Here is a 144179-nt window from a genome sequence, read left to right on the forward strand (position 1 = left end):
CACAAACGTGGAGATCTCGGCTTCAGTGCTTTTGCCAAATTGTATTCACATAGTGAACATTCAGGGTACAGTTACATGCTCCTAGCTCGGGTAGATGGACACATACCAGCTCTGCTCAAGTTAGCACACTAAAAATAGCAGTGTAGGTTGGGGGAGTACAGGCACCAGCTTGGGCTAGCCACCTGAGTACAAACCTCACAAACCAGACACTCTGAGTACATACTTGGGTAGCTAGCCAGAGCTATCACCTGTGTCATCCCCGGCTACACTGCTCCTACCTGCAGTGCAGATATACTCTTAGTGCTGTGAGTGTACCTGGAGCATTATGTGTCATGGAATAAAACAACAGTCCCGGCCCTGCAGAACTTGCAATCAGAACATTTACCAGTGGCGACCTCAAGGCCTACCAAGGTATGAAAATTGTTTTCTGTCTCCTCACCCCTTCTATTCATTAACCCTTTTCAAGTTTCTGGAAGATATGCTTTAATCAAACATACGTTATTAGACTCAGTACAAAAATAACTGGGTGAAATCCTATGGCCTGTGTTACTCAGAAGATCAGACAAGATGAGCTAATGGTCCCTTATGGCCTTAAAAATCTACTAATTAAATAGAAAAAAAATAATTTATAGCTATGCTCTGGATCAAGTTAATTCCATGTGTAACTATATGAAGTCACATTGAGTGAGTTTTGCCCTTTGTCCTGGTTTTCTATTCAGCACCATTCTTACTCCATCTCCTGTCTCTAACCTTAGCTTAACTCCTTCTCTAATCTGACGTGGAACTTTCTCAAAAACTCATAGATTATCCTAGTACTATTTATCCTCAGACTATCTCCTACTATAGCAGTGGTATTGTCAAAGTACATCAGCAAGTTAGGTGAGTTTGGCCCCCTTCCTGCATGACTCCATGTCAGCTACTGTTCAGCAAAACAAGGTCTTCTCCAACCACATCCCTCAAGATACTTTCCAAGGGTTCCCTCCATTAATGCAGTTTAATTCACTGCTTTGTAGTTTCTAGTTTGTCCCTTGAGTCCTTCAGCACTTTATTTCCAACCTTGCAGTCTTTAGGAATCTCACCCTAATGAAACTGTTAGTGAGGGTTCACTGATTTCCTTCATCAAGTCTTTTAAAATTCACGGATGTGTGTTTCCTAGACCCTATGCTTTGTCTCCTTTTCACAGCATCTATTCTTTTTAGAACCAGTTTTGCTTCTTGCACACTATTTGCTGTAGCTCCCCCTGAAAAATCGATCTCGGGCTTGTTCAGACCTTTATTCCCAAGGCAAAATAACTATTTAACAGCTGGACTCTTTCCTTGTTCCTCAACAGGAGCTGTTTCACCAGTATTTAACCTGGTGTATCAAGAGAAGTTACTCAATGAATCTCTAACACACTGATCTTTCCAGTGATGGGTGACTGCATTGAAGGAAATTTTGTGGGCCTGACACTGGATTGACATTCATCCTGTGAGATTTAATGACCCCTGTGGAGGCAGTGAAGCCTAGTAAGAGGTATTTGTATCATTCACAATAAAAAAATGCTAGTTATTGGGCATTCTTCATGGAGGGGATCATTTTTTACTTTGTATTTGCACAAAACCTAGCACAGTGGGGCTCCAGTCCTGATTGTATTACAGTAACGCTGGGAGGCCCCAGACGAATACAATAATCATCATCATCATCAGGAAGTATTAGTGCAGGAAATACCCAGAAAAAAATATAGATACATTTTCCTTGTGTGATGGTTAATTGGCCTAGAGATATTTTTGCTGTGTTTATTCCTGACACTTTTTGCTTTATGAATAATGCTTAGCACTAGGATTACTAAATTTTAGATCTCTTGGTACACTGAAAGTTGTATTTTTACCTTACTCTTCTCAAGTTGGAAACATTCCTGAGACTACAGACAGCTATAGTAGATTCTGCATTACGTCTAGATAAAGCTACCTTACTAGTAAGTTTTATGCTGTTCTTGTATCTTGATGGCATATAAAGTTAAATAAAAACCCAAAGCAAAATTTGTTACCATGTTACAAATATTTCACTGCTTAAGTTAAATCGTTCACTAATTACTATTTAAGAGTATTAAGTTAGACCTTATTTTTTGTTAAACTAACTTAAAATTAATAGAGTCAGTCATATTGTTTACCGAGTCTAATTCCTGCTAATTAAAAGTATGACATGATCAATCTGGTTTATATACCTGACCCAGTGACCGGATAATGATGCTATTAGGGTCATAGAATCATAGAATATCAGGGTTGGAAGGGACCTCAGGAGGTCATCTAGTCTAATCCCCTGCTCAAAGCAGGACCAATCCCCAACTAAATCATCCCAGCCAGGGCTTTGTCAAGCCTGACCTTCAAAACCTCTAAGGAAGAAGATTCCACCACCTCCCTAGGTACCCCATTCCAGTGCTTCACCACCCTCCTAGTGAAAAAGTTTTTCCTAACATCCAACCTAAACCTCCCCCACTGCAACTTGAGACCATTACTCCTTGTTCTGTCATCTGCTACCACTGAGAACAGTCTAGATCCATCCTCTTTGGAGCCCTCCTTCAGGTAGTTGAAAGCAGCTATCAAATCCCCCCTCATTCTTCTTTTCTGCAGACTAAACAATCCCAGTTCCCTCAGCCTCTCCTCATAAGTCATGTGCTCCAGCCCCGTAATCATTTTTGTTGCCCTCTGCTGGACTCTTTCCAATTTTTCCACATCTTTCTTGAACTGTGGGGCCCAAAACTGGACACAGTACTCCGGATGAGGCCTCACCAATGTCGAATAGAGGGGAATGATCACGTCCCTCAATCTGCTGGCAATGCCCCTACTTATACAGCCCAAAATGCCGTTAGCCTTCTTGGCAACAAGGGCACACTGTTGACTCATATCCAGCTTCTCATCCACTGTAACCCCTAAGTCCTTTTCTGCAGAACTGCTACCTAGCCATTCGGTCCTTAGTCTGTAGCAGTGCATGGGATTCTTCCGTCCTAAGTGCAGGACTCTGCACTTATCCTGTTTGAACCTCATCAGATTTCTTTTGGCCCAATCCTCTAATTTGTCTAGGTCCCTCTCGATCCTATCTCTACCCTCCAGTGTATCTACCACTCCTCCCAGTTTGGTGTCATCTGCAAACTTGCTGAGGGTGCAATCCACACCATTCTCCAGATCATTAATGAAGATATTGAACAAAACCGGCCCCAGGACTGATCCTTGGGGCACTCCGCTTGATACTGTCTGCCAACTAGACATGGAGCCATTGATCACTACCCATTGAGCCCGACGATATAGCCAGCTTTCTATCCACCTTATAGTCCATTCACCAAGCCCATATTTCTTTAACTTGCTGGCAAGAATACTGTGGGAGACCGTATCAAAAGCTTTGCTAAAGTCAAGGAATAACACATCCACTGCTTTCCTCTCATCCACAGAGCCAGTTATCTCATCATAGAAGGGCAATTAGGTTAGTCAGTCCATGACTTGCCCTTGGTGAATCCATGCTGACTGTTCCTGATCACTTTCCTCTCCTCTAAGTGCTTCAGTGATTCCATGATTTTTCCAGGGACTAAGGTGAGGCTGACTGGCCTATAGTTCCCCGGATCCTCCTTCCTCCCTTTTTTAAAGATGGGCACTACATAGTTAAGGTGGTACCTAGCTTCTCATTATTATAAACTTGGATTTTGACTTTCCCCAGTTGTTTGACCCTCCCCCGCGAATCCCACTTTTCAGACCCAATTGATTTGAAGAGCTGTCAATAGACAAACTGTTACTAACTGTGTTTAAAATGATATTGCTGAAGAGACCCTGAGGCCCTGATTCTTTACTTGGGCAATACTCCCACTGAGACCAGTGAGCAAGAACGATAGCACTGAGCTCTAAAAAGTGAGCAATTGTTTTGATTTGTTTCCTTTTTCTATAATGAAATAGGATTAAATCATACCTCATTTGTGAGAACAGTTCCATTGAAATCAATAGAACTACACTCAGAAAGGAGCAGGATTTGTTTCTTTGAGAAAGAGGATTGGGCCCTTTAGCAACCATTGATAAGGACAGTCTTGCTCAGAAATGATTGAACCACCAAATATCAATTCAGATTGCAGCAGGGCCTGCTTTGGAGGGAACAGGATAATGCAGAGAGATCAGAAATCACTACAGTCCACTTCAGCATTTGGATGTATACGTTATAAGATGAAGGATTTAAATTGAACCCAACATTTGCAATTGTAAGTATCCCTTATCCACAGATCTGGTTGAAATTTTTCAAACTAAGTTTTACTGATGAAAGTGGACTCACTCCCTTCTCCCCAACCCCCCCCCCGCAATTTCTACCCATAATGGAATTATTGAAATTTTCTATTTAAGAAAAATTAATTTAATGAAGACCCAGTTTGCAGTAAAAAATTGACGGTTTTGAATAAATGAAAAATTTCTTCAACAGTTTCAGTGATGATTTCAATCAAAAATATCATGGAAAATTTCACAGAAGATGAAAAATGGGTTCATTTTTACCCCTAAAAAACAGAACCAATTTCAAAATTTTGAATGTTTTCCTAGTTATTTTTCTGGTTTTTGACTGGTTCTCACTCCATATATTGATTTTTAAATTTTCTTCAACAGTGTGTTGTGATGGTGAAAACTACACACAAACTACTAAAGAAAACAGAAGATCCTAAGAAGCACTTGTCTTATTCTTTTAAAAATGTTAGGGGAAAACTTTTCCAAATTGGGATTTCCCAAGTAAGCAAAAATCTCAGACACTTTCTCCATAAGAGAAATTACAGCAGATTCTGACACTTTCTCCAGTCAGTTACAGCAGAAAATGAATTCAAGAAATTAAATATGAGAAAAAGAAAAATCTCACCCAGTAGTGTTGGGTCCTTTGAAGTATTGTATAAATCAGTTCATTTTTTTCTAATGAAGTTGAGGACACAGGCAAACCAACACATTCTACTGACCTGTTCGCTGTGGTAAAGTGACAGGCTGGACACGGGAACACTCAGAAAGCTGCAAGAGGGAAACCTTCTCCACTGGTTCTTTCAGCTGTCTGGGTATGTGTCCCCCCCAGAAGCAGCACTGTACATATTAGCTTTTATTTGGATACACGTACCCTGGACACAAACCCTCTTAATCAACAGTGTTTAGTCCGAGGCCATCTTTATTTTTACAGTTCTCGTTTACTGAAGAGATGCAAACAGTGCATAATGTATAACAGAGAAGGCAATTTGATATTTATCTCCTGTGCAGTAATAGTTATCTTGTAATCATTTACATTGCGTAAAGTAGGTGTGATTTGTCCCCTAACCCAGAGCACTTTGTCTCTTCCCTTCTTTCCCCATTTTAAAGAGTTAATTATCTAATGAGCTCAACAAGACAAATAAAAACAGCAGGGATAGAAAGCTTCCAAAATCTAATTCTTCCAGCTGATAATACACCCACAAGTAGTGCTAGTCATTGGAAAATGCTGATTCACCAAAACTGTTAGTTCTGACAAATTTCTTGTTTAGGAAAAAAAAATATTGGGGAAAAAAAGGTTTTGAAATGGTAAAAATGGGACATTTTTGAAATAAAAAATTCAATTTTTTGATTCTAAATGACTTTTAATTTTGAAATTTAAATTAATTATGGTAAAAAAAAGTCAAAATTAAAATGAAACATTTCAAAAATGTTGAAACAAAATGTTTCCACTGACCTCGACAAAAAAAAATTAGGATTGTCTGTGAACATTTTTGATATTTTGAATTTTTGTCTTGATTTGGGATGGGGAAATTTTTTGAAATCTTGAAAATTTTCCTGGGATAAGAAAATTGTTTCCCATCCCATCCTCCCCTATAGATTCCCAAATTCTCATATCTTCCCTTTGCATTCCAGCATCCTCCTTCTCTTTTGTTAGTCATATCCACTCTTTTCCTAAATGGCCTGATTCAAAGCCTTTTAAACCAATGAGAGCTCCTGGTCCTAATAAATTATCTCTATTTTAAAATTCTGTGGGAATGATTATGCACTCTATAAGCAAGTTTATCTTGTCTTCTTTTTGTAGTTAATAGTCCCATCCATGCTGCTAATGCTCTTTGTTCACAATATTAGACCACCAGACCAATAGAGAAAAGTGAAAACATGAGACATATGACGGTGGAAGTGAAAGAAACTTTGCTCTCGACTGTCCACATGACGCTACGCTCTTCCCCACTCTTTGTTCCTTAATACCTTCCTTTGGATTTTCCCAGCAACTGTTTTTGGCAGCTCTTGAACAAATTCCACCTGTGTGGGAAAAAATTAGCACATTTAGGGCAGGTCCTTTCTGATTTGGGAACGTAACTCCTTGTGAGTCCCTGGGAAGAACAAAAAACCCCAAATATGTGCAAAATAAACTGCTGCTTAGTGGTTCGGACAGGGGACTGGGAGTCAGTACTCTTGGTACAGCTTTGAGCTTGACTGTGAACCCCTTACTCACCCTTGTGCGTGGGGCAGTGCAGAAGAGGTTTTTACTATGATCCTGAACAGGTTGGTGTTTAGTGGGCTAAAGCTGTGGGTAGGGAGCAGGCTGCGGGAGGGAGTTACCAGATCATGTTTTGGTAGTGAGTGATGGGTTCCATTTCTTCTCAATCCTTACAGCATTGCCCGGTTCAGGACGTGAGTGAGTGTGTGTGTGCACACCACTTCTATTGAGTGACTCCATCATAATGAACTGCATTCAGAGCATGATACAGACAATGCTTTTCATAGACTGTAAAGGAATTGGTGTACTTTGTCATAAACATGGCTTGATTTCCAAAACACTTAGGAAAGCCGTGCTTAGAATATGCCCCTTTTATTTAGCGGGGGGTAGTTACTTGCCTTTCTGGGATACTTGTAGGGAGCAGTAACCTTTTTCACATGCTCCTGCAGCTCCAGAGCTAATTTTTCTGGGTCATGTGACAGAAAATCAGGAGCCAGGACAACAAAAGCTTTCACCACCTGTGCAATAACAGTTACAATGAAAATAAATGGGTGTGTTTAGTCTTCAACAAGCAATCAAGGCTGAAAAATGCGAGCATGAAAAAGCCCAAAACCAAAAGACTGTAATTTGGGTACGAAATTAGACACCTTATTCCATACTAAAGCACTTAAATAAGTGCCCTGATTTTCCAAGGTTCGGTGTTCCCAGTGGCTTCGATTGATTCAAATTTTGAGTGCCCAATTTTGAAAATCTCTGCCTAAGTTGTGAGTCTGAATAGCTATTGGTGGAATAATAATCTTACTTTTACATAGTGTCTTTCATTCCAAAGTGTCCAAAAATGCTTTACAAACTGCACCTCAGTGTGAAGTGCAGCCACTTCTGGAGTGGAGGATGACAGCTATGTAGCTGACTGGAGCACCAAAAAATAAGCGTGATTTAAGCAGATCTATGTGGCAGAGAGGTGCAGGGATAAATTCTCAACCAAAGGGCAAAGTGTGGCTCGCCTGCATAGCTACAATGGCAGCTTCTGGGCTCCATCAGTGACTATAATGGCCCCCAGTGCACCTGCTTTGCGTGGCTGGGCCTGTGGATCCGCATAGAAATGGACTTACTGGCCATGCTTCCACTAGAGCGGCCACTCATGCGTTCCTGGAACACCGGATCTTCCAGTACTTCTGAGAACGGTGTGGGTCCACCCCGCACTCCATGACCCTGTCCCTGCCAGTGGTGCCTGCGAGGTCACGGCAGCAGGGGTGGAGCAGCACACTCTGGTGTCCCCCATCCCATACTGGACAAAAGCATGTCCAGTTTTCTCTCAGTACTGGGTGGGGGACAAACCTCAGAAAAGCCTGCCTGTTTGGGTAATACTGAATGAATGGCTTTCCAAGCTCCCACCGCGCCCCCACGCTGCCCCTTCTAATGCTGCAGAGAATGCAGCTCTGGAACAGTACAGCTCTCCAGGGCCTGCCAGAATCCCTACTGGACAATAAAACTATGGTTTCACTTTCTTTGAGGCCTTTTGGGGCCCTTCTAATGTCAGATAATCTAGTTCCATTAAACTAAAAAAGCCTGGTGTAATTTAGCAATCATACTGAGACGTTAAAATCCCTGGGCCAGATCTTGATTTGATATAATGTAGTATAGCTACACTGAAATCAACAGATTATGATTTCAGGAGTGCCATGCCAGTTTGCAACAGCTAAGGATCTGATCCTTACCTATAGTGTCTCTTTATTAGTCGATATGTTATATCTTGTTTGCAGTGTTGTTGTAGCCGTGTTGGTCCCAGGATATTAGAGACACAAGGTGGGGGAGGTAATACCTTTTATTGGACCAATTTCTGTTGGTGAGAGAGACAAGCTTTCAAGCTACACAGACCTGAAGAAGAGCTCTGTGTAGCTCGAAAGCTTGTCTCTTTCATCAACAGAAGCTCGTCCAATTAAAGATATTACCTCACCTACCTTGTCTCTCGAAATACTACATTGGAAGAGGTACCATTTCTACAATGCTTTTTCACATGCTCATTCACTTAAAAAAAGAAAACTAGATAACGTCTAGAGCTGGTCAAAAATTTTCATCTGAAACTTTAAGATGAAAAGTGATATATTTTTCAACTGAAAAACATCAGTTTTTTAAAAATCCAGTGTTTCATCAAAATGGTGAATTTCAAATTTAGAATTTTATTTTTCCTTTTTCTCCCTCCCTTTTCCTGTTTGCCTCTGAATGCAACAGAATTAATCATGTCCAGGATGGTTCTTTATTTTACTTTTTCTTTCTTTTTTTTTCCACTCTAACTTTTCCAAAGTGGAGGAAGTTTTGAAAAGTAACAGCTGCAAAAAGATAAAAGAAACTGTAACTCTGACACTCTCCTAAAGCTGGGGAAATTTTGAAAAGTTACAGAGCAGGAAAAAGAAAAAAAAGAAAGCCATTGGATTTAATTAATTTTACTGTCCTCTGTGAGAAAAAAGGGAGAAAAGGATAAACACAGATGATTAAAAAAATCAATTTTTGTTGAAAAAATATTTCAGAATTTTTTTGACAAAACAAAAAATTGTTCCATGTCAAATTCTGTAATATGGAAACAAAGTTGAAATTTCAAATTTCTTCATAAAATTGGTTTTTTTTCCATGTTTGATCTTTTGTAATAATGACACCTAAAACTATATTCCAAGTTTTTTTCCCAGCATCTGCAACTCATTCCAAGCAAGTATACTGTGTAGAGCAGGAACTCTACATTTCACTGAAAGAGTACGTCTTTCTATATCAGCCCTTTTACCTCTCCTCTGATAGGGTCTGGGCTGCTGGCAACAGCTGATTCTGCGACTGCTGGGTGCTGTATCAAGGCACTTTCTACTTCAAATGGTCCGATACGATATCTAAGAGAGAGCGTTGGCATGAAACTATTGATCTTTTCATGAAAAAGGGTTTTTTTAATTGTATTTTGTGATACTACAGAGCAACATTGTAAGACAAACCTGCAAACCCAACAGTAATGGACCTACCCTGAAGAATTAATGATATCGTCAGACCTTCCAACAAACCAAAAGTATCCTTCTTCATCCATAATCCCTCTGTCCCCAGTGATATAAAAATTCCCATGCTCTGTGGAGGCAGTTTTCTCTGGGTTATCCTGACAACAATCAAACAACATTTCACACACCTTAACTGATCTTTAGTGCAGTGTAATCCATCCATCTTGCTATAGTGCACAGAAATAAAACTTGATCAGTACAGTATCATCATATATTTCCAAGACTAGTGTATTCTGCGTAATATTATGATTTGAATTTAAAAATATAGCCACACTGATTAGCACTGTGTGTTAGAGGGAGACGGGAAAGATGTGTTCCGTCAGAAATTCCCCTCAGCAGAACTAATTATTCAAATATACAACCTTCCTTCTCAAGAGAGAAATTATTATTTACTAGTGCAATGACAGGGGAGGTTTTGAGCTTAGAGTTTCAGTAGCAAAACACAGTTCTCTACCACTTTATCTCAAGGAGTACGTCCATAAGCTACAGGAGTAGTTACCCTCCATGAGGACAATCCACTGAGGAAGACAACAGGATACACACTTTACAAGCCTGTTACACTAGCACTAACCTATGAAACATTCCCATTTGTGTCGTCATGTTAGGGAGTATATACCATCACCATTTAAAAGACAAAATGATCACCCATGCATTGAAATTTCAGTACTGTGGTTTGTATACTAATATTTAGCTAAGATCAATCACACTTCATCAGGTGTGATGATGTCTCCAACAGAGGGCAGGACAAAAAGACCACACATGCAGGATATAGCCGGAACACATGCTCTATATTCTTCAGCAGAACGCAGACTCAAAGGGCCAAAATCTTGGATGGCTTGCATAGGTGCAGGGGAATATGACATCTCTTAATGTCCCTGGGTAGCTGTAGGGGGGGCAGAGCAGCTTCTGCAGAGCTGCTACATCATTCTCCACCCCTGCAGGTGAATGGAAGGAGTGGGAATTGGTGGAGCACTGAGCATACAGACCAACAAAGCTGTGTTGGGATGTCAGGGGATGTATGCTGTGCCAGATAGAGATCTGGAATAATGTGCTGCCTGCCCCACCTCATAGCAAGGAGGAAACCGTGAAGCAGAGTGGGACTCTTGGGGTATGTCTACACTGCAGTAAAACACCTGCAACTGGCTCATGTCAGCTACTCAGGCTGTGGGGCTCAGACTATGGGGCTAGAACATTACAGTGTAGATATTTGGGGTAAGGTTGGAGCCTGGGCTCTAGGACCCTTCCCCCTTGCAGGGTCCCAGAGCCTAAGCATCTACACCACAATTAAACAGCCCTGTAGCCTGAGCTCAGGGAACCTGAATCAGCTGACAAGGGCCAGCTGTGGGTGTTTAACTGCAGCATAGACTTACCCTAAGAGACCTTGTGGACATGTTGGGTGACATCCTGGCCCCATTCAAGTCAAAGGAAATTTTGCCATTGATTTCAATAGAGCCAGGATTTTACCTATGGACTTCTCAATACGTCTGAGAAGTGGCATGAAACTTTCTGAATATAATAAGAAGTCTCCTTACTAAATACTGAGAGAAAAGACAAAATGGCCTTGTAGGTTTGATTCGGATGGCAATGTTTCCTTCTTCTCCTCGAGGCAAAATATCACCCTGGTCACCTACAACCTGCGGGAAGAAAAACATGATTGTTTTGACTGGTCCAATGTAATTTCTTTTACAGTTCACAACTATAATATGAGGAGAAGAGGATGAGAACTATCTTTTAGATAGAGCTCAGCCAGGAAAATGTATCAACATACCTGAACATCATAAGGTGGAGATGCCTTTCCCATAGAGCCTGGTTTAATTTTCATTCCTTTCACGTTGGCACATATTGTTACCTGTATAATACATGGGTTTTTATTTGGTTCTTAGTGATTTTAATCTAGCTGACAATGTTCACATGTGATAACTTTTGAGGGCCAACTCCATGTCACCTCTTCTGAGTATTGTATGAAGAGAAAACAAAATTGTCAAGTGGCACACAACTTTTCTCTTCCCACAAACCCACTCCCAGCAAGAGAGACCAGTTGATGGTTCAGCGTCGCTGCCAAGAGGCACTGTCCACACATTTCAGTGCACGTTTCCCACCTCCACTATGCACCTCCCCTGCTGAGATTGCTTGTGTACCTGGCTGGCTGTGTGGGTGGCTCTGTGGACACACCTCAGCTTTCCAGAAAAGGGATGTAAAGGGACCCTGGTCTTGCAGCATTACTGTGTGTCCACTTTGAAGATAAAATTAAAGAAGGGCTGAATTTGGCCCTAAGTATTTTTGTTATGTTCAGACCCTAAATTTCTATATACACAGATCTTGCTATGAAGCTGGTTTTCTGTTGCAATTCAAAGCATGGCACATGGGTTTTTGTAGCTAATTACTTCTAGTTTCTCTTTCTCAAAATGTTGCTCCAGTTCAGCCACAAGTTACTGGGCTTGCAGAAAAAATCATTAGGTGAAATTCTGTGGCCTGTGTTATGCAGGAGGTCAGATTTGATAATCATAATGGATCATTCAGGCTTTAAAATCTATAAGTCTAGTTGTTATGTTGATTATATAAAACTCAATACCTAATTCACCTATAGCTTCCTTAACAACTTTGAACTAAGTAAATTCCTGCCCTTTCCCATGGTTTGACAGATGCATCGTGGCCCTGTAAGATTACATTGTTAGAGGTTACCATGTGATAATTAGTGCAGACGTACTGTTTCCGTCTGGCCATAGCCTTCATAGATATCCAGACCTGTTTGGGTTTTCCATTGCTCCATCACTTCTGGATTGAGTGGCTCCCCTCCAGTCACACAGTGACGCAGACTCATGAACTTGTAACTCGAGAGGAACAGAAAACAATAAGAATCAATAACCCTACAGTTTTCAAATGGTTTTAGCTGGCCAACCTCCCTCAACTTTAAACTGTTGACACATGCCTCCAACCTCAAGTGCCATTGTGGAAAACTTAAATAATCATCATGCTGTAGAAGGTTGTACTTTGACTCTTAGATCATCTTAGGTCCTGATCCAGTTTCCAGTGAAGTCAATGCAAAGCTTCCATTTGCTTCAGTGGTACCAGGATGGGAATCCCTTGCAAATGAAACGTTTATGGAGGTCAACAGAAAAGAAAGAACAGCTGTTTCTTGGAAGAGCTAACTCAAGAAAACACAGGAGATCTCAGCTAACTTATGCCAGTGAACAAGCATACTATGACAGTGGAGAAGAGCAGAGGGTTTGTATAGCTGTGCTCGGAAAAGTAACCCACTGGTACCAAGATCTCTCACACCATTGCTGTTGGCAGCGCAGAACTTTGATTCACTTCCAAGACAGGAGTCAACTGTGGCAGGATTAAAACATATATGCGAGACCTGCTCTTCTGGCTACAAGACCCCAGAAGGCCAGGATCAGATCTGAATAAACTGCATATGTTATCCAGTGTGTAACAACTGCTAGGAACACATATATACCACATCCATTTGAGCTGAATATTTCCAGAGAATAGCATATAATTGGATACAACTTCCAAATAAATATCAATTTGTGAGCGGCCAATTTAACTGCTCATTTTACTTTCAAATGTATGGGACAAATTCTGCCTTACACAGGTATAACTCTTATCCAGTCTTGCCTAAAAGTTGGCCATATCTTGCCTCAAGCTACCTCTGGGCCTTAAAACAATCTCATGTTTGAAGGTAGCTGCATTTGCCCAAACTGGCTTGGTTCATCCTTATTGTCTTTCCAAAGATTTGCTCCCATATTGCACAGGAACTGAATTCGTGGGGTTTTTGTTGGCTCTAGGATTCCAGCACAACATTTTCTCTTGTTAGAATGACCCCTTAACAAGGTGCCATTTAAAGCAGAAAATAAAATGAAAACAATGTAGTGAACCAAACAACGAGACCTGTCCTATCACTAAGAATGTGTCTCTATTTACCATTACCAATAAGCAGATGTATGGTACCTGGTAACACCGTGCTGCACAAGCATGCAGTAGGCAGTTGGTGCTGTGCAGAAAGTGGTTATGGGATACCTTGAGAGAGTCTGGAAAAATTAAAAATTGGAAAGTTACCAGATTGAACAGAAAGGATGGATTGGGGCCTGATCCTGCAAATGTGTGAGTGGCTAATGGGGCTATGGGTGCCATAGAAAACACCATCCTGGTGAACCATTCAGGTTCCTGTACCGTACCTACCACTGTGGAACTGGAGTGCCTACAATTTTAAATGTAGTGGTCAAATTCACAATGGGGAATGCCATGGACTTCAACAAAGGGGAAGAATTTGGCCCTCAACTTCAGTAAGGAAAGCCAGTGATGTCTCAGGATCTGTATCATTCAGTCCTATTGCCATAGCCGTTAAAAGTATTCACCCTCCGACAGTCATGAAGAGGTTAATGATCAGACTGAATATCTGGTGTTTCTAATGTCAGGGCTGCTAATTACTACCCAAGGCTACTATGTTCCAGATTGAAGAAAAAGCCCTGATCACTGGCAGCAGGGGGACTGGATGAGCCTTTCCCAGCCGTGTACTTAGGAAAACAGGCTGTCCTGTGTTCAGAAGATGTTGATGTGAAGGGGAGTGGGCTCTGTGGCTGGATCCTTGACACACAACAGGGAGAAGTGGGCCCGTCAGCCACTGTTTGAAAATCCAGGGTGAGAGAGGGTGCATATAGGACATTGCCTGCCCCTTTCCTCAGAAGGCACTAAAAATAAGGGAGCCTGGTGCTGCTGGGGGGGAGAAGGGGGCGAGTGGTGTGTATTGGGGGGAGGGATAGCTCAGTGGTTTGAGCTTTGGCCTGCTAAACCCAGGGTTGTGAGTTCAATCCTTGAAGGGGCCATTTAGGGATATGGGGCAAAAATTGGGGATTGGTCCTGCTTTGAGCAGGGGGTTGGATTAGATGACCTCCTGAGGTCCCTTCCAATCCTGATATTCTATGATTCTATGAGGGTCAGTGTGTATTTGATTCTGAATTGTCGGGGTCTGCTTCACTTATGCAAAATAGAAATAAAACCTGCAGTGTGAATTGTTATTCTTACATTTGCGACAGTTGTTGGTTCAAACTGTGGCATGTTGTGTACAAAGACACACGATCCGCTACTCCAGGGAGAAAAAAAGCTGCTCCAGGCTGACTTGACCCATCCTGTGTCTGACGTATTCCAGAATATATCTGAGGGAGTCAGATTCAGCCAGTACCTGATAATTCAGAGGGAAAGAATTTATCTACTGTCAGAGGCTGTCGCATGCAGCATGAGAGAGTGGAATGCAGGTTACTAGATAATAAGGAAAAGGGGCTGGAGGCCTCATTTAGAAGATGTGGTTTCAGCAAGCCACATTCACTGAACGGCACAAAGTTCATAAGAAATTAAATTTAATCATAAAGATCCTTCCCCTCTCCTCTCTTGGGCCCCTCCTCTTTTCTTTCTCTCTCTCTTTTCATGTTTCAAATTTACTATTTTCTTCTAGAATGTGTTATTTACAGCAGTGGGCTAGAGCCACAAAGCCTGCATCCAGCTCCAGAGCTGAATGCAGCATTTGGAGATTCTCCCCCCCACACCCAGATCAGAGAGAGCAGCTAAACCACAGGCTCTTTCTCTAGGAACCTGAAGGAAATTACTTTTATTGACTCTCTCAGTCATATGGTTATCAATAAAGTTGAAACTCAAAATACAACGGGAAGCCTCAGAATGATAGATAACCAGACAAGGCTGCTTCAAAGCTCACTGAAGTCCACAGGAGTGTTTCTATTACAATCACCTTTAGATCAGAACCAGGGAGTACAAGAAGTTTTCATTCAAGCTTCACAAGTTCAGGTTACACTCCAAACACGGCTGATCCTAAGTGCATTTGAGATTCAACCCCAGTGTTTTGCACAGTGACTCTAGTATTCCCCATACTTGACGCTCAGCACCAATGTTCTTTTGGGTAACAGATATAGCCTGATTTCCAGAGGTGCTCTCAATGACATCATTAGGACCTGAGCATGCCGCACTTTTGAAGACCTCTGCACATGACTATGTTTTCTTCTTGTATTGTCTGACATGTGTGTCACCTCTTACTTCAATTAAAAGATTATTCCAATATTGCACAGTAGCTGGAAATAAAGGTAATGCAGATATAAACAGAAGAAAGAAAGAAATTGGCCACTCTCTCTTCTTCACTCAAGAGGTGGTCATTTGGGGTAACATTTTGCACCATGATTTGTTAGATTTTTTTAAATTTTCATGAAATTTCACCCTCCCCATGAAGCAAAAATCAAGAGGCAAGATCCTTATCTGGTGTAAATCTGCACATTGCCATTGGTTTCAACCAAGCTATGACAATTTATACCAGTTTTCAGGAAATGCCCATGTGCTATTAAAAATTGAGCTTTATCCTGTTTTTCTGCAAATGGAATAGTCCACTTACCCTGTCCCTTGGGTGACAAATCATTATTGCTGATGATCTGAATTGCAATTTCTTGCTGTAAAAAGCTTTTCATCATGGTTTTAAGTGGGAAGGAAAAGCAGGTTTCTTTGCTATTGAAATATCTAATTTTATAAGGCTTTTACTGTCACTGCCTCCTTTACCTTCAACAAGGGATCTTGTCACTAGGTCAGACTCTTAGGATCAATTAGGGGTTATACCTGCCACTGACTGTAAATCCTATGCCATAACTACTGTGGGAATGTTCAACCATTTTTGGAGGTCCTGTGCTTCCACTGGTAAAATAGATGAGCATTGGGTCTCGACTCTTGGTCTCGATGCAGTTATGGTCAGCCGGTGCCACCCTGTGGAACACATAATTCCTAACAGTGACTCTATGTACTCTTTTCAAAAGAGCCCACAATATTTGCTACAGTTCACAAAAAGAAAAGGAGTACTTGTGGCACCTTAGAGACTAACCAATTTATTTGAGCATAGCTTTCGTGAGCTACAGCTCACTTCATCGAATGCATACCGTGGAAACTGCAGAAGACATTATATACACAGAGACCATGAAACAATACCTCCTCCCACCCCACTCTCCTGCTGGTAATAGCTTATCTACAGTGATCATCAAGTTGGGCCATTTCCAGCACAAATCCAGGTTTTCTCACCCTCTGCCCCCTCCCACCCCCCAAACTCACTCTCCTGCTGGTAATAGCCCATCCAAAGTGACCACTCTCTTTAAAATGTGTATGATAATCAAGGTGGCCCATTTCCAGCACAAATCCTGGTTTTCTCACCCCCCCACCCCCCTCCAAAAACCACACACACAAACTCACTCTCCTGCTGGTAATAGCTTATCCAAAGTGACCACTCTCCTCACAATGTGTATGAAAATCAAGGTGGGCCATTTCCAGCACAAATACAGGTTTTCTCACCCCCCCCCCTTTTTTCAAAAACACACACACACAAAAACTTGCTCTCCTGCTGGTAATAGCTTACCCAAAGCGACCACTCTCCCTGCAATGTGCATGATAATCAAGGTGGGCCATTTCCAGCACAAATACAGGTTCTCTCACCCCCCCACCCCCCATACACACACAAATTCACTCTCCTGCTGGTAATAGCTCATCCAAAGTGACCACTCTCCCTACAATGTGCACGATAATCAATGATAACCACCTTGATTATCATGCACATTGTAGGAGAGTGGTCACTTTGGATAAGCTATTACCAGCAGGAGAGTGAGTTTGTGTGTGTGGTTTTTGGAGGGGGGTGGGGGGGTGAGAAAACTTGGATTTGTGCTGGAAATGGGCCACCTTGATTATCATACACATTTTAAAGAGAGTGGTCACTTTGGATGGGCTATTACCAGCAGGAGAGTGAGTTTGTGGGGGGGGGGGGGGGGGCAGAGGGTGAGAAAACCTGGATTTGTGCTGGAAATCGCCCAACTTGCTGATCACTGTAGATAAGCTATTACCAGCAGGAGAGTGGGGTGGGAGGAGGTATTGTTTCATGGTCTTTCTGTATATAATGTCTTCTGCAGTTTCCACGGTATGCATCCGATGAAGTGAGCTGTAGCTCACGAAAGCTCATGCTCAAATAAATTGGTTAGTCTCTAAGGTGCCACAAGTACTCCTTTTCTTTTTGCGAATACAGACTAACACGGCTGTTACTCTTAAACCTGCTACAGTTCAGACATTAACAGAGCAATGCTGGGCTCGGTTACTAGTCTTACAAAATAAACAGCTGCACTAGTTATGACTCTGTAGAATACAGCAATACAGACTAACTCCAGGGATTCTGCTATTGACAGACTGTGCCTCCATGTGGGAGCTCATGCAATCTAAGATATGAGAACCAACAGCATATTCTAGAGGTTTTTTCTATAATTATTTACTCAGAGATGTCCAGAGGCTCAAAGCTGAACAGCATTCACAAGCAAAACCAGTCACAGCCCCGCAGAACTCACAGTCTAAGGCTCTGGTTCAAAATCCAGTGAAGTCAAGGGGATCTTTCTGCTGACTTCAGTGGGCTTTGGATTGGGCTCTAAAAACAGGCACAGATAAGATAAATTGCAAAGGGAGGCTTTGGGGTTGTAAATTGCTCTTTTGTGGGCATTGTAGAAACAGCAGCAAGCCGTGAGAAGGCGTGATCTAACAAGAAGGTGGGTAAGTTACTGCACACAAATGAGGCAAACAGGACAAAGGTGTGGAATGGGAGAGGGAAATGAATGACGCTTTGTGGCTGGTGTTGTTGACAGAATGGAGTCTGGGGGAACGTGCAAAGACAGAAGGTCTAAGGCACAGGCCAGGAGAGAGCTCTTCAGGGCCCTGAAGGCAAGGAAGAGAAATTAAAGTTAATGCAGTAACTAGAGTGAGTGAGTGGAAGGATGGCAAAGCTTTTCATTCAAATCTTCCAAGGGGAGCATCAGGGGAAAAAAACCTAACTCAAGACTGAGCTTGATAAGCTTATGGAGGGGATGGTCTGATGAGACTGCCTACAATGGCACGTAGCTGATCTGTGACTGCTGGAAGCAATATCCCCAATGGCTTGTGATGGGATGCCAGATGCAGTAGGGCTCTGAATTACTACAGAGAATTCTTTCCCAGGTGTTGGCTCAGGGTTTAACTGATCGCCATATTTGGGGTTGGGAGGGAATTTTCCCCCGAGATCAGATTGGCAGAGACCCTGGAGGTTTTTCGTCTTCCTCTGCAGCATGGGGCATGGGTGACTTGCAGGTTTAAACTAGTGTAGATGGTGGATTCTCTGTAACTTGAAGTCTTTAAATCATGATTTGAGGGCTTCAGCCAGGTGTTAGGGGGTCTATTACAGGAGGCGGTGGGTGAGCTTCTGTGGCCTGCAATGTGCAGGAGGTCAGACTAGATCAGGGGGTCTCAAACTTCATTGCACCACAACCCCCTTCTGACAACAAAGTTACTACATGACATGGAGTGGGGAGGCAGCTCAAGCCCTGCCGCCCCAGGGCGGGGTGGTGGGGGAAGAGGAGGCTGCAGCCCAAGCAGTGAGGGTGGAACTCGGGCTTCAGCTTCTGCCCCGAGTCCCAGCAAGTCTAATGCTGGCCTTGGTGACCCCATTAAAATGGGGTCGGGACCCACTTTGGGGTCCCGACCCACAGTTCGAGAACCGCTGGACTAGATGATCATGATAGTCCCTTCTGACCTTAAAGTCTATGAGTCTATGCTAGAAATGGATTCTAAAGTGAAGGATTCCTCATCAGTTTATCTAACTGATACACCTGGCTTTTGTTTAATCTCATAGTGACATTGCTAAAACAGCTGATACCTACTTTAGTAGCTCTTGGAAGTTTAGCCACCCATCCCTGCTGCCTTCAGAAACAATTAGCTTGGTTTTCAGAAACTGGCAATCAGGCATGACAGAATCCACTGCAGGTGCCAGTGTGTCATTGGTAATGATGCACTTGGCCTTCGAAGCCTGGAGTCGATAGAAAATGTCTTTGGCCGTTAATTGGGATGTCCCTGGAATAAAGACAATTCCTAGAAAAGAGCAACAATGTTATTTTTCTAAATTGGGGATGAATTTTTAAAATGTTTTTAGTTAGATGACAGTAGGCACACCAGCCACAGAGAAATGGAGTCACTTATAAAGAGCCCACCCCTTAGAGAACACACATGAAGCCATATCAATGATATGATGGCAAAGTCCATGTTAAGAATGAACAAGCAATTATTTCAGATCATGAGTAAAGACGGGCCCAAGTTACCAACTGTCAGTCAAGATCCTGAATACGCCAAAGTTGAAGATGTTTAGTGCTGGGGTTTGATTCAGCCCATTTAAGAACATAAGAATGGCCATATTGGGTCAGACCAAAAGCCCATCTAGCCCAGTATCCTGTCATCCGCCAATGTCAGGTGCCCCAGAGGGAATGAATAGGTAATCATCAAATGACCCATTCCCTGTTGCGCATTCCCAGCTTCTGGCAAAGATTTAAACATACAACAGTCCTGTTCATACACCCCAGAATGATACCAGCCTTTGTTGCAACTGCATCACATTGTTGATTTATTTGTGATCCACCAAAATGCCAGATCTTTTTCAGCAGTACTAGTGCCTGGCCAGTGATTCCCCATTTTGTATACATTCGGTTTTTCCTACCTTTGCACTTGTCTTTGCTGAATTTCATCTTGTTGATTCAAACCCATTCTCAATTTATCAAGGTCCTTTTGAATTCTAATCTTGTCATCCAAAGTGCTTGCAGCCTCTCTCAGCTAGGTGTCATCCACAAATTTGATAAGCATACTGTCCACTCCATTATCCAAATCATTAACGAAACTATTGACGAGTACTGGACCCAGGACAGACCAGTACTATTCAATACATTCATTAATGAATCGGATGATAGAGTGGACAGAGTGCTTATAAAATTTGCAGATGACACAAAATTTGCAAAATTATAACAGCAACTTGTTAGCCCAAATTGTTTAACTGTTTGGTTATATCAAATTAATATATTCTGCCTTCAATTATAATATAATTGGCCAAATCTGGCCTGTAATTGAAGCCACTGGGGTGGCATGGTTGTAACAGAGGGCTCCATATTTGTACAGAACATATCACAGTGGGGGCTTGGTCTATGACTGGGGTTCTGAGACACTACTGCAGTACAAAGGAACAATACTACTACAGCTACTAATTAGGCACATTGGCCTAGCAATTCATTAACTTACATACTCTTTTCAAATTAATTTGGTGATTTTCAGATTTCTTTATTTTATTTTCTTTCTCCACCACATTCAGTAATATCCAAATATTTTTACTAACCTGTTCGGATACAAGCCACATTCAGTATCCACCACTCTGGTATCCGAGGTAGAATCACTATTACTCGGTCTTCTCTTTGCAATCCACATGGGTCAGAGAGCACATTGGCTGCTTTTCTAGACAAAAATCCCAGCTCCTCAAAGCTCCACTTCACCTCATCTCCCTTATCATTTATCCACCAGAAAGCTGCAATTGCAGGTCTCTTCCCAGCCTAGCAGAAAACTCAAGAAGTTAAAATAAGCAAGGAGATATGAAATTGTTTAAGAGCAAGAACAAGGACCACACTTCACTAGTGGGCTGATCCCTTATTGTTACAGAGAGATTAAGGTGTCTCTAACATTAAAAGGCAAATTATCTTTTGCAGCTGATGCCTTAAAGATACAAAGATTTCTGAGACAGAAAAGAAAATAAAGGATCAGTTCTTCAGCAGGTGTAAATCAGCATATCTCTTCTATAGTTGATTTACACCACCTGAAGATCTGGCCCAATATCTGTGATGTAAAATAATTGCTACCTTTTCCAGCTGAGACCATTTGTCTAGGACATCACTTGCAAAGTTGAAGTGTTCTGGCAGTTCCTGTTCACACCGGTTTATAGATTCATAGTGTGAAACAATGTGAGCCACAAGATGCCCGTTATCTTTGTGGAATAATCTAGAAGGTGATGGGGGAGTCCACAAGGACTGGAGAATTCGTAATTTAAATAAAGTCTTCATGATACTGACTTATCCAACTGTATGAAAAAGTCATTGAATATTCGTGGTGGATCATTCATCTGCAATGGCAAAAACAAATAACAAAAACCAACAGTCACATCCTGAAAGCTGTCTAATAAGCACAGTTGGATAAGTTAATGCAAACAGAATACAAACTATCGACAATCTGTGCCCCAAATGGACTTTGTTATTTTAAACTGAAATTTTCTACCTTAATTATTATTGTGAACTTGTAAATAATTACAGTAGCTGTCAGGGTTCCTTCCCCACTCTGAACTCTAGGGTACACGTGTAGGGACCCGCATGAAAGACCCCCTAAGCTTATTTCTACCAGCTTAGGTTAAAAATTCCCCAAGGCACAAAGTCTTTGCCCTTGGATTAGGTAAAACACTGCCACCACTAAGTGTTTTAAACAAAGAACAGGGAAAGGACCACTTGGAGTTCCTATTTCCCAAAAATATCCCCCCAAGCCCTTACATCCCCTTTCCTGGGGAGGCTTGAGAATAAACAAGATGAGCACAAATCCCTTGGATTTTTAAGACCCAAAAAGCCCAATCAGATTCTTAAAAATCAGAACTTTATTAGAACAAAAAAAGATAAGAGAACAACTCCGTAAGATCAGAATGGAAGATAATCTTACAGGCAGTCAGATTCAAAACATAGAGAATCCCTCTAGGCAAAACCTTCAGTTACAAAAAGACACAAAAACAGGAATACACATTTCCTCCAGCACAGCGAATTTACATGCCAAAAAACAAAGAAAACCTAATGTATTTTCTAGCTAGATTACTTACTAACTTTACAGGAGTTGGAGAGCTTTCATTCTTGATCTGTTCCCGGCAAAGGTATCACACAGACGGACAAAAGCCTTTCCCCCCCCTCCCTTCAGATTTGAAAGTATCTTGTCCCCTAACTGGTCATTTTGGGTCAGGTGCCAGTGAGGTTACCGTAGCTTCTTAACCCTTTACAGGTGAAAGGATTTTGCCTCTGGCCAGGAGGGATTTTATAGCACTGTATACAGAAAGGTAGTTACCCTTCCCTTTATATTTATGACAGTAGCATTTTCATTAGCATATTTATCTTCAGCATTATCAAGTGGTGAGTACACCAAACACTTCACTTTCTAGTCCATTTCTTCTGGCCGGATTCAGTTTCATACCAGTGTAATTCCATTGACTTCAGTGGACTTACTCCTGATTTACACTAGTGAAAGAGACAAAAGAGACCTAATCTTGTTAATTTTGGATGAGATTTAGCTTCTTATGGAAAAGTGCTAACAAAACTGTACAGTGTTGTCAGTTGGAATGTGTGTTGAGCTCATAGCACTTGGACAGAGACATTGTGGAAGCCACAAGTCCTTACCATAGCTGTACATTCTAATTACAGGAGAGTGGGTTTGTGTGTGTGGTGGTGGGGGGGTGGGGGTTGAGAAAACCTGGATTTGTGCTGGAAATGGCCCAACTTGATTATCATACACATTGTAAGGAGAGTGATCACTTTAGATAAGCTATTAGCAGCAGGAGAGTGGGGTGGGAGGAGGTATTTTTTCATGCTTTGTGTGTATATAAAAAGATCTTCTACACTTTCCACAGTATGCATCCGATGAAGTGAGCTGTAGCTCACGAAAGCTCATGCTCAAATAAATTGGTTAGTCTCTAAGGTGCCACATGTACTCCTTTTCTCATCACACTAAAAGTAGCCTATATGACTTTGCTATTCCCTCAACATACCACTAGATGGCAATTCGCCACACTGAACACCATGCACTTACAAAAATGCTGACAAACCTTTTTGTATTTGTATATTGCTCTTTCTTTCCAGTTCTATTTTCTTAGAGGGTGGGAAATTAATACATCTTTCCATTTTAGAGATGACTGCACGATACATTTAAAAAGGCTTTATAATGCTCTTTTAAAGTTTATCCAGTATTTCTTTGAACAACTTCTACAGATACCTTTATTTTTCCCACGATTAAGAGACACAATGAATCCACGCTGTGTCCATCTCTGCTGAAGTAACAGAAGGAGGCTGAAGATGGGATTCTAAAGACATATACACTCCTTTCAGTTCAGATCGAGTGGATAACTTTGCAGAGATACAAGTTGTAAGGTGTCTTTTATATTTAAACAAAACAATTTTTTAAAAAGAAAAGGAGTACTTGTGACACCTTAGAGACTAACCAATTTATTTGAGCATAAGCTTTCGTGAGCTACATCCGATGAAGTGAGCTGTAGCTCACGAAAGCTTATGCTCAAATAAATTGGTTAGTCTCTAAGGTGCCACAAGTACTCCCGTTCTTTTTGCGAATACAGACTAACACGGCTGTTACTCTGAAACCTGTCAATTTTTTAAAAGACACTCTAGATCACCCTCTCTGTCTTCTGATCTGAGCTGAATAATGCATAAGAACATACAGTACAGAGAGCAGGATGATGTTGTGGTTATTAAAACCCAGCTTCAGATGTCAAGAAACCCAGGTTCTAGTCACGGCTTTGCCTCAGACTTCTTTTGTGACTGTAGGCAAATCACTTAGGGACTGACCCAACTCCACTGAAGTCAGTGGGAACCTTTCCATTGATTTTAATGGAGTTGGACTTGGTAAAATGAGCAATAATACTTATCTACCTCACAAAACTACCGTGAGGCTAAATAAACTGATGTTTGTAAGTGTGTTGCAAGCCTTAGATGGACGGTGATAACTCAGAGCAAAGTGTTTACCAAAGCTATCAATAAGAGTAATAATAATAAAATACATTAAAAAAAGGAGTACCTGTGGCACCTTAGAGACTCTAAGGTGCCACAAGTACTCCTTTTCTTTTTGCGGATACAGACTAACACGGCTGTTACTCTGAAAATACATTAAATCACTTTAAAACTTCTTTATTTGCATTTTGTTTCAAAGGAATTTTTAAAATATCAAAATATACAGATGCGGCCCAAATGTCCGTATGTTGCATTTGACTCATATCCCAATAAGGGTATCACATTTTAATGTGAACGGCCATTTAAAAAGAACGCTTACCAAGAAGTATATTTATATAACATTCACTTTTTATTTTACCTCACCCAACTGACACCGCTACAACAACATTGCATATAATATTAATTGACAGCTAACATTCCAGTTCTGCAGCATTTAGCATTTCCACAGTTCTCTAAAGATATAAAGCACTATTTCCTATACCCAGGGCTGTGCAAAAGTACTGACTATTTTGGGTATTTTGTTGTGAATGATTTTTACACCCTTGAATTTTCAATTTTCTGCACAATTCAGCAAACAGATTCTCTTTCCCTCTGCCACCTGGCCCCAACAGGCCTGTTTCCTAAACTACCCTGACAGGTTTCAGAGTAGCAGCCGTGTTAGTCTGTATCAGCAAAAAGAATGAGGAGTACTTGTGACACCGTAGAGACTAACAAATTTATTTGGGCATAAGCTTCGAAAGCTTATGCCAAATAAATTTGTTAGTCTCTAAGGTGCCACAAGTACTCTTCATTCTTTAAACTACTCTGCTTTACTCTAACCTCTTTCCATAACTTTGAGGTCAACAACCTTTCCCAATATACTGCGGTATTCACTGATAAGGGTTCTTCATAAAGGATTTAGGTTACTTATCACTTGTTTCAGTGGCAGACAGTGAAGAGTAACTACTTGAACAAATGACCTTGTCATTGTAGGTTTATTACTTAGGCGGCTTAGGCTGTGATCTGAGATAACTACTGAAAGGATGTTCGTCTCAGATAGCCCATGCAGGCCTCTTCACATTCTTAGATACTTTTTCATTCCCTGGATGTCACTTATAAAAGAACTTTGAAAAGAGCAGATTATAGAAAAAATACAACCAAAGTCAAACCAACCTCTTTCTAGTTTTTGTCAGTCATTCTTACAAAATCCTTTTGCATTTGTTGATTTAGCAACAGTGTTTATACAGGGTCATATCTTTCCCTCAAGTTGTACACACAGCTCTCAGTTACTTCATTAAGAGTTCTATGTGCATGATAAGAGAATATGGTTCCAGTCACATTATGAGCCTGATCCGAAGCCCACTGCAGTCAATGGAATTTCTCCACAGACTTCAGTGCCTTCCAATCAGGCCCTACTACAACAATGCCTGAAAGAGAAAATACAGCTACAGAATAATCTATCATTTCTACTTTATCATTTGCTAAAATGGCGCATATAATACCAGGCATATTTTTAAAAAATTTGGACTAGTTTCTAAAGAACTTTTATTTTATATTTTTATTGATCTGAATAAGTTACTAACATCTGTATCCCTATTTACAGGCACACTATCGACTTTCTTTGTAGACTGGTAATTAACAGCTTGTAATTAACAGTTTTGGTTTGTGCTTTGAACAAGTAACACCCCTTTATACAGTGTTTTTCATCTCTATATCTCCAGGTGTTCCACAAAGGAAGATAGTAGTATGACCGCCATTCTACAGATGGAGAAGCTAAGGTACAGAGGTGCAAAGTGTCTTGTTCAAGGTCACAGATCAGAACAATGGCAGAGCGGAGACTGGAAACAAGGCCTAGCCACCGGACCTAGCCACTAGACCACATCTTCCTTCCCCAACACCCTATCAAATATTTTCATGTTCTCCCTTTCTTCTTCTCAAAAACCAGATGTCTCTATAGCCATGAGTAAGTGGACCTCCTAGAACAGGTTTCCTGACTTTCTCAGAAATGGTATCATCCTGACCCTTTGCATGACTACTTTATGAAAAAAAAATTATAATGGTGAAGACACCATTCAATACTTGTCCCAGGAAAGAAATGGCCATCTACACCCTGGAAATGTCAGTAAAGAAGAGGTTCAGTGAGATGTCACGAAAGATTATTCCCAAATAAATTTGTTAGTCTCTAAGGTGCCACAAGGACTCCTCGTTGTTTTAACAGACCATTTGGTCTCCACTGCAGAAGCTGTAACTTTGGCCTGTATGCTACATTGCATTCCAGTCAATAATCTAAGAAAAGGGCATTAGGAATGTACAAGGCTGTTTCTTTTTTAGTTACCATGTGGCAAATATTTTGGGAAATAAGCCATCTGTTATTCCTGTAATGCACCATCTCTCTGTAAGGATATTCTTCAACATGCTCTGACAAGGGTACCCACATATGCACCGTATAGAATTCTAACAGTTTATTGTAATACTGCTTTGAATTTACAGAGTGCTTTGCACCTTCAGAGGTCTATGGAGACATTAGCTAATTACTATGGGCCAGATGCTGCTACCACTTCTCAAAGTAGGTGAAATCCTGCCTCCAATGAAGCCAATGACAAAACTCTCACTGATTTCAGCAGAGCCAAGATTTCACCCACTGACTTGTAGCTTATTTGGGATATGATCCAACACCCTCGTAAATCAATGGGAGTCTTTCTACTAATGTCAATGGGATTTGGATCAGACCTTCAGTAAGCAGTCCCATTAGTATAACAGATGACCAAATATTATCCTTAAGAGCAGTTATCAAGGCCCCCTTACGTTCATAGGCACCTAAGTTCCAATGGGGACATCCGTGTCATCTCTACATCAACTCTGGGTAAAGTTAATAACATAGCTGATGTTCTTAATTATAGGTACATTATTAACCCAACTCTCATTTCTATAGCCAAGCTTTATTCAGTATTTCCCCTCTCCCTCGCCAGATATTGTTCTCATTGATGAGAACCTTTCCCCCTTAACTGCCCAGGAATTGGTTTTCCAAGCATTGCTAAAAAGTGATCATATCATTTAACAGCTCTGACTTTCCTGGGGAGGAGCAAGGTTGGCTCCACTCATGGCAGACTTTGTTGTCAATTATCAGAGTGGCAGCCATGTTAGTCTGTATCAGCAAAAAGAACAGGAGGACTTGTGGCACCTTAGAGCCTAACAAATTTATTTGAGCATAAGCTTTTGTGGGCTAAAACCCACTTCATCGGATGCATGCAGTGGAAAATACAGTGAAGTGAGCTGTAGCTCATGAAAGCTTATGCTCAAATAAATTGGTTAGGCTCTAAGGTGCCACAAGTACTCCTTTTCTTTTTGCAGATACAGACTAACACAGCTGTTACTCTGAAACATGTCAGTAGGAAGATAGATAGATAGATAGATAGATAGATAGACACACACACACAGAATATGAAAAAATGGGTGTTGCCATACACACTATAAGGAGAGCGATCAATTAAGGTGAGCTATTATCAGCAGGAGAAAAAAAAACAAAAAACCTTTTGTAGTGATAATCAGGATGGCCCATTTCCAAGAGTTGACAAGAAGGTGTTCTTTTGGTTATCAATGTTATCATGTGGGAATTAGCCACTTGGTCTGCTGATAAGGTAATGGCCATTTTAACAGCAAACATTCAGCTCTTAGTCCCTTTTTCTCACTCTGTGCCTGAGAAGTGCAGTAGGTGCAGGATGAAGACACTGTGGCTTTCATTCCTCATGTTACCGTTTCTCCCAAGTCTTGCAGCAGAGGATGGAATAGGCCCAAAGGAAACAAAGCCAAAGAAAGCCAGACTCCCCAAAATCAAAGAGGAGAACAACATTCTGGTGCTGAAAAAGAGCAACTTTGACAGAGCACTGAAGGAAACTAAGTATCTGCTGGTGGAGTTCTGTGAGTATGAATGAAGGCTGCGTACTATACTGATGGCTCTGCAACTAATAGTCATGGCATTTAAGAGGTTTTCTTTGTTGTTACCTTGTCCTCCACCAGCTCCCTTTTGTTTTGTCCACGTGCATTTTTTGTGGTAACTTAGATTGTAACCTCATAGCTAGAGTGGCTGTATTTTAACATGTGTTAGTACACTGCCTATCTATTGGGGCCCTGATGCCTTACATGCTAGAATAGTATAACAATAGGGACAGTGATACTGAGGTGGGACTGTGAGGGCTTCAGGCTGCATCCTGCACAATGTTGACTGAATGTCCTCAGCATCCATTGTCTCGGTCTAATTTTCCAAGGACATATTTTGCAGCAATTGTGTATGCAAACCTTGTGTGTGCACAAAATGAGAGGCCACTTGTATGACCCTGAATGATTTTATCTGCTGTGCTCTTAATCACTCTTACATTCCCTTCACTGCTTTAGTTTCTTGTGCAAGGTTCACGGCAAGTGGTAGCTCCTCTTTTATAAGTCTTTGGGCTTCTGGGAATGGCTCTTTGCAACAGTTGGGAGTGAGATTCTGTTTATCTTAGGTTGCAAGAGCTGACATTAATATTCGCTTAGATGGGGATCATTGTTGCGGGTATGCCTGTGGCTTTCCTTTTTGTATCATATGTGCTGCAGTCTCATAGGGGAAAATAAGAGACATATAGTGAATGGCTTACAGTATTAGTCAGTGTGTCTGGTTGGGTGATGCCTTTCGGTAGCTGAGAAGATAAAAAACAAAACCATCACAACTACATATAAGTTAAAATAGAAATAAAATCTAAACAGAGTGGACCTAACTCTACTCCCTGTATTTTGGAGGCAGTGTTCAATGACACAGTTGGCCATTGCTTTAGGATTACTGTGATACACTAGGAAGTCATAGCAGGCTCCTATTGCTAAAGTAAACTTTTCCCATGGTGCCTGCGTGCAGCCACAATTAACTCTTACTCAGTGCCTCAGTCTAAGGCTTTTCGCTGCTTTTTTTCTTTAAAAACTGAACTGCTGTAGATGACTTGGACTGTATCCAAGTGTTAACAAAGTCCCTCAATCTCCGTTTGTGGAATCTCAGAGAATCAGTCCAGGATGTTTCAGAAAATAAGGGCCAATTTCTGGGAGAGAGCAGAAAAGCCAGATGAATAAACCCCAGACACAGAAAAATATGCCCTAGTGTCATACGACTGTGGGAGCAAATCTTCAGCCCCAATATACGGCACCACATGTGTACCCCAGTCACATCCACTTCTGCAAGATATAGAGGGCAGTATGGGAAACAACCTCGTTACCCTGCAGGGGAGGACTTGGCCATAGAGGTTTGACCCTGCTGCTGTTCACTGAGTCCCCCACTGGCTGCTCAGCACTGGCTATAGACAGGACACAACAGAGTTTAGGATGATTTTTGTGCCAAAATACCTGGGCTGAGCAGGGGTTGATGCTGGGTAAAGTAGCTGGCCATATGTTTGATGCCCTCCTGCCCTTGATTCCTCTTGAACCCCGCAACACTGACTTCCACAGAGGCATCCTGGCAGAGTGGGGTTTTGGTGAGGGCAGGTGCTGCGGAGGTGACACCCCCCACTTTCCATATAGCCAGGGGAAGCTGTAGCTGCTTTAGGTCCCTTCCGCTCACCGAAGCAGAGGTGGTCAGCATTGCAGAATCCAATATTTTACAGCCAGAAGTGTTTTCACAGTTTTACCCATATACAGATATATGTTTAAGCAAATGAAAGTCATAGAACTTGTTTGAATGAATTAACTCTTCCAGCACGGACCTTTGGCTGTAACTGCTGAGAAGCATCCCAACAGAAAAGCTGCACACAAATAAAAACACAGCCAGCCTGATCAGGGATGGGGAAGGCCTCTGGGCACGATATTGCCAGCACAATCTGATCCAAGGTCAGATAAATTCAGAGAGCAGATCTAATCCTCTAAACCATTTGAGATCCATCTCCTGTAGCACAGATAGTAATAAGCCCCATGTGGTCTTTTTAGTGTAGCTCATTTGTGAGCAAGTGTTACTTCAGAACCATTTGTACCGTAACCCCTGCAAACACAGAAAAATTAGAATTCTGAAAAAAGAAAATGAGTACTTGTGGCACCTTAGAGACTAACCAATTTATTTGAGCATAAGCTTTCGTGAGCTATAGCTCACGTCATCAAATGCATCCGATGAAGTGAGCTGTAGCTCACGAAAGCTTATGCTCAAATAAATTGGTTAGTCTCTAAGGTGCCACAAGTACTCCTTTTCTTTTTGCGAATACAGACTAACACGGCTGCTACTCTGAAACCTTAGAATTCTGAGTTACTGACACCAATCTGTCATTCTCTAATCCAGAGACGATGTGTTATCTCTGCTCGAATCACCAACAGAAGTTGGCTCTTCAACAGAAGTTGGTCCAATAAAAGAGATTACCTTGTCTCTCCAATCTCTAATTCAGGCAGACATTTTACTGCAGAACATTTTCTTCCTAAAAGGTCCTGGCAAATAGCGATCATAAAACAATGCTCATGTTGGTTTTGTTTTGAAATACCCTCAAAGCAATTGTTTTCAGCCTTTTTTTCACATGCCATCTTCTCTAAGAGCTCAGTCTTTCACCTGCTCACTCTGTTCTGATCCAGCAAATCATCTGAGACACACTGAACTTCTAAGTACGGACTAGCTCCATTGACTTCAGGCACTTTAAGCCCACACCTAGTGCGTTGGTGGATCAGGACAGATTGCTCAGCATGTTACAGGATTGAGCTCCAAGTGCATAGAGACTTAACACTGCACAGTAGCTCAATAGACTATATGGAAAAGAGGTAGGTGTAACTATAGAGATGAGGGAATCCTATATATGTCTTATATAGATATGAGAGCGCACTATAGCCAGAAGATGATGCAAGCTTCCAGGCAGAGCCAGATCTGCCAAACAAGCAGAAAGGGAGGTTGCTTGAGGCAGGAAGATGTTTTGTGACAGGTTTATTATGTGAGTGACTAAGCACTATGGGTGACAGAGCTTTTAGTCTGCCTAGGACAGCGAAAGCCCCAAAGCTGGCTCCGTTCCTAGGGCTTAACCTTGGGCTGCTGCACCATTGACTGTACCATACTCGCAGTGCTCAGTAAACAGATAGTTTGCAGAATAGGCTCAGCCAGTCGGAGTTTTTGAATCTAATTCAGCCTTAATTTGGGGGTGTCATTAGAGAGGGGCCCCAATTAAAAGCCCAGAATGCAACATTCTGAACATGGCAATGGGATGTTTGAAATCAAGCCAGAATCCAAATTTCACAGAAGGCTCCCAGCTTTACAATGAGCTGAACTAATGCACCAGATCCAAGTGCCTGTGGACTTTGGAGCGTTTGTAGCCAAACTTTCGTTATTATTTGTATTACAGTAGCATGTAGGGGCCTCAGCTGAACCCAGGGCTCAATTCAACTAGGCACTGCGCACCCACACACATACTAAGAAACATTCTCTGCTCTGAGGAGATTTCAATCTAAATAGAGAAGTCAGACAAGGGGTGGGAGGAAGGAAGATATTAATAGAGCTGAGTGAAATTTTTCATCTGAAACCTTTGTCTGGCAAAAAAAATGAGGATCTGGTGACATTGAAACATTTCGATAATTTGTGTCACTTTTGCCAAATTGTTTTGGTTGAAAAAAACAAACAAAAGCAAAAATCTGAAAAAATCATAATGTTTTGTTTTAAACATTTTTGAAGCAAAACATTTCGCTTTTTGTGTTTGAAATGACTTTTCATTTAAAAGAAATCCTTTAATGTTATTAAACAACGTATTAGAAAGATTCAAAAGGGTCAGTATCAAAATGAAATTTTTAGTTCAACCAGAAACAATTTTTTTTCCAAATTTTTGATTCACCAAACATTCTGAAAAATTTCATTGTCAGTTTGACCCAAAACGAGGGTTTTTAAAAATTTTCACACAGCTCTAATTGTTATCACCATTACACAGATGGGAAACAGACAGAGATGAAGTGACTTGCCCCGGTCACACAGGAAGCTTGTAGGACAGCCAGGAGTTAATCTTAGACCTCCTGAGTCAGCATAGGAACATCCTTCTTGGGCCCATCTCTGATTGTGGAAGGATGGAGAGAGAATGAAATGGAACAAAAAATTCTGCAAAGTTTGGGTTCTTTGGCTTTGGTCCATTACAGATTGGGGTTTGAGCTGCAAACTCTGCTCCAAACCTAGCTGTGAATACAAGGTCCACATCTGGGGTTAATTCAGGCCTGTCCCTTATTAATCCTCCCCAACCCTTTCCCCATTGCATCTCATTACATACTTACCAACCCCACAGTATTCAGCGGGACAGTCCTGTTTTAGTATTTCCTCTCCAGATACTGCCCAAACCTTCCGGTGTCAGTCAGCTCAGCACAATGTCCAAGGCCCATTTTCTCTCAAAGTTTGCAAAAAAGAAAAGTCACTGACTTCTGTCTGGCAGCACTGGGCCAGTCAAATGCGCAGTGCAAAGCAAACAGGGCAAAGTCCCAGAATCACATGAAGCGAGGACCCAGAAATCTATCTCCTTTCTGTACTCTTCACTAGCTCATTCTCGGTAATAGGTTGTACTCTGCAGTAAGAACATGAGGAGAGGCAATACTGAGAGGATGCAGGGAGCAGAAATTCGAATTTCTTTTTCATTTTTGCAAAAGAGCGGCGTTAATCATAACTAGGGAATGCAGTTTGGAAATAATGCCATGGCACTCAAATTTACCACCACCTTCTTTCCGGTATTTCGGGGAGACTAGTGGACATGACATGGCTATCTTAGCCACATACCATGTGTGCGCTGTGCGCGTGATCTCAGGTGGCACTGACTGATCCCACCAGGACGGTCTGACTGCTATGTGTGCTCTGGTGTGTCAACCAACAGTAGCCAGCTGGAAATATTATTGTCCCTTTTAGCCTAAGTGGTTAGCCAATATTCAAGGCCTTTCTGGGTTGTTTCTGTTATGAGCAGAAATTGATGATACAAGTCTGGTATTTCTTTGGTGCAATCCTGTTTATTTACCAAGCATGTATACAAATTCCTCTTTCCCATGCACAGTAGGAACAACACGAGGCAATTTCCTTGTTCACAATTCCCAGCCTGCTGCGGCCAGCATTCTGCCCCAAAGAAGTACTCTCTCTTGGCTTCCTGTTCCTCTCATCACCATGCTGCCAATGCTTCTCTGCCCCTCTCTTGGCTTTCCTAGCTGATTTCCTGATGTCCTTCTGCTTCTCCCTCTCACAGACACACATACTACTGCAATCCAACCCATTTCAGCTCCTGCATTTGCAATGGAAACTTCTCAGCACTCACAGGCGCAGCTTCTATTCCAGCCTTGTTATGCTGGTCCATGTTTGGGCAGTAGTTTCTATTGTTTCAGCTATCAGAAAACAAAGGAGCATTTATTTGCTCCCTCGTTCAGGCAGAGGGAAAGGGTTTGGTGTTGGCTTCAGTGAAGTCTGTGATTGCTCACAGCTCAAAGACACACTGGTTGGTGGCTACCAACACTCTCCAGTATAACAATATTCTTTTGAATTTCCATTAGGATGGAGGAAATGGAATACTTACTACAGGCAGGAGGAACCCCCTGCTTAGGGATGGTCTACATGGGAAAATTTTACCAGTTGTAGTTGTATAATTATACTGATATAGTTAAAATGGTGTAACTCCTTGTGCAGACAGTTTTATTCCAAAGAGAAATAAGGCCCTGGTGCCCTGGAATAAGAGTGCCCATGTGGAGAGTTATTCTGGTATTATCACACTGGTTTAAATTCACACCTTTGCTTGTACTGACAATCTTCCTGTGTGAAGAAGCCTATACAGTCTGCCATTGATGTTTCTCCTTGCTGTCCTCAGAGGAACCACCCCAAGGTGTCCATAAGTCTTCAGCCCACAGCTGCTCAGATCAGCGGCTGTAATATTTATATTCTGATGACATTTGGGGGGTGGGTTTGGCCATACTTTGGAAATATTCTGCAGTACAGTATATGTTTGTGGATTTGGGAAAATGAGAGAAATACAGTAACAAGGGGGGAAGGTTTACGGGAGTCAAGGCAATATGGACTTTGTAGAATGGCAGCAATTTTTGTATTATGAACATAGCCCCCTTCAGGTTTCATATACCTTGAAAATAAAAGATGGGCATGCCTTCAAGGGTGGCAGCAGCCCCACTCATGCCTGTTTCCAGCCAGGATTGTCAGTCATTTCAGCAGACTGCAGGATTCCCACAGGCTGCCCCTGGATCTTACCTGGTTTATACCCAAACCTTGCACTAGCTCAGATAATCATTGTTTTTTATGACAAGGGAAGCTCTCTGAATACAAAACAGCAGCTCAGGCTCAAAATACCTGCCCAGCTTGTGTATGTTCTGGTGGTGGTTCCCTGTATTTACCAAGGGATTTAAACCTAGCACAGAAAAGGGCTATAGCTGGTATTCTTAAAGCTTTGGAGAGTTAAATAATTATGAACGGTTTTGTCCTTTCCTGTAAAGCTCTAACCTGGAGAGGACAGTGACATTAGCATGGGGTCAGCAGCAATTTTAATATTACCTAGTTCTTATGCAGTGTTTTTCATCAGTAGATCTTCAAGTACTTTACAAAGGAGGTCAGGATAATTATCCCCACTTTGCAGACAGGAAAACTGAAGCAGAGAGAGGTGAAAAGCTTGTTCAGGTTACCCAGCAGGCCAGTAGCCAAGCTGGGAATAGAACCCAAGAGTTCTGAGGCCCAGTCAGTGCTCCATCCACTAGGCCATACAGCCTCCCTTTTGGGTTTTCCTGAATATGTAACTTGCAGAGTTAAACAGTTCTGCCAATGACAGATGTTGGCTGAGGGATTATATGTTAGACTTCTGGCACAGGTGTGTTATATCTGAATCTACATATAGGGTGACCAGATGTCCAGATTTTATAGGAACAGTCCTGATATTTGGTTTCTTTTCCTTATATAGGCTCCTATCCCCACCCCCCACCCCCATCCCGATTTTTCACACTTGCTATCAGGTCACCCTATCTATATAGTACTGTGTGCCAGGGCGGGCTATAGGCATGCGTGGAATTCACAGCATATTCTGGGGGAAACTGATGCTTCAAGAGCCTGTCTCCATGGATACCCTAGCCTGGAGACACCGGCAGGCCGTGGAGAGGCAGGAGTCCTTTGGCTGGCCTAGAGGAGAACTATTCTTTTATTAGGAAGTTTGTGGGGTACGTGAATAGCTGCTCTCTTGCCTCTAAGACAAGCCAGTTGGTAGTTTTGTTTCCATTGCATTTTGGCAGAGCTCCGGAAACAGTAGCTGCCCCACTTAGACTATATAGCAGGAGTGGGCAAACTTTTTGGGCCAAGGGCCACAACTGGGTGGGGAAATTGTATGCAGGGCTGGGGCAGGGGGTTGGGGTGCAGGAGGGAGTGCAGGGTGTGGGAGGGGGTGCAGTGTGCAGAAACGGGCTCAGGTCAAGTGATTGGGGCAGAGGAGGGGTGTGGGGTGATGAGGAGGCTCAGGGCAGGGGGTTGGGGTGCAGGAGGGATGCGGCAGGGGGCTCAGGGAAGGGGGTTGTGGTGCAGAAAGGGTGCGAGGTGCAGGCAGGGCGCTCAGGGCAGGGGGTTGGGGTGCAGGAGGGGTGCAAGGTGCAGGCAGGGGGCTTAGGGCAGGTGGTTGGGGTGCAGGAGGGGTGCGAGGTGCAGGCATGGGGCTTAGAGCAGGGAGTTGGGGGGCAGGGTGCAGAAGGGGTTCGGGCTCTGGCCCGGTGCCGCTTACCTAAAGCAGCTTGAGGGTGGCAGCAGCGCACACCGGGGCCAGGGCAGGCTCCCTGCCTGCCTGCCCTGGCCCCACACTGCGCCGCTCCAGGAAGTGGCTGGCACCACATACCTGCACGGCCCCTGGAGGAGCGGGGGGCACAGGGCTCCGCGCGCTGCCCTTGCCATGCCTCCAGGTACCTCCTCCGAAGCTCCCATTGGCTGCAGTTCCCCATTCCCGGCCACTAGGAGCTGCGGGGGGCAGTGCCTGGAGGCAAGGACAACGCACGGAGCCCTCTGCCCCCCCTCCCCAGGGGCCGCAGGGACATGGTGCCGGCCGCTTCTGAGAGTGGTGCGGGGCCTGTGGCACCATGGGGGGCAATCCCACGGGCCGGATCCAAAGCCCTGATGGGCCAGATCCAGCCCACGGGCCGTAGTTTGCCCACCCCTGCTATATAGGCTTCTTTACACAGGACGGTTATATCAGTCAAGCAAAGGTGTGAATTTAAACCAGTGTGATAATACCAGTATAATTCCCCACATGGACACTCTTATTCCAGGGTACCTGTTCAGTGGATAAATAGAAATTGTTTCCAAGTACTTTCAGTCTAGCACATTATAAGGGTTCTACATTCAGTTGGCAGGAAAGAAACGTAACAAGTTAATGGCATTCCTTAGGCTCTGGGAACAGATGAACAACAAATACAATGATTGCCATTAAAAAAAAGTCAACTAATACCGTACAGTTGCCAGATTATTTTTCCTTTGATTATTTATTTTTCCTACGATTTAGTCATAGAGGTCATGGCAGTCACGGATTCCGAAACTTTACCAGACCTCCATGACTTCTACGCTTCAGGAGGTGGAGGTGGGACCGTGCACCCCTGCCCTGCAACTGGTGCTGGCTAGAACCAGGACCCTGCAACCCTAGCCCCACGGCTTCTGCCAGGGGCTTCAGCTGAGGACATGCACCCCTGCCTGGTGGCTTCCACCAGGAGCTTCAGCCGGGGCTGTGATCCCTAGCTCTATGGTGTCCTGGGCTTGGTGGGGGTTGCAGCCACAGCTATGCATCTCAGCCCTGCAGCTTCTGCCAGGGGCTGCAGCCAGAGCTGTGCGTCCTAGCCCTGCAGCATTCTGGGCTTGGCAGGAGCTGCAGCCTAGGCCGCACACCCCTCTTGCAGCTTCCCAGGACCACGCACCCTCCCCCTGTGGCTGTGGCTTGGTAGGGGCTGCAGTGGAGGCTGTACACCCTTGTCCTGCAGCTGTGGCCAGCTCCAGAGTGGGGGCTGTGTGTCCACTGTGGCTGCACCCCCGCTGCAGCTGCTGGAGCTGGGGCTGTGCCCCCTGCCATGGTGGGGAGCTCGACCTGTCAGTTCCCCGCCTCCCCCATGGGACTCATTCCACCCCCTTATGTAGCCCTACCCGCCCCCGGTTAGTTTTAGTAAAGTCATGGACAGTTCACGGGCTCCATGAATTTTTGTTCATTGCCCATGATCTGTTTATGACTTTTACTAAAAATAACTGTGACAGAATCTTAGCCTTAACAATGACCTACGTGGTAATATTTTAATCATATAACATCACAGTTGTATTATCCCAATTTAGTACAGAAACTGACCCAAGAGATTATGGGCCACATTTTGCATCACTGAAGTCAGGGGGAGTTTTCCCATTGATCTCAATGTTAGTAGGATCAGGCTTTAAATGACTTGCTCAAGTTCACAAGAAAGTTTGCAGCAGAGACAGGATTAAAACAAAGCCCTTCTGACTTCCAGGCCCCCTCAAGAGTTTTCTACAGGGAAAATTATATGTCTGCGGAGAAACTGAGTAAGCAGCCTACACACTGAAAGATGAAGCGTGGGCCTGCTGAGATTCTGGCACGGTCAGCTAGGAAATCAGTACTTAGCCTAACAGCAAGCAGGCTCACGGCTACTACAGTAATCACCAGGATCATCAATAAAGACTGCAGAATGAAACTAGAGGCAGATGACAATTAGGTAAAGATGGAGACAACTGCTGTGCTTCCATGTAGACTCATTTGAAGGATGCTGTAGGGCCATTAAATACACTATTTTTGTATTGGCTAATCTCATCCCTAATGATCACATTTCAATAGATCTTAGTCTAATAAGGTGCATTCTTTAAAAAAAATCAGTGGCTCATTCGTAATGTCTCTGTGTTTAAGAAGGCTGGCTTGATGAGCCTCAAGAGCTCTCGGTTCAACTCCCAATTCCATCGTAAGCTTTCTGTGTGACTTTGGGCATGGTATTTTCTGTGCTTCAGAGCCCCATCTATAAAATGGGGACAATAGTATTTCTCCCTCTTACTGTTTGTCCATCTTATTTATTCAGGATATAAAGTCTTCAGGGCAGGGCCTATGTCTCACTAAGTGTTTGTACAGCACTTAGCACAATAGGGCCTTCATAACAGTTGGGCCCTTTAGGTGCTCCTGGAATACAAATCTATAAATCATAGGGGCAAGCAAAAATCCAACTTTTAAACAGTTTGATTCAAAATCAGTTTCCCTCTCAGTTAATCAGAGTTTACTTTCATGACATCTGCAGTGTCATAAGCATACTAGTTCTCCAGTTGAGTTTGCCCAGGAAAACAACATTTACAAGACTTGAATTGATAATGTAGAAAAGCAGGAATTAAATACTTATTTTTTTAACAAACAATAACCAAAAATGTTCAGGTCTTTTCTGTACATTGGAAAGAAGCAAAAACCAGGCAAAACACAACAAACAAACAACCGCCCCCCAAACCGCCATGTGTGTGTATGATTTGCTCTAAAGATGGAGATACTGCAGAAATCTCCATGTTCTTACCCTCGCTCCTAAAGCAACAGAAGCTTTGGAAATCAGCTGAACCAGTAAGAAGAGTTCAGAGTAACGGCCGTGTTAGTCTGTATTCGCAAAAAGAAAAGGAGTACTTGTGGCACCTTAGAGACTAACCAATTTATTTGAGCATAAGCTTTCGTGAGCTACAGCTCACTTCATCGGATGACCACTGTCCTTCTTTGCAAGCACTTTCCTCACACAAAGAAATGATTCATAACATTGCATAAGCATGTGAATAGTTCCCCTTGGTAAAAATAAACAATTTAAAAGTCACTCATTGCTGCTTGATTTTCAGTGAAAGTCAGAAAGAATGAGACTAGCAACATGAAAAGAGAACAGCAGGACAATAAAGGGAATAGCAAGAGGAAAAGAGATTCTTTTAACAACTGTATCTTTATGTCCTATTGTTTCCTCTTCCTGTACCTGAACTAAGCAACCTGAATTGTCTTCAGCTTCAGATGCTGGATATTTTATTTCTGCTGTCTGCTGTGCCCATGCTCAGTTTGTCACAATCCACTTGCACTAATAAGATTCAGGTCCATTTTAAAAAGATCATCAGAAGAACTCCTCACAAACCAGTGAGTGGAAATTTAGTGATGATTGAAGGAGACAAGTCAGTAAAAGTCAGTCCTTTAAAATCCCCAAATACTGATTTTTAAAATAAAGTATTGACATTTAGCTGAAGACCACCCTCTACCAAATAAAATCTAATTATTGGTCTGATGACATTTTAAAGATCATTCATTTTCTGACAGCTGTGTTTGATTCAATAAGTTGATAAACAATAGAGATGGTATCTGTAGTGTAGTTACCAGTCTTGTCACCCCAAACAGAAGTTTTTCAATTGTGACCTTTGCCAACCCTGTCTTAAGCTCCATTCCAACAGACTGGCTGTCCAACTGCATCTACCCCTGTGTTCTGCACATGTCCTAATCCCATTGACTTTGGAATCGGTGTAGTTGTTCTAGCCTCAGGCTATGTCTACGCTACATCTTATGTCGGCAGAATTTATGTTGCTCAGGGGTGTAAGTAATCCACACCGTGAGCGACATAGTTACACTGATATAAGCGCCGGTGTGCACAGCACTATGTCGGTGGGAGAGTATCAAAAATTTGGTTAAAAGTTAAATTTAAAAGCATTTTCTTCCTTAATTTAAGCATTAAAGCCTCAATTCAGCAAAGAACTTAAGCATGTGCTTTTCTTGAGGTCAGAGGGACTACTCGCATGCTTAATACTTATAACTGTATTGCTTTTCTGTTTCTTTTTCCAATAGTGCCCTATTAAGCTAGACCGATACATTCATACAGGAAATTCTAACAACCCAGTAAAAAAAAAACGAGGAGTACTTGTGGCACCTTAGAGACTAGCAAATTTATTTGGGCATAAGCTTTTGTGGGCTAAAACCCACTTCATTGGATACGTGCAGTGGAAAATACAGTAGGAAGATATATGTACACAGAGAACATGAAACAATGGGTGTTGCCATACCAGCTGTAAAGAGACTAATCAATTAAGGTGGGCTGTTATTAGCAGGAGAAAAAACTTTTGTAGTGATAATCAGGGTGGCCCATTTCAAACAGTTGACAAGAAGGTGTGAGTAACAGCAGGGGAAAATTAGCATGGGGAAATAGTTTTTACTTTGTGTAATGACCCATCCACTCCTAGTCTTTATTCAAGCCTAATTTAATGGTGTCCAACTGGCTCCATGTCTACCACAGTTTGTGTTACTAAAAATGCAGTAATTTTCTCTGTGCCTATTTTAAAGCATAACCTACCTGTGCTTGGCAAACATTGCCTCATAGGTTCTAAAGTTTTTTATACTTTGGATTTGCCATTTATGTACATGGTAGGTCAGATTTGCTATCAAATACTTTTCTTTACAGTAGTTTACAACTAGAATATAACAAATGTGCTTGGATTGGCACTCTACATACAAAGTTTAATCTGGAGGGCAAATACTTTACAACGTTTGTGTGCGTGGGGGGGGGGGAATTGGTAGGACCATTTTTATAGTTAGCAAAGAGAGAGCAACTAAAGTTAGAATTTTCTTATAGATTTTATCCTCCTATAAAGCCAAAATTACTTTATTTGATGAAACTGTAACTTTATAGGTAATTAAATCACAGTTTGATCCACTGATGCTTTCAGCCTGATTTATTTTATGTAGAGAAGTCCCTTCCATCGAAAAAGTTCTGTGGCATTCACCACCATGGTATTCTAGGTCCCACTAACTTTTTTTTTCCTAACAAGAATTTCAGTTAGCATATTAGCACCTGGAGCAGCTGCTCTGATGCATGGGCTTGTAACAGCTTCTGAATCTCTGAGCTAACAATAGTTTACATGAGAAACAAGCTAGTAGAATCTAACAGGTTAATGTTTTGAGAAAATAAAATTGTAAGTCAGCATTTTTAACAAAACCCATAAACCAGGGGAGGGCAAACTACGGCCTGCAGGCCAGATCAGGCCTGCCAGCTGTTTTAATCCGCCTTCCAATTCCCCGTGGGGAGCGGGGTCTGGGGCTTGCACCACTCCGGCACTCCAGCCAGGGAGCAGGGTCGGGTGCTGCTGCACACAGCTCGCGGAAGCAGCAGCATGGCCCCCTTCCAGCTCCTATGCGTAGGGGAAGCCAGGGGGCTCTGCTCTGCATGCTGCCCCCACCCCAAGTGCTGCCCCCAGAGTTCCCATTGGCTGGGAACTGCAGCCAATGGGAGCTGCAGGGGTGGTGCCTGCAGACAGGGCAGCACGCAGAGCCACCTGGCCACGCTTCCATGTAGGAGCCAGAGAAAGGACATGCCGCTGCTTCTGGAGCTACTTGAGGTAAGTGCCACCTGGAGCCTGCACCCCTGACCCCCTCCCACACCCCAACCCCCAGCCCTGATTCCCCTCCCACCCTCCAAACCCCTCGATCCCAGCCCAGAGCACCCTCCTGCACCCCAAACCCCTCACCCCAACCCCACCCCAGAGCCCACACCCCCAGCCAGAGCCCTCACCCCCTCCAGCACCCCAAGCCCTAGCCCTGATCCCCCTCCCACCCTCCGAACCCCTCAATCCCAGCCTGGGGCACCCTCCTATACCCCAAACTCCTCATCCCCAGCCCCACCCTAGAGCCCACACCCCCAGCCAGTGCCCTCACCCCCTCCGGCACCCCAACCCCCATTTTGTGAACATTCATGGCCCACCATACAATTTCTATTCCCAGATATGGCCCTCGGGCCAAAAAGTTTGCCCAACCTTGCCATAAACTCACTGGGTGAAAATCTGACCCTATTGAAGTCAATGGCAAAGTTTTAATTGATTTTGGTGGATGTCACCCAATATTTTCTGTTACAACTCAGAAGGAGCCAGCACTGTTGACCTGTCTGATTCTTACACTTCTAGGAGGTCTTATAAACTCACTTAGAAAACTATTGTTAAAAAGAAGAATGAAATCAGCACATGCACACCCCCAACAAAGCCAATTCCAGACTGACCCTGGGAGGAAGGTAGGTGGTATCACACTCATTTTACATTTGGGAGAACCAAGATACACAGAAATTAATGGCCTGATGCATCTCCCATTTGCACCAACAGAAATGCCAACTTACTTCGGTGAGACTTAAGCATATGTTTAAAGTTAAGCACATACTTTAATATTTTGCTGAATGACATGACTAAGGTAACACAGCATGTAAGTAGGATTAAAATCCAGGAGTACTAGCTTTGCCTTTCCTGAGCTCCATTAGATCACATAAAACCAAGTAACCAGACCCTCAGCTGATAAACTGCTTTGTTGCCATTGATTCCAAAGCTTTCCTATCTGAGTCCTTACTGCACTGAATCCACGTACAGCTCAAATAACTAATAATAAAAAGAGGCTGCTGGGTATTACTATTCATGATCCTGATTGCACTGGTTAGATCGAGGAATGATTTATGGTGGGGACTCAGAATGATGACGATGATGATGAATCATGCAGGGAAATGTAACTGATCACTGAGCTAGATTAAATGTTTTATCGGCCATTCATTTATGAGAGCTCTAATGAAAATGATCACTCACTTTTTGGTACTATTATATAAGGTAGTGTCTTGATTAGGAAAATTGTAGACACTTATTTGTTTCCAGTACTATGGTAGTACAAAAGACGTTAGATTAAAAAAACAGTCGTGCCGTTGGACTTACAGTTTGTCTTATAAATAACCAAGACTATTTGGATTTTTTTCATCTGTCCCTGTTTGAAAGGTATATTGATAAAACTAAAATGTTTCTGTCAGGGATTGAAAGGAAATCAGTATTTCAAGTTTTCACTCCCCTCTTTAGGTTAAATAGTAAAGCAAACCAAATGAGGTGATAACATATCTCAGTTTTATCAGGAGAAAGTTAAACTAACTTGCTTTTAAAAGTGCTTTCCACAAGTTGCAAAACTGGAGAACTCTTAGCATTTATCCAATACATACCTTTGAGTTCAAAGCAACTAGATACAGGCAATTCATTTCTTGTCCCTTCTCCATAATAACACAACATACACCTGCAGAGTGCTGACTAGAACCTGCTTCCCACAGCTCCAACACACACAAAGTGTGTTATAAGAACCTGTGTTGGTGCGAGCTGATGGGTACTCAGCAGCTTTGAAAATCAGTTGACTTAAGTGACTTTATATGAATGAAATGACCCTACCCGTAGGCTCCCATTTTTAAAAATCTGGCCAGAATATTCAATCACAGCTGACTCCATTTTGTCGTCCCCCCCACATAATTAGCCCCCCATCATAGCTTTTAAATGACATTTCTTGCTACACATGCACAGGTACAAACAAAAAAATACATATAAACATGAAGAGATTGATCATTCGTAACGAACAAAATAGATCAAAAAGGTCTCTCCTGTTTTAGGCTCATTGGATGGGATAGGTTCCCGTTGACTTGTGTCTCATCAACAGCCCTGTTTATCCCTTTAAAATATTGCCCTACTTAATGGCTTTGAGTTTGAGACTTAACACTCATGACTACGTGATTGTTTTTCTCTTTGTTGATCCCTTTCAGACATTTCTTTATCTGGACCATCTCAGACTCTGGCTGAAGAATTTGCGAAAGCTGCAGGACAGCTTAAAAAAGAAGCTCCTGATATCAGATTTGGCAAAGTTGATGTCACAGAGCAAAAAGATATGAAAAAAGAATTTAACATTCAAGAGTTTCCTACTGTGAAATTCTTTGTGGATGGTGATAGGAAAAATCCTATAGATTGCAAAGGTAAACTGTTGTTTGGATTGATTGAAGTGCATAATATCCATTGTATTACAGATGGAAAAGACTTATTACATTATTGACCGGACAGAATATCATGCTTAGACAGAGAATGTATTAGATAGTAAAGGGATTCTGCCCCTGACATTATATGTATATTTAGCTAGATATGCAGAGATATCTGTGTGTAGTTGTGTGCATTTAATTAAGACAAACTAGGATTTGAACTTGCCTTCCAAAGTTAGGATTTAAATGCTCTTCTCTGACCAGCAATGCAGATAGCAGTCAAATTCTCTGCTGGCATAACTCCCTTGACTACAGTGAACTACCATGCATGCCCACTGACTACAATAAGCCTGAATACAATGGAGTTACACCTGCACAGAATTTGGCCCAATTGCTTCTTCTTCTGTACCACCCACAGGATTCCCAGTACAAATTCCATGCACAGTATGAGGACAGCATAAATAGCAGAGGTCTGCACTGTGGTTTGGAGAGGATTGTTTTAACAACAACCGTGTGTGTGTGTGTGTGTGTGTGTGTGTGTATTGTTCTCTGATTCTATAACCTAAGAAGGAATTTTGAAGCTGGCAAATTACCCACCTGTGGTTTGGAGAGGATTGTTTTAACAACAACTGTGTGTGTGTGTGTGTGTGTGTGTGTGTATTGTTCTCTGATTCTATAACCTAAGAAGGAATTTTGAAGCTGGCAAATTACCCACCAGAGGGAGCTCACATAAGGCCTAGTAATGCAATGGAATCATTTTAAAGATTGCATGGAAAGTACATTAAGACATAGTAAACAGACGATAGCATTTGGCCTGTGCATTCCCTAGTTCAGAATATGCACAATCCCTGGAAATCCAGACTTGATTAGAGCTTTTGCTTCATTAAAAATAGATACAAATAATATTCTCTCTTTCTGCCTACATCTCTTTCTAATTGTGCACACTGGTTAAAATGTTTTCTTGAAGCTCAGAAGTAAGTAGCCTGGGCAGGGGCATAGTTTTTGGAGTCTGAAGAGAAGTAGAGGGGCCAAGATTTTTTAAAAACAGGAGCCTAAACTTTGGCTCCTAAACCCACTTTTAGGCACATGAATAAGTGGCCCAATTTTCAGAGCTGCTGAGCCCCCTCTCACTCTCAAAGACTTCAGTGGAGCTGCTGTGTTCTCAGTACTTATATTCCTTCTTGTGTAACAGAATTTTTTTACTGAGTTCCAGTCGTTATACCTGTGTAAACAGGAGGGCCTGCACAGGTGTCACTGAAGGCATGATTTGCCCACTGAACTTTTATTAGTGGTAATGATGCATGAGAATGAAAGAATCCAGCCTAGGTCTTTGGTCAAGTCTGTAGGGCTGGCAAGAAGCCACGGGTTAGCTTGCAAACTCATTTGATGGGTATGGTACTGAGAGACAGTGAACAAGGAGCTGATAATGCCAGAACAGAGCTGCCCTTTCAGCGTTACCTATAAATGAGCTGCAAAGAGTTAATATATTTAGACTCTTGTGAAAGTGGGCAGTAATGTAAAAATACCTGATAAAGAATTCACAAATTATCTACAGCACACAACGCCAATAATTACTAATTGGTAGATTGGCAAGTCATTTATTTACAACGATGAGCGAGTATAGTACTGAAAAAAACAAGTGCTCTCACTGATAGGTTATAGCTGTTTGAATGTACTATAGCTATCCAATGAGTTATTTACCAGAGGAAATGTTTAACCCTTAAATACAAAACAAATGCCTTTGGGTTGGCACTGACAGACAAAGTTTAAAACAAGAAAGTTCATTGAAATATTTGGTGAAAGGAGGGATTTTTTTTAAATGGTCATCACGACAGCTGATAAACAGAGCCAAATCCAAGTCTTAATGAAATCAATGAGCTATTTACTTCAGTGAGACCAGGATTTGGCCCAAATATACTAAGTACAAGGCCATTTCGGGCAAACCAAGACAATGATTAATCCGATGACAGATTTGCTGAGGTTTGTATGGCTGACTTAACAACAGATTAGCTGTAAGAGCTTGGATCTGCATGTAGACAAGTGTTCGAATGCCATGCAGCCACTAGGTACTGTTCTGCCACTTTTTCATTTCAGGCCTGTGTTCTTCAGGACAAAGTTAAGCCTGCCATGCTTTTAAAAAATATTTTTTGGAATCAGATGCAGTGAGTGATGCAGGAAAATGTCTTTGTGGCAATCAACTGAATAGGCCTGCCTGGAATATTAATCTTGTTAAATTAACAAGACGCACAGTTTCAGGGTCTGAATATTTGATCAGCTGTTTGTAATATGTAGGATGACTACACCATAGCACAGTACATACAGGCTGACACGATATCAGTGCTCTTTTACATATATGATTCTAATTCACTCCTTGCTGGACCCCTCTGCGCCTCTTCTTAAATAAGGTTATACTGAAAAAGATAAAGGGGCATTGTTCTCGGCTGGGATCTTCAGCTCCCTAATTTCCTTTGAGCCTTTAGCAGTCATGTTTCTAAACTTTTTTTTGCAAACATGAGGGATAAAAACTTTCTTTTTAAATGAAAGTTGAGATTCTTGACCAAAGGAGCTGGGGATTTAAGGGGAAAAAATAATCAAATATCATAATATTTGTGACAAAATTGTGAGAGCTGGCAACACGTAGTTCTGTAGCTAAAAGCTAGGAGCACCCAGAATTAAAGGACTTGACCATTTGGATCTTAATTCTTACCTGTAAACCAAAAAAGCTGAGCTCTAATACTGAAGAAGCATTTTATTATGCCTCAGCACCTATCACATCTCTTCTGCTGTGCAAGAGGTACAAATCTAACACCTACTTTAACTCAATAGATAGCTCAATAAACTGTGGAATTGGTTTGAAGTGTTGTCGGATTACACCACAGGTTGATATTTCTGTATAGCTCATGGGTGCCTTGCAGTCACATACCTGCCACATGAATCTTTGTGCTCTGTGCTTTCCGACTTGTTTGAGAGCCCTGGCCTCAAAACACCCATAAAATCTGTGATTGAACAGTTAATTGGCAACATGCCCAATTGTTGTTTGTAGAGAACCCAGAAAGTACAATGACGACTCACAAACATTGCACTGTGATACCCTGAACCTGTTCAGGGGATTGGAATCTGGATTTGAATTTCAGTGCTTAAGTCCACCTTTAATTATCCAATAGCTGAGGGTTCAGGGGTGCATGGAGTTCAAATGAACTTAGACTCAACAACCTTGTGCACTTCTTGTCATCTTGGTTGTTCAGAAAACTGATGCCTTTTTGTAATTCTCTTTGACAGTCCTTTTAATTCTTTCCTTGTTCCAAAGGAGTCAGAGAGGCCTCTGCATTTATTACCTGGCTGAGAAGACGAATAGGACCCAGCACTGTAGTTATCAACAGCACTGACCAAGCTGAAGCTATCATCAACTGTGAAGATTTGGCAGTAATTGGCTTTTTTAAGGTAATTCAATGGAAAGTCAAAGGCCATTTTGCCTGTGACCTGGACTCACATTTTTTGCCATTGTCACCAAGGACCATATTTCCAAAGATGCCTAAAGTTGGCCTCAGAAACTGGGCCTACTGTTTTGCTAGGGTTTTTGTTTGTTTGTTTTTTGCCATGCACTTATTCCTGTATACATTTTTACACTTGCAAATACTTGGGTTTATGTAGGGCCAGGCTGTAGCTGTAAAGCCTCACTCCCATGGTATTTTCTCTGTATGTATATGCATAGAGGTCTTCAGTCTCAGTAGGAGTGCCTAACGGTAATCCAGGAGCTGTGCAGCCCACGCTAAAGTAGGTCTTGCTATGTCCTGGGAGAGTGCTCCCTGCTGAACATCCCAGCACTACTGGCTGATGTAGAACAGGGCAATAGACTTGCCATCATTCCACCCCCTTCTCTTTCCCCTTTGGAGAGGCTTATAGCATTGTTGGTGCTACCCATGAACAGGCCTGGTGCTCCTCTTGGGCCAGGCTTGTGACTGCACCAGGGGCTCAAGCAGGGCTAGGCACATTCTAATCTCAGGTAGAGAACCAGCCGTCTAATTAACTGATATTCATGCAAAGATCTGAGTTCTTGCACTTGTAAAACCATAGACATGAACAATTATGAGCCCAATTTTTGAGGCATTAGTGAAAAATTGACTCTTATCATTTAGTTTTGCTGAAAACCAGCAAATATAATCTATTGCACTGGGATACATTTTCGGTTGAACAACTTCATTTAAAGGAAGGGAATGTCTCAGTGTGCTTGGAATCAGATTACTGTAAAGTTCTCACAAACTGCAGATTTTAGCTGCTGACCGCTGGAAAATCTGCTACCGTGATTTCCTAGTTCAGAATTAATAAAATATTATACCGCACATGGGCCAAATACTGCACTCTTTACTCAGGCAAACTGCCACTGGTTTCAAGGACTGAAGAAAGACTGAAGGACTTAGGGATAAAAAATATTAAGCACCATGCACCATTACAAAGTAAATCTTCAGCGTGACGCTGTAAAAGTTGCAGTGTTATGCAATGTAAAGTCAGTAGAACAGTATTGAATTTTCTTACTTTTTCATGGTTCCCTCTGTACCTTTAATATAATTAAATCTGTATTCATATTTCTTCTAACTAAGCTGGTATTTATTCTTCTGTCTGTCCAGGTATTTTGAACTCACCTATCACCATGGTGTCTGAGCACATTCTTAATCTTATCAAGCCTAAAATGCTATTACTATAATGTGCTCTAATGTATACGCCAACTTTTATTGATGGGGCAACTTGTTAGGGCAAGAGAAATATGCTGCTGCCATAGGGGGAGAGGCAGGGTATTCATTGAAAGCAATGGGCCAGAAGTGAAAATGCTCACCCTAACTAGAGTTTTGCTCCACAAGTAACCCCTCTGAAATCATTCATGAACTAAGGTGCAACTCACAAAAGGACTCACAATTCGGCCCAGTATAATAGTGTTACTGGACTGAGCTGATATATAGTGCCTGCAGACTTCTTTGATTGGAATTTGTGAATCCATTTGGAGAATGAAATGGCTATAGATTATCATCAGCATGCACTAGGGCATGTCAGAAATACAGCAGGTGGAAGCCAATAGAATAAAGCACTGCCAAAAGAAATAAAGAGCCGGATTTGGCCTTCTATTAGTCACAGATCGCTCACCGAATGCAACTGCCAGAATGTGTCGGAAGGTCTCAGAATATAAATTACTATTCATTTAGCATGAGATAATTGTCTAATTAAATGGAAGCTGCAGGAACTGTTGCCTTTCATCATTGTTATTTACTATTAATTGGGGGCTGACAGCATGCTGACTATCCTACAGACTTAGGAGACAAGGTTTCTGCCTTGAAAAGCCTCCTATCTAAGCATCAGACATAGGCAAAACAATTCAGACATGTCAATAGGTAGGTCCTCAATCAAGTAGAGACCTTCCTTTCTGATCTCTGGCACAGAAGGGATTCTCTTTGTGAGACTCTCACTGTTCCTGTGTGGAAGGGGTGAAGAAGTGGTGTCTGGGGCTGCCATGACACCTTTCCCACTTGGACAGTCCCTCCCAAGGCCAGGACTTGCCTGGAGCAATGGTGGACCAGAGGAATAGGCAGGTCCATGTTGAATGGGGCAGGATAGGAGTTGAGATCAGGGAATTAGGGAGATCAGGGGGGAGGGATAGCTCAGTGGGGGGAGGGATAGCTCAGTGGTTTGAGCATTGGCCTGCTAAACCCAGGGTTGTGAGTTCAATCGTGAGGGGACCATTTAGGGATCTGGGGCAAAAATTGGGGATTGGTCCTGCTTTGAGCAGGGGGTTGGACTACATGACCTCCTGAGGTCCCTTCCAACTCTGATATTCTGTGTGATTCTGTGTGAATGCCACATCAGCCCAGCAGACACTATCTGGAAAAGGTCATGCAGCCAGCCCTGCTAGTGTGGGTGTTTACTCCCTTCCGTGCACCTCAGAGGTCTGCTCCTAACTCCCATCCATTCCAGCACCGTACAGGATGCCGGTGATTATAAATCACGGCTTTTGTTCTACAGGAACGTCACGGCGGAGCAGTGGAAGTTTTCTATGAGACTGCCAGAGACGTGCCAGAGCTGCCTTTCGGGGTGACAGTCAGTGAGGAGGTTTTTGTGAGCTATGGCATCCGAGAGAACACCATTGCTGTGTTCAAGAAGGTGGGAATGGGTGCACGATGGAAACCTGGTGCCTGCATTCTGGCTTCTGAAGCCATATTTAGCCACCTAAAGAGAAGTGGCTCAATTTTCAAATTCACTAAGCACTGACAACTTCTGCCGGACTGACGGACTGTTGTGGATGCTCAGTGCTTCTGTAGCACATCACTTTTGGCAAGGGATCTTTTTCCTTTTCCCCAAATTGCACTTGGAAGAAGTGCTCTACAAACAAAATGACAACTACAAAACTATACAGAAATAACATTGACAATTAGGCTACAAAACAAACCAGACCAAGAAATTGTCAAAGCGAAGGTTCGCTTGCTATTTCATGAGGCTTAGGCACTGAAAGGGTCTTGTATTATAATGTAGAGTGCATACACAGTGTATTAGGATTATTGGCATGGAGTAAATTAAAAATGTCAGCTTTATCTTGACACTTAGCTGCAACCATGTTACTAACCTCGCGGTGCCATTTATTATAGAAGAGTTATGAAATGTTAGTTGCTACTGACAAGAAAAAGTAAATTTGAAAACAACATGTTTAATTAATGACAGCATTCTTGCTACAGTCGAGGATAAAGATGGCTGCTCTAAAAACTTTGCTTTATTATTACTCAAGGGAAAACCTGTACATAATGAAGTGTCTGAAGATGGCAAGCAGAACAAAGTGGATCTTACCAGATTAATTAAAACTTTTACCATGGATTTGGTCACCGAGTATAATCTTGAGGTATGTTCACTTTATGGAATTAAATAGAGCTAAAGCAGAGGGAATTCCTGTGAAAAATCATCATCTCTTTAATACATTGCTCTTAGGCTATTGGAATTCCAGGACCAGCATGGGGCTATGTTGAGCTGGTCAAAGAAGCTCGTCAGAATTTAGAGTGGGAATCCAGTTTACTTAGCTGTTCTGTTTACCATACATGTTTCCAGTACACTATATGGTTCCACACCAAGTGACTTCTATGTTAGATTAATAAAAGCAGCAAAGGAAGAACAAATGTAAAATCTCGTTGAGAGAACCCTGTGTGTGTCACACCTAACAGCTGATCTCAAACTGGCTTGCAGCACTGACCGCTCCAGCAGATGCACAGAGGGACTCATGCAGAAAACTGTCATAACAGTTATACAGCCTCCTACACCAGAACAGCACGTGTTTTATAGAGCTATAATCCCACTGTAAGACATTTTCGTCCAGTTTTGAGAGCACAGTAAAAACATCCCTCAATATTCCCCTATTGACTTCTTTTCTGGAGAACTCAGACTATGAAACTCCATCATGGTGCAGTTCTATCGTCTGTTAAACCACACAGGAAAACCTTATTTGAAATTGCAGCCTCGTTCAACAAAGCGGATCTATTCTGAATTGATGGCCAATCTTTTATTCATTCCTGCTGACCATCACTACTGACCAGACAAACACATCTACTAGCTCTAAGGACTCACCCTACCAGTTTTGTAAATAGCTGAAAACAGGATCAGACAGTTGTAAAGGTCAATATCATATTTCAAGTCTCAGGCTAAGAATGGCTATGCAGCTGCCAAGTGTTTGGTTGCTTTTCAGTGAGCTGATCCTAATAGTCTTTATCGACGACACTATATTTTACTTAGAGAACTACAGTCAGCATTAATTCTGTGCCTGGTGTTATACAGGAGGTCATACTAGAGGACCATAATGGTCCATTCTGGTCTTAATCTATGAATAATGCTGAGGTTTTCCTTGAGCAGGAAACCCACTTAGCAGCTGCTGATCTTCTCTCACTTTATGTTCTTTAAAACAATGCAAAATCCCAGGGTTATGGAAATGATGGGGAACTATATGAGTCTTGCAAAGTAAAATATGCAAACCCAGTTAACTGAATGGCAATGATACTTTGAACATGTGATTCACTGTTCTGCTTCCAGAGAGTGGAGCAGATGTTGAGCCTTTTGTTTTGCAGACATCTGTGAAGATTTTTGATGTCCCTGTTGAAACTCACATCCTGCTGTTCACCCCTAAGAACTCAGAGACATTCAACAAGACTTATGAAGATTATGAGTCTGCTGCTGTGGAATTTAGAGGAAAGGTTTGTGATGCATTTTACTTTAGAGTCCTGCTTTGCAAATGTCAGATGTCAAAGATCAGTTGAAAAACACCCTCCAATGTTTCTGATTGGAATATATTGCTGTCAGTTTGCCTGCTATCAAACCGCTTCCAATAGTTCTCAGAACCATTTTTCTGGCATAGGTCCTTAAGCAATATGGTCTGGGGAAATAAAATTAGAAGTAAACCCAAAGGGAAAGTGATGCTTTAAAAATATGATTCTAACTGTGTCATGCACAACAAACCTATTTCTGACCATTCCTATCAAGCCTATTTCTGATCTTACATATGCCCCTTACTAAGCCCTGGTCTACACTAGGACTTTAGGTCGAATTTAGCAGCGTTAAATCGATGTAAACCTGCACCTGTCCACACGATGAAGCCCTTTATTTCGACTTAAAGGGCTCTTAAAATCAATTTCCTAACTCCACCCCTGACAAGTGGATTAGCGCTTAAATCGGCCTTGCTGGGTCGAATTTGGGGTACTGTGGACACAATTCGACGGTATTGGCCTCCGGGAGCTATCCCAGAGTGCTCCATTGTGACTGCTCTGGACAGCACTCTCAACTCAGATGCACGATTGTCTGCCATTGCTCTGACGCAGGGAGGGGCGACTGACGACATGGCTTACAGGGTTGGCTTACAGGGAGTTAAAATCAACGAAGGGGGTGGCTTTACATCAAGGAGTATTTCAGGCAGGACTTCACGGAGGGTTCCAATAAGAAATGGTGCACCTAAGTTATTGTTCTTATTGGAACAAGCAGGTTGGTCCGGCCTCTGATTGATACATGGCTAGATTTACCTCGCTGCACCTTCTCTGTGAGTGACTGCAGTGTGACCTAGAGGAATGAGTCCCCTAGATGGGGGGCGGGGGTGGGAGGTTGCAAATGAGTACAAAACAAATCTGGTCTATTTCTTTTTTTGATACACTCCATCTATCTTTTACATCTTTGGCTGGCAGCAGACGGTGCAGAAGGACTGCATGCCATCCACATCTCATGGCTGCTCGGCAGAAGATGGTACAAGAGGACTGCTAGCAATCCGTATCGCCTGCCTGCTCACCATAAGATGGTTCAACAGGACTGACTGCAGGACTAAAGAGAATGACCTGATCAAGTCACTCCAAATTTAGTCCCTGCGCCCATGTCTGCCCAGGTGCTCCTGATCGACCTCACAGAGGCGACCAGGAGCACCTCGGACATGATGATGACGGCTACCAGTCCTACTGTACCGTCTGCTGCCATAAGGCAATGGGTTGCTGCTGCTGTGTAGCAATGCAGTACCACGTCTGCCAGCACCCAGGAGACATAGGGTGACGGTGAGCTGAGCGGGCTCCATGCTTGCCATGGTATGGCGTCTGCACAGGTAACCCAGGAAAAAAAGGCGCAAAACGATTGTCTACCCTTTCTTTCACGGAGGGAGGGAGGGAAGGGGGGCCTGACGACATGTACCCAGAACCACCCGCGACAATGTTTTAGCCCCATCAGGCATTGGGATCTCAACCCAGAACTCCAATGGGCAGTGGAGACTGCGGGAACTGTGGGATAGCTACCCACAGTGCAACACTCCGGAAGTCGACGCTAGCCTCGGTACTGTGGAAGCACTCCACCGAGTTAATGCACTTAATGCACTTAGAGCATTTTCTGTGGGGGGACACACACTCGAATATATAAAACCGATTTCTAAAAAACCGACTTCTATAAATTCGACCTAATTTTGTAGTGTAGACATACCCTAAGAGGAACTTCCAGCCATGAAACATTTAGCAGTGCTTGTGTAGGCTCAACTTCCAGTCTATTATGTCATCTGGAAATGCCATTCTGGGAATTTCAACAAGTTGCTGTTGGCCACAGTTGAAACCAGCAGTTCTACCTTACCTGGTTTTGCAAAGAATCTGTAGGACACTGTTTCATGCAGCAAAGTGTGTGTGTGTGTGTGTGTGGGTAGCAAAGGAGAGGGAATAAATGAAAAACAGCACTTTCTAGTAGTCTCCACTGTCAGTTATTCAATTTTGCTGCTATTGCTCCAAACACACTAAGTGCTACAGAATGAGAATTCATCCGGTAGTAAAACCACCAACAATCATTTTACTTTATTATTGGTAAAGACACCTGGATTATAAATATTTCAGATTTTTGTACTATTAAGTTTTGTCATGTAATGCAGGGCTATGAGAACTTACCAGGGCAAGGAGCATAGCTTTGATTGTGTGGGAGAGAGCAATATAATTTACCAGACTGAGAAATAAATCTAAATATTAGTGTCCTGCAGCTCTGTGTAGTTTAGCAGTATCAAGTAGGTTCAGTAAAAGCCGAAACATACTTGGTTTAGAACGTTGTTACTATCTCAGAGCTGGGGCACAGAAAAGTTTACAAAACTGCTGGGTGAATCACACTCAGTATATGGTTTTTCAGAGTTCCAGTGGCGATAGGCCTGGATCCTAACAATGCCAAGTTTTGGGAGGTTCATTTCTGGATCTAAACTTCAAATCTGGCCTGTATTCCTATGGATTAAGCCAAAGCCCTTGGACTGAATTCCCAAACATAGGGTGAAATTTCATATCCAAACTCATCTTCAGATTCAGTAGCTTTTAACTGAGTTTCATGTCCAGACTCTAATTTCTTTTAACCTGAAATTCAAAGTGAAAGATGGAGCTGGTTGATGCAGGTCCTTGTGGACAAATCCAAAAGATGTTGATTTGTGTGAACAACTGCACAGCTATTTCTAAGGTAATAGACCTTCTGCTTTTAGGGTATAATGCAATGCTATGCAGCTGGATATCCGTCCAGCATGCTGCTGTTTTCCTTTCCAGATAATGTTCATCTTGGTGGACACGAATGAAACCAGAAATGGGCGCGTTTTTGAGTATTTTCGCATCACTGAGGTCGACGTCCCTGCGGTGCGAATCTTAAACCTGACAAGTGACGCAAAGTACAAAATGCCTGCAGATGAGGTGACCGTGGAGAATCTAAGGAGCTTCTGTCACAGCTACCTAGATGGGAAAGCAAAGGTATGCCTCTCTGAAGAGACAGAATCAGACGTCCATTTGACGCCAGTTGAAGATTCTAGCACATTTGCAAAAATAAAGTGAAAATGTCATTTAAATTCATAATCTACCACCTGTACTAGCCTGGTTCTGATTTTACAAGCTTGTTCTTGTTGCTGTCGTGTGCTCCATTTTCAGCGCATACTGGTCTATTCCCTTATTTTGGATAACTGAGACGGACCACAGGATTTTGCCAATGACTCTCTGTGTGAATTTAGGCAAGTCGCTTATGGCCTGAATTTTAAAGGTGATGAAAACCTCTAAATTTCATTAATTTCAACTGGCATTTAGGGTGAACAACTCTGAAAATAAGGCCATGAAACCTCTCTGAGCTTTATTTTCCCCATCTGTATAGTAGGGATAATAATATTTGCCTGCACCATTGGCGTGATATGAGGCTTCATTAATACTTGAGAGCTTTGAGATTGCATGAAGATGCTACAGAAGATCCTGATAGTTTCTATAAAAGTGCAATGAATTATACGATCTTGCAATTGTCGTGAGTGAACGTGGGTTTCCTTATTTTTGTGACTCCTTATAATCCTTTTCACTACAATTATTTCCTGCTGGATCACTCCCTATTCTCATTAGAATATCTTGTCATCACAATGAGGTATCAGAACATTCATGCCACATACGTTCCAAGACAGATACACTGTAAATTGTATTGCGTTTTCAATGTTCTGAAGCTTGATTTACCTTCATATTTAACAGCTTCCATCAAGAGGAAGGAAGGAACCATGTGGAGGGGATGGAGAAATCTAGGCAGTGGCATTCACCCCTGTTATACAGCCACTTCACTCCTCTTCCACAATAAACAAGCTCTATAGTTCTCTAGCTTTTGACTGTTATTCAGCCAGGTTTTGTAGGACAACTGGATCGTGTAGGTTCAAGTAACCTATTTATGGTTTGACGTGACTCACAATATTTTAAAAAGCTAGGTATAGTAAGTAAGGGCATTGGGTGAGTATTGTCCAGTTGGACTCACTTTAACCTGAACCAGAATACGGCTTCCTGATATCCCCTTCACTTTCATATTCCTGTTTCTCTTTCTGATTAGCCACATGTACCTAGTGAAGAAATTCCAGAGGACTGGGACAAGAATCCTGTTAAGATGCTTGTTGGAAAGAACTTCAACAGGGTCGCCTTTAATAAGACCAAGAATGTGTTTGTAATGTTCTGTGAGTATCATTTTAGATTGTTTTAACATGATCACTTTGATGTGAAAATGCAAATGCATTTGTTCTGTATCAAACAAAGCACTATACATTACATAATTAATATACTGTTGCTGTCTGCTCAAAGCATTATAGGAAGATTTGTGCCATATCATAAGGAAACAGTGTGGTTCATGCACTGACTTAAGATTGCTCTGTATAGGAATCCCTAAAGCGAGTGGTGAGCTGGAGCCGGTTTGCACCGGTTCGCTAGAACCGGTTGTTAAATTTAGAAGCCCTTTTAGAATCGGTTGTCCCGTGAGGACATAATCTACCCCACCCCCACCCCCGTGTGGGACAACAGGTTCTAAAAGGGCTTCTAAATTTAACAACCAGCCAAAAGTGGCACCTTAGGCGCTGACTCCATGGGTGCTCTGGGGCTGGAGCACCCAGGGGGAAAATTTGATGGGTGCAGAGCACCTACCGGCAGCTTCACGCCCAGCCCCACCACACCCCGTGCTTGGCCCCAGCTCACCTCACCTCCGCTCCGCCTCTGCCTCCTCCCCTGAACGCACCGCCCTGCTCTGCTTCTCTGCCCCCCACCCCTGGCTTCCCGACAATCAGCTGTTCGCGCGGGAAGCCTGGGAGGACTGAGAAGCAGGCGGCGGCTTCGCGCTAAGGCCCAGGGAGGTGGAGGCGGAGTGGAGGGGAGCTCAGGTGGGGGGGGGCAAGGAGGGCCACCTGCGCCGCATCAGGTAACCCAGGGGGCACGCAGGGGAACCGCCCCCTGCCCCAGCTCACCTCTGTCTCCCTCGGCCTGAGTGCGAAGCCGCCACTCGCTTCTCAGCCCTCCCAGGCTGCCCACGCGAACAGCTGATTCGCAGGAAGCCAAGGGAGGGGGCGGAGCATTCAGGGGAGGGGGAGGTGGCGGAGCGGAGGTGAGGTGAGCTGGGGCTGGGCGCGGGGCGGGGCAGGGAGCTGTGGGTGGGTGCTCTGCACCCACCAAATTTTCCCTGTGGGGGCTCTGGCCCCGGAGCACCCACGGAGTTGGCGCCTAAGACACTTCCGATGTGATCAGTGGGGGCAGCAGCCGCTCCCCCTGCCCCCCCCAGCTATGCTATCCCGCCTCTAGGAGCCAGAGGGACCGGCTGGATGCTTCCTGGGAGCTGCCCCAGGTAAGCACCGCTGGGTCTGCCCACCTCACCCCCCTGCAGGTCCCTCTAGCTCTTACGGGCGGGGTGGCCCCCCACTACGGTGGCCCATGAGACCCTCCTGCCCAGTTCTGGGGGCAGTGAGGGAACAGGGGAGGGGGGTGGATGGGGGCGGGGGTCCAGGCAGGGGCGTCAAGGAACGCGGGGGGTTGGATGGGGCAGGAGTTCCCAGGGTGCGGGGGTGGGCCACGACCCCCTCGTGGGGTGAGGAGGGAACTGGTTGTTAAGATTTTGGCAGCTCATCACTGCCTAAAGCCAATACTTTCCAAGGTGGTGTGAAATCTTGATGATGAAAGACAAAGCTATCTTGGCATTTTATTGCACAATGTAACATTCAAATGTGCCATAGTATAGGAACTAGACTGTGTCCCATAGACACATCCCATGGCAAGTGGAGGACATCTTACTGTGATGTTCTAGGGGTGCCCCAGAAAAGGAGCCACAATTCCTTTGCTGCTCCCCTTACCTCTGAGAGGAAGTCATTTCCTGCTGACCTAAATAGCAGGAGATCACTCTCCCTTCCACAACCAGCAGAGCAGCTCTGCCTATTTCCCACCTCCCCATCCCCCTGCTCCAGGGTGGAAATAGCAGGTGCAGAGTCACTCTGTGCACCCAGATCCACAATCCAAGTAACCCATGAGCTCTTACTCCCCCTTGTGCCTCTGCACGAGTGCATAACCCAAAACCAAACCTAGCCCTATAATGCCAATGTTAGGCTTTCCTAAAATGTAGGCAAGTTTCCAAGCTTGCTGGTATTCTGATGAACACCATGGGAACAAGGTGGGCCTCAGGGAAACAAATACCACAGAAAATGCCAGGTAACAATGAACATGAAGAAAGATGTGCATGTACTCAGGTTATCACCACACTTTTGAAGTACAGTTTGTAAGAAGGATGGTGGAGAAACCTGCATTGTTTGAGCCTCGTTTTCCTTTTAGTTGCCTCCACATGAAACAAGATACCCGATCCAGTCCCCTAACAGGCTTGCTCCTGCTGCTGACCCTCTCTGAACCTTGGACCTTTTGACCTAATCTGAGCCATAGAACTATTTTTCACAATTATTTTTATTTTTCCAAGGTGACAGGGAGGGGAAGGGCAGTAACTGGACTTCTAAGCGATCAAATCATCTCCCACAGAAAAATTCCCCTGGACATACTAATAACTGAATCTTGATAATAATCTTCTTACACGGTTAGGATCCCAAAGCTGGCTGCAAACTATCTGTAGGGTCCCCTTCATCCGTTGCTGAATTACAGCAGCACCAGAGAGGAAGGTGGAAAGTGTTTAAGGGCCCTAGACTGCACCACTTATGTTTAGGAAAGAAAAGTGATGAATACCTTTCTGGGTTGAAAATGCATGGGAATTTAGGGGGGCAGAATTGCATGAGCAAATTGGAACTTGACCAGGACAACCATATCTGCACAAAATGTTCAGGACCCCAGTTTTACATTTCAACTGAGATATGTTTGCTTATTTCATTAAAGAAACCACATGCAAGGAACTACAGTTCCAACACTACTGAAGTTCCAACACTCTACCAGAGACTAGTCCTATCCTGGAACTGCATAATCCATCACCTCTGATGCACTGGCTTTCCTTATCATTTTTGTGTGTACTTGACATTTTGCTGTTTCAAGAGATACTTTGTAACAAGGACTGCATTGTTGAACTGATGAAAGATTTATTTGGGTTGACGGTCTTGGTCAACCATGGAATCCTCTCTAGTGAAGTCATGTGATGATTTGCTAGGACTTTGTGTGTTTATTTTTATTATGAAGGATTTAATTCTATACTATTATGATCAGCAGTTTTGCTATATGCAAATGTATTCAAGAGATGTTTGGCAATTGCTGTTAGTGTAGCACATGAAATGAGGGAGAGGTGAATGGTTTTCAAATAAAAATAGAGATAAGCCAAAAAATGGAGCCTTGAATCCAAACCCCTGTGAGTTTCATGGTTTCACAGTCAACACTTGGAACTAGATAATTTAGATTCTGTTTTGGATCTGAAGCTGAAAGGGCCCTTCAGATTCCATTTCTAATGCAAGCAAAGTCAACCCTTGCTGATGACAGGTTTCAGAGTAGCAGCCGTGTTAGTCTGTATCCGCAAAAGTGAGCTGTAGCTCACGAAAGCTTATGCTCAAATAAATTTGTTAGTCTGTAAGGTGCCTTGCTGATGGAAATTTTACACAATCAGCACGGTTTCTTGCAAGGTTTCTGCCATTCTAGATGGAGGTTCAGAAGAGTTAAGATAACTTCCCTCCTTTCTATTTCTGTAACATTTTAGCTTGCTTATTCCCTTCTTGGTTGCACCCAAGATCTGAAATGGAAGTGCCAAAATGATGATGTTTCTGGCCTGACTGATGCAGAAACAACAGGAAGTTCATGAGAAAGCCATTTCTCCGAAGATTTAATACCGGATTCTGCAGGCTCAGAGATGCCTCTGCCATTCTGAGTGCTTATTCTGATCCCTCTCCCTCTCTCTCCCCAAACCTTAAGAAGAGAGGGGCCCAACCTGAAAATCTTGATCTGGAATTTGAATCTTTCACCCCCAAAATGTGGGGTATTCAAATCTGGGGTGAAATCCTAGGCACACTAAAGTCAATAATAAAACTACAATTGATCTCAGTGGGGCCAGGTATTCACTTCTGGAGTTTTGGTTTAGTATAGTCTAGAGAAAAGGGTCAGTCACACAAAGCAGATCCATATTTGGATTATGGCCATAACCAGTCTCCCTTCTAAATTCAGGATAGTAAAGCATTGCTATGTAACACGGATGGAGATGCTGGGACCTACTGGAGCCACAAGGCTTTCTGCCACCCAAAAGTAGTACCAGAAGAGAAGGTATTTGTTAGGCAACAACTTCTGGTTTTTACTCAGATTTTGCTCAGTTGTTACTCTGACAAATTCCTACTGACTTTGTTGTGCTTTTTGATTTGCCCCATTGTTTCTATAAGTGGGTAATGCCCATTTCAGCTCTGGCACCTATCCATTTTCTATATTTCTGTGAAAGCAGTGGAGTAAGTTCATAGGTTTGATTTGTGAACATCTATTCTTGTTTTTCAAATTACAGATGCACCTTGGTCCCATGATTGTAGGAAACTCTTACCAATTTGGGATGAGCTGGGCAAGAAATATGAAAATCATGAAAATATAGTAATTGCCAAAATAGACTTCACAGCAAATGACATCCAGTTAGTTATGCTAGACCGCTATCCATTCTTTAGATTCTTTCCTGTTGGATCCAATAACCAGGTGAGACACATTCAATGTGTGTGTGTGCACATCAGAATGAGTGAGCATGTGAGAAGGGTGCCATGAAAGCGAGAATAAAACATTGGTCCTCGTCTATTCACACATTTCTTACGGAGCAAGATGTACTCACTTCTGCCAGGAATCTGAGTTTAAACTAACTAAAGGGCAAAATATTTGCCTACAGCCCTCACAAATATCAGGTTCTAGTATGAGACCATATTAGACTTTTAACAGACCTGGACTGATGAAGTTGATACAGCCATAGTCTCTGGTGACTTGAGTCAATCCCTGTGCTGTCCTAGGTTCCAGGGGTCATAGAATATCAGGGTTGGAAGGGACCTCAGGAGGTCATCTAGTCCAACCCCCTGCTCAAAGCAGGACCAATCCCCAACTAAATCATCCCAGCCAGGGCTTTGTCAAGCCTGACCTTAAAAACTTCTAAGGAAGGAGATTCTACCACCTCCCTAGGTAACGCATTCCAGTGTTTCACCACTCCCCTAGTGAAAAAGTTTTTCCTAATATCCAACCTAAACCTCCCCCACTGCAACTTAAGACCATTACTCCTTGTCCTGTCAACTTCTACCACTGAGAATAGTCTAGAACCATCCTCTTTGGAACCACCTCTCAGGTAGTTGAAAGCAGCTATCAAATCCCCCCTCATTCTTCTCTTCTGCAGACTAAACAATCCCAGTTCCCTCAGCCTCTCCTCATAAGTCATGTGTTCCAGACCCCTAATCATTTTTGTAGCCCTTCGCTAGACTCTCTCCAATTTTTCCACATCCTTCTTGTAGTGTGGGGCCCAAAAGTGGACACAGTACTCCAGATGAGGCCTCACCAATGTTGAATAGAGGGGAACGATCACATCCTTCGATCTGCTGGCTATGCCCCTACTTATACATCCCAAAATGCCATTGGCCTTCTTGGCAACAAGGGCACACTGTTGACTCATATCCAGCTTCTCGTCCACTGTCAACCCTAGGTCCTTTTCCGCAGAACTGCTGCCTAGCCATTCGGTCCCTAGTCTGTAGCGGTGCATTGGGTTCTTCTGTCCTAAGTGCAGGACCCTGCACTTATCCTTGTTGAACCTCATCAGATTTCTTTTGGCCCAATCCTCCAATTTGTCTAGGTCCCTCTGTATCCTATCCGTACCTGCCACTGTATCTACCACTCCTCCTAGTTTAGTATCATCCGCAAATTTGCTGAGAGTGCAATCCACACCATCCTCCAGATCATTTATGAAGATATTGAACAAAACCGGCCCCAGGACCGACCCTTGGGGCACTCCACTTGATATCGGCTGCCATCTAGACATGGAGCCATTGATCACGACCCGTTGAGCCCGATAATCTAGCCAACTTTCTACCCACCTTATAGTGCATTCATCCAGCCCATACTTCTTTAACTTGCTGACAAGAATACTGTGGGAGACTGTGTCAAAAGCTTTGCTAAAGTCAAGAAACAATACATCCACTGCTTTCCCTTCATCCACAGAACCAGTAATCTCATCATAGAAGGCGATTAGTCAGGCATGACCTTCCCTTGGTGAATCCATGCTGACTGTTCCTGATCACTTTCCTCTCGTGTAAGTGCTTCCGGATTGATTCCTTGAGGACCTGCTCCATGATTTTTCCGGGCACTGAGGTGAGGCTGACTGGCCTGTAGTTCCCAGGATCCTCCTTCTTCCCTTTTTTAAAGATGGGCACTACATTAGCCTTTTTCCAGTCATCCGGGACTTCCCCCGATCGCCATGAGTTTTCAAAGATAATGGCCAATGGCTCTGCAATCACAGCCGCCAACTCCTTTAGCACTCTCGGATGCAATGCATCCGGCCCCATGGACTTGTGCACATCCAGCTTTTCTAAATAGTCCCTAACCACTTCTTTCTCCACAGAGGGCTGGCCACCTACTCCCCATGCTGTGTTGCCCACCGCAGCAGTCTGGGAGCTGACCTTGTTCGTGAAGACAGAGGCAAAAAAAGCATTGAGTACATTAGCTTTTTCCACATCCTCTGTCACTAGGTTGCCTCCCTCATTCAGTAAGGGGCCCACACTTTCCTTGGCTTTCTTCTTGTTGCCAACATACCTGAAGAACCCCTTCTTGTTACTCTTAACATCTCTTGCTAGCTGCAGCTCCAGGTGCGATTTGACCCTCCTGATTTCATTCCTACATTCCCAAGCAACATTTTTATATTCTTCCCTGGTCATTTGTCCAATCTTCCACTTCTTGAAAGCTTCTTTTTTATGTTTAAGATCCGCAAGGATTTCACTGGTAAGCCAAGCTGGTCACCTGCCATATTTACTATTCTTTTGACACATATTTACTATTCTTTCTTGTTCCTGGACTCTCAGGGGTGTTTGCAGATCCCTAACCTCTAAAAAACCTACAGCCATGATCCTGTGCTAGCCTCTGAGAATGGATTCTGCAGGGGCTTCTTGGTGTAACTCTCATTTTAAAAAAACCCCAAATTCAGGACTTATGCTCCTCAGTGCTTTGTTCATGTTACCTGTTTGAATTGTTTCTGTAGCAGTTTGGCTTATGAAAACACGTTTACATTGTCTTAGAGGCCATGTCCTCTGAGCTTTTCAGAAACTCTTTGCCAGAAATGCTTTGCCAATATCACACACCATAGTAGCAGCAAATTCAAGTGCCTCTTAATAAAAAAAACAAAGAGCTGTTGCTATTGCTGCTTATCTCTAGAATATGCTATGTAATGTACCATCATGTTGCATAATGTTCTGAAAGTATTACTGCAAGAAAGGACAGAAGAAATAGAAATGTATTAACCACATAGTCATAATCCTCCATCCACATGGATAATTTAATTGAAGAGAAAACGCCAGCTCTGGATCCAAGAAATTCAATTTTAGGATACTGTTATAATTAAAACATTACTCAGCTTTTCATTTTTCTCCTCATACCCCACACGTAAATTAAATTCTAAGACATTTGTACTTGCCCTCATTTAATCTCTCAGGGAGAGAGATATTTTTCCCTTGGACATGTATGCAGAACTTCTAATGAACTGAACAGCAGCCCCGCAGATCCCTAATGGGTCTGGCCTTAATGTATACATTCTCATCCCTCTCACTTTGCAGTTTTCCACTCAATATTCTTTTTTAAAACATATTAATGACCTTTTATTTTCTAAAAAAATTAATGAAGAGTTGGCACACGAGGCTGTTTCCGATTTCTATTACTAATTATCTATATTCTGTGGATGTGTTCTGAGGCCCCAGTCGGGGATTAGGGTTTCATTGTGCTAGGCACTGTACATGCCTAATACAAAGATAGGGCCTTCCCCCAAAGAGCTTACAATCTCTCCTACCACATTCTTGCCTTAGACTGGAATTTGGTGCCCAGATGCTAAGCAGATGGTCAGAGAGAAAGAGGAGCAGGAAATACACAGCACAATTACAAATATTTGCTCCTTGTAATACTTCTGTGGTGTTTATCCCTCTCTCATGTTAGGGATGGGAACTAAATGCTAGTATGACAAAGGTCAATGAAAATTGTGAGTTTCCCTTCTCTGTAAGCCTCTCTCTCATAAATGGTCCCTTTGTAGCCTTCTCCCATTCTCATCTTTGCATCTTCTTCCAGTCTGACTCTTCTGCATCGGTTAGTCTCTGTCTTCTCATGCACCAAATGATCTCCTGCCAATCTCTTCCCAGAACGTATTTCTCCCTCATAGCTTTTCAGACATGACCCCGTATGATTCTAACAGACCAGGTGAAAATCATGCCAGCACATAGGGAACACTGTATGTCTGAACTGTTGTCTCTGTGTCCCGTCTTGAGCATAAATTCCTTGAGGCAGCAGCCACATCTCTGTATATTTGTACAGCACCAAGATGATTGTCAGCTTTCAACAAATAGTAATTACAATGCTCCATGCAATGCCCAACTCCCAAGACAGGAATTTTGTTGGTGTAGGAGGGCTGGTGGTTCTGTATTAGTGTCTACTCTACCCAACACCTTTCACTGTTAAAGAATTACAGATAGGAAGAGCTCTATGCTGGATGAAGATAGTGGTAACTTTCTGGATGGCACTTTAATCTCACATTGTCAGAAAAGCCTGGAGAGTAAAACCCTTGAGATAAGATTCCCCCACCCTCACAGGGAAATACCACCCCCCCTTACATCTGGGTGATAGATCCTGCTCTCACTAAATCAATGGGAGTTTTGCCACTGACATCAATAGGAGCAAGATCAGGTCCTTGTTTTCTAGGACTAAGGTAAGGAGGATGTCATGACTTCCAAGAACTATAATCTCCCTCAGGCTGTCCTGAAAGGACTGTGATAAAGCCACGAGGAAAATAACATTACTGCATGCTCCGCCCCAGGCCTATTCAGTTGACCAGTGTGCAATCAGACACTTTCTCACAATACGAAGATGGTTTTATGGAATACCCATTTTTTCTCAGGGGTGTCAGCCGTCCCTCATTCAAACCATGCCTTTAGATTTTGGCCATTTAAGACTGGATTCTGCTTTCACTGATAGCACTGGCAAAACTCCCACTGATGTCAATGGGAGCAGGATTCGGCCCATGAACAAGATTTTCAAAACTAGGAGCCTCGCTAGGGTTCTAAATGAGTAACTAGAAAGCTGATGGGGGCTCAGCTCTGAAGTCCACATTTGGATACCTCTGTAAACAGCCGGATTTTCAGAAGTGCTTACTCAGGGGTCTGGTTTTTGAAGTCTTGGCCTTAATAAAGATTTGTTTATTCTAACAAGTGAATAGTGACCATTGACATGAAGAGGACACTTTGTTGTCAAAAGCAATCAGCCACCGTACTGAATCAGAAAACTCTTAAATCCCCTAGGTAAACGTGGAGAGTTGAAAAAATATAGTCGGCATTTAACTATTTGATGGGGACAGTTACCATCAGCGCTGAAGGAACATGGAGATATTTCATCTGCTTACACCTCAGAAAGAGTGGCTGGGTCTGCCAGACACTAGTTGAGATATTTTGATGAAACAGACTGACTCCCTGTTTGCTGTGTGCAAATAAAATATAAATTAGCATTTTTTCAGATGGTGTTTAAGGCTGACATTCGTTTTTGCTTCTTGGGACTGAGACATACACATTTATATCCTCTTAAGAACTGAATGCTCTGAGAGATGTTGAAAATTCTCCCTGAGTGCAAACCCCAAGGACAGCTTAAGAGGGTGGTTTATCTCACTTTGAAAACCTTCAGGCTCTGAGACCCTGCTGCTTTAGCTATCATTGATTACCTCATCAGAGGGCAGACAGGCTCAAGATTTTTTGGAGAACATGTATCTTCTCTGAAGGAGTCAAAACAATTGTTTTGTTCAAGAAACTTAAAAAGCCATGAGCACTTTTAAGGAAACATCACATAAGGCAGCTGTATATTTTCTTGTCATATTCAAACTATTTTAATGCATGGACAAAATGAATACCTGGTGGAAGTCAACTGAAATCACAAGGGAATGGAGGAATTTTGCACACAGTATTTTGAATTCAAACAGGGCAGATCCTCCTTTGGGATAAATCAGCATAGTCTCATTTATTTCAGTGCAGGTAGATCAGTTTACACTGCCTGAGGATGTTTAAAGTTGCTGAGATCACAAGTGGACACTTTTGTGTTACGCAGATACAACCTTACACTACATTATGGCTAAACACAATTACAATCTTCCTTAAGCTCCCACACAGCAAGTTTTGAAAAATCCTCTGAAACGGTGCTGTATTCAGCGATTGTTGGAGAATTCTAAAGCTCTCAGTGTGAAATGATCTTTCTTCCAAACTCCCTAAACAAACATTCAGCATTGCCATTCTGTCTCAACACATGAAGTATTCTCCACAGCCATTAAGTATAGGCAAATTTACTTTAGTTCATCTTCCTCTTGTTCTAGTTTAATCATCCTAGGTGGAGGATTTCAAAGCCATCTAACAGCTTTCAATGTCCAATTCCAATTAAAATGTTTTAGGCAGCTTTGAAAAGCTCACCCATACTCTGTATGGTCTCTATTCTGTAAAAAAAATGCATGCATCTGCTTAATTATATGCATGAGATATCAATAGTTAGTTGGCAGGATCCAGGCCTAGTATAATAAGTTAAGGTACTTTGTGTGGTTTGTGCAGGATTCTCTCCTTTCTTCTCACAGGTATTTATATCTATCTCCTTCCCCATTCTAGATATCCAATTAACTTTCGAATTTGTTGAGTCTCCTCCATGGCTTTTTAAACTAAATGCAAGAGTCCAGAGTCTGATAAGCCTGCATAACTCAGAAATCCCTGTGTGCTGTGGTCCGATTTCAGGCATTTTATGCATAGAATAATTCTTTACCCTTCTATTCTTTTCAGGTTGTGGTATATGATGGGGAATACACCCTTGAGGCTTTTGCTGAATTCTTAGAAAAACAAAGCAAGCCAAAAGTAGAAGCAGCAGAAAAGGTAAAGGATTTGACCTTCCACTCTGCCACACCCGGGTTTACAACACATGATCCTTCTTTTCTTGACGCTAATGTTACAGGTCTCTGAGCCAAGAAGCTCGCGTAGCCACCTACTGGGCAGCAGGAAGCAATTGCTATCTGGGCAAGAGAGAACTGAACTTTGACTGGGTTTTGATTTTACAAATCAAAGCCTCAGCCGAAGTTGGTTGGGATGAAAATTGGAAAGGTTCACATCTAGCTCCCATTTTATCCACTTCCTTTAAGTTCAGAGGGGCTTCTCTCCTTTCTAAACACTGTGGCAGAAGTAACTGCAATGTTTTCCTTTCCTTTTTGTGATCCGGATTGGACTATAGCCTGGATCACCAACCACAAGTTTTGGTGCCCTTGACTCAACCTGTCTCCAGGAGGCTGGGCTTCATCTGCTGCTGAGCACACGATGTATGCACGAGATGCTCCATATTGACTCAGTTGCATATTTACACGTATTTCATTATGAAAGAGTTAATGACAAATAATATAGTTTAACAACCTGAGACTCAAGATACATGTAGAAAACACAGAAAAGGAATGATAGAGTCCTCACACCTAACTTCTGCTGAGAAAGGATATGCAAGGACAACTTGGCGCATAGTCTGCCTTTCACTGGAATCCAGGGCCTATGCTGCCAAAAGGAGTGAGAAGGAAGGTGCCCAGGATGCACTGAGGATGCCACTGAAATTGCCCTGTAAAGGTACAGGGAAGCAATGAGATGGTGGATGGAGAAATACTGAGGAATGTGATTCACCCTTCAATCAGGGCTTAGAGATGGTTCAATGACTAAGCAGCTAGTTTTGGGAAGCAGAGCTTCTTCTCCTGCTGTACATATGAAGGGGCTGCAGCTGTGGTGAAGGTTCTCCAGTCATGTGTTTGAAGGAGGGGTAGGAGTCACATTCACTCACTTTCCTCTGTGCTTACTATAGTGCTGTGTGTACTCTGCTATTTCTCTCTTGGTGCCTTATTCCACTTTAAAGTATAAGGGCTGCAGGGTAATTCTACAGCCAGTCTGAAACCCTATCTAAGATTTGCTTTGCACTGCTCAAGGGAGAGCATTTGGCATTAGCCCACCTGCTTATATTTGCTGTCCTTATCGAATGACACCCAAAGTTGTCCAGCACAGTACTGCAGGAGACACTGGGGTTTTTTGCACAGTGCACTGCTTGAAGTGCAAATCCCCTGTTGGACGAATACTTTTTGTTCCATTACTGGGGAAGATACAAATAGCAAACTCAAAGGGCTGCTCTTCTGAGGTTGCACTAGAAAAGACAAAGCATTATCTCTACAGGATTTTTAGATCTGCCCATGCATTACATAGTGCGAGTGACTGGTTTTTCAAGAGTTTATCAGAATTTCACACAAAGGGCATCTCATCTAAGCTTTGCCCAGGGGCTGAGGTGTGGGTGTGAGATCGCATTTTTTGGCAACAGCAGCACTAGCTTTGATCTCATTAAGATGTAAAAGAGAAATCTAAAGTTCTTATAATATTTTTAAAACTCATTTTACGGAGAACAAATACTCACTGAAGTGATTCTTTTCTCATGAGAGGCTATAACACAGAACTTCATTGGTGTATTTTATTTTTTAAAGACTCCTTCTGGAGAAAGCAAAGAGGATCTCACTGAGGAACAGACTGTCATAAAACAGAAAGAAGAACTTTAACTCCACAGTGAAGGGGAAAGATTCCATAGGAGGATATCCTGAAGATGAGGATGCTCCACACTATGAGAACTTTGATCGCATCATGAGAATATAAGGATGCATCAAAAAACAAAAGAAAATAAAGAGAGATTATAATATCACTGTCTGGCTGTGCATCACTGTGCATTACTCTTTGGAATGTGACTTTACTGGTGTTTTCCTCTAACCTGGAATCAATGTCTCAGTTCTAAAAGTAATCTTCCATTTTGCCTTAAATGTTTTTATTGTCAGGGTGCACTCTCCACTCCTGTCTTTTCCAGTGCACACAGCCTGCTCAGAGACACTCTGATTGTGAGCACCATGTGTAGTTTATTTACGTTTCCCCTGTCACCTTTACAGTGATGCACAGTACCTTATCTACAACAGCACATAATCCTCAGCCCCTTAGATCAAGGATAGGAGAGGTGGGAGATCTCTCCTGGGACTAACTGAGAGTTTGTCTCTCTCATCCCCTCTTCCCCAGGCACTTCTTTCCTGTGCCTTTTCTAATTTCTGGGTGAATGAGTTAATTAGTAAATAGTGTCACAAGAGAAAGGATTAAGGCCCTACAGAAAACAGGACAAAGTTCATTCAGCATCCTAGCCTTTGTGAATGAAACCTGCTGAATGCACATTCACAGTAGTTCCCTGTTGCACCAATGCAACCCTCATGTCTTCAAGAGAAGGGGGAATTCATGCCATGGGAATTGAGCCAAAATTAGAACAAATATCTGGATTATTTTAAAAATAAGCATGTGCAGCTAAAGATTGAGGACCAGATTTTTAAAGTCCATAGGGGTTAGGCACTTTTGAAATTTCCATTAGGTAGCTGTGTACACCCTTAGGCATCTAGAGACCTCTACAGATTTGACCCTGTGCCCTGAATGAGAACAAATATTTGTGGGATTTTGGCATTTTTGCTTCCTGCCCTGACTGGAAGCAGGAAATGTAGAGGAGCACAGCAGTTAAAAATAAATCAGCCGGGGTTCAAAAACATGAAATGCACTTTATTGTACATCTACAAAGGTTCAGGGATGATTCCAGTTTTGGTCAAGAAGTTGGTTATTTTATATTATTTTAGCCAAACACGATCACCTGTTCCTAACTCTAAGGCTGAATCTGATTGCTGTGTTCTACTGAAATACAAAGATTTGCCTAAAGAGTTAGCCAAAGTTCACACACAGACAGTACAACACAGAGGTGGTTTAAAGCAACAACTATGATTTTAAAGGATAATTATTTGCTCACTTGTATGCTCAAAGAAATAAACCTATTAACTCCTGTGAAATGTGTTCTTTTAAAATGTGGTTCAAACAACTTTCAACCTGACATTTTGTACAACCATTTACCTATTGAATGGGAAAGGAATTGGACATTCAGGAAAAAGTTTCCTTTCTTCATGAAAACTGAGCTCTGTACTTGATTTCTCAGCTCTCCAAATAAAGCTAGTGGCCCTTATTGCTGGAAACTCTTAAAGCATATGGATGGTGGATTAAAGAACCCAGATCCAGCCTGCTCCTTTGCAGTCCAGACCTAAAATCAAACCATTGGTATTTGCTGCCAAGCACTGCCTAACTCTCCTAATATGTTTTAAGATATTGGCAGGATATTTGCCTCGTTTTTCCATCCCAGTGCCTATGTTTTCTGTCCCATTGACTGTCTTGTCTATTTAGATTGTAAATTCTTTGGGACAGGGCCAATCTCTAGGTGCACGTATAGTGTCTAGCACAAAGGGGCTCTCATCTAGATTGGAGATTCTGAACACTCAATAATAAAATATATTTATTACAAACAGAGAACCTATCATTTGAGGTTCTGAGAGAATAGATTCAAACAGAAGAATGAGCAGATAAGATTGTTTGATTGCCTCATACCGAGAGGGGAAAAAAACCCAGGCAGGCAATTCATAATACTTGCAACAAGATGAAATTTGAATGGCACTACGTGCAGATACTGTACCATATAAATCTACCAAATCCAGAAGCTATAATGGTTTAATTGTTTTCCCCAAAGAAAAATGAAAGACATGCCCCCTATAGCAATACTCTTTATTGGAAGATGGGATTATCATTCAAGATAAAATAAAAATTAATTTTTACTGCTCCTTCCCACTGGATATGAAATTCAGTCTTGAAACAGTCATCGAGCCCATTATAAAGGTATGGGATTAATGAAAAAATGATTCATCTCGATAAATGACATGTTAGTGCCTATTAGAAGCTAATATCTTGGGTGCCAAGGCAAGGGTCCAAGTCCAGGCTCCCACTCTGTACCCTCTGCACTGCTCTGGTGACACAAAGAGGGTGGAAAGCTTCTTTAAAGAGCCAGCTGAGGATTCTTTGCCTGGGGAAACGTCTGCTAGTGAAAAGCCACCCTAAATAATGCTGCATCACCTGCTCCTGCCCTTCCCCTCTCCTGGTGGAAGGGTGTTGCAATAGTGGGAGCGGGTGTGGCCAGAATGCACTACCATTCAGGAATTCAGGACCAGCAAAACAGCCCAGGAGGCCACTTCAGCTGAGCCCTGTAGCTGCTCTAACTTGTGCCTGGGGCCAAACTGGTTGCTGGTAGTCGGGTGACCAGATAGAAAGTGTGAAAAATCGGGATGGGGGTTTGGGGTAATAGGCACCCATATAAGAAAAAAGCCCCAAATATTGGGACTGTCCCTATAAAATCGGGACATCTGGTCACCCTAGCTGGTAGCCCCTTGATTGGCAACTCTAAGTTCTATGGCAGTACATAACAAGAATTGATTGAGCTTGCATAGTGAAACTCCAAGCTTTACTTAGCGCTAAAAGAAAGATTACACATTATGAGTTTGAATAATAAAATGCACATCTGTAAATTGTATGTTTCCTTAGATATAGGATGTACTTTCTTGCCCCAAAAGTTGACATATCAATATAATCTAAATATAATTGTTACTTTAGTTCACTAAATGTCTTTGTGGGCGGTATCAGGATGCTCACAGTTAAAATGGTTGTCTACAGTGACCAAAATTACACTTCACCTTATAAGAGATCAACAGCAGTATTAGCAACAGAGGCCATGTTCTGGATTGGTATAACATTTGATGGTGGGGATACATCCCAGTTTGTCTTGCTGATGAAGAGCTGCTATGCCTACCACAAATGCTACCAATCCAAAAAAATATTTGATAATTCAAGATGGGTATGGATCAGAGAATTACTTGCAAAGAATCTTATCTTTCATCTGCAGCACATAATCATGTTACCAAGGGTAAGGAGGGTAGTTAGATTCCAACCCAGGTCAGGGCAAAGTTCTATGTTAGGCATTTCTACTACGCCCATTTCTATTGTGTCAAATACACCCTTAAAACACAAATGATGTTGCATTGCAGTACCAGAGATAGCTACCTCACCTTTGCTCTCCCATGCTACAGGAATCTCACTTCTTTCTTTGAATAGGCTCCAAGGTGGCTTTAAGAGACTAGTGGTAAATTTTTTTAAAGTGCCTAAGTGACTCAGTAGCGTAAGGCCCATTTCCAAAAGTCAATTAGGTGCCTATGTCTGATTGAAAGTCAGTCAGTCTCTTCTACCACTCTTGCCTTTCCTCATCTCCAAGCACCTGAGAGCCCTGGTCAGTTGATGGTCACCTGATTCTGCTTGGTTGCAGAATGCATTGAACCACTGTAGGATTTATATTGGTCCCTTCCCATCTCTGGCTTGGCATGGGGAGAAAGGAGTCAGTGACCAACAACAGGGTCACATCAGTAGAACAGGACAGGGAAAGAGACGGCATGGAACAGGACTTGCTGCATCCTATGAATCCGTAGCTAGCTCCATTTCCCAACCACCAGACAGCTGCCTTCTCTCTGCATGACACCCTCCAGTAATAGCATGGTACACGTAAGAAATTAACTAGCTCCCAGATGACCTGCCCTTGGAAACGGTCTACTTCCCTAAGGGTTGAAACCAGTACTGAAATGTTTTAACTTAAACACAGTTTAAGTTCCTTAATTATGTTAAAGTAACCCATTTTCCAAACTATGCCAACATCTACTGAATTTAGCAAACAAGTCTCATTACATGCTATATGTATGGTAGTGTCCCAACAGCCATAATCAAAATTCAGCCCTTAATAGTTTGACATCTGAATTGTAGAACAGTATATTAATCAATCAATGTGGCTTTTACAGCTGTAAAGCTGTAAGCTGTTTAAGCACACAAGAGTCTACTGTAACCCTGTTAGAAAATGGTGTCTCAGCTCAAGGACAATTTTCCCTTCAAATGGTCTGTTGGAAGCCACAATCTTGTTCATCTACACTGCAAAATTAGTCTCTCATGCTAGCACTGAAGCATGCAAGCCATTACGTGTATTTATGACAATTAGAAATTGTAGCTCACTGATGCAGAGACATTTTTACATTGTTATAATAAATATTGCATTGTAATCCTGCTAAAGAAGCAGATTTGCTCTCAATAGTCTTGTTTTGGAATTGGAAGTCATCAATGATGTAGACAACCCCAGCCTATATGAATAAAGTCTAACTCCTGCTAGTCTTACCCACTTGGCTACACATGCCAATAAGATGAGAGGATTTGGCCCGTAAGTTGTAAGTATTGTGACAAAGCTCTGTCCTTGCATCCGTGGGTCCCGCGTTTCCTGGAGGATTTCACTAGCCTCAGAGGCTCACTGTGACCCTCCACGTAACCCTTCTTTCTCTAGAGACAAGGGTCACAGTCTACTGAGCCATTTTCATCATAAGCCAGCAAGGGAGGTGAGGAGAAGTTATCCTTCCTTGCACAGTCTCTGTTGTCTCCCAGTCTCAGTGATTAATCAGGGGGCAAAGGTTGGGGGGGAGCCCAGGCCCACCCTCTACTCCGGGCTCCAGCTCAGGGACCCTAATAGTATCAGCTATGGTAGCTGACCTTTTAGAAACATGACGTACAATTCCCTGGGCTGCTTCCCCCACAGCAGCCCTCACTTCCTCAAGGTCCACTTCACCCTTACCTCAGGGTCTCCTTCCTTGTGCCTGATAAGGTGTGTACTACTCAGCCTCTCCAACAGCACAACTTCCTCCCACAGCTCCTGACATGCACACCCACCTGACTGACTGGGAGGCTTTTAACTAGTTTTAGTGAGCCCCTGATTGGCTTCAGATGTCCCAATCAACCTAGCATTCTCCCTGCCTTCTGGAAAGTTCTTAATTGGCCCCAGGTGTCTTAATTAACCTGGAGCAGCTTCCATTTCACTTAACCTGGTACCAGGGATTTGTTTAGCCTGGAGCTAATATATCTATCTATCTCCCACTACTTTTCTATAGCCATCTGGCCTTGCCCCGTCACAGTATGTAGTTTAGGAAGTTTGATAAAAGAGACCAGATCCTTCTTTCTGTTACAACTGTGCAACCGTGAAGTCAATGGGGTTGTGCAGTGTAACGTGGAGTGGAATTTGGCCCAAAGCACATATTGTTTTAAAAGCTAATAAAGTATGAAGACCACAATTGATTATAACAGTTTGCTGATAGGATGGGGAGAAGTTCATAATTTTAAATTCTGTTTTATGGCAATGCAATACATTATAAATGAATCTATTCACTGAACTTGTGGCCATGTTATTAGTGTGTCAAAATTATGCACAGGCGATTAGTAGTTTTCATACATAATTTTTTTTACTGACTGAAAGATGTCTAGATGGATTTAGATGGCTCATGCGTCATACCTACATCTAATATGTTCAGGATGTAATACTCTGTCTTTTCCAATGGCCTCATAGAAGACATTTCTTCTGCACAGACAAGGTGGGTCTCTCTCACCAACAGCACTTGGTCCAATAAAAAAGGTATTACCTCACCCACCCTGCCACAGAAATAAAGTGTCATACCCTCAGTGTAACCATAGTTGACATTTTCCCCCGAAGTGAATGATGAGCATAACAGTTTCAGCTAGTATACTTATAAGAGTATAGCAAGTCTCTTCAGATTTCCAGTTCCTTTCAGGAATTTGGCCTTGATCCAGCAGCAGAGACGTCGACTTTCTGAGTTCCTGGGGGGTGCTCGACCCCACTCAACCCCTTCCCTTCCCCCCAAGCTCCTCCCCAGTGCCTCCTGCATGCTGCTGAACAGCTGATCACTGGCGGGCAGGAGGCGCTGTGGGGGAAAGGGAGGAGCTGATCGGCAGGGCTTGCTGGTGGATGGGAGGTCTGGGGGGGAAGGGGGGGGAGCTGATCAGCGAGGCTGCCAGTGGATGCTGAGCACCCACTACTTTTTTTCCCCCATGGGTGCTCTAGCCATGGCGTTGGCACCTCTACACAGCACAGTACATGGGACTTCTCATGCAACAAACGTTAAGTGTGTGAATCAGAGCTTTGCTGAATCAGGGCCTTAGTTGTCTGTGCATGGTTATAATTTGCATCAGAACTTGGTACTTATACTAAAAGTGGGGAAAGTCAGTCTGGTGTATAACTGAGATCTAGCTAACATGCCCTGAACAACTGCATAATAAGCACAATCTACAGTCAGCCATTTCTTTTTTCTTTTCTACTGAAAACCTTTTGCTGCATTTTGTTCAAGCTCTCCAAGGCAAATAGATAGATGTACAACTGCATCCAGTAAGCAATAAGTATTAATAAAGCATAAAAAGTGGAGCCTTATTGGAAAGCATTTTCCAAAGCATAGCTGGCAAAAATACCTGTGAATAAATTCTGATTGCTTGCCAAAGAACAACACAGGTAGCATCATAATTAGTCAGCAGAGACAATAGAATTTGTATGTTCAAACATCATTGCTGAAGCGTAAGGCTATATTAAGGGGCTGCTTTGAAAACTGGCACAATTTGGGAATTACGTCTAGAATTTAATCGTCCTTTCATGTCATGTTCTAAACCGGTATTGGTTGGTTGTTCTAAGAAACAAAATATACCACTGGAATTATAGACTGGACGCACACACTGGTACTGTGTAGAATGAGGGCCTCTGTGAAAGCAATTTTCCCCATGATCATATTATATGGGTCTCCAGCACTAGTAATATAAGGGACATATACAAACCATTATCTCTTTTATTATGGCTTCAAGAAACACATCTTGGGTGTTCTTGTTCCTTAAATTGTTTAGAAATCAGTTACCCTTACTTGGTTTGAAAATGAGGAGCTTCCTTACTCAGAGCTACCCTGTTTTCTTTTGTGCTACTTATACTGCCACTGCCAGCATTTGACACACATTCTTTACACTTCCTGCATCCTACACTGAACTCGTATCTGTCAACAAATTATGGAGATTATAGCAATAAGTTGGCATTCTAATCACTACGAGACAGTAAGCCAAAGATTTCAAACATTTTCATGGTGTGTACATATACCAAGACTGATTTTATATATATTTCCCTTGCAGCAACAGAAACTTGTTCATACAAATACATGGGGTGAAACCCTGGCTCTGCTGAAGTCAATGGGAGTTTTGCTGTTGACTTCAATGGAGCCAGGAATTCACCCATGAATTTTCTGTTTCCAGTAGTGGTGGGGTCCTCTTAGCAAAGTCCATCATATCATACAGTTTTACAGTAGGTTGTACAGCAGTACTGGCTATCTCTGGGAAAGCTTGAGATTTATGGGTGGCAATTATAGCCTTTATGACAGCAAAAGTGTCAGGTAGCTACCTTCCCACTCACTTTAAACAAATATTACTGGTCCAGAACATACACTTTAATCCACTCCCTCCATTCTCCTGGGGAATCCTTTACTAAAACAATTTGTTTGACAGTAAAGACCTCCAAAGGACCGTCATTAATTTGATTTGCATCATCCTCCCTGCCTGTCCTCAGTTTCACTGGTGAATTGTGACCTTTGGAAATAAGGCTTTAGTTTACAGGCCCGTTTACAAACAGACAAACGGATCACAAGTCATCTAAAAATTTCAGAGACAGAAGAGTGGATCTATCTGGATGGATGTGCTCCTTTGGAGAAAGCACTTGATAAATAACAAGGAAGCCAGTTTATACTGAAACTGCTATAAGCAAGAGTGAGTGGCAGTTAGAGATGAGCAAATGCTTAAAACAACAACAAAAATAATAAGAATAATAAAAACAAAATTCATTTGAATAAAAAATAAAGTAAATTTGCTTTGACAGCTTTTGTGACCTTCATCTATCTGCTTGCTGCAAACATTCACAGGAGAGGTTTGTTTACAAGAGTGCTTTTGGAATGAGTATCCAAACCATGATGAAAATAGGATTTATTCTGGAAGTGTTGCAGATATTCACAAGATCTTTGTGCAAATAGTCACAACTTTAGTGATTTTTTCAAGCCCCTCATCCTTTTTATAAATATTTCAGTCATCCAGTCAAGGAGCAGAAACAATACCCAGTTTCTTAGGTAACCAATCACATAGCATAAATAGTAGAACTATAAATAACAGACTCGAGGCAACCATCTCAGTGAATGGTTTGCAAGTGATGGAAAGGCACAAAATTGTTTGCCTAACACATTTGTCAGATAATTTCAAACAAAGATCAGATTTGTAAAAACTGAAACACGTTGGCAGATAACGTTAACAGAAATAAATTTACTAAAAATGTTCATTGCAACCTATTCAACTAGTTCCAATGGTAATGGTCTAAAATTTCTTTCACTGCTCTGTTAATGCCACCTGCTGGTAAACTGATGAAAGATCTAGTTTTGTATGTTTAATTCCTTGCAAGCTTTGCATAAGCTTTGGAATAGCACATTGTAACCAGGGATCTACAGTCAATTTATAGGTACCAGTAAAGTGAACATGTTATCTGTTTGGGAAATGTGTGGTATCCTTTAGAAATGTTGATTCAAAATGAAATCGTTGCTTTAATTGTCCCAAGCAGAAAAAGATCAAAAGGTTTTGTTGACATTGGTATTTACCCACAGAAAATTTCTGTTCTGATGAAACTACCATTTTTTGTTGTGCAAAAAAATGTTCAACCAGCAGTAAGATTAGTTATTAAACTCACATGAACACCCACCCATCCACCCACCTTTCAATGTGCATTGGACCAAGCAGCTCTAATTTTTGCAGGCAAAAACCTCATACACAGCAAGTACTATGTACTATGTAGACAAAGAGAGATGCCAACCTCAGCACAGATCCGAGCATGGATATGACATAACACTTCAATTCAACGTTGGGCATTTAAGTCTGCCTAGGCCTGTCAACAATCTCTTTTCAGAGTAAACTCAGGACTAAGGTAACCTGAGATGGCTTCTAGCTATGAAGGAACCTACAAAGAGACACTGAAAGGTATGTACAGATCCTTCCTTCATGTTCAGCTTCAGCTTCCATTTGAGGCTAGAGATCCAGCCATTCAGCATTGTAATTCTGACTCTTTAGCATTCCCCTTGTTTGCTGGATCCCCCCACATGTGCCCTTCTCAGATGCTTCCCAGACTCCACCGATTGCTACCTCTCCTTTCCTTGTCTGCCATCATCTCTTACAACACTTCCCTGGCTCTTCTTGATGCCTCGTTATCCCTCCCAACTCTCTCTTATAGATTCAGAAATTGCAAGATCAGAAGGGAACCGTTGTGATAATCTAGTCTGACTTCCAGTCTAATACAGGCCAGAGAATGAATCATGCTCAGCTTCATCCTCTCCCCCCACCCTGAAGTTTATTCAGAGATTTCTGAAAGACTATGGGTTTGGGCCTACAAGAAAGCGATTTCAGAGAAAGTAAGGCCATGTCTACACTTACAAGCTTACAGTAGCGATACAGCTGTGCCACTGTAAGAGCGTTCGTGTAACCACGTTATGCTGATGGGAGAGAGCTTTCCCATCGACATAATAAAACCAGCTCAAAGAGCTGTGGTAGCTATGTTGGCGGGAGAGCGTCTCCCACCAACACAGAGCTGTGCACATGAGCCCTTATGCTGGCAAAACTTATATTGCTATGGGGGTGGGGGGGGGGGTTTCACACCCTTGCATGACAAAAGTTTTGCTGACATAAAGTGCTAATGTAGACATGACCTAAGACTATCACACTGGCTAGCGCTAGAGGTAAATTAAGGTACTTTGAGACGTAGAACTTTAATTACCAATGATTACTACTCTGTAGGAGAACTTTGTCTATATGGGGATTATTGAGTCCAAACAGTGAAATAACTAATTATTGATTTCAGTGTATCTGCAATTTTCAGAGGCAGGTTGACATTGTAAATGTGAATTTGTTCTCAGTTGACTATTTATTGATTGAGAGTGTTACATCTACTTGCATGGTCAGTGTGAAGGGTGGGACTTCCCTTCCCTTCAAAAACTTGTCATTTTAGAGTGACACTCAAGAACAGTTTGATATGATGGTCTGTCAAGGAAAAAGATTTACAGCCATTCTATGCTCAGCATAATTCAGCAAAAAATATTCAGAAGAACAGCCTCTGCTTAATCATCATCTATTTAAAATAGAAAATTTTAATGAATTTTAAAAATATAATTTACTTAGCACTATCTACAGTTGTTTCCTTTTTAGGTTTTGCTTTGCTTGGAGTCAGGACAATTAAAATAGAAGAGTTAGGTTTTTTTTAGTTTGTTTCTCAATCATTTCACTTTCTGGATGCCAGGCACTAGCATTGTGTGGTAATGTTTGGGTTGCAAATGTGTAGAGAAAAATTTGAATTCAACCACACACACACACCCCCACACACCCACCCACCTTTGTTTCCCTTCTCTTCAACCCCCAATTGCACTGGAATTTAAAAATATGGAAACATTGCTCTCAGTCTTGGATTTTGTAAAATTTGCAACTGGAGACTGAAAAGACAGTTTCTTTTTAAATGGTAATTCTGAAACGTCCTCAAAAATAACACTTCAGAAAAACATAAAAGTTACAGCTGGTATAACATTGTGACATATGAACTTATGAAGTATCTTTGCTTAAACCAAGAAGAAAATGCCAGATAGCCAAGAGTGCTCGCTGGCTCTGCAAAGCTCCTTGTAAAAAAAAAAAAAAAAATAAAATAATAATAATCTATATTTCTGGTGAAATGTCATTTCCAGACTCCCGTATGTGAAAGGAAGTAGCTCCCCATCAAACAAGCACCACGGAGAGCTCACAAGAAGAATTTTCATTACTAGAAGGGTTTGTCTCAAGACTTTACTTTCTGACTAATACTGTTTAAAAACCACAGCACCTCACAAATAATAGGCCAAACTTACTGACCCTCCGAGCCACATGCAATAATCTTCAGAAGTTTGAGAGCCGCAAGACACACACCATGGGATGGCGCCTACGGGTGCAGGGCTTCTGCCCCAAGAGCCCCACCTCCACCCCCGTGAAGCTAAAGCCCTCCTCCATGCAGGACATAAGCCCCTAGTCCTGCTCCCCGCCCAGTCTGGTAGGCAGAGAATAAGGGTACATAGGGGGCTCTGTGACCCACACTTTAACTGTAAAAGAACTGCATGTGGGCCTGTGTCTGACATAGAACTCTCATCGCTATATATTTTCTTTTAGTCATCATCTAGGAGAAATGGTGACGTTTCTAGGCAAATTCTTTAAGGGCAACATTCACTTCTGTGTAGAAGGTCAGCACAAAGGCTTATGCCCCTATTTAAATCTCACTAAATGCCTTGTTTTGACAGCTTAAGTGGCACGTAGGCTTTTGTGCTGGTTCTCTGCTCAGGGGTAAACTGACTAACTGCTTAGACAGGAGTGACTAGTAAAAACGTGATTTGCTATTGCTAAAGACAGCCTTGTTCGTACAATGAAATTCTTGAGTCATTTCACCATTGCATTTATTTCTGGTTTTGATCACTCCTTACAAATCCTCAATGCACACATGTTTTCATTACAAAATAAACAGGAATCAACTGACTGTGAAACTGTTTGGAAAACAATGGGATAGTTCTGTCACTCTTTCCCCCTGCACTTAGAGTTCGAATCCATTTTTTACGCTGTTCTTTCTTGTACATTCAACCGTGGACTCATAAGTGTTTGTTAACCCATTCTAGGCCACTTCTTAGCTCCGTGTTTGTGTTTTATCTTTTTATTTGGATATGGATGCTCTACTGTTTAACTATCTCAAAACTATGCTAATTAAAAAAACCTAATTACAGTTTACAGGAATCGCACCCTTGGATGAGTACAATATGGACACAATATCAGCATCTTCAGATCCCTCACAGTCAGAGCCAAACTTTGCATTATCTGGCAGGCTTGCAATCTCATTTTTGTGTTATCCCCCCCCCCCCCCCTTCACTCTAACAGATTTCTCTCAACCAATCTCACACCACTGTACAGTTGGCAGTTCTAAGGATTTGGGGAGTTCAGGACATTGAAAGAGAAATCTTGGGATACACCTTTCAAATTAATAGACTCATTTTACATAAGAAGCATGTTATTTCGTCAGGTTGCTCTGAGCTTCCAGCAGCAGAAGTGGTGCCCAGCTTTTTGTTCTTTCCAGCCTATTGATTTCTTTACTCTCATTTTATTTGTTTATTTATATCTTCTAGGCTCCTCACAAGTGAAAGGACCAGAAATTCATGTCCAGAGACTCTGCTGACTTGTTGAAAATGCACTTAAAGTTGCTTGCAATATTGTTTCAGAGTAACGGCCGTGTTAGTCTGTATTCGCAAAAAGAAAAGGAGTACTTGTGGCACCTTAGAGACTAACCAATTTATTTGAGCATAAGCTTTCATGAGCTACAGCTCACTTCATCAGATTGTATGCATCCGATGAAGTGAGCTGTAGCTCATGAAAGCTTATGCTCAAATAAATTGGTTAGTCTCTAAGGTGCCACAAGTACTCCTTTTCTTTTTGCAATATCATGTTGCCTCAACCTTTCCCAACTCCTGTGGACACAGGTTTTGGCCAAAGTGGTCGGTTTTCTGGTCCTTCCTTCCTCTACATGGAGAGGTGGATACAGCTCTTCATGTGGGGTCTGCCATATAAAGGTCTTTGTACGAGTCAGAGTTCATGTTTTCCTGCAAGAATCAGCTTTTTCCAAATACACGAACACCACTAATTACCCTTTCTTCAGTTCTGAATATCAAAGAAATTAGCTATATTTTAGCTGACTGTGAATGTAATGTTAGGAGTAGGATAAGGCTTCAGAATAAACCAGTCAGCATCTTGTTCAGGAGAATCCATCATTCCCCAAAGCTTAACACTAACAATTATTTGTTTATAGTGACGAGAGAATGAGTTTGATTAAAATCTCCAACACACTTGAGGTTTATGGGTTTCCAGCAGGAGTCAGAGGATAGGACAATTTGAAAGGCTCAAGTTCTAAGGCTCAAGTTCTTTTGCTGATGCCTCTTTTCTGAATCACTCCCAAGCACTGCTGTTCAAAAAAAAAAAAAAAAAATTATTGTGTCATCATCATGCATCTTACTCACCCTCAGCACCATGGAAAAGCAGGGCCTGCCTCAGAGGGGATGGCAAAGAAGAACATCAGGAAGATGTGATGGCGATTTGTGAAGGGAAGACACCAGGGTGCTGTTGGCAGAGAAAAGCAAGCCACTGGGCACAGAAGAGACCCTAGAAGGCTTTGGAGCCCTGAAATAGATAGAAGGGAGCAGCAGAAGGATCATGGGAAGAACATGAACCACAATAGGGCTGGAGATTGAAGTGTAGAGAAAGAGCCTGTGAACTTTGGTGCACAGAGAAAAAGGAGCCTAGGGTGCGAACTCCTGGTCGCTAATCCTTGGGTCTTGCCAAGCTCCACCCAGAACAGGACCAGGGTTGAGGAAGAAGGGCAGTCTGAGGCTAAATCCTGTGCCCATCTGGGGGCCAGGTTGACCATATGCATAATTAAGAGCAGCTTGGGGGGGTGGGGGTTACTCTGAATTATGCCATCTGGGGATTGCCAGGGAGAAGTATCACTCCAGCTAGCCCTGGTCATCCTAGGAATTGGAGGATCCTCATCTCCACAAATAATGCAGCTTTAACACAGAAGAATCATGCAGAAATCAGGAATTTTGCCTGCTTATCCTGCCTGTCAATGGCTGAGCCCCACTTCATGTCAAATTATAGTTCTCTTGAACAGGTTTCAGAGTAGCAGCCATGTTAGTCTGTATCCACGAAAAGAAAAGAAGTTTATTTGAGCATAAGTTTTCGTGAGCTACAGCTCACTTCATCAGATGCATGCAGTGGAAAATACAGTGGAGAGATTTATATACAGAGAACATGAAACAATGGGTGTTACCATACACACTGTAACAAGAGTGATCAGGTAAGGTGAGCTATTACCAGCAGGAGAGCGGGGAGGGGGGGAACCTTTTGTAGTGATAATCAAGGTGGGCCATTTCCAGCAGTTGACAACATGTGAGGAACAGTGTGTGTGTGTGGGGGGGGGGGAATAAACAAGGGGAAATAGTTTTACTTTGTGTAATGACACATCCACTCCCAGTCTTTATTCAAGCCTAAGTTAATTGTATCCAGTTTGCAAATTAATTCCAACTCAGCAGTCTCTCTTTGGAGTCTGTTTTTGAAGTTTTTTTGTTGAAGAATTGCCACTTTCAGGTCTGTAATTGAGTGACCAAAGAGATTGAAGTGTTCTCCGACTGGTTTTTGAATGTTATAATTCTTTATAATAAATCTCCCCACTGTATTTTCCACTGCATGCATCCAATGAAGTGAGCTGTAGCTCACAAAAGCTAATGCTCAGATAAACTTGTTAGTCTCTAAGGTGCCACTAGTCCTTTTCTTTTTGCAGTTCTCTTGAAGAAAGCTCCCCAAACAAGTGATGCCATACACAGGGACTTCCTAGAAACATGCATATCTGGGTAGATTGGCCATTGGGATGGCATACTCAGAGACTCAGATCATCACTCACCCAACATAGGAAGCCCCTGCAGTACTAAATATAGGGCAGGTTATAGACGGAGAATCAGCTTTCATCACAAATCTCCTGCTTTGTTATGGTTTGAAAAAAGCCCCACACCTCCAAAGGTAGATCTCTGTTTGGGAGTTCAATATGGAATTATTTGCCTTTGATTTATGAATTCTGGGCTTTAGCAAAACAATTTTAGTGTGATTTTATTGTAATACATAAGATTGCTGGAAAGGGAACAATAACCCAGCTAATCAAAAAAAATGCAAACTGCCAAGAAAGCAAAAAACCCACGTGCCTAAAATCCTCCTGATTTAGGGGTTCCATTAAGAAGAGACTGCAGTGTGCATAGTGGATGTACTACACCATTTTATGAGCGGGTATTTTTTCCCAAATGTGTCATTTTCAGTATTGCCAAGAAACAGATCAGCTGTAGCTAAGAGATTAGTAAATCTCATTACTGCATTTCCCTTGTTTCAGGCTATGACAGGTAGGGTATATGTTCGAGTCATCTGTTGCACCATTCCTCATTTATATCCAGGAGTGGGAGCATATTTCTCATTCACATTCTAAAAGTCACCAGTGTATGAGTTCAAGCAAGTAAGTGTAATTATCCACTTTGCACTGGGTAATTATCCACTTTGCACTGGGTAATTATCAGTGTTTCCAGTTATATATAGGAAACAATACAGGATCTTTCAATTACGTGTGACAATCCCTGTGCATAAACATAAAAACATACCCCTCATTAAAGATTCTTCTAGAATAAGATTTCTGCCTTGCCTTGTGCTGCTGTGATCGGGGGAATGAGGATGTAGGGAGTGCAGGAACAAAGACAAGGCTGGGAGCCCTAAACACACTGCTGGTCTTCCACAGTCCCACATTCCAATTTCCTACACATATGTTGCCATCCAGCAACCTCTGCTGGGAGAGTTCACGCCACTCCTTTCTGGAGAAGCAGTAAGGAGCTTTACCTAATACAATTCTGCATTGCAGTATACCTCAGCAACCAGCTGCAACCTCTCTGCCTCTCCCCTACTACTTACCCTTCTCACATCATGTATGAGAGCAATGAAAATTTCAGTTCCATGCTAGGTTACTAGGTGGCAGATAATTAACACACCTGAACCTGGGGGAGCAGCAATTGAAGCAAATGTGTAATAGCTTCACAGCCATGAAGATCAGTTTGAACTGTCTACTGATGACATTTCCTGTTTCTAGCTTTGATTTACTCTAACAATTTAGATCTTCTAATGCTCCCTTTCCTGACCATTGAGACACCATTTCAGCAAGCACCAACTCTGACAATGTCTGAGTGACGTCAACTCCAGCTTCTGAATAGAACATTACACCTCCAGGCAAGGGAACCCATGTAACCAAAAGGGAGTTAGATCTTTAAGTAACATGTCCAAGGAAGTGGTGTTTCTAGAAACAGCAATTGTTACTTTAATGTGTAAAGGATGTGCCTAACCTTGTATTAGCGAGTGTGTTTATTACTCTACTGAGCAACATGAACTAGGTTTTGGACAGGCAAACCTGAGAACAAAGAGCCTGAGTTTTTCCACTTATGCCTGTGAAAATCGGAAGTAGCTACACCATCAATTGAGTTGCACCATTGTAAAAGCTGGAGGAGGATCAGGACCAAGATCTCTGCACCAAAGATCTTACGAGCTACTTAACTGAAGCTTTAGCTTCATGGGCCAGATCCTCAATGGAGCTATGTCAGTTCACACCAGATCTCTTTTTCTTCACAGCTACTTCAATGAGTTGCTGATCAGAGCTTCTAGGAACATGAAATATCTGGTAACTGTGGGGGAACAGGCCTCTCTCCTCATGAAAGTCTAGGCCTCTAGTCAACCCTCCTCATGACAATACAGTTCCGCAGATCTATAGCCAATGTGCTTTCTGAAACAAATTCTTCACCAGCAGGGCCCTTAATTGGGCTATTTGGCTAACCAAATATGTGTCAGAGAGGACCCAAGCTAAGCCACTTGGCTAAACAAATTGACTGTTCAGAGGTGAAAAAGCAAGCAACTATGTCAGTGAATTATCAACACGAAATCAGCACCCAAAAAAATCTCCCCCAAGCCACTCACCCAGCTAAAGCAGCAAGTTAGTTTCCCCAGCCCAGTGGGCCCTGAAATGATAGTGAGTTTATAATGTAGAAATGGAGCGGTTACTATAACGACTTACGATGAGAACGGCTTTCAAGAGGACAGAGAAGTGAAAAGAACTGTGGGATTTATTACATGTCAGAGCACTGAGCACAGAGCAAGCTGCAGCACTGAAGTCAGCATGAGTGTAGTGACTCCGTAGGTTACTTGATCAGAACAAGACCCTATACTTTCAAATAAGCAATTCTGTTTTCATTCTCTCTCTAGTTAGTCTCCAGAGCCAAGGACTTCAGCGGCACTATACCTGGAATGAGCCCACTCCCATGTACTTACGGCTGTTTTTTGTCTCAGTGAAGCAGCACAAGACGACAGTGGCTGGTCCAAGGCACTGCAGTAGGAAGGAAGAGCAAAGCAAATGGGCTGTGATTGGGGGCGGTGGAATGAAGAGGTTTCCATAGCAACAGGGAGAGCGCTTTCCTGGTTTAGGTGAGCAAGTTAAATTTTCATTACACTTTGCTCAAAACAGTGGCTAAATTCTCTCCTAGACTCTGTGCAACCCCAACGACTGGGTGGGGTGGGAGTCAGAGCATCATTTGGCCTTAGGGAAACAGGCTAGAGTGGAAGGCAAAATATTTCCCCCCAGAGGGCAGCTGGGTAAATTATGGAGGTATTCAAACCAGTGTGTAGAAAGGTCAGCAACAGCATTAGCATAAATTCATGCTACTGAAATCTAGTCTGGCTCCATACAACCATCAGGGTTCGCAAGAAGCCATATAAAAATCTTTGGGAATCCTTAAGCAGATGCCCATTCTTGAAAGCATGTGTGTGTTTAGTATACCTAGGTAGAAAGTTATTTGCATTATATATGTTACACGTGTGGACCACAGGGTCCAGTTACCCATATATAGGTCAATATCTGACCTCCAATACTGTCAAAAAAGCAAGGATCATGATGCAAGCTATAAAAGGACCATTTATTCAATATTTAAAGTGAGGAAAAAGCCAGGATTGTAAATAGTTGAGGACATCTATGAATGATCCTTGCATGCACAAACCTTGCCCTTTTTCTTAGTATAGGCTTTCATAAATCCAATACATTAAGCGAAAAAATGCTACTTATCTAGCATTCACACACAAGTTATGCCAGTTTTTGGTCCACGCAGGCTGTACAATAGTGACTGCAATTCATTCCCCTCTGCGTTAGAGAGAGAAAACAGGATAATTACATTTCAGTTACTCACATGGGTTATCACTTATAGTTTCTGTTATTTCTTAAGGAAACAACTCCTTGTGGTTACCAAGCACCAATGTGAGATGGAGGGCAAAAGTCACAGGACCTAGTGCAGGGGCTGATTAGATAACATGTGTCACTGCTGTCCATAATGTAATCTATAATGGAGCCCCAGTTTTCATTTTAATGTAGAAGGTAACAGCAAGGAAAACGGCAGTGCTTTTATGAGTTAGGATAAAAACCTCACTTGGAGGATGGAGCTGTTGTACATGTGTGTGTTTAAATTTAAAGAGGCTGTTAGTATAAAGAATGAACCGCATGAACTCCACAAGTTGGCAGAAGATTTACTGAGAGACAACACTGCCAGTTTAGAGAAATTGCCTCCTGGGGCATGCAGGCTACAGCAGTTATAATTTCCGAAGAGTCTGTGGATGTGATATTACCTTGATATACAAGGGAAATGTTATTTTTGATCAAAGGAATAAAATGCAAGAAGTTATGTTTGAGTGTCTAAGCGCTTTGATGGAGAACGCCACTGGTATTTAATACAAATAAGTTTCGGGAAAAAACACTCATAGCTCTAATATTAAAGGACTGATGCTAAACAGCAGGAAAACCCACCATTAGAGGAGCCACATTAGCCATTCAGGAAAGATGGACATGGCAGATAACATGGCACTGTTTATTGGAGCAGTCAATATATCTTAAGCTTATGGGTCAGAAAGGCCTTTGTTTAGGTTTTGGTAGTTTTTATAACATCACCACACAGCCCTCAGTAGGTAGGAGTGGGAGGTGATTAGAAAGATACTAGAACCACCCAATCCTTGAACCAAGTATAAAATGTTTGGATAGAGATTTGGGCAAATATCGCAAGTGTGCTCTTGTTCTACTAGACTCCTCAGACATTCCTGCTATGCTACAAAGCCCATTGTGGAGTCTCTACAGATCTGTGTGGCAATCTCTATCAAGCCAAGTGCCATGTTAACAGGAATGCTTCTGTGAGTACCAGATTTTATCAGATGCACAGCATATTCTGGGGCACCTCGCATCCAGCACTAGAAATAGAGAAAGGAAAAAACTAGCCAGATTAGAAAGTAAATAAGCAGTAAAAAAGAAAGTGGAGATCAGGGAGAGGCTTAGAGAAGGAAAAAGGTTCACAGAGAGATGGACAAGAGATATCACTGAATCAAGGCTGGGGAGATCAGTCAAACCTGATTGTTGCGGGGCAAAAGAGGGAATCATGCTGAAGGAACTGGAGGCAAGATTAAGGAGAAGCTTCAGCTTAAGAAAGGAACAATTGTCTTGTTAAAGGCACTCGCCTCAGTTCCCAACAGTAAAATGCACATAACTTTTCCTTTCTCCCAATCTCTGTCTGTCTTGGCTAGATTGTAAGCTCTTCTGGGTAGGGACTCTCTTACGATATGTTTGTAGTGCCTAGCGCAATGGGGCTGTAATCTTGATTGAGGGCTAGAAGTGATGAAAGTAGAGAAACTGAGGATGAAAAAGGGACTCCTCAACCAAAGCAACCCAAGCCTTGGAGAAAAGCTGGGGTTCAGTTAAGGGAAGGGTTGATGGTTCAGGGCTCTTATTGTGTCCTAAAATTACTTCGTTGTTCAGAGCTTTGGTTATCAGCTAATTTTTTAACATTTGTCTGTAACACCAAAACTCAAATGCTCTGAGTCATCTCTCAGTGTCCTTTTTAAGAGTCCAGATCTCACAATCTAGTGCAGATGTGCAGTTTTAACTTTTGACAACACAGACGTTTTTGTCCATTTTGAAATACATTTTTTGCAAGATATATCCTTCCCTTGATTTCGGTGTCATATCTTCCAGCTGATGTTATTAGGACTCCCTAAGCAGGGAAAACTATTCACTTGTTCCACCACTTGACCATTGAGGTATAAGTGTTGCCTTCTTTGTGAATTACTGTGTTCACTTATTATCATAATTTGTGCCTCCCTAATGTTGATAGTCATTTAGTATTTTTGTTGGCCTTGTTCATAGCAGTAAGTATGTCAGGAGCTCTTCCCTAGTTGAAGTAATGCAAACTAGGTCATCGGCATATCTTATGCTGTTCATGCATATGCTACTGAGTGTACACCATGGTTGGTGTCTTCTAAACTTTCCTTCATTCTACCTTCTATATATATATGTTGAATAGTTGTGGAGATGTGTACACCAAGGTGCATCCTCTTTCTTGATGCTGCAATACTCAGATATTTCATAATTTATTCTGTCTTCAGTACAAGCTTTTTATTAATTGTAGATCTTGAGAGTGAATATGACATTCTTCAAGAATATGTATCATCTTGTCATGTTGGATTTTATTTCTCACATGGCTTCTCAAAAACCACAAAGCACATATAAATTTCCCTTTGCATGTACGCAAGATCCTCAAGGTGAAAATTGCCTTCCCTGTGCCTTCCCTTGAGAGGAAACTAACTTGTCTTCTGCTAATTCTTGGCTCAAGATATTGATGTATACATGTGCTGACGATTTCCAACGAAATAATGTGTGTGTAGCTTAATCAGACTTATAGGTGTATGTTGTTCACATTCTTTAGCATTATTAACCTTTGCTAGAGCAATGAAGACTGAGCTCTTGAAGTCCTCTGGAAGTTCTATATCTGATTCAAAAACTTACCTACTAAAACTTTTCCATCTTCTTTTAGGGATGGTAGCATTTCAACCAGAATACTATCCTCTTCAAATGCTTTTCCTCACTTTTTAGTGCTCTTTCTAGTTCCCACACTGCGATATGTGGTGCTTTTTCTTGACTTCTTTCAATGTCTAGATCTTCCAGTTTTTCAGGATCGTCAAAAAGTTCCTTCACATATTCTGTCTCTCTTTCCAGGATATTATTGGTTTTGTAGCATGCTCTGCCATCTTTAGCTTTCAATGCAGCAAATTCCTTTTTTTTTTTTTTTTGACTTTGTCTCATGTTTCATTTTACAATGCAATGAATCTCTTTGTGGTTGTGTCTGATTTCATATTCTTTTATTTCCTCACATCTTTGTTCTAGTCATTTTTCTTCTGCCTCTTTGCATGCCTTTTGAATTTTTGTACGTAACTTTCAGTATTCCTTATTTCTATCTTTGCATTCTCTTCTTGCATTTATTAGGTTTACAGTTTTGTCAGTCATCCATGGTTGCTTAGCATCACATCCTCTCTTAGTCCAGTGTAGTGGCTGTAGGTACTATTGTCTTAAATTTTTTCCAGTTTTCCTCTACAGTGTCATTGTTGTATTTGTGGGAGACATCAACACTTTGGTTGACTTTGGGATGTATTCCATGCATTTTTTTCTTGTTGTTTCACTCTGTCCACAACAATCTCTAGTTTTGCATCTTTTATGTAGTTTAGGTAGTTTGTCTCAGCTTCACAGCAAGCAGATTTTGATGACTATTGAAGTTTGCTGATGGGAATGTTCTAGCATCTAAAAGTGCATTACATTTTAATATAAAAAAGATTTTTGTAATCTATTTGATTCCTTATAGAGAGCCCCAGTTTGTCCTCACAGCTTCACTATGTATATAATTTTCTTGAGTGAGAAGGATGAATTCAGAAAAGACTACAATTACTGGAGACCTTGAGTAAAAGAAGATCACCTTTCTGCAGCAACATTGCTCACCAATCGCAGAGCAACTAATTCCAGTACTCATACTATCAAGCAAGGTCGCAGACAAATCAGAAAGAGGAAGAAAAAGAGCCAGCTACATTGGAAACATTGCCAAATGGCTTGGTATCGAAAGGAGAGTCAATGCTTTAGAACTCTGCCACGACAGCAAAAAATGGAAGGCGGTGTTTGACAACCTCCATATTGGAGACATCACTTGAAGAGTGAGCGATTGTGTCCTAAATATCTCATATCTCCCTCATTTGAGGTAAATGACCCACCACTACATAGCTACAAAGTCCTCATCACAGTCTTATTTACTACTTCAGCCTCATATTTCAAAAAAGATGGCCAGAGGAGTTTCCTTTATGCTGCTGTTTCTGCTTATGGGAGACAAACTAACCAGAGAAGAATCACCCTTGAGACAGAGTGAAGTTTACAAATTATGCTAAGCATACCACACAAACTGAAGATTAGTGACCTTGTGGAGGGGAGCAATCAATGTTAGAAGAGGATTTAGAAATAAAGGGTACTGAGCAATTTCTTTAAACCATGCAGATTAATTGAAAAGTACTTGACACACTGCAGCAGGCTGCATATTGGCAGGTTAACACATTAATAACAGACCCCTTGCTAAGCAAACAGATAAAGGAAAACAGAGTGGTGTGGGATCCAGGGGCACATTAAAGCCTAGGCTGGCAAATTTGCAGGGGCAGCAAATTTATAATAGCAGCCAGAGGCTGCTTCCCCCGGCACCAGTTCAGGCCCTCCGCCCCCGGCCCCGCCCCAACTCTACCACTTCCCCGCCCCCATTCCCCATCCCCTCCCTGCCCCTATTAGTCCCGTTCCCCAAATCCCTGCCCCAGTCCCACCTCCTCTCCTGAGCATGCCGCGTTCCCCCTTCTTTCCCCCTCCTTCACGAAGCTGTTTCACGCACAAGCACTGGCAGGGAGCAGGGAGCAGCAGGACCCTTTGGAGGTGGTGGAATCTCCTTCCTTAGAAGTTTTTAAGGTCAGGCTTGACAAAGCCCTGGTTGGGATGATTTAGTTGGGGATTGGTCCTGCTTTGAGCAGGAGGTTGGACTAGATGACCTCCTGAGGTCCCTTCCAACCCTGATATTCTAGGATTCTATGACGCGGCGGCGTGCTCAGGGGAGGAGGCAGAGGCGGAGTCGGAGCGGAGGTGAACTGCGGTGGGGGGGGCCGGGAGCTGCTGGGGGCAGCAATTATTTCAGGGCCTAGGGGTGGCAAAATCATTAATCCGCCACTGGTGGGATCAGAGATAATGCTGTCTGTAAGCAATGCCCCTTGAATCTTTGTGGTGTAAAGCAAATCACTTCACATCCTTGCCTCAGTTTCTTCACCTGTGAAATCAGGATGCTGATTCTTACACAACTGTCTTGTTGGGAGTATTAGTGAGTTAATGCTTGTTAAGTGATGCTCTGTTCTACGCTGGAGAGCTGGTCTGACAAACAAATGACCCTAGCTTTTGGGGAGTGCAGAGGTCACCTTCATACCCTCACTCCTGCCCTGTGCTGTTTGCTCCTTGGCGACAGCTGAGGATCTCTCTCTCATGCTCTCAGAACTAAGCTTATAGAACAGCTTCATCAGACCTTTGCAGGAGCGAGAGAACAGAAATTAATGCTTAACCTATTATTTCCCTGTAGGTTGTCTCTGGTGTAGCCCACATGTTAGGGGAAACACCAAGTGTCAGCTTCAGTTAAGGTATTTGGGAAGATATGGCCTGATGCTTCAAGAGAGGATGTTATCCCATCCTCTGATTTGCAGTGAGTAAAAATACTGTGGGACAGTTTTGTCCCAGTCATTTGATAAGAAGACAGCTATGCAGAATCTTCTGCCTTAGACACTCCTCCGGGAACCTGAGGGGACATGAGTGAAATAGCCGTACACAAATATAGACCACCACCAATAGCTTTGTATCTCATTTACAACCCAGATAGCTCTTTTCTGACAATAAACACACACCCAGGAGACCATACATGATACAGATTAAGCTGTAACAAACAAATAACCCCTTTATTCCCCAAATTATGACATTCCTAGACAGAGGACTCTGGTTTTCCCTGCTGTGTCACCTCAGATGTTAATCCTACAATTTAATAAATAATTAATGCTTGGGAAGAATCACTTTTTATTTATAAATGGGTCTCAACAGGTCCTATGCGCTCATTAAGAGCATTTTTATATTCACAGTGGGATGGGGACCTCCAACTGGCAGGTTAATACACCATCAGACCTTTCTAAATCAAGATTTCACTTTCCCTTATTGAAATCTCATTCCCTCAGGGGATTTTCCGTTACCAGCCTGTTAACAGTGGTCTGAATCAAAATAATGTGTTATCTACAGCCAGATGGGCTGGCAGGAGGATTTCTATTAACATGCCTAGCAGCTTCTGTGGGGAAAGGATTTCAATTCCATGTGATAGCTATGGGAGAGAGATTCACAGTACTGGCTGGGCCACGCATTTATAGGTAGGATGTTGGTCAAGTAATGATGAGGTCATGTAAAAAATAGATCTATGCATTTCCATATTATGCCCAACAAATCAATGCTTCTACTGACCTCCTCCGGGCCAGACTGCTCTGGTACAACGTGTGTGCAAGGCTGGGAGAGGGGTCATGGATTCACCCACACCTTGCACCTCGGGGCACAAATTCAGCACAATTACAGTGCTGGTCTTCCCTGGACCACAAGGGATGGTCCCTCGATGCTTCCCTTTGAGTGCAAGATGCCCCAAATTGAGCAGGGGCAAGGAAAGACCATGGTTAGCATTAACTCCCACTGGAATTTTCCTGCATCTTAGAGAACAATGCTGCATAGAGCTAATGCCTCCCCAGCCATGACTCCAAATCCTCAGCCTCGGTTAGATGCTATTTGGATGAGGGGCTTCTTCAAGTTTGGGGGATGGGGTATTGCTGCTACTTTGGGCTGCCTCCTTGCATTCACCTGATAGATTTAGGATAACTGGAACAGATTGATACCCCTATTATCCCTGCTGTACAAAGGGGGAGGGAGGAAGATAGGACCCCTACAGCATACTGCCAATAAGCATGAGCCCAGCAGGTGGCTGTATGCAGTGACATCCCTGTAGAGGGAACCGATTCAAATGATGTGTTCCCGAACAAATTCCCTAATCAAACCATTATATAAAGAGACTTCACATCCAAACTATCTTGGGCAAAGGCTTGAACTGATGCTCCATTATTCTTCTCCTGCTGATTAAGTGTCTCTTTGGTTGGAATGGTTAGAGACAGCCTGTCAGGGTTCCTTCCCCACTCTGAACTCAGGGGTATAGATGTGGGGACCCGCATGCAAGACCCCCTAAGCTTATTCTTACCAGCTTAGGTTAAAAACTTTCCCAAGGCACAAATTTCACCTTGTCCTTGAACAGTATACTGCCACCACCAAGTGATTTAGACAGAGAATCAGGGAAAGGACCACTTGGTGTTCCTGTTCCCCCAAAATATCCCCCCAAGCCCTTACACCCCCTTTCCTGGGGAGGCTGGAGAAGAATATCCTAACCAATTGGTTACAAAGTGAACACAGACCCAAATCCCTGGATCTTTAGACACTGAAAAAAAATATCAATCAGTTCTTAAAAGAAGAATTGTATTTAAAAAAAAAGAAAAGGTAAAAATTCCCTCGATAAAATCAGGTTGGAAGATAACTTTACAGGGTAACAAAACATGCACAAAACACAGAGGAACCCCCTCTAGCCTTTGTTTCAAAGTTACAACAAAATAGGGATAAACCTCCCTCCAGCAAAGGGAAAATTCACAAGTTGAGAAGACAAACTAATACGCCTTGCCTGGCTGTAGTTACAATTTCTGTAATATGAGAGACTGGTTCAGAATGGCTTGGAGGACGTGGATTGATGTCTGGTCCCTCTTAGTCCCAAGAGCTAACGAACACAGAAACAAAGAACCCAAAACAAAGCCTCTTCCCCACCCCAGATTTGAAAGTATCTTTTGTCCCCGTTGATTCCTTTGGTCAGGTGCCAACCAGGTTATTTGAGCTTCTCAACCCCTTACAGGTAAGGAGGAATTTTAGGCTACCCTTATGGTTATGACACAGCCCTTTTGCTGCTTTCCAGATCCAGCCAGGCTGCTGCTGTTAAATCACATTTCCAAACAAAATAACTTGGTGGTATTATAGATTTTTCATAACTGTCTTGCTAGCTGTTCCAAATGATGGAATATCAGCTATTAAAAATAAGACATACCTGCAGGGCTTTATCATGAAACTATTACCATTTGTATCTAGTTAATTGGTTATTTACAAAAGCAAAGTTAACACCAAGATATATACTAGGGAGAAACAAAGTGTGGTGAACATAAATAAGGCAGAACAAACCCAGGCCCCAATTTAGGAAAACTGCCCTATTCTGGAAGGTCACTTAAGCATGTGCTTAAAACTAAGCATGTGTTTAAGCCCTATTGAAATCAATGGGATTTAAACAGGCTTAAGTGCTTTGCTGAATCAAGTCCTCAAGTTGCAAAAGAATGCCAAAAATACTACAATAAACAGATTAATTATTTATACCGTATGGGGGAATATGCACATGTATGGTAGCCGCACATCCTGCAATGGACCATACTTTCTAAAGACATGTATCCTTGGCCTAGCAAAAGCAGAGCCAGGGAGAGCTCCCTGGAGAGCAAATGCTTTGCCTTAACAATGCACCAAAAAGCTAGTGATTTTTTAGGTTTCCTGGGTGAGGAATTTCCCCAGTTTTGTGAACTGGGCAAAAGATTGGCCTAGGCCAATGGCATCTGCCAGTCTGCACTAAGTAGGAGGGCAAAACTGTGTGATAGGGTTGAAAATGTTGGCAGAGTTACTTCCAAGGCCCAGGTTCAGGCTGCTGTAACGAATGCTGGCAGACAGGACCAGGATTTGGTGAGCGTAAATGTAACCCACACACAGAGGTGAAAGTGGGCCAGTACGATGTACCGGTAAGAAGTGGCCACTGGTACAGGCCCGTGAACAGCCGACGTTAAAGCACTTTAACATCGCTGCCCCTTTTGTCCCCCCAGGGCTGCCAAGACAGAGGGCAAAAGGAGCAGCTGCCCCGGGGCCCGGCTATTTAAAAGGGCCCGGGGCTCTCAGCTGTTGCTACAACGGCAGCAGCTGGAGCCCCGAGCCCTTTAAATAGCCGCCGGAGCCCCGGGTGGTGCAGGCCAGGCAGCGCTGAAGAAGGCTGACCCCAAGCCCCACATCTTCCACCTGAGGCCCTGCTCCTTCCAGGGGCCCAGAGCTAGGCCCCTGTACTGGTAAGACTTTTAGTTACTTTCAGCCCTGCTCACACACCTTCTGGCTGTAGTGTCCTGTCCCATCTAGTGGCACTGAGACCACTTACAGGGAGATTAATGAGTCTGCTCTACAGCCTTAGCTAACAGCCATGTGCCTTTTAGCTCATGCAGCAGAGGCCCCAGGTTTAATCCCACCCACCAGTGATGACCAGGGTCTGTCAGTGGTACAAGTCAGCAGGTGGGATCGAACCTGGGATCTCTGGAGCTAAATGGCTAAGCCTCTACTGCATGAGCTAAAAGCCATATGGCTGTAGATAAGGCTGTAGAGCAGAATCATTAATCACTCTCTCTAAGTGGTCTTGGTGCCACGAGATGGGACAGAGCACCACACCCAGGAGGTGTGGGGGTTACAGAAAGATGAGCTTTCCACCACCACTGCATTTTCCCTGCTATAATGTGCTGTAGCTAGGGATCTCACCCTCAGTAAGGACAATATGATTTGGTCTAACGGTGATTTGAACTGAAAGGAACATTGAAGCTATGGCTGCAAACCTAGTAACTTGTGTTCTCCAGCCCCAAAAGAAAACCAAAAAACCCTGCACATTTAAATCTTCAGTTTCGTACAATGTATCATGATAGTGTATCAGCAAAATCTGCTTTGCCACGCAATGAATTCAAAAGCCAGACAGACAATCTACACCGGGGAGTCAAGGAGATGAAAGTACAAATTTATATTAGGACTACAGGATCCATTGATCTTGTTCTCCATTAGGAACACGTTCCTGTAGGAAAGCTCATCTAGAGAGCAGCAGCAACATGAATGTCACATTGCTGTAGCTCTTTTTTACACCACTGTAAGTTAATGCGAGGAGCATTAGCTGTGAAAGAGTCAGATGGGGACAGAGTATTTTTCATACAGTGGTTATAAAAATTCACAAACTTGGAAAAATCCTGTAGAAACATGGAACTATACTGCATTTCTTACTACCATTTCCTTCTCTCGGTTACCAGTGCACATTAACTTGGTGCCATAAGGTTACTCACAAGTGCTGGTCTTTTACCAGTTCTTTCTCCACTCCACCCAACAAATATGGAATTGTTTTGGAAAAAAGCAAACACATATAATTAAAAAACAGCGAGAAAAAGGAGTGGGGAGCACTTGGCCAAAGCCGAGTCCATCCAATACTTCTCTTGTCCTTATGACATTGGTATTTTAGGCTATTGACAGGATTTCTCACAATGCTAACAATTGTGTGTATTCCCTTTTGATTTAAACACTCTCAGTTGACTCCCTTTTAATGGTAAATTCAGAATATGCAAGGGAGAAAATAAATCTTCAATACACTGTTTTCCTTATGTAGAAGATCACATTTGTAGGAGAGACAAGCTTGTAAATTACTGACAATTTCCTGTCTTCACTTTTATTTTCCATAGGGAAATACTTTTAAAATGTCCTGTGTTTCAGACAAGGGCAGCAGTTCATTTTTCCAAATGAATATTATGTTACAATGATCAGATGTGATCTGGGAAGGTGGTCTTTAGTTCTGCCATTGATTGCTGTGAAATGATGCTACAGGAGACTTGATTCTTTGGCGGTTAAGAAGAGATTGACTCTGAGTGTTTTTGGAACCATTGAGACTGGATTTTTGCCCCTACTTTTTGTTTAATAATCACAGAACAGAGACCATTTTGTGCAACTTTTTCCAAATCTGGAAATAAAGAGTAAGAAGAACTGAATCAGTTAAACTATAATCACCGTTATTTCTGCTGCTGTCAAACAGGTTCAAAGAAAAGGAAGCTTCAGCTCCAGATAAATCTACTGCTTCGTTAGACCACAATTCCAGAAAGAGGCATTTACTCTGATCTCACTCACTCCAGCTATTCACTAGTGTAACTCCCCTGAGGAGAATATTTTTGCTTTGGGATTTTACTGCTGTAAGAACAGAATCTGGACTAGTCCCCGAGCCCATGTTCCAATCTGACTGCATGACTCTAGAGTACGGTTGCAAACTTAGGCTTTAATTTTACAACTTAATATCTTCAAAAAGCAATTACTCCTCAATAAAGCATTTTGCTGATGTCTTTCATCTCTTAACTTCAGATATCAATTCCGCTTTCATTTGCTGTGATTTCAAAGGCTTCTGGCTTGTCAATGACCTTCAGGAGAATGGCAGGCATTCTGACTAGAGCTCGTTTGGAACATTTTTTGCTCAATAAAATTTTGCCAAAGCCAAAACAGCTTGATGAATATTTCGGGAGGACACAATCTATAGCAGGATGTCTAGGGCATTGCCCTGCGATGTGGGAGACCCAAATGCAAGACTCTGCTTTCAGTGATCCGGCATGAAAAACAATGCTCTGAATCAGTCAAAGTAGGAACTTGAACTGGGCTCTCTCAGGTTAGTGGCCTAACCACCAGGTTAGGCACACACACACACACCCCTCAGGTTTTGTTAACAGGCAGTTTGACTAAACAAAATTGTGCTGAAATGCTCAAAAGGTTTAGGTTTTGTTAAAAAAAAACTTCGAAACAACTTTGAAACCTTGAAAGTTGCCAGGAAACAGAACTGTCGTTCTCCAGGCAGCTCTAATTCTGACACCACATAGTAGGGAAATACACCACATCTCTTTGTTTTCTGTGGGTTTCCTTAGAGAGGTCTTATACCATGGACATGTAATTGGTGCTAGGAGACGATTGTGTTTTAAAAGTCAATCCTTCACATTTTCCAACAATGGCCAATGCCAAAACCACTAGGAAACTGAATTTACTGGGCTTCAGGTAAATAACTTTTAGGTTCTGCAGACACTTCCAAGATAGGTGATTTAAAAATAAAATTCTGAACAACATTAGCCAATGTTGTGTTAAAACAGCCCAACTTCATACCGTAGTATTAAAATGAAGTTTAATCCAAACTCATACACTCGTCTCCCTAGGAAGGATGGCCTTATAGTTCTAGGTGTGTGTCCAATGCCTTGAGATCTGTGTTCAGTTTCTGACTACTATAGGCTTCCTGCGTGACCTTGGAGTCACGTAGTTATTCAGTGCCTTAGTTTCTCATCTGTATACTGGAATAATACTTCCTTTCTTACACCCTTTATCTGTTCTATGTAGATACAATGCACACTGGGACAGGGACTGCTTTCCTTTGTGTGAATACAGCACCTAGCACAACTGGGCCCCACAGACCTATTGCAATAACAATGTTCCAAACTACTTCCTTTCCCATCTCCCACCTTGTACATCTGGATCACCTGAATGTCCCCTGTCCCCCACTGTGTCAATGACACTTACTGGTAGAGTGTCTAATGTAATCTCTGCACTCAAAAACAGGCTATCAAATACCAGTGACTCATTTGCTACCTGGCCCTTGCAAATCTTCTGAACTCTCCCTTTTCACAGGAAGCTGCACAAGGAAGAAGTCAATTTTTGGAAGAGTTGATGGAACCCATCACTTGTCAGACTCCCTCTCCTGTCTCCATCTTGTATTCAGTTTCAGAATTATCCTCCAGGATAAACAATGGCTCAAAATGTTGATTAAGTGCTTTCCAAGCTTTTCAACTCCCTAGCAAGACTGATAGTCTGTCCTGCGATACTGCATTATACAGCACAATGACTGATTGAAATGAACCTTTCCCCCTTTTACTCTGCAGCTATTTCCTCAAGTATTTTGATCCTGGCAAGAAGTATGACATTATTGATTTGCTCTGCACTGCTCAGTCTGGAGCCTCATCTGCAAAAACATTATTCTTTATTGCTTCAATAATTTCACTGAGTGCAGAGAACTCTCTCTTTTTTTCTTTTTTGCTTAGTGTTTAGTGATTCTTTAAATTTTTTATGTGCTTTGAAGCTAAATATCAGCCATTTGCAAAAATGCACTGGAAGGTCACCGGGAATTCAAATTTCTCTGTAGGTACATGATTATTTTCCTTCACAACCCAGTAGTTCCCCATTAAGGGTTTGAACTTGCACAGCACAGATGGAGAGCATCACACCTATAAGTGCAAGGTTTAAGGTGATGGACAGGACTGGGAGCACAGGGAAACCAATCTTGCATTAGTGAGAGGTTCTATTCCATGGGACCAAAGGACTCTTGTCTAGTTGAGTCACTTCAAGATAACTAAGCATTTTTATTAGCATGCTCAATATTATGTTTAATCCCCAGGCCAGCTCCTCAGATGAAATTGCATTGATTTGCACCAGCTGAGGATTTGTCTTCTTAGCTATATTCATTTTCCACCTATGCCCACCCTTTCCCCCTGCATATTTGCAATTAAGATGTTGGGTGCCCAAAGGACTCAAATGATCAGTGACTGATCAATAAGAGAACTATACCTGGTACTTAATCTTCCTTTCATTCATACATAGTTTCTGCTTGTACTTCCAGAGCTGGACAGTAACCTTGGACATCCAGCTGCACCCCACATAAGGGCTTGCATTCTGAAGGCCAAAAGAATTAAGGGCAAGATTCAAACCATCGGAATCTTGTTGGAGATGGGAAACAAGCTGTGACATTCCCATTACGTTATATTTCTGGATTTCCAGGATGCTGAAACATGCAGTGTTGTTAGCAGCCTGAAAAGGTCAAGCCCACTGTGTGTCCCATCACCATTTACAGAAAGTGGCAGGCATTAAAAATAATGGCTTGTTTATTTTCATGCAATAGTTTTAAGAACAAAGCTTGTTTTTTTTTTAAAAAAACCAAAACACAGCTGCAAATGGGACAATATGATAGCCAATACCTCTGCACTGTGGTTTGAAAGTCCCTTTCACTGATCTTGAGAACAGTGTGCATTTTCTCCATCTGAGGAATTATACTCAAGCCTCAAATGTTCAACAAAGAATGAATCCCTATACTAAAATTTCATGCATACACAACATCTGCCCAGAAGCCATTCTGTACCTCTAAATCTTTACTTGGTTTATGACTAGAGGGACTACAGACTCCATCGAGGCCTCAGACAAGTAGGCATGTCAATAAAATGAAAAATTAGGGTGGTTGTTGTTTTAAATATTTACTGTCTGTCTAAGGACATACTTTAGAGGTTTCCTGAGGTAAAGAAACAGTAGCATAATTTAGAGTATTGTCATATGGAGATTTGCAGGCCTGTAACAGATTGTGTGTAGTAACTTTCCTATACAGGAGATGAGACATCCACACTAGAGCTGGGAGAGCTTTGTAAATTGTACAACACTGTGCAAATGTCTTAGAGACTGAAATATAAATATATTAGCTACTCACATACTTTTCTTATTTTTTCCTCATCAGTTACCCAAGCTATCCATGCAGGTATTCAGACCATCTAATGCAGGGTTGGAATGATCTCAATTACCCAGAACTGCTCTCCTGCCTAGGAACTAGGCAGTTTCTAGCCCTAAGATGCTCATTCAAGGCAGACCTAATATCGATCTCTGTAGTGCTCCAGTAGCCATCTCCTCCCCCAGCCCAAAAGTAAATCTGAAGGTTCCTTTCGCAAAGCAATACGAATTCCATCCATCTTACAGTTTTCAGACAAGCAAGTCTCCCATTATTGTGAATGGGAGTTCTGGGCAGAGTAGATTCCAGAGGTAGAATCGCCAATATAAAGTTTTTATGAACAGCACTGCATTTATCTACAACCTGGCTAGCTCATGTAGCCAGTTACAACACAACAGAATATTGAAAAACGAGTGAAAATTAAAAGTGAATAGTATTATTATAGTCCCAACTGTCTACTGATGTTAATTATCACAGCTCCATTGGAACTGGAGTTTTGCCATTTCACATCCACTGAGAATTTGGTCCACAATTAACCAAAAGTCACAATATTTTTTAAAAGAAAAGGAGTACTTGTGGCACCTTAGAGACTAACCAGTTTATTTGAGCATGAGCTTGAGCTACAGCTCACTTCTGATGAAGTGAGCTGTAGCTCACGATAGCTCATGCTCAAATAAACTGGTTAGTCTCTAAGGTGCCACAAGTACTCCTTTTCTTTTTGCGAATACAGACTAACACGGCTGTTACTCTGAAACCTGTCAATATTTTTTAAAATATTCATTGTGGCTCTGAGTCTATTTCTTTGGTTGTGATTTTCCTGACCTTATTTTAAAAAGGCTTTCAGATAGTTCTAAACTGCACATCTGCTAGTGTAACGACAGGGCAATTACAAAAGCAATTGCTAAGAATACTTTTAGCATTTAAGACGGACATGTTTCTGCAGGTGACAGCTGTTAAACCACAGTGCCAAGTCTGGCAGGAAGCCTCCTGCCTTACAAAAAGCAGTTCCAGGAAATGCAGTAAACAGCAATTGCACCACGAGTGATTATGGCCAACTGGAGAGTTCTTCAATGGATCAACAAAATATCATAACATTAGGGAAAGTGCAGCTATGTGTCATCTTCATAATTACACTCTTAGGCTACATCTGCACTACAAGCTAGGGGTTCGAGTCCCTCCTTGTCTATACATACTTGCACTAGCTAGTATCTCATACATGAGAGGGTATGTACCTACCAGTTTCAGCCAGGTTTGCACTTGGCACGGCTAAGCCCTACCTCTGCTACTGCTGCCCGTGCTACTGTGGCTACACTGCTATTTATACTTGTGCTAGCTCAATGAGTAGGGCCCTACCAAATTCATGGTCCATTTTGGTTAATTTCTCGGTCATAGGATTTTAAAAATCGTAAATTTCATGATTTCAGCTATTTAAATCTAAAATTTCATGGTGTTGTAACTGTAGGAGTCCTGACTCAAAGGGGGGTTGTGGGGGAGTCGCAAGGTTATTGTAGGAAGATCGCAGCATTGCCACCCTTACTTCTGCACTCCTGTTCTGTGCTGCCTTCAAAGCTGGGCCCTCAGCCAGCAACTGCCACCCTCCAGCCGCCCAGCTCTGCAGGCAGCTGCACAGAAGTAAGGGTGGCAATACCATACCCTGTCCTCCTTACTTCTGCGCTGCTGCTGCCTTCAGAGCTGGGATCCTGGTCAGCAGCCGCTGCTCTTCGGCGGTCCAGCTCTGAAGGCACCGGAGAAGTAAGGGTGGCAATACTGTGACCCCCGCCCACATAACCTTGTGACTCCCCCACCTCCCCTTTTTGGGTCAGGACTCCCAGTGTGAGAAATGCTGCTCTCCCCCATGAAATATGTATAGTATAGGGTAAAAGTACACAAAAGACCAGATTTCATGGGGCGGGGAGAGAGAGAGAGAGAGACCAGATTTCACGGTCTGTGACACGTTTTTCACAGCATTAATTTGGTAGGGCCCTATCTCAGAATTAATTCAAGTATGTGTATGTGAACAGGGGAATCACACCTCTAGTTTATAGAGCAGACATAGCCTTAGTGATATTTTTTGTAGCATAAAGAAAAGTGGTGCAAGAACCAATACTTTCACATTTCCTAACCATCCTAGGAAATACCTTATTCTGCAGGCACCTGATACATATTGCATGGAAGATCAGAAGGGTTTTAGGGCTTGAGCCAAACCCATTAAAGTAATGGAAAGACTCCCAATGACTTCAGTGGGCACAGGATTGGGTCTTAAATACCAAGCCCTTTTTGTTTTTTAAGCAATACTTACATTTTTATTTTGGGATTTAATGCAGGTCTAGTTGAAAACAGGATACAAGCTAATAAGGGATATAAACCCTTAAACTTCAGGAAATAAGCTAACCAGTAACTGAGGGAGCGAGGAAGAAATTTTCCCTATGGGCAAGCTGCATTTCTGTCTGTTTTGGGGATTCTTGTGCCAAATGCATTGGATCTGGTCCTCACCACTGTGAGGACAATATTCTACACTAGACTGGTCTGACCTGGTATGGTCATATGCTCCTAAAATTGTTTTCTTCCATGTGCATCCATAGGTTCCTTACACTGGCTATTCTTGAGACGTGTGCACAAGATCAGACAGTATAGTCTTGACTAAGGCAGTGCTCCTGGCAGCCAGGTCCTCTGCTGAACCCTGTGCTAGTTTCTCCCAGCTGAGGATCCACCTCCCAGCTGAGGATCATTGGCTTTGCAATGTACCCAAATGCTATCAGCAGAGAGGTTGAGTGACTAAGGTCACACAAGTGAGTGATAGAACCAGTGGTGGCTAGTGCCCATAATTTGGTGAGGTTGCAGGTCCCAAGCTGCCCCCCCTTCCTGCTAAGCTCCTACAAGACAATTATACTTGGAGTAGAATGGCTGTGAACACTGTGGTTAGGGGTGTGCCTGGGAAGCATTTTGCTGGAGGAAAACAGGAGGCTTGTTGGGAAGTGAGAAGAAAGAAGGATGTTCTCTCCTCATCCCTCCCCTGTTCTAAATTAATAACTGGGACACTTTAAAGTAAGTAGCAGCATTGGAACAAAAAAGTCCTGTATTTATCCCTCTTCAAGCTCCTCACTGCTCCCCCAGGTCCCAACCCTTGTCCCCTAAATCTAGCTCGTCTCCCTTCCTTCCACACACACCGCACTAATTCATCCACACCCTCATTTCCAGCTGAATTATTTCTCCCCAGCACTCAATCTTGCCAATCCAACTCATCCCACTCCTCGCTCAGAGCAGAGCCCATCAGTCAAGGCTCCCAGTTCCTTGTTTTAACCACTTAGTGACTTGAGCGGGGTGCACACGCCTGTATTTCATAGTGAACAGGTGAGAATACGCAGAGCTAGGGGGAACTATTCTTTCAAATCGTTTTGGATTTAAACCTGTGGCTGAGCCTGTGTCCGTGCTGGCTTTATTGCATGGGACTGCCACGTCTTTGCAAAAAGCCGACCCCAACCCCACATTACCTTTCCATTGTGCCAAATATGATCTCTTCCGCAGACAGACTGAACCATTCACTGCAGCGTGAATTCAGGACTAAGAAGTAGTATCAATCACAAGCGGAACCATGCATTTGTAGTGAGCCACCAAAGCTAGCTACGTTATTTCAAGAGGTTTTCTCCTGAGAAATCGTTAATACAGGTCAGCTTTCTAAGTGACTAAAGTGGTGTATTTCCAGTGATATACTGGGAACTGTGGTTTAACTGTTTTAAAATGTAGCAATACTGATTGAGAGCAAACTTTGTAAACTATTAGGTCAACTGGGGCGAGGGAGGGGGAAGAAGAGACAGGAAGTTCAGATTTTTTTTTTAATATGCTCCAATGAGCCATTTAGTTCAATTTTTAGAATATGGCAGAGTTTGATCACATAGCCTTATGAAAGTGAATATGTGGAGGTCAATGGAACGTCTCATGTGTATAAAGTTTATCAAGTTCACAAGTGTTTGCTTAATCCAGAAAGCCCCAAACCTGAAATGAGACATCAATAAGGACTGATTTGCAGAGGTGCTGTGGATTCATAATGTCAATCAACTTCAGCTGGAGTTGTGGACGCTTAGTACCTCTGAAAAATCAGACCCTAGAACTCTGGTGCACAAACTCTTCTAAGCATGCTTGTGAAAGCTTGCACAGTGCACCTGTTTCATTTGTTAGTCCAAAACAGAGCAAACCATGTCTGAAAGCTGTAAAGTCCATGTGGCTGGACTTTAAGAAAATGAGACAAGACATTTACAATGCACACTTTACTTCTCTACAGAGGAAAAAGGACAGTAAACTATCTAAACTACTACATGCCACAGGGGGCTACAACAGTGGTACCCTTAACTCACCCAACAATATTGTTAATTTATCCAACAACACACTTAGCCCAGCAGAAGAGTCTGTCCTATTTCGTGGACTCTCTTTCTGCCCCCCACCCCCACGCACGTGATACAGTTCTGTGGTGATCTGGAAGCCTACTTTTGCCATCTCTGACTCAAGGAATATTTTCAGCACAGCACAGAACAATGCACTGACCCACAGGAAACCTCCTACCAACACTACAAGAAGTGTAGACAGGACTTCTACACAGAGTGCTTCCGCAGACGTGTACAGGCTGAAATTGTGAACAAACAGCATCACTTGCCCCATAACCTCAGCTGTACAGAACGCAACGCCATCCACAGCCTCAGAAATAACTCTGACATTATAACCAAAGGGGCTGACAAAGGAGGTGCTGTAGTCATCATGAACAGGTCAGATTATGAACAGGAGGTTGCCAGGCAACTCTCCAACACCACATTCTACAGGCTATTATCTTCTGATCCCTCTGAGGAGTACCAAAAGAAACTACACCATCTGCTCAAGAAACTCCCTGCTATAGCACGGGAAAAAATCTACACAGACACACTCCTAGAGTCCTGACCAAGGGTATCGTATCTGCTACTCAAGATCCATAAACCTGGAAATCCTGGATGCCCCATCATCTCAGGCATTGGCACAGTGCTATTGCAGCAGGATTATCTCTCCTCAGACCCTACGCTACCAGCACTCCTAGCTATCGTCAAGACACCACCGACTTCCTGAGGAAACTACAAGGCATTGATGATCTTCCTGAAAACACCATCCTGGCCACCATGGATGTAGAAAATCTTTACACCAATATTCCATACGAGGATGGACAACAAGCTGTCAGGAACAGTATCCATGTGGAGGACACGGCACACCTGGTGGCTGAGCTTTGTGACTTTGTCCTCACTCACAACCATTTCAGATTTGGGGACAATTTATACCTTCAAGTCAGCGGCACTGCAATGGGTACCCGCATGGCCCCACAGTATGCCAACATTTTTATGGCTGGCTTAGAACAACGCTTCCTCAGCTCTCGTGCCCTAGCGCCCCTCCTCTACTTGCGCTACATTCATGACATCATCATATGGACCTATGGGAAAGAGGCCCTTGAAGAATTCCACCGGGATTTCAACAATTTCCACCCCACCATCAACCTCAGCCTGGACCAGTCCACACAAGAGATCCACTTCCTGGACACTACAGTGCTAATAAGAAGTGATGGTCACATAAATACCAACTTATACCGGAAACCTACTGACTGCTCTACTTACCTACATGCCTGCAGCTTCCATCCAGGACACACCACACAATCCATTGTCTACAGCCAAGCTCTAGATACAACCGCATTTGCTCCAACCCCTCAGAGAGGGACAAACACCTACAAGATCTTTATCAAGCATTCTTAAAAACTACAATACCCACCTGGGGAAGTGAGGAAACAGACTGACAGAGCGAGACAGGTACCCAGAAGTCACCTACTACAGGACAAGCCCAACAAGGAAAATAGAACACTACTGGCCATCACGTACAGCCCCCAGCTAAAACCTCTCCAGCACATCATTAAAGGTCTACAACCTATCCTGGAAAATGATCTCTCACTCTCACAGACATTGGGGGGCTGTCTGTAAGCAAGGATTGGCCTGCCTCCCAAGCTGAAGCAAATACTCACCTGCAACTACACACCACACAACAGAAACACTAACCCAGGAACCAATCCCTATAACAAACCCCGTTGCCTACTCTGTCCCCAGATCTACTCTAGCGACATCAGAGGACACAACCACATCAGCCACACCATCAGGGGCTCATTCACCTGCACATCTATTAATGTGATATATGCCACCATGTGCCAGCAATGCCCCTCTGCCATGTACATTGGCCAAACCAGCCAGTCTCTACGTAAAAGAATAAATGGACACAAATCAGACATCAGAAATGGTAACATACAAAAGCCAGGAGAACACTTCAATCTCCCTGGACATTCAACAACAGATTTAAAGGTAGTCATCCTTCAACAACAAAAAAAGCTACAGAGCTACAATTCATTTGCAAACTTAACACCATTAATTTGGGCTTGAATAGGGACTGGGAGTGGCTAGCTCAGTACAAAAGCAATTCTCCCTCTCTTGGTATTGACACCTCATCAATTATTGGGAGTGGACCACATCCACCCTGATTGAACTGGCCTTGTCAACACTGGTTCTCCATTTGTAAGGTAACTCCCTTCTCTTCATGTGCCAAGTATATTTATGCCTGTATCTGTAATTTTCACTCCATGCATCTGAAGAAGTAGGTTTTTTACCCACAAAAGCTTATGCCCAAATAAATCTGTTAGTTTTTAAGGTGCCACTGGACTCATTTTTGAAAGCTGTTTGATTCACTTATTCCATCCTGCAGTCAGACCAGTCCATTCTGGAGAAACATGCTAAGCTTGGATCAAAAATAGCACTTCTGAGTGCTTAATTAACTTTTTGCATGCATGGTGATTTCTCCATTGACATTAGATAAACGCTTCATAGAAGCTTGCACAGCTTTAAATTTAAAAACTAGGTAGCTGGCTTGCCAGGCGGGATTTTCAAGGTCCTCACCTAAATAAGTATCCGAGGCAATTATGAATATGCATAAGGACTTATTCTCAGACACCTGCAAAAATGTCTTGTGCATTCAATTCCTACTGCAGATAGCAGGCCTGGATGGAGGTAACGCCCAATGCCTGTAATAAGGGTTTCCCAATGCATATACCCTGTGCATCCGTTATTCCCATGATTAATTTTTGCTAAGCACAAGCAATTTTCCCAGTGCTGTAGAAGAGACAGAAATGAAGGCAGTGTCTGCCATGAAGAGTTTACGGGCCATGCCACTCATACTTCAGGCATTCCATACATGCTGACCCTTGCACCCATGTATAGCCCCACTGACTTCAGAAGTCAGCATGGGTGCAGGGGTCCACCTGCATGGAGCAGTTTGCAGAATCAGGGCTATGAAATATACTCAGGAAGACATGATGTACTAGGAAACCCAAAGGGGGAAGTTCAGGAGAGAAACATTCCCAACTGTTTATCAGTTAACTTCTTGAGGGCATCTTCTGGGTACCTAACAATATAGATAAAGGCATCTTAACTACACGTGCATGGAAAGTTTTTCACACCATGTGATATTTTTCTTGGTGCAGAGCTGCTGCCCACAGGATATATTGATGCAAGGAAACACTGACAGGGAACCAGTCTGACTTGTGTATTGCACATATTGTAAAGAGAACTGCTCTGCAACTAACAACTAAAATTGGACTGCCTATGTATCAATTTAAACAATTTATAAGACTGATTTTTTCTCACTGTTCTTAATCTTATGCGCTCCATATGACAGTTTTTCTTGTTAACCGAATCCGCTTTGGAAACAAAGAAACAAATCACATAGGAACAGGGCTACAAACCCCTTTCCTATGGGATTCTGAAAACTGCTGCAAAGCATTTGAGGAGACAGTATATTCCTCTTTCATGCCAGCACATCAGTCAACTGAGTCCACCATTTCTTATTCCATTTGCATCTGCTGAAACGAAGCAGCATATTGATGTGCTCGGTCAAATGAGAAATGCAGGAAAGCTATTTTGCACTTCAATAAAAAAAACAAAAAACAAAAAACCAACCACGCAGGTGTTGATTTTATAATCTGAATATGTAGATGGTACCTTCCTTCTGTTTTGTGGCAGAAGGACCAGCTGTGGGCTCCCCTCTCTACTCCTTCCTGAACATTTATGCCCATGAGCAGCTCATTTCTCATACACACTCATTACCTTTCATAAAGAATTATAAACAACCATTATCAGACCTCAGTGAGCAAAACTGTCACCGTCCATGCCAGCCTTTTTCCCAACCTGTCCTCTCTGCAAGGAACAATGGCAAATCTAAACCTTCAGGAAAAAAAACAGCAGCTCTGTCAGCTGAGGACAGTCCTATTTTCCAAGCGATGGCCTACCTTATCGAGGATCAATTTGTGCCCCATTTCAACTGGAAACACAAGCCCAAGTACTTGAGCCTGGCTTTGTGTGCAAGTCCCATAGGAAGAGATGGCAAGTACTCAGCATTGCACCTACCATTCATTTTATGAAGTACAAATTTGCAGAGGCAAAGTGCATCCACAAAAGGGAGGCTGAACCCCCACCCTTTTGACATTCCTATGTAGGCTATATGATTGGGGGGAGGGGCTGCTCTCTCTTTTTTTAATAGTTGACAAAACTCTGCTCTCAATGATGCAGTTGTCAATTTTTGTTCTGTGTCTATGCAGCACCTAGCACAATGAGATCCTGGCTCATGACTGGGGCTCCTGGAAATTAACTCCATTTTCATCACTGGAGAGCAGAATTTTGCCCCAGAGAGTGCAATGGGAATGGAGAATCATTCTCTTAGACAATCTTTGTATTCATTTTGACAAACAATAATATTTTTTAATGTGTGGGCTAATTTTTTTTTATTTAGCTCAAAAACAAAAATCCTTCATTCTGTAACTGCTTAAGTGCATTTGTTGTATTTCTGATTATTGAAATAAACTTGGATAACATTACATCAGGCCCAGTAAAGGCTAGCTTTCTACCTGGATTTTTGAATGATAATTCACCAGATATGTTTTTTTGTAGACAGTCTAATTTTATTTTGGGGATGAGTACTGATTGATACAGCAGTTACATTTTAAAGTGCATTTTCAGATGGGTTACAAAGTGGGATTTTTTTTTTTTTTAATGCAACAGCCAAAGTGTATGGGAAATAATCTAAACCAGAAAAATTTCACAGGCTAATTGAAATATGATATTCTGCATTAAATGTTAGAAGTCAAATCCTGACAGGTGCCATAAACCTGCTGAGCACACAACTCCAAGGGTTGGATACAATTCCCACTGAAGTCAAGGGGAGCCTTTCTTCTGACTTCAAGGAGAATTAGGTCAACCCCATAAGGGATATTGATAGAGGTTACAGGCACTCAGCACATTTCAGGATTTTCTCCTAGTGGGCTCAGTGAAATGTAAAAACCATCAAGACATTCAGAGTTAACTCTGTAGTGTTGAGTGGATTTTTCCATGAGCATCCTAGTGCCAATACAGCATTAGCACTCACGAGTTTTGCCATTACTTAAATGAGAGCAGGAGCACGCCCTCTAGTAGGATCTCATCACATTGTGCCTAGTTATCGCAGGGGGACTTAGGGTATCACATAACATATGTGCTGGAAAACCTAAGAGTGTAATAAAGTTAATTAAGAACAAATGTAGCAGCTTCATCACAGAATTCATTTTTTCATGAAGATACAAATTTAATCCCTGAAATAAATTTGCAGCATGTTTATCAGGGATTTAGCTGTGCAACTCATTAGCATTATTAGAAATCACTTGGTTGAACCCTGCATGCATCACGTTTAATGGAAAATTTTCCAACAGCACTTGATTGTGTTTTCCCATCATCTCTAACCTTCACTGGCTTCATAACTCCAAAACCATTCAAAATGGTCCTTGTAGCTTTCAAACTGTTCCAGGGATTTGCTCCACCTTAACACACACAGTCACAGTTATTTACATCCATTCCACCTGTATGTCTCTTCCCTTACTCCCCACTCCAACTCTTAGGCCTGGTCTATGCTACACAGTTAGGCACGTATTTCCTTGTGGTAAGTATCTTAAAGCTGCTCTCTTTGAGTAAAATTATTGAAAAGTGGGGGGTGAGGAGGCAGGGACTTTGAAAGTCGCTCTAGGAAATATAGCATTTTCATTTGGATATGTGACAGATAACTATAACTGGTTGGGTGTGTCTGCATTCTTTCAGTTCTGGTGACCCCTCGGTGATTTTTCAGGTGGTTTTTTAAAAATTATTTATTTATTTATTATAAATAGCTCAGCCCTGTGGCCGAGTCACACACACTATCTGCACGTGAACCAGAACAGACCCTTTCTGGGGTATACAATCCCTCAGGGGCTTTCTTGTGGTGTCTCTCTAGCCCTCCCTGGACTCAGTCTTTAAGCAGTCCCGGCCCTGGTATGGGGCTGTATCCCCAGGGCTTCCTCCCTACAGACACTATCTTCCTGCAGCTTTCCCCAGACTCAATCCCTACTCAGTCCCAGCAGCCGGTCAGGATGTAACAATGGTGGTTCTGGTGGGACCCAACTGAGAGTACCAATTCAGGACAAATTGCTTAAAGCAGGGCAGTTACAGCCCAAGGCTGGGGTTTTTATGCATACCAAGGCAAACCAAACCAGCCAGACAGAGAGGACTTTGGTTTTACCCCACTGGCTAACCATAAGTCACACAAGCAATTCCCTTAGACACTCCAGTTTCCCAGTATCACCACCAGTGCCACTCGTTATGGGGACAATACCCCAATAAAAGAAGAAAGGTTCTCTCAATCCCAAAGGACAAAGCCCCAGACCTAGGTCAATATAAAAATTAGATATTACCAACATGCTGTTGCCAGTCCTTTAGAATCTAAAATCTAGAGGTTTATTCATAAAAGGAAAAAGATATAGATGAGAGCAAGAATTGGTTAAATGGAATCAATTACATACAGTTATGGCAAAGTTCTTGGTTCATGCTTGTGGTGATGAAATAAACTGCAGATTCAAATCAAGTCTCTGGAGTATATCCACAGCTGGGATGGGTCATTCAGTCCTATGTTCAAAGCTTCAGTTTGTAGCAGAGTCCCTCCAGAGGTCTGAAGCAGGATTGAAGACAAGATGGAAGAGTTGCAACAGCTTTTTATATAGTCTCTTGCCATGTGGTCTCTGCTTTCTTTGTCCCAAAGACAAGCTATCCATCACGTGTCATGGAAAAACCTCCAAGTTCTGTCTATAGGCATGTCCCTGCACACCTTGCTGAGGCACAAGATGTATCTGCCTTCTCTCAATGGGTCGATTGTATAGCTCATGGTCCTTAATGGGCCATCAACCAGGCTAGGCAGAGCTGACACCAACTTGTCTGGGGTGTCACCCAGAAGCATAGTTCAAGTTTGAACTACAGACAGTATAGAGCCAATACTTATAACTTTAAATACAAAACAATACATGCATACAGACAGCATAATCACAACCAGCAAACCATAACCTTGTCTTAGATACCTTATTTGACCCCCTTTATACAAGATTTGGTGCCACTATAGGACCTTGGTTGCAACAATGATCTATACAATCCCAGTTCATGTCAATAATGTCACACAGAAGCGCCTTCATTTCTTCCCCAGTCCCTACTAGCAAATTGTCTTTGGCTCAGTCCTAGCAGCCAGCCAAGAACCTTTTGCTCCCACATTCCCTGCCAGTGAGTCTTCCTACCAGGGACACAGTCCTTTCTTCTCCAGCTCCAAGCAGCAACTAACTGCTGCTCTGTTCTGCAGCTCCTTTTATACGGCCCTCCTGGTCCCTGATTGGCCGTTCCAGCAGTCTCTCTGATTGGTTGCTTCCCCGCAACCACTCTAGGCCAATTGGAGGATCTCACCACTGCTCCTTTCCTGGGATGGGTGTGGCAGAACTCTGAGGCCTCCAGCAGGGGGCCTTTGGGCCTAGTCCACCCCATCACAATAATGTACTGAAATATCCTAATCAATACAAGAATTGCATTATCAGCATTTGACACATTCAGGGATTGAATTGAGCTGGTTCACAATAGTTTAGTAAATGTGTGCTCCAAAAGCTAAGCTTTTGTTTAAAGAGTCTCTAGCCTTGATGGTTGTGAAGAAAATCTTCAAAATGTGAACCCAGTGTAACCATGATGGCACTGATGTATTCCTGAGCCTGCAGACAGCCTGGAACAACATGCAAACAGAACCATTTATTTGAACAAGTTAACCCTGAGGTCTAATGATGATGTTTACAAACATCAGTGTCGTTCACTATCTCACTGCTGATCAAAGCAAGCAAGAAAGGATCATATGAACAGCCACAGTGACTGGAGTCTTGTTTTGATGTTCCATTTGGGACAGTTTTGGTTTGTCGGTTGAGCTTAGGAAAGCATCACTACTCTTTTTTCCTAATTCATCTCCTGGAGAGACCGTCTTTAATTATGACCCAGCATCCATGACTCACGAGGCAGAAAGCTGAAAAGAATAAAATACGTAATTGTCAATAAAGAGTCACTCTGTGTTTGGATTCTCTTGTAAGCCACTGGTGCTCATTCATTCTCCCACCTTCTCTCTCTTGGTTTCAAGGCTAAATCTATTACTAAAATAGCCTGCTGATAAGCACTTGGCATACACCAATAATGATCAGAAAACAAAATCAACAGGGAACCATACATCAGTGGTAATTGATAATTAAGAGAGAAGAGCAACTAAGTCTAACGTTCAGTCAGGGTCACATGACTGAAGAGGTATGACATTGTAATTAATAGCCAACTACAATGTTATTCTAATAGTCACAAGGGAACTTCAAAATCCCTGTAATGTGTGAGTAGAATTTAAATTCCAGCTGATACGGATGTTGGGGGATCACAACATCTACAGCAGCACTGGGCATGTGGGACTGGGGCTATAAATTGTGTTGAGATGCACAGCTGAGATATTGGACAGTAGCAGAAAAAACTAAAACATCAACACCCACAAGCCCTCTAAGCCTACTTCATGTTTTGGTTAAAAGTCAGATGTCTATTAGCCTCAGTTCTACATGTTTCAACTCAGTCTAGCTCTTTGGTTAGAGACCCATTTCTACTCTTCGCTGATTTTAATACTAAATAAAAGCAGAGGTGAGAATAATTTATAACTGCTATAAAGTGATGTCGTAGTGAGAGCCAGCCTGCCAGCCAGCCAGACTCTGGCAGGCAACAGAACAATAGTGAAGATTACTACAATCAAAACAATGCAGCCCGTGTTTGGTGTGTGATTTAGATCAACTTTAATTAGCCTTGCCATATCTTATGTCAGACTCACAGATGCCAACTCATTACTACATGTGCCAAAAAACATTAGCTCTACAAAGATACAGTACTGTGTTTTGCACTTGATCAGTAGCAAGAACACTAACTAAAGAGTCACTTTAGCCATTTTATCAAGGTTAGAAAAATCCCAATTGAGTCACAAGAGGAAGATAACTTGCTAAAATGTCAGACGAATTGGAAGGTTTTGTACCATTGCAAATCAAATTATCATAGGCTTGAATGAATACTAGAATGAGTGAACTGGACATGCTTAAATATATAAGTATGGAAGAGAAAGACAGATTTGTACTGACCTCCACTCACTTTTTTGGTTATGTTTTATTGTCTGTTTGAAATAGGGAGTTAGTGCTCATGGTAAGTCTTTTAAGTGTGGCTCTGCTCTAAAAAGAGAGACATTACATATATATAAAAATAAAAAGCTTCTTACTCAACATATCTGCTCCTACTGTGTATTTAGAGTCAGATCAGCACACTTTAAAAACTATATGTTAATTTTATTATTTTTGTTACACTGCAAAGGTTACACACCTAACAGACAGTGAGTAAGCTGGATTCTCTTCTGGCTTTTGTAGCATGATGAACTGTTAAACAATTTCTGATAGCAGAATCTTTATTGTTAATGAAGAATGAGCCAGAAATAGCTTGACTCTCAGATCCCAGGTTGAGTTTTCCAAAAGAAAGTGGGGGGCGTCCCCTGAATAGATATCTATTATATAGATATCACAGGGCCTAATAACATCAGCCACACTATCAGAGGCTCGTTCACCTGCACATCCACCAATGTGATTTATGCCATCATGTGCCAGCAATGCCCCTCTGCCATGTACATTGGTCAAACTGGACAGTCTCTATGTAAAAGAATAAATGGACACAAATCAGATGTCAAGAATTATAACATTCATAAACCAGTCGGAGAACACTTCAATCTCTCTCGTCACGCGGTTACAGACATGAAAGTTGCTATATTACAACAAAAAAACTTCAAATCCAGACTCCAGCGAGAAACTGTTGAATTGGAATTCATTTGCAAATTGGATACAATTAACTTAGGCTTGAATAGAGACTGGGAGTGGCTAAGTCATTATGCAAGGTAACTTATTTCCCCTTGTTTTTTCCTACCCCCACCCCTCCTCAGACGTTCTTGTTAAACCCTGGATTTGTGCTGGAAATGGCCCACCTTGATTATCATACACATTTGTAAGGAGAGTGATCACTTTAGATAAGCTATTACCAGCAGGAGAGTGGGGTGGGAGGAGGTATTTTTTCATGCTTTGTGTGTATATAAAAAGATCTTCTACACTTTCCACAGTATGCATCCGATGAAGTGAGCTGTAGCTCACGAAAGCTTATGCTCAAATAAATTGGTTAGTCTCTAAGGTGCCACAAGTAATCTTACCATAGGTATGCCATAAGCATACCACAATAATATCTCTATGAAGAATATCAGGCATAGTGTCAAAAAATGATTACCGCATTCTTTAGGGGTCTGATTCAAAACTCACTGATGTCAATGTGAATCCTGACTTTAATGGGTTTTGGATCAGGTTCCCTTGTCCCTAAAATGAGATGTAAAAGATGCATCCGATGAAGTGAGCTGTAGCTCACGAAAGCTCATGCTCAAATAAATTGGTTAGTCTCTAAGGTGCCACAAGTACTCCTTTTCTTTTTGTAAAATATAGGATATGGCAATTTACACTTGGGTTACTAGGTGTTACGTAATGATCCCTATGTCACCCACTCCCATCCCTCTATGAAAGGTCAGTTCATCTGACACCATGGAGGAAGGGAAAACCCATATGAACCAATCTTTGCAGTCTTGTGCTGCCCATGCTGGGCCAGTATTTCACTAAATTACACAATTTGTGACAAAGGCACATAGACAGCAGGGGAGGGGGAAAAAACAATCACACTCACATCAAACCACTTAGCTATTCTTGTCCATAGGCAATACGATAGCTTCGAAGTACAGGTATTGCAGAAAACAAAGGGAGTCCTCGTCAGTACGTTAAAACTGACAATGTGTCAAATTCATCCATGCTGTAACATGATAAAATCAGTGGAGTCACACCAGGGATGAGTTTGGCTCACTGTATCGCCAGTGTCTGAGTTCATACCTGTATTTGCAGCAGCACTTGTCTATTCAGACCCACCTGATAGAAGTCAATCTACGTGGATACTCCTTGGTTAGTTCATGGTAATACTCAGCCACTTGGAGAACATTATCTGGAATAAATGCTTGAAGCAGGAGAGCTTTATACCTGACAGCAGTCATATTCCATGGGAGCCAAGCATTTCATTTCAGCAAGCAATGCACAAGGGAATCCTGCCATCCTCCCAGTGGGAAGAGACAGGTCTGGTGGTGTTCTAGCACAGAGTGGGCCTTTCCATAAAGGAATACAGTCATGCCATAGATCAAGTAGCTCTAGGCCCACTCCAGCAGCCGAGTGGAAAAGGGGACAGTTTGTCTCCCCATCTCATCATCACTCGCCTGCACATGTTGGGGCCTCACTCCGGCAACCTCCAAGGACTGCTCTAGATACACGGGACTTTACTGAATCAGAGCTGAAATCCACCTGGTCCCATATTCTGCCCCAACTGCGGTCATCAGCAGACACTTCAGAGGAAGGTACCAGAAACCCTGCAGTTGGCAGAGACTCTATGCTCACTTTCTAAAGAAGTGACAGTGGAACAGGCTTCAGTGTTATTTGTGACGCTGGTATGAAGGGAGAGGACAGAATAATGGCAGAAACTTCTGGGTATTGTAAATTCTTCATCTTTTGTAAAATGTAGGGCTCTCACTACATTTAGAGCCAGATTCTGGCATTCTTGCTCATGCTGAGCAATACCTTTCATTTCAACAGGACTAGTTACAGCTTAAGGTACAACTCGACAGGGAATAAGACCCTGTCTCAGCCACTGGTGGCTAGGTACTGGTATATCTGCACCAGTGCTAACTCCTAGTGTAAACAAGGACAACAGTTGTAAACAGCAATTTTCACCAGATAAACTGTACTGGTATGATTTAGGGTGGCTGTTTCTGTCTGCACTAAGGGCTTACACCAGTTCTGCTGTACTGATGCCCGACCTTCAATGGCTATAATCAGGGTAAAGCCCCCTTGTAGATAACAGCCCAAGGTAGTAGAATCAGGCCCTTATTAAGAAATTAATAGACATAGCTCATCTCTACTTTTCTCATTTATTCTGCATTTCTGCTCCCCTTCCCAACCCTTTTGCTGAACCTCTCATTTTCCACCTCTATAACTGCACAAATTTTCACAATATTTTTTAAAAATCACAACATAGAAATGGCTATAATCATTTATTAGATAAAAAACAAAACAATAAAATACAGATGAGTTAAGAAAACCTGGATAACGTTTGGCAGTTTCAACAGACTGAGTTTTGAGGGTACCACAAAATGACAAATGAGGGAATGGGGCAGGCGATCTGCTAAAAAGAAAAGAAAAAAAGAAAAAAAAAATCAATCCCCTAAGAATGGTTCATACAAATCCCAGCAACCAAAAGGGTTCAGTGCCTTTCTTTGCAGGAGAAGGAGGTTAGATCTTTGTACCCACATGTACCCCTATGCATTGATATACTGTAGTTTGCATGCTCAAACTGCTGCCTTTCCATACCTGAGAGCTAACTCTTCCCATTTTAAATTTATTCACAGCTTGATTGAATTTTATCCTGCGGGTCTCCAAAAAGTCTTTCACCTAAATGGGGACAGATTTTGTGAGCCTCTGTCGGAAGATGAATACTGTAACTCTTACAGTATTCATATATATATATATATATATATATATATATATATGAATACTGTAACTCTTACAGAAACTCTTGAAGTAGCAGGCTTGGGTATGGTGTTACGCACGGCATGGGCGTGTGCCTTGCTTAGCTTGTGCTGCTCTTACTTATGAGACGGACTCCACTGTGAGCTGGAATGAAATAAAAGGGAAAGGCTTGGGAATTCAGGGTTTTGATTCAGTAAGTTTTGATAACTCATTGATAGCCAGGTGCAGCCTGCTACTAAATATGACTGTCACTAGTTAAAGAAGCGTTGTTAAAACAAACCAATTAATTAAAATCCCCTACAGTGTCCCATTCAACTAGTCAAGTGTTTATTCAAGACCTGCCTATATCTGTTATATCGTTTTGCACTCCAAGAATGTTTAATGAAATGTTTATAACACTGCTGGACCATTACAGTTCTTGCAAGCTAGACAATATCTTGGAGATGGTATTTAGACTTGACATCCACAATGACCATGTTTGCTCAAAACCTCAACTGTCTCCAAGGTGACTGCAAGCCACAGTGTTAGCTAATGCGGTGATAATCTTTTGAAAGAGAGTGAATGACTCAGGCCAATCTTTGATCTCCATTCCGCTGTCTCTCTTCCTTTCCAAAAAACAAAACAAGATGGGTGAGGTAATATCTTTGGTTGGATCAACTTTTGTTGGTGAGAGAGAGGTTTTCGAGCTTACACAGAACTCTTCTTCAGGTCTGTGTAAGCTTGTCTCTCTCACCAACAGAACTTGATTCCCATCAAAGATATTACCTCACCCACCTTGTCGCTAATATCTTGGAACCAACGTGGCTATAACATTGCATACAAAAACAAAAATAAAAATAATAATAATTTCAGGCAGAATTCTCCACTTTGCTACAATTGGCAGACTCACGGTGGAGTTCCTTACATGGAGAAGAGCACCAGAGAAGAGAATTTTCTCCTTTAGTAGTTCCAGGTAGTGTAGATAATGAGGACAGGGGGACAATCTACCCTCTTAGAAGGAAAAATTCATGGAACACTTTTTCCTGACCCCAAGCCATAGCTGTGTTATCCATGGTTAAGGCTAAGATTTAGTCACGGGTATTTTTGGTAAAAGTCATGGACCGGTCACTGGTAATAAATAAAAATTCACAGCCAGTGACCTGTCCATAAATTTTACCAAAAATACCTGTGACTAAATCTCTACTTCAGGGGTCCTGCTTCAGTGCTGGGAATTGACTGCCCCCTGTCCACTGCTCCTGGGGATCGCTCTCCAGATGGCCTCCGGGCATCCTTCAGCCATCATGGGACCACTGCAGCTTGGGCGGTCCCCAGGGCACCCCCAAGACCGCTGCTCAGGCATACCCTGGAGCCAGCCACACCAGCCACTGTTCTGGCGGTCTCTGGAGCCAGCTGCCCAGTACCGACGAAGCAGCGGCCAGTGCGGCTGGTCCGGGGGCAGCCGCCAGGACTGCTGCTCAGATGCTCCTCAGGGCTGCCCCCAAGACCACTGCTTGGGCGGTCCCCGGGATCAGCCACACCAGCTGCTGCTTGGGTGGTCCCCAGAGCCACCTGCCTGGGGCCTCTCGAGTAGCAGCTGGTGCGGCTGGCCCCGGGTCATTCCAGCGGGCCCCGGGTCCCTGAAGTCAGCTGCACCAGCCACTGCGGAAGTCACAGAGATCGCAGAAAGTCACGGAATCTGTGACTTCCGTGACCCCCGTGAAAGAACTACATCCTTATCCATGGTCACAAAGCACTCACCCAAGGGGGTTAAAGGTCACAGTCTGGAAGTTAAAGAGCAGCATTAACTTTCAGAAATTGTGCTGTTTAGCACAGGAACAGAAGAGTTTCCCCCTGTTCTGTTCACCACCAACTCAGAGAACAAGCGTGGGCATGCCATGCGTCCAATGCCCCCTCCTTACAAAGATTGAGGGCTTATGTGGGACTTCAGCCATACTCATAGGTCTTGTACTAGCCCTTTGCACAAAGGCATCACCAATCTGTGAATGACATTATGCAAATGTTTAAGTATTTTGCAGGATCACGGCCTAAATAACTTATAGGTTAAAACATTCACCAGACTATTTATGTATTTCACGATGATGTTAACATTTTAAGTTGGTCTTATTTTCTTCCAGGATTTTATGAAACTATACAAACAATAATGGAATAAAAAGCACAGCAGTCACTGGTTTCTGTGGAAACTGAGTGGCATTGCAGTATATTGCCAAATCTATACTCCTACTAAATCAAACATACCACAATTTATATTGACATTTAATATAGATATTGTAGCCTGCAGGAATAAGAAATGAAACTAATTAAGTTTAATAATTCAAGAGGACCTGGTATGCCCTCTTGCTACACAGAAGCTAGTTATCTTTCGCCTCCCCCAAACACAGACATAATAAATAAAGTTTATTCAGAAAACACCAAATGTAAAATACATTAAGAAATAGTTGAAATTACAGCCCCTTTCTAAGGCATAGAAAAATATACGGGTGCCAGATCCTCAGCTGGCATAAACTAATGGAGCTTCAGTAGCTTTAGTCGAGCTTTGCCAGTTTATACCAGCTGAGGATCGGACCTGTTGAATCATAAAAAAGGGATTCATCCCATAATCCATTTTTTACCATAGTGATAGACACCTTACAAATATCCGAGATACACACTGGTAGATACAAATGGATAGCTAGACGTACAAAACTCCCGTTGACTTCCCACGGGAGTTATGCATAGGTAAGGGCTGGAGAAGCAGGTCCTTGCACTCACTTGTTACCTGCTCTTTACATTCAAGAGAGGTACAAATACATATTTATTTATTTACAGACTGTCATTTGATTCCAGTGGGAGAACGGCACTCTCAGAATCTTCATCAGTCCCTGCAATCGACTTCTGCCACTCCTTGGTTCTTACTCACCTCCTAGTCCAAAGCGTGATTGTTGAGCTCAGAATACCATCAGTATTAGTGATTGAGATACTCATGGCAAAATGCACATAAGATGCTGCACACCACTAGAGCTCAGTGGGGTGGGGGCTCCACGGGGGCGCATCTGCTTCCACAGTTTGCTGTGGATGGGCATCACAGGGCGCACCACTCACTGCTTGCCTGGTGCCTGCTCCTGGACACGCTGGGAATTAGCTTGTGAGACCAACGCTCCTTCCCATGGCCACGCACTGTCACTCCGTCACTCTCTCTGGTCTGCAGTCCCTCTCTCACTCCAGGAACTGCCGCATCCTCTCCCTGACTCAGCCCTCCAGGCAGGTCGCTCAGCATTCCCCGCTTCTGGAGTAGATCAAAGTCTTTCCTTCAGCAGTCCTAGGCAGTCTTCCCAGTCACTGCCTCAGATGTCACTCCTTCAGTGGCTAGTAGGAGAACCCTGACTCACCCTCTACTCTGGGTTCCAGTCCAGGAACCCTCAACCCAGCAGTTCTGGGCTTTACTCTCCCAGCCCTCGTTACTTCTTCTCTGGACTGCTTCCTACCACTCCTAATTCCCTTCCAAACACTCCTCCCTCTCCCCAGGGAGTGACTGCTCTTTCCCAGCAACAGCCTTTGTCTATTGTCACCTTTCTGGCTTTACAGGCCCCGCCTCTTCCTACCCAGCTGAGCCTGCTTGCAATCACTTCCCTGCTCCCTGGCTCTTCCTCCAGGTGCAGCCTGTGGAGTTAATAGGCCTACCTGGCCATTTTAACCCCTTTCAGTCTGTGTGGGGTGGACACCCCACCACAATGGGGCTCAACACCCAACGTGAACAGGACATCACAGACAAAGGACTTGAGACGGCTCAGTGGAGGGGCCACCAGATCCAAATCTAAAACCACTACATAGCACATGCAAAGGAATAGGGGCCAATACTCCAGGCATGGAAAAGTGGCCAAGGAGAGGCTTTGTGAAGCCTGACCATAGCAGGGCTTTGGAGCGGAGCCCGGAGCTGTAGTGCGGAGCAGCTCCGGAGCAGTGGAGCTGCAGGTTTTTGCCTGGAGCTGGAGCGGAGCCGGAACACATCTCCAAAGCCCTGGCCCACAGGGTTGAATTTAGTCTCCCCAACACTTATATACTGTAGTTTCCCATACAAGTGCAGATACTCAAGCTTTGTACATGAGGGGGTTAGGGTGTTTGTGAATTTCACCTTTAATGAAAATTACTAAGCTGTTCATTCAGTCACAGCTACTAAAACCCATATTACTGCCACAAACTCATAAGGATCTTTTAATGCCAGCTGACAAAATTAGCCTGGTGGTCAGAAAAGGCTAATGCTCATTATACGAGAATATAGTTTTACTGTTACCTTGTCTGCCACCTCCCTCTCCATGTATTTTGTTTCATCCTCCCAACGTAACCTCGATTATAAGATCTTTAGAGAAGGGACTATCATTCGTGCAGATCCCAGCACAATAGGGCCCCAATTTTGGATTGGAGCTATTAGATACTGTCATAACACAAATAATAAAAGAACAATAATTTAAAATCTATTTTTGTGAGTCTTAGAAAGGTTATGAGATGGCCAAGCATCTGATATAGATGGAAAACAAAGATGAAATTACAAGTAGGTTTTATCTAAAGGGATCAGTATATTTAGAAATTTTGTACTGAGAGTAGAATTCAAAAGGAAAACATATACATGAATATTTTGCACTTATAAGCTGCACAGTGTGAATCACTCAGATTTAACACTCACAAGGTATATAAACAAAACTTAAATTTTTGCCATATGAATTTAAGAAAGAAAAACCCAGTGTGCCACCAAATTAAAATGAAAAAAAAAATTATAATAATTGCAGCCAAGCTACATCTACTGATTTTACTTCCAAAGACTCAGATGGATTAACTTTGCTTGATGTACTACGCAACTGATTAAATAAAACATCAATAAGCTCTAACCTTAATTAAGGGTCTGTTCAAAGCCAACATTTGTAATCTTTTGTGAAGAAAGTGAAGAATTAGAAGATATGCCCTTTTTAAAATGATCATTGTAAAAAATTTTGCCTTTTATTTTCATTAACAGTACAGCACTTAATCTTTAAAGATCCAAATGTTGCATTAGATTATCTTGCCAACTAATAAAAGCAATTTTGTACAGGTTTTTAATTGGGTTACCTACAGCTAATTCTTCCTTCATTATTTATTAAGTTCCTTTTTTCCCCTTTCCTTTGTATAACTACCACTGATAATATTCTACATATATACGTGCATGTATGCCCATACAGAATGGCATGTAATCATATGACTGTCCCTTATTCTTTCTCCCACATCCCAGCATGCAATACAAAAATCCCAAATGAGATCGGAACATTCACACATGAAGACGTGTGCATATATGCACACACTCCTCTCATAGCCAGAGTATATATGACTCAGAAATTATCAATAAATATGTACAAAACATTAAATCATGTTAGAACATACAGAGGTATTGTGTGCTAAGTAAATGAAAATACTGAACAACCTGATTGTCATATTTATCTACACAATCACAGTAATGTAAGGCTGGAAGGGACCTCAAGAAGTTATCTAGCCATCTGCCGCTCCCCGCCCCTCCTGCACTGAGGCAGCATTAAGTATACCTATATATAAGTTATTGCTGAAGTTAGCTTTTAAATGTATGTGTAATACAGTGTATGTGCAGCGTGGAATCCATCCTCCTGCTAGAAGTTATGAGAGTTATATAGGGAGCTGAGTGAATAAGGCAGAATATTTGTGTGAATATTCACATTTTAAATAAATTACCATTGACTATGTCTGTGCGCTCTTTCTGTTCACTTACTGTGAACATCTGGGAGAGCATGTTTTGCTGGCAAAAATGTCAGCAGAAAGTGAATCTCAGTGTTACATGTGGAAGTATTCTAGCAGCAGACATGACTGGGCATTCTTTCAAACAGTACACTAGGATTTACCTGAGCAATCACAATTCAGCAGCATGGCCTGAATTTTAAATAGCTGTGATCACTCCATATCAATCACAAATTCAAAGAGATAGTCACTGGCTAAAGTCAAGTAGTGTGTAAATGGGGAAATCTTGATCACCTAATGGGCTGAAAGAGGCTAAATACATTATTTGTTGCCCATTATTCCCTTGCGTGTAGGTCCCAAGATTCATCTATACCAGGCTGCTCAGGGGCTGTAAAGAACACTCACATCAGTAAGAGTTTGCAGGACTGGGACTATAATTCTGTGTATTTCTTTCCCACACATAATATTCCCTTAATGTAGTTTTGTTGTGTGTGTTTCCTTGTTTTTCTTAGCTATGCTTACTCATTTAGATTGTACTCAAGTAAAGAACTTCCTCTAATTATATAATAAGCGTAAATACCAATAATTGCCTATTCATAGCACATCATCTTTTCATTATGTGTTATGCTTTCACAAAGTTTTATAAAATTTGTGAAAAAAATTAATGACTATGTCTGTGCGTTTCTATAAGTTGTATTTTAGCATGCACTGGAAATATGTAATTGTATAATGAAAATTAATTCATTCTGGTTATGTGCCTGCATCCAGATACGGCACTGGCTCTATCTACGTGTCGCTGAAAAGAGACATAAGTGTTGATAGTATTATTATTATTTATTTGTACCGTGGTAGTGCTTAGGAGCCTCAATGATGGACCAGGACCTAGCGTGCTGTGCATTGTACAAAGGAGAAAGAGAGGGGCTCTGCCCTAAAGAGTTCACAATCTATTAGGAAGTCCCTTTTAAAAAATATGCTTGAAAAATACATCTTGAACTAGGAAGGACTCTTCCACATGATCTACGTTTACATAGCCCAGAAAAATCTAGAAAGATGGTGTCAATCCAGAGAAATGGCACTAATTCTTGCTTTTGAAAGTCTGGGACAAGGGTGTCCCAGTTTCCTAGTTTTCCTTGCCTAGTTTCCAAGTTATATGGTATGCTGTTTTTCCAGTAGCAGCTTGCACTCTCATTTTTTCAGTCTACATACAGATTGTGGCAACTGAGGCAACTGCCATCTTCACAGGCTGCAGAAGGGCACTGAAGAAGGGGCAGAGAACACAGCCAGGCAAAGCGTCTCTGTAGGTGCTTGGGGAAAACACAAAGCGGGCAACTACTACAACCTACAAAAGCTGCAGTCCTGCTCTCTCCAGAAATCAGAATGTGCAAAGTAGTAATAGAGGAGAGAGGGGCAGGTCATGGTCCACCCCCTTTTGGGTACCTACTGCCTCTATCACTCCGCCAGCCACCTACCTTGCACTCAGAAGGCCCAGCTCTGTTATGATATGGCATTGCTGCACTGCTCTGCCAGCACAAAGGGGCTGTAAAGCCAGTTTAACCAGCTACCAAGAACTCCCCTAGTGTAGGGGATCTCCCTATGTGGCACAGAGCTGATACAGTGGTTCTATCTTTCACATACCCCTCATGGCCCCAGTTAGGGGTGTGCACAGAACCTCTCTGCATGCCAATAGTTGAGGATAGTCAGAACAGCCCCTTGGCCGTACACAGCCATGAATAAGTAGCCTCAGGGCTCTTATCCTAAAGACATGATGGCCCCCCTTTTGGGTCCTGAGCCATGCACAGTTCAGCAGCACTTGAAAACTGGGATATTAGCAAGTCCAAGGAGTAGGATGGTGGATGGCAGGCCAGGCTCCCTGTACTGGAGACGCCAGACTATTGCCCTACATCTCTCTCTGGTAAATGTATTAGAATTATTTGTTTTTCTCCCCCCTGGAATTGTAGATTTAAATTCATATTTACCTCCCAGTATAATTGCTGGTGCCACACTGTGTTACACTCCAGATAAATCCCATCATGAAATATTGATGTCAGGCTTTTGCAGCTAGAAGTGGGCCAGGTATCTCGAAGCAAAGCCTTTTATTTCTATGGGGAATTTCTCAGCAGGTGCTTGAATTCACAATAGGATTGTGTTACCATAGAATCAGCTAGGGCAAATCTATCTGGATAACAGAAACCCTTGCTTTTGCGTCTAGCTACTGACATTTGCATTTGGAACATCAGTTTTGCAGAAACAAATCTTCAAAATAGGCTTCTCTCCTAAAACATGGAGTCCAATTGTAAAAAACAACAACAAAAGACCCTTCCACTTAAAAAATAAAAAGCCTCAGTGGGTGTGGTACAATGTGACTTGTTGCCATGAACGACATTATAGCATTTTCGTGACTAATGCTCACAGCCATATGTTACAGGTATTTCCCAAGGGAGCAAGAATGAGAAAAATCAAAAGAGTTCTGATGCTTCTCTGTTTCCTTTTGTTCATTAGGGCCCTGATCCAGGATGCAGTGAAATCAATGCAAGTCTTTTCATTGAGTTCCACCAGTTCTGAATCAGGTCAAATGTCACTGAATGCAGATAGCCACTAATGCAACAATCTTTATAAATATAAGCTAAGTCTCTCTTTTCACTCTTTGTTCAGCTTTTAAGAAATGCACACACAGTATAGAAATCAAAGTAGATTTAAGTACATCTAGAAGCATTTAGTCATGTGTACATTCTACTTCAGGGTAATTATTACAATTAATTGCCCTTTGTTGATTTGCATACAGTATTTTAACCAATATGATTACAGTAGAGGTTGCCTTTATAAACATTGTACATCACGGCAGTGAGTGTAGATGAAATACATCTTCTGATGGCATAACAGCAGTGAGATAGGAGAGTTCCCCTCAGTAGTGATGCAGTTTCTGTTGCATACGTTACAGTGGTTCAAACTCATCTCTTTGATGTATCCTCCACCTAAGCCAATAGTAACACCAGCGAAGAATTTGGACTATTATGTTTATGCAAAGGAATACTTGTTACTGGTTTTTATTACATGATCTATTTATATACATTTCAAATGCTGCATTGTGTTGTCTGATATTTCTTTGCAGTACTCTGGCCTTGAATGCAGAGGCATAGATATGTGAAGATTTTAGGTAAACCATAAGGCAACCAAGAAACTGTCACTTGCTGTAATTGCTTGAGGTTTTAGGAGCTGGTAGAAAAATGTAATCATATGATGAATTTCCAGAGATAGCAGAAGTTCGCATAGCTACAGTAACATCTTTTAAAAACCAAATGGAAAGAGTATAAAAGCTGTGGATCTAGGCACAACAAAATAATATTTTGGGAATCTCCGTATATGCGAGTCTCATTCTGGCTAGACACACTTTAGGAGGAAGAAATCCATGAGTGGGAGACAGAGATTTGGCAACAGTTAACAAAATATAGCAGGAATTCAATAAAGTCAATGTGAGATCTGCCTCGGCACCTGCAGGAAGAATTTGGACATATCTCAAGCACCCGTGAATGACTTGTTTCTCCACTCAGTCTAGTCTGGTCTGCTATAAGTCATCATATCTCCCCAATCCTGACCACCAATAAGCCCTATCCAGCTTGTTGCAAAACTAGTATATTTTTAACCGGTAGCAGTGAATGGTGGTTAGACATTCAGAAATCCCATTGGTTGTGAAAGACTTTTAATAACGGGCCACATTCTGGCATGCTCAGTCACTTAGCGAAGGACCATGCACCACAAGTACCTCCACTGATTTCACTGGGACTATATGAGTAATAACGAACTACTCAATGTGAACAAGGTTATTGGAATCTGGACCAATAATATTAGTTAGCTGTTCAAATAATTTGAAGAATAGGAGTTCAGACTGCTAAAAAAATATAAAGAATACAAAATATAGGGCCGGATTCTTATAAATATTATTGGTCTTGGATCCTGATTCAGCAACGTGTTTAAACAAATGCTTTAAGTTTAGTCCATCGCTATTCAGAGCGCAGCACTTAGGTATATGCTTAAAGCTCAGCACGCACAAGAGTCCCATTGAAGGCAATAGGTTTTAGGTGCTGTCCTTTGACAAGGGGCTTATGTTTAGTAGGGTTTGCAAGATAAGGGTCTTAGTATTTACTTGGACTACAGGCAATACATTGTGTCTTCATGAAAAGACTCTTCTTCTCTGATGCTTCTGCACTCAAATTTTTTCCACTTTTTCCACTGCCAAGTCTTAACTAACGGAGCTCCCTTTCGAAGACAAAGGTGGGAGAAGTCATTAGTAATGCAGTCATTTCCCCAGTAGAGTTTTAGTTCTTCGACAAGAAAGCTGGGCTATAGACTACTGTAACAAATTGGACTTTAATATTCTAGGTGAAAGCAAAAAATTACTGCAGCAGTGTGGATATTTGTGAGCCTGTAAATGTTTGCCAGCGCTGTAATTTATGTATATAATGCCTGATACAATATGATTTTACACTAATATACAGTAGCAAGTCTGCTTACTCTGCTGCCAAGAAGGGACATAACGCTATTTCATTTTTCTACAATAATGGGATTTAGCTAAACAAAATGCATTCACTTCATTTGCATCTAGTGCAGGAAAACAATGACACTTTTCATTTTTATTTAAAATGATACTGAAGAAACTTGTAAAACAATGAACTTGTGGTACGAAAATACTGAGCAAGCAGATGAACTATGAGAAACTGCTTGACGGGAATAAAGCTGAAGTAGTTCAATAGATACACAATTCCATAGTACCTCGCAATAAATCCACCAAAGCTATAAATAAGGCTGTTGCCCTCCTACATCTTTTCTCAGACATAGTGTTGAGGACTACAGTGTACAAATTGGACTGCAGAGAACATGTAAGAAAGATGTCAAGCAAGGAAAGTGATGATAGAAAGAAAAAATGCTGTTGCATTCAAGTTATCAAAAGAAAGTTTGAACAATAAATGAAAAGAGCAACAATAAAGTTAGAAATACAGCTAGAAAGAGAATTCAGGAGAAAGACAGACCTGTGTAACATTGAAGAAAAGAGAATATACTTGAAGAGATAAAGCTGAACACTAAAGATTTGTTTCCACTAGTAAGGATGCAATCTGCAAACATCAAGGCCAAAAATGGAGGGGGGAGAGAGAATCACATCAGAACTGAAGCACCAAAAAATGTTGAAAAGTTTGTGCTCAGTCTTAAAGGCACAGGCTTTACCTATTTGAGGAGTTTAGTATATACAGAATTATTTTCGGAACTGTAGAGAATATGGTCACTGAAGGAGCTGATGTATGGAAATACTGACAGGAGAACAATGGAGACATGTTTTTCTCCCCAGAGTCTGGGTGGGGCAGTGGGGAGGCGAGGGCAGGTGGAAGAGATGCAACAGGCTATTCAGAAGAACATTGGGTCATAATAAGCCATCAAGTTCTAAGACGCCTCAGTCAGAGTCCATGTGGTGGTCTGCTTTAAAAAAAAAAAAAAAACAAACCAATCAATCGATGGAACAAAATGGCTCAGTCGATGGAACAAAATGGCTCATTGGTATGAAAAGCGGCTGCAGAAAATAAGATTTTTTTCCCCAGTCTGTAAAGTTAAGGCATGATATGCATTTAATACATCAGCAGAATTATAGCTCAGATTCTGCTGTCTTACACCGGTATAGATCTGCAGTAATTCCAGTACCTTCAATCAAATTACACAGGTACAAGAGCAGAGTTTAGCCCTGCCCTCCTAGATTTTGCTTCTTTTCATTTAGAGAGAATGAATGTTCTCATCAGTTTGGAAATTGCCCATTTCAGTTAGTTACAAATACAACAGTACTGCAGTAGGTGTTGGACGAGAGAACTGCCAAGACATTACAACACACTACCCTGTTCATTTGAATGTCGGGGGGACAGTGATTTTCACCATTTTTTGGAGTATTAAACATCACAGACATGTTGGTCTTACTGTGACTTTGTGACTAGCTGGGAACAACGAACCAACCCTTAAAAAGGAAAATAGTAAAGAAAGTGAGCACAAGTTCCTTGCCCCTGTTTATACACTCCAGGACAACAAATGATCATAGTATTCTAACTAGACCATAGGCAGAGTGGTCCTCTGGTTTGCAATCACTCTCCCTAAGGGAATGCTTAGAGCTGAGTTTGATGCATTTATCTACTTCTCTGTAGCATCACTTTGAATATTTGCCAGAATTTGATTAGCTCATGATCTCCATTGTATTTAATAGTTAAGTCATAGCGAGGGTCTTTTACTTTTTCAGCGATCTCATGCTGTTCCTTAAAGGACATCATTGCCTGTATGTTAAAGTGAACCCCATTCCCCTAATAAACCTAAAACTCTATCAAAACAAGACACTCCAATGCGGAGTGTATGAGAGAACAAACGTGACAGATGTGTAGTCACACTGTTTTATGTGCTACTGGATAGTGCTCAGATACTATGTGATGAGCGAAGTCCAAGAACCTACATAGAATACCCATTCACATAATTAAAAGATACTCTGAAGCAGGAATTTACACAAATACAAAGTTAAAGTCAACATTTTGAATTTTAGCCCAACTAGCTGCTTGAAATAAAATGGCAGCTACATAGCAGTGCTATCAAATTCCAAACATAAATTGAAAACTTCTATATAAAAAAGTTAAACCAACTAAAGGGTTCAGAGCTCCCTTTTCTATTTGGGGTGATGAAAGCATAAAAATACCATTGGACATAGTGATGCTCTATAGCACAGAACAGCTGAGCGTTGCACACATTTTTAATACTTGAGGGATAGCTATATTCCCTCTCCTGAGAATGGATAACCATCTGTGACCTTTTTTTTAAGATGTAAAACAAAGAAAAGCTACAATTAGGGAGCTGTCACCAGAAACTGCCTCTCTGCCGTGTGTCAGCAGTACATCATCCGCCCATTTCATGATAGGGATCTGACTGCAGATAACAATCCTCTGGAGAACATATGTCACAAGGAAAGCTATTCATTTGTTGAACAAGTTTTACTGTGGTTTTCCCCTAAAGTACATAAAATAGGAAGACAGAAAACACTGTATATAGAATACTAGTTACCAGGCTTTCCAGTCATTGACAAGTGTTTTAGAATTTAGTAAGAGACAGTGAACTGAGCATATATGAAGATTAATTTAAATTGATTAAACATAATTTTGTGTCATCTAAGACCATGAATAGGACCCTCTGTGGGAGGGTTGGGGGAGTCTTACCTTCTCTGCCATCTGAATGTAGCCATGCCTCAGTTTCCCCATTCTCCAAGTAGTAGGTTTAGCCACCTGGCTAGATCAAAGAGTCCTCCCTTCCCAAGTCCCAAACAAATGTCCAGATGAAATGAAGATCCAAGAATTCATCCAGTATCTTTACTGGGTGACAATCTTCTCTGCTCTCCAGGCATAACAGTGCTTCACTAAGTCTTTCCTTTGCTTCCTTCCCCTTGGTTGCAGAGGAATACTCAGACTATCTGTAGGCAGCACCCCAGTAAACCCTATGCTCTCTTGCTACCTAAACAGTGAAGCAGCTGCCTGCTCAAAAAAAAAAAAAAGTCAACTATCCTCACTTCCCTTTCCACACAGGGCCACTTCCTAGCTTTGCCTGTCTAGGTTTGCCCCTTAGCTTTTTTCCCTGGCACCCTGCTGAGTCCTCTTCAGCACAGCCCCTCCTGGGCTCCTTTCCTAGCTTCCTCTCTGCTAGGACTTGGAGCCTAAGGCCCAATCTTGGCCTGGAACTCAGTCACCAGCACACCCAAACAGCAACTTTCCCCTAAGCTTCTCCCTCTGCACTGAGCAGAAAGGAGCTCATTTATATCTCTGCCCCCTTCCCCATCGTGCACTGCTTCGAACCTATAGTTCTCATCTATCCTCTGGGAACAGCAGCCACCAGAATAGCTGGCCTCAAAGGGCTGAGACAGGAACAGAAGTGCTGGGCCTGTTGTTAAAGGGCCAGCACACCTTTTCACAGCACCAAACACAGATAATTGGGAAACGTAAAAAACAAAATAGCCTGTAGGGTTTGCATATTGATGATTCCTCATGTCCAGGGGCCATGTTGGCAAATAAAATAATGTTACTCATTCTGAACCAAGAGGCCCAGAGTAATTGGATGTTTCTGTTAATATGATTGTCAGAGTAATTAAAAACAATGCTGGTCCTTAATCTTCCTGCATTAGGCTCCAGAGTCAACACTTAATTTAAAATGAATAGGGCAGATAACACCTTTCAGAGCTATTGGGCCAAATATAGCTCTCCCATAAGAGCCTTACAAAATATCAAATTATTCTACATTAATAATCAAACCAAGATGCAGCAGTAATGCTATTGTAAGATATAGTAGTTTTGATCCATTACTCTGGAGTCTGATAGAATTACACCATAACTGCTATCTAGTACAGAGATTTATATACCCCTAGCCCTTCCTAGTTGCTGTTTAGCCAAGTTTAATTCTCTGAATATTTCCTCAAATCTCCCCTTTTAGCTCCTGAATCTCTTTTGTCTCCCAAAGAATTCCTTTCAACCTGTTGATATCATTCTGGTTTTCAGGAGCCCAGAAATGTCTCTAAGCTGCAAGGAGTTCAGAAAAGAGCAACAAAAAAATTAACAAGGGGCCAAGGGGTCTGGGTTATGGAGAAAAGACAAAAAGAGCTAAATTACATGTATAGAAAATTTCTGCTTCCAGGACCTTGTCTTCGTTTTTCTCCCTCTTCCGGTTTCTCCCTGTGGCTCTCTCATTTTCATAAGCACCACTCCTCTCTCTCACACACACTTTTTATTTTGCTCTGAATTCCTGAAGCCCCCCTGCCATTACATTTGAACGGAATGAGCAGCCACATCCCAAAACCAGTAAGGAAAGAGGGAAACCCCCTAACTCCAACCACCAATCCCAAGTCTCCGCACACTGCAGCTCCCTCCAAAACGTGGAAAAAAAGAGATTGGCTCAACAACACTACGCTGCTTAGGACTGTCCTATTAAGACTCAATCTATTTATATGCTACCTATAGACCCATGGGCTGCCAAGGTTTTGCTGGCCACTACTGCTAATGGAGGGGTCATCTTCTTATCACTGCCTTTCCTGATACAATTATTCTATAATGTCTGTTCTGTCCTTGAAAATTGTGCTCACAAAAGCACATTTGTCTCATTTGTCTCATACTGCACAACACTGACGTACATTATAGTACTCAGCAGCTAAAGATACTGAAGCTGGTGTAACTACTGAGGTCTATAGAGTTACACCAATGTTTGATTTGATCCAATGAATCAGAAATACGGTGAGTCAAATTGTGAAACTCCTTACTCACATTGGTGAGCAGTTACTCACCTGAGTAATCCCATTAACTTCAATAGGCCTACTTATATGAGTAACTGCTCATCAGGGTGAGTAGGCAGCTCACAGTCTGGCCCAGGGATAATTATCTGCATAATTAAAAATGATTATTTGGCTCTATGGACCAAATCCGACTTTCCACAAGCCATTTTCTCTTAGTTCTCATGTTCCTCTTAGTTCTTGCCCTTCACTCCTGCCAGCGGTGGGACAGTCAGCAGTAAGCAATTTCCTTGATTTCCATCAATATTTTCAAGAGCAGGAAAGAACTTCACTCCTTTTTGAGTGCCACTCAGACAAAGATAAAAAGTTTGTGAGAGTGCCAATTATATTACCTGATTGAGCTGCCTTCTGAGTGGAGAGTTTGGTGGTGTACATGCTGTCCATGCAAGATGGAGATTTTGCTTTTATGCAAATGATTTGATTTGGTGAGATCATTGTTCTATGCATGTAGCTATCGTGATCATTCTGATATAAGAAGCAAAAAGGAGATTACCCAAGTCACTCCTTACAACAGGATTTCACCTTTCTGAAAACCCACATCCCCTATGTAGTGTGGAATCAGACAGGTTAGGCCACTAGAAGGCCACAACTGCTGCTTACTGTGGCAAACAAATCTCTCACTGGTACCTTATGCTCCCCCTTTTTGTTAGTTGTATCCACGGAGGTGGCTGACATTTTGGTCACGCACAGACAGTGCCCGCCCCAAAGAATTTACACTGCAAATAGACAAGACAGAAAGAAAGTATTAACTCCATTTTGTGGATGAGAAACTGAGGCACAGAGAGATAAAGTAAAACTTCACACAGGAACTTGGTGGCAGCTGTGGTAATTAAACCCAGACCTTTGTGCATTAACCACACTTCCTCTCTATACAACTTTAGGGCACACTCCACATTTATATTAAAATATTCCCCAAATACCTGTTACTCTCCCCAGTCTGCTGAGCAGAAGGGAACTCTTCTCTATCCCTGAGTATTCAGAATATTACTACCCACATTTTGGCCTGGGCAGTTCACCAAAGTTCAGGGGTCTGAAAGTTGTATCTATTAGGAGGAGAATCTGATAGAGTCAGGGGTCTTTGATATGATCCAGTTTATTTACAAAGACTGTACAAAGTTGTGTTTCCCTAAGCAGAGGAATAATCAAACAGCAGGAGACAGTTTCTTTTAACACAGCTCCAGGCCTCTTTCAGACACACTCATCCCCAAAACTCTCTCTGTAGACTTTTCTCAGGGCCACATTCCCAATGCATCTTCAAGCTGTGACTGGTGGTTCCATCTTCTCTGTTGTTTCTCTCCTTCTCTCTAACAGTATGAACATCAAATTGGGTCCTCTGGCAACACTACCATTAAAGGGATATTTTGCACCTCTTGATGGTGAGATCTGTTATTACATGGCTAATAGAAACTGGCATTCCCATTCTTTCTGCCAATTCAATTTCATCCATAATATTGATTATATTTTATATTACCTAGAAAAGTATACATGGAGTTGCAGTAGCTAACAGCACATTGTCAAAATAGATCCATTAGTATACAGAACAAAACCATAAAGAAAATAATAAAGTCAGAGACCCAATTCTCCTTGCACATGCGTAACGACAAATCTAGTGTGAAATAGCATGAAATTTCCTTCAGACATTCATTTTTCAAGTAAAATGTCTTGAATAGATATCTGTTGAAAATGAAATTAATATTCAGAGAAAGAACTGGGAAATTAACTAGAGCAGTGGGAAAACATCTTTCTCTGGGGGGGGGGGGGGTGGGGGGTGTGTGTGTGTGTGTGTGTGTGTGTGTGTGTGTGTGTGTGTGTGTGTGTGTGTGTGTGTGCGCGCGCGCGCGCTGGGTTTTGCATTTTTTGTGCCTATCTTGGCTAAGAAAAAGAGTAAGAAAAAATAATTAAAATAAAACAACCAACCAATAACAGCAAGTAGAGACACCCTGGCCCCACTGAAGTCAATGACAAAATCCCCATTGACTTCAATAGGGTCAGAATTTCACCTCAGACATTTTGGCCAAGTACACGAATGCAACATCAATAGTATATTTTGGTCTCTCATCTGCCCTTTGCTTATTTGTATTTAATGTGTAATATAAAATCAAGTGGGTGAACACTAAATTCACCTTTCTTTGTGCTCTTACTCACTGTCCTGTAAATTGTTCATTTTACCTTTGAAGGGTCTTGTTACTTATTCCTGTATGTCTTAGAGTTCATGAAGGTCAAGTCCCTGACCGCAACCACACTACATCTCCTCCTCTTGGGTGTGACAGCCATGAGTTCCCAGCCTTGGGTGCAAGTGGCTCCTCTTCCTCAGGTATTGGGGTCTACTCCTCTCTTCCTGTTACAGATTCTTGACGTCGATGGACGGGGGATCCAGGTGGAAGGGAGAGCACAGTCTACTGGGTGGCCAGCAGCTAGTCTCCTCCTCACAGAGCAGCTAGTTCTCCTTTCTTCTCTGGTGCTGCTGTAGTTGGCTAGCATCCTCCTTCCTGGAGATGCCCTAGGCTACAGCTAAAACGATATATGAAGTGGTCAATTCCCACTGTAATTTTTTGGTTAAGTTTCATTAGCAAGTGGTTCAGAATAGTTTTAGGAGTAAATCCCCTCAGGATAAGTCCAAGGTCACTTCCATAGCAGCAAGGCTGTGAAATCCACTGAAGCCAAGCTACTGGGTAATCTTGTTCCTTGTTAGCGCCAATCAAATCCTATTTTCTTTTGGAGGAATCTTATGCTAGAGTTAGTTATGCTGCCGGCTCCTTGTTAAATAATGATGATGATGTTCTTTTGCTCATCATGAAAGACGAATGATGTCCCCTCATGCAGAACTCATTTCAAAACTGTGAGCTTCTGTAATTGAAAGTGGCTGAAGCTAATTTGGTAACCCAGTTCTGAGCACAGTCAACTAACTACCCTCCTTTTGTCCTTTAAGCAGTAATGGCTTTATCGGGAAACTCTCCTCTGCTACTTCTAAGAGAGCAATTATGATGGAGTTTGAAAGCTACTGTTCTATGACAGGCCATAATTTCAAGCATTACCTTCAGGGCTTTAGCTAAAGCAACTGCATAACAATAAGCTGAAAGATCTGGTCAAATTCTGGCCTCAGCAATGTCTGCCCAGCTCTTCTTGATTTTAGTGGTAGCTGGGTGAGCATATATAAAGGCAGAATTCTGCAGTCCATTAATGTCAGTGTAAAAATAATTTGAAGTCTATTTATCTAACAAACACTGTTATTTGCATGGTAACACAACAAATAGACAGAAGGGAGAAGAGTGATCTACCAAAGCCCACATTCTCATAAATGCCATCCTTCATCATCAGAAGTGACTCACTATTGAACCTTGCCAACCTAAAAACAATGTTGCTGTATTCAGGGAATATCAATAGCCTGTCATCCATTGCTCTTCCCCATCACTGTGATACCCACATCAACTCAGTCTAATGGGAGGGAAAGCTGAGGGACAGAGCTATCATAGAAGTGTTATAATAATTGCTAGACCTCATGGGAAACCCATCTTTCTTAGTGTGTATCTGAAAGACTTATGTAGTTCATACTGATACTAATAGTCACATGGGCACAATCAAACACTGATGCTCACCTCAAGACGGCCGTCTAGATTGAAATCCACAGCTGAAGCATCTGTGCAACTTTTCAGGGCTGGATAGATATGTGTCACTAATGATCCCTCTGAAAAATACACCATATGTAACTGTTGGGACTGCTCAGTACACCAAACTTCTAGGGTGCCAGTGGCATGCCAGGTGTCCTGTGACTTAGAGTCAAGCAGGTGCTTCAGCAGCTATACCTTGTAGACGCTACCCTGGTGGGATCCAATAACCACTCAGACACATGGTTAAGGGAAAGGTTACTTTATTAGGGCTAGCTGGAAAGGGAAAGTTGCAAATACCCTGCTACAGAAGCTTAACAGTTACCATGCAAGTGAACAGCAGTTCTTGTTTGCACCCCTGCAACAGTCCAGCTGAGTCAGGCCTAGTGGCGGGGGGTAGGGGCGGCTCTCCAGTCCAATTTCTATTTGATACAAATCGCTACTTGCAGGTTTCCAGTCCAAGCTCAGTTAATGTCTCTCATTGGCCCCTCTGAACTGCCTCTCTGCCCAGCCACTGCTGCTCCCCCATAAATCCCACACAGACCTGCACCCAGCTGTAATGTCCAGCAGCCACACCCTGGTCCACACACCGCTCTGCATATGGTTCTGGAGAATCTTTTGTGCTTCTCCAGCTTCCGCACAGCTCCCAGCTTACCAAGCAGCCACCTCTGGTTCAAGACATTTCCCCTTGCCTGGCCAGGAGAAAAGGGATGTGCTGTGGGAAAGAGGCTGATGTGAGTTGTAGTACCTTGCTTAGAAGATCCATCACATGTATGACATTAGCTTGACTAGGATGGGCTGAAGGTGTGATCCATACTCATTAAACAAAATCCAAATCTCAGTTAGGAAGCTTTGGATTTTTCAAAACTGTTACTTCATCTCCCTTCTTTGATGTTCCTGCGTCATAGAATCCAGAATGCACTTGTAGCACTCCTGGCCCTGAAGAGTTTACAGTCTACACAGACATAAGGTAGGAGAGGAAAATGGAGCCACAGAGCATGTCAGTGACTTGTGCAGTGTCACACAGCAGGCCATTCGCAGAGCTGAAAATAAAACTTTGGTGTCCGAATACTCAGTCTAGTCCCCTATCCTCTAGACTACACTGCCTCTCACAGACCACATGCCCTCTTATATTGCTTTGTGCACACAAGTAACTATGCAGTGAGTAATCATTCAGTGTTCAGCAGAGATCCAGTCCTCCTTACATCCATATGCACAATGCTACAAAAATCTGTGCAAAAGTGTCTGTTCACACCTCTAATACCTTATATTTTTCACTTTATTTGCCCATGACTAGGAGAAGATGGAATTTAAAGATGAGAAAACCCTTGTCTTGTAAAGCATTGTTATATACAGGATCACCCTTGAGAACTTGCCAATTGAAAATAATATCTTGGAGGTCTAATTAATTTTACCTCCATATTTGTAATTCTCATGGCATCCTTATGGTAAGCATAGACAAATTTAGGTAATATGGCAAATATTCAGATAACTATATCTATTCTTAGGTAAAACAGACATATTTTAAGGGTAACCACTGTATTTCAGGGTTTCCCTCAATAATCCAGCATCTCTTTTAGATCTGTGAATAATCCTAGAAGTGTGCTTGGAATTGTTCTGGGTCTTGTCATAGTTAGCATGAGCAAATTGCTAAACTGCGTACTGCACTAAAATGATGGATTACAGCACGGGAGAAATCATTATTTCATTGATTAGCAGAAGACCACTTCATAATCACTACCTAAGCAAATTCTGAGGGCTGTGTATACTTTACAAATAATTTTACAATTCCTGCCTTCCATACATGGGGATCTGCGGCTATAATGTTAACCCCTGAATTATCACAACCGAATTTTAGCAATGTGACTTACCATTCAAATCAATTCTCAAATGCTTTTGAAAATGTACCCCAGCAGCCCGCCTGGATCCCCCATCTACCTCTCCTTGGCACTCAAATAGGGCTGACTGCAGCTGTGAGTGCTTGATGCAGGTTCTGTCCTCAGTGAACTGAGTAAATCTGCCTGCCTTCAGGTTTCTGGGTTACCTCGTCTACTGACATCCTTTTATGCTTCTATCCCTGCTACTATGTATTTCAATCATTACACAACAATTGTTATGTGCTATTCTGGTATAAAAACCACTTTACATAGTCAGAGCTCAAATGTTAATCTTCAGTTTCCTAGATCATTTTTTGCTTCAAATTTAGATATATATTTTTCTCCTTTTTATTGAAAGATTTCCCCTCCTCACATATATACAACAAAAGGGTCACTTTCCCTTCTGCATTGCTTTCAAGCAGCATTTTAATGCTAGGTGTATTGTTTCACAGTGACTTGAATAATCAAAGTTAAACTAGCTCTGATATAGCCACAGTTAATAGCATGAAGATTCATTTCATATTCAGCACGAGTGCTTGGTAGTTTTAGAAAATCACTCATTTGAATGGGTTTTCTTTTATGGGGATTACCAGGCCAATCTGCTCTCTTTCTCTTTCTGCTTTGTTTTAAATAAGACGAGACACATGTATTGAATTTTAATGCAGCATCGTAACAATGTGCTAGTCAATAGTGGCTGACAGCTGTGAGGAAGAAATATAGGAGCCTATCCCATAGCTCTGTGTCAGCAAGTTTATCTAATCCCAAAGGAACCCCAAACGGATCATGAATAGAACCTAAAATCAATATGACGCTGGGATTTCACTCATTGGCTTTGACTATTGCCTCAGCAGAAAAGATATAATTTTAATTTTGTTTATAAATATTTCTGTGATGCTCATCACCATAATCTGAGTGCCTCACAAACATTACAGCACAAAGTACCATCTTCATTTTACAGATGGAAAAACTGAGGCACAGAAAGATTAAAGGTACATTTATACTGCAATTAAAAGCCTGCAGCTGGCCCATGCAAGCTGACTCGGACTCACAGGGTTATGGTTAAGGAGCTATTTAATTGTGGTGTAGATGTTTGGGTCAGGCTGCAGCCTGGACTCTAGGTTCCTGCAAGGTGAGAGGATCCCAGAGCTCCAGAACGTCTGCACCTAACTAAACAGTCCCTGAGCCTGAGCCCCATGAGCCCGAGTCAGCTGGCAAGGGCCAGCCGCAGGTGTCTAACTGCAGTGCAGACATACCCTAAGACCTGCCACAGGTCACCCAGGAAGTCTGGGAAACAACAGAGGAGAAACAACACAGCTTTGTTTAATATTATGGGTGGGGCTGGTAGCACCATCTATTATTAAGGTTGTGCAACACTTCCCAGCATAAGACTTTGTTCTCAGTTGCTTATAACTTTGCCAAACTTTTAACCGTTTGGGTTTAAATTTTGTCTGCCTCAGGCTGAATTTTATTTTTGGAAAATTTTAGTCAAAGGAGTCAAGCTATTTCCAAGAATGAGGTTAGAGAAAAATACAGTTTTGTCCATGTTAAAAAAAATATGGTGACTTTATTAATTTTTTTAACAGCTTTAGCACCACCATACTCTATATAGCCCATTTTATGCAGATTGGAAAGTGGCATTTTCAAAAAATAAACATTTTTACATTCTCATCTGCTTCATACAACATTTGATCAATTCCCTAGTTCCATTCAAATACTCATATTTTTTCATTCTGTTGTTCTGTTTTGACAGCCATCAGCAGTCGAAAACACAGGACATGCCTAAAAAAGCACAGAGATTTAATTCTATCTTCCTCTGCCAATGTTTGTGTTTAGAAGAACCTTCAACACACTAGCAATCAAGCAAATGTACCAGGGTAGTTGCTTCAGCTTTGATCAAAGGAAAGCCCAGGGCATTGTTGCGAAAAAACCTGACAAATGGAAAGATTTGAAAAATAGCAGACTTGCTCAGAGAGCTACTGATCTTTGTGCACCTACTTTTTGTATTTACAATGCTTTTATAATACGATTGCAGACAGTAGCCATAAACACCTGCCCAGGCTTAAATGTCTTACTTTCCGAAGGAGAAAGAAAACAAATCAATTCCAGTTCAGACGCTGCTGTTCCCTGAGAACCGTTTGAACTACCCTACCTATAATCTGAAAACTGACAACTTGCTGACCAGATAATTTAGCTCAGAAATTTTACTTCTGGCAAGTATGTGACCACTGCACTCAAACAGCAAAGTGAGACCACCCTCCCAAACTGCATTAAACATTCCTCAGAACCCCTAGGTGTTCTAGTAGATTTAAAACCATTAGTCTGTGCCATAATACAAAGGCTGAGATTCTGGCTCTCATTTACACTGGTGTAAATCCATGGAAGTCAAGAGAGTTACTCTAATCTTACACCAGCAAAAGTCAGAGCAGGCTTTGGCCCAGAGGTGGCTTGAAATCAAATATTTAACATCATCCCTCAACAGGACTGCTAAGAAATAGTCTAAACAATTAAGAAACCTTCCTCTAGGTGGTGAATGTCTCTGTATAGCAAATGTGTTGCCATAAATTTAGAAACAAAGTCAATATCCCAATAACACTACATCTTTCCAATGAAGAACAAATAGGTCCTAAACTGATTAACTCAAGGGATAAGGTCCAGAAGATTCATCTTCCTCAATGAATCTAGATTCTTGAGGTGATGTTTTCACTTATTTTTTCATGCAACACAACTAATGACACCCACAGTCAAAAGAAATGCACCTACTTTTGGGGCTTTTTACAACATGAAACTCAGAGTGGACTTCCTAAAAAAAGTGCAAATGTTTTAAGTGAACCAGAGCCCAGGTTTGAGAAAATATGGAGCCATTTTCCAGTGAACATGGGGCCAATTATTGTTTTGCATAGAGAATTTGCATGGCTTTGACAAGAAAAATGGCCAGAATGAGTCACTTCTATTGGATTTTACTTTAAATTTTGGCATTTGTTCTAACCTAAGACTCTTTCAGGCTACACATAGTCTGAAATCAATAGAAAATTTTGCACAAACACATCCATGTGAAGCAAAGTGGCCCATCTGCATTTAGTCCTGGTATTTATTAATGAAAATACTATAACAAATCCATGTCTGTCTGGGACTTCATCACCACCGTGAAGCGTAGTGGCAACTGCGAAGACAGAACTCAGATCAATTTGTTCCAAAAGCACAGTCAGTCCCTTCCCACTTCAGTTAGCTGGTAGTAATCAAGGGCCTACAACACACAGCTGAGAAGTTCTGATTCTGTTAGGGATAGCTGACATGCAGTGTACGGTGTACGTCATTAAAATATACTTTCTGATCTTTAGCTCCCACAGAAGATTTAGGGATTGCATTAATAAATAAATAAATAAATAAATAAAGGAAACACTGAATTTTAAACAGAAACACACGTATCTCACGTTGTTAAAAGGAAACACATTTAGTCATGGTACAAAACTACTCACTAAAGTATTTTTTTTAAAAAAACACGACTAAAAAGAATAAATTATAGGGCTGTCAAGTGATTAAAAAATTAATCACGATTAATCGCGCTGTTAAGCAATAATAGAATACCATTTATATAAATATTTTTGGATGTTTTCCACATTTTCAAATATATTGATTTCAATTACAACACAGAATACAAAGTGTACAGTGCTCACTTTATATTTATATTATATAATTTTTGCACTGTAAAATAGTATTTTTCAATTCACTTAATACAAGTACTGTAATGCAATCTCTTTATCATGAAAATTGAACTTACAAATGTAGAGTTATGTACAAAAAATAACTGCATTCAAATATAAAACAATGTAAAACTTTAGAGCCTAGAAGTTCACTCAGTCCTACTTCTTGTTCAGTCAATTGCTCAGACAAACAAGTTTGTTTACATTTGCAGAAGATAATGCTGCCCGCTTCTTGTTTACAATGTCACCTAAAAGTGAGAACAGATGTTGTCATGGCACTGTTGTAACTGGCGCTGCAAGATATTTACATGCCAGATGTGCCAAAGCTGTCCCTTTCATGCTTCAACAACCATTCCAGAGGACATGCATCCATGCTGATGACGGGTTCTGCTCGATAACAATCCAAAGCTGTGCAGACCAAAGCATGTTCATTTTCATCATCTGAGTCAGATGTCACCAGCAGACAGTTGATTTCCCTTTTTGGTGATTTGGGTTCTGTAGTTTCCACATCGTAGTGCTGCTCTTTTAAGACCCCTAAAAGCATGCTCCACCCCTCAGCCCTCTCAGATTTTGGAAGGCACTTCAGATTCTTAAATCTTGGGTCGAGTGCTGTAGCTATCTTTAGAAATCTCACATTGGTACCTTCTTTTCATTTTGTCAGATCTGCTGTGAAAGTATTCTTAAAATGAACAACATGCTGGGTCATCATCCGAGACCTGAAACATGAAATATATGGCAGAATGCAGGTAAAACATGAAATATATGGCAGAATGCAGGTAAAACAGCAGGGACATACAATTCTCCCACAAGGAGTTCTGTCACAATTTTAATTAACACATTATTCATTTAATGAGCTTCATCAGCATGGAAGCATGTACCCTGGAATGGTGTCCAAAGCATGAAGGAGCATATGAATGTTTAGCATATCTGGCACATAAATACCTTGCAATGCTGGCTACAAAATTGTCACGCCTGTTCTCACTTTCAGGTGGCATTGTAAATAAGAAGCGGGCAGCATTATCTCCCGCAAGTTTAAATGTAAACAAACTTGTTCGTCTTAGCAATTGGCTGAACAAGAAGTAGGACTGAGTGGACTTGTAGGCTCTAAAGTTTTACATTGTTTTTGAATGCAGTTATGTAACAACAACAAAAATCTACATTTGTAAGTTATGCTTTCACGATAAAGAGTTTGCACTATGGGAGTTGTATGAGGTGAATTGAAAAATACTATATCTTTTGTCATTTTTGCAGTGCAAATATTTGTAATAAAAATAATATAAAGTGTACACTTTGTATTCTGTGTTATAATTGAAATCAATATATTTGAAAATGTAGAAAAACATCCAAAATATTTAATAAATTTCAATTGGTATTCTATTGTTTAACAGTGTAATTAAAACTGCAATTAATTGCGATTAATTTTTTTGAGTTAACTGCATGAGTTAACTGCGATTAATCGACAGCCCTAATGAATTAGAATTATGAAAAAGTTCCAAAGAATGATCTTCACCTTGGGTTCTTGAAATGAATTCTTCTACAATATCTGGAAAATGTAAGTCATCAGTTTTGTCCTTGCATATATGAAAAATCATATACCAGTTAAAAAATGATTGTCCTACTGTGGATCAAAGCAATGTTTTAATAAAATGTAGAGCACTGAAACTATGATTGCTTACAGCATTAGCTGCAAGTACCACCAGAATAATTTGTATAAACAACTGACACTTGGTTTGGCTAAGCAAACAAACAGATTTCTGAATTGATTTCAATGATCTTTCTGTAAAGCGTGCAGATGGCTTGCAACAGATGAAGCTGAACAATCAGTCAATCATGGCTGAAATCAGAACCATACACATGAAGCA

General features: G+C 42.1%; 2 protein-coding genes across 2 annotated transcripts; one reads left to right on the forward strand and one right to left on the reverse strand.

The window, feature by feature from the left end:
* Positions 1 to 6164: 6164 nt before the first annotated feature.
* LOC144271045 (acyl-coenzyme A synthetase ACSM4, mitochondrial-like) lies at positions 6165 to 21376 on the reverse strand. The gene is made up of 13 exons (XM_077828106.1): positions 21176 to 21376; positions 20662 to 20872; positions 19169 to 19376; positions 16077 to 16220; positions 14490 to 14646; positions 13416 to 13495; positions 12169 to 12292; positions 11230 to 11310; positions 10994 to 11095; positions 9432 to 9559; positions 9206 to 9305; positions 6828 to 6947; positions 6165 to 6251 (listed from the first exon to the last, which is right to left on the reverse strand). The coding sequence occupies exons 1-13, from the start codon at positions 21374 to 21376 to the stop codon at positions 6165 to 6167; spliced, it is 1743 nt and encodes a 580-aa protein (XP_077684232.1).
* A 6323-nt stretch (positions 21377 to 27699) lies between these two features.
* On the forward strand, positions 27700 to 68800 carry PDILT (protein disulfide isomerase like, testis expressed). The gene is made up of 11 exons (XM_077827414.1): positions 27700 to 27976; positions 43586 to 43792; positions 47100 to 47233; positions 49802 to 49939; positions 50559 to 50669; positions 51880 to 52005; positions 54835 to 55032; positions 56129 to 56249; positions 60509 to 60690; positions 67017 to 67106; positions 68729 to 68800. Exons 1-11 carry the CDS (start codon positions 27700 to 27702, stop codon positions 68798 to 68800), a joined length of 1656 nt encoding a protein of 551 aa, XP_077683540.1.
* The last annotated feature ends 75379 nt before the right edge of the window (positions 68801 to 144179 follow it).

This window comes from Eretmochelys imbricata, chromosome 10 (assembly GCF_965152235.1).
Source record: "Eretmochelys imbricata isolate rEreImb1 chromosome 10, rEreImb1.hap1, whole genome shotgun sequence".
Taxonomy (NCBI): Eukaryota; Metazoa; Chordata; order Testudines; family Cheloniidae; genus Eretmochelys; species Eretmochelys imbricata.

Bases quoted from the DNA above. Each gene is read 5' to 3' on its own strand.
- LOC144271045 (XM_077828106.1), bottom strand. From the start codon at position 21,376: ATGAAGACTTTATTTAAATTACGAATTCTCCAGTCCTTGTGGACTCCC. The intron at 20,873-21,175 runs GTAGCAATTATT...GTTTTCTGCTAG, and splicing joins AATGGTCTCAGCTGGAAAAG to GCTGGGAAGAGACCTGCAAT. The intron at 14,647-16,076 runs GTATAACCCCTA...CTGAATTATCAG, and splicing joins GGATTTACAGTCAGTGGCAG to GTACTGGCTGAATCTGACTC.
- PDILT (XM_077827414.1), top strand. From the start codon at position 27,700: ATGGCCATTTTAACAGCAAACATTCAGCTCTTAGTCCCTTTTTCTCAC. The intron at 27,977-43,585 runs GTGAGTATGAAT...GATCCCTTTCAG, and splicing joins GTATCTGCTGGTGGAGTTCT to ACATTTCTTTATCTGGACCA. The intron at 60,691-67,016 runs GTGAGACACATT...TATTCTTTTCAG, and splicing joins CTGTTGGATCCAATAACCAG to GTTGTGGTATATGATGGGGA.